General features: G+C 46.1%; 1 non-coding gene across 1 annotated transcript; it reads left to right on the plus strand.

Annotated features, from left to right (window-relative positions):
- Positions 1-137,621: 137,621 nt before the first annotated feature.
- Positions 137,622-137,693, plus strand: trnaq-cug (transfer RNA glutamine (anticodon CUG)). Its single transcript has one exon. It is a non-coding gene; the product is annotated as a tRNA-Gln (tRNA).
- Positions 137,694-144,179: the final 6,486 nt, after the last annotated feature.

Raw genomic sequence — 144,179 nt, forward strand, 5'->3', positions numbered from 1 at the left:
GGGCCTGAGTGGGATTATTAATGGTGCAGGCTCAATGGGCCAAATGGCCTCCTTCTGTGCTGTTTGGATTCTATGAGATCAATTATGCTGCTGCAGTAACAACAGGGGCTGCCAGTTATCGACAAAGCAGCACTGGTTAATAGAACTGACTGCTAAAGCAAATCCTGCAAAAGTAAATGACACAAATACATTCCTTAAAGGCACAGTATTGTCTTGAAATGAAATATGTCATGTGATACAGTCTTAGTTTCACTTTTGCTTTGGAGCAGAGCACACACAGACACAGTTCTGCTGCTGATGCCTTTGAGTTTTCCACCTTTGGATCAATGTTCTCGCGTGCCTAGTCTCAATAAATGAACCCACGCTGTGCAATCCCTTATGAGTGATTGGTGTCCGTCTAACAGTACAACACTTTGATAGTATTTTCAGAAATAACTCCAAGCGTTTAAGGATAACTCATTTTATTCCCCGTGGTCAGTGCAAACCATCATTGCGCTGTCAACAATAGGCCGAGATACTCCCCAAAGCACTTGGAGAGTGCCCTGTAATCAATTTTCAGATCTGTGACCAGACGCTCTGCAATCTCACTGAAATCTTAGTCGTGAGTGGCGAAAAAGTGAAATTTAATTTTATGTTGTAAGACAGTTTAGCCTGAATTTTCATAAGGTTTCATCGGAAGATGTTACACAAAGAGAACGGTGAAAAAAAAATCTAATGAATATGCAGCATTAAATGTCAGCTTCTGTTTGTCAAGCTGAGTAGATGGAAATTTAATGAGTCTCAGCAGCAGAACAACAGGGATCAATACCTCTCTGAGCTTTCCATGGACTCTTTCTCCAGTGAGAATACCTTTGAATACAGTATGTCTTTTTTTCTCCTTTATTTAAGCTAACACTATGTCCAAGCTATAATAGTGGGAAAAGAATCTGTCACAAAGATGGGACTGCCTGTTTATCCATTTCCTATTCAATAGCGGGGAAATGACAAGGTTATAGATTAATGCAAGCCTCAAAAAAAGCTCAGGGGGCAAATTGAATAACTCAGACGCCTCAAGGTTACGTGCACCGTTTAAAAGCACTTCCCTCTCACCTACCTCATCAATGATGCTATGATAGCGGCTACATACACGCACTCTCTGAATTGGCATCAGAATACGAAACATATATGGTTTATTTTTTTGCTACCAGCAAGGATCATCTTCTAGTGTATCCCCACTGACGGAATGGCACAGGAAGCTCTGCAAATGGGATCTGGGTGAACTGCAAATAAATTGGCACATCAGTATTTCCAATTAGACTTTGTACCTGCCTATTACTGAGGGCATTCCTTAATGAGATACAGGCTACCTTGCTTCAGTAGTTCCAGTGTAGAAAAACAGCATGTTACTCATGACAGGATTGGCAGGGGAGAGAGAGGGTAGAGGATTCCTACTGTTTCTCTTTCCAAAGCCTAATCATTTCAATATCTTAAATATCAGAAGTCCATCAACTTCCCTGCGGCGAATCTTTATCCCTATATTCAAGACACAAGCTTCATTTTTAAATTTGGGCATCAATAAAATATGACAGTGTTGACTTTTTTTTGTGAAACAGTTTCAGATTTTGTTTAATGTTATCAGCAGGAATATATAAATATATATATATATATTTCCAACAACAACATTGAAATTAGAATCAGGGTGTTGGCCTATATCGCAAGGGGGATAGAATATAAAAGCAGAGATGTCTTGCTGCATCTGTACAGGGCATTGGTGAGGCTGCAGCTGGAATACTGTGTGCAGTCTCTCCCTTTCTCCAGCTGCGCACTGGCTTCCATCATTCACAAAGATCTGTGCAGCGCACGAATCAGCCTGGTGAACCTTCACTCCAGCTCTGCTCTCACCCAGGCCCTGTACAGTTACAGTAAGAGAGAGGGGGGACGGGGGAGTTCTCGAGCAGGAATCAGCCTGGTGAACCTTCACTCCAGGTGTGGCTGGCTGGGTGGCTGGCTGGGTGACAACTCATTCACTACTGTACTTGTGCTGCCGCTGAATTTAATATTCAGGCAACGCGCAAGAAAGCCCCCCCACACACACACACACTCTGTGTGGGTCAGTCAGACAGTCAGTTAGTCTGTGTGTCAAATGCTCCCTTTCTTTTTCTCTCACTGCCTCTCTCTCCATTGTTGCAACTTGCAAAGAAATGAGCAGCAGAAGGAGGGGGGGGAGGGGTCCACCTGAGAGGTGTCACAGAGTTAGATGTCTTGCTGCATCTGTACAGGGCATTGGTGAGGCCGCAGCTGGAATACTGTGTGCAGTATTGGTCCCTTTACTTGCGGAAGGATATATTGGCCTTGGAGGGAGTGCAGAGAAGGTTCACCAGGTTGATACCAGAGATGAGGGGTGTTGATTATGAGGAGAGACTGAGCAGATTGGGTTTGTACTCGTTGGAATTTAGAAGGCTGAGGGAGGATCTTATAGAGACTATAAGATAATGAAGGGGCTGGATAGGGTAGAGGTGGAGAGATTCTTTCCACCTCTACCCTCAAAGGCACAGCCTCAAAATAAAGGGGGGTCAGTTTAGGACAGAGTTGAGGAGGAACTTCTTCTCTCAGAGGGTGGTGAATCTCTGGAATTCTCTGCCCAGTGAAGCGGTGGAGGCTAACTTGTTGAATATGTGTAAATCACGGATAGATGGATTCCTGATTGGTAAGGGAATTAGGGGTTATGGGGATCAGGCGGGTAAGTGGAACTGATCCACTTCAGATCAGCCATGATCTTATTGAATGGCGGGGCAGGCTCGAGGGGCTAGATGGCCTACTCCTGCTCCTATTTCTTATGTTCTTATGTTCTTAGGACATTTATAACATTGTTTTCTAACCAATTATTGAACAGGGTAGATTCTTGTTTCCCCTTGTGGGAGAGTCTAGGACCAGAGGGGATAATCTCAGAGTAAGGGGTCACCCATTTAGTGATGAGGAGGAATTTCTTCTCCCAAAGAGTAGTAAAGCTGTGGAATTTTTTACTGCAGAGGGCTGTAGAGGCTGGGTTGTTAAGTATGTTCAATGTTGAGATAGACAGATTTTTAATCAGTAACGGAATCAAGGGTTATGGGGATAAGGCTAGAAAGTGGAGTTGAGGATTGTCACATCAGATCGGTCATGATCTCATTGAATGACGGAGCACTGTTGATGGGTTGAATGGCCTACCTCAGCTTCAACTTAATGACCTTAAGGTCAAATACTTCATAAACATGATCCAATAAATCACAATTTATAACTATTTTGACAACCGAATCTTTAAAATCTCATAGATGTTCCAATAGTAAATGTGAAAGAATGCAAAATCTTCTTTGACATGTTATTAAAAACCCTGTATGTAGCACGTACTTCTTATTCTCAAATGTTACTTTTTATTTCAACATTTTTAATGAAAACTAACCGTATAAATATTTACATTGGGAAACATTATCTTAACATTTCATCATCACACTTAGTTATTGAACCAACTGAATCATGCAAAAATACTTAAAGAATCTTTACATCTGCCATATTTTCTCAAGAACTGACATTTCTAATGACCCAAATAAGGTTTTAAGCAGTTATTTTAAATAACAAGATTTTCACAAAAGTATTTATCTATTCAATTTTCTTCTAATGCTTGCATTAAAGTCCTCAGTCAACCCCAAAGGCCAAGGCATTTTTTTCTAAAAGCAACAACTCTGCTAATTGAAGATAGAATATGAACAGTGTTTATAATTTCTGAAGTATGCCTGTAGCATTCGGTTAATCAAACAATGGAAGACTTCTGTCGCTATCTCTAATTAAATCTATATCATTGTTCATAAAAATAATTAAAGGAAAAGTTACAGCAGGAATTTTCAGATATTCTAGTCAGGTATTGGGTGTTCCTTATAAATTATGTGAGGTAGAGTGTGTACAAGAGAGACAGAGATTAAATGGATGAGGGGGAGAAACAAAAATACTTCATTCTTTCATGGGATGTGGGGTGTCCCTGGCAAGGCCAACATTTATTACCCATCCCTAATTGCCCTTGAACATAATGATTTGATCATTTCAGAGGGAAGTTGAGAGTTTTACTATGGGCCAGGAGTCATATGTGGGCCAGACCGGGTAAGAATGGCACGTTTCCTTCCCTAAAGGACATTAGTGAACGAGATGGGTTTTTCCAACAATTGATGAGAGTTGAGTTGATTTGATTTATTATTGGCACATGTATTAGTATACAGTGAAAAGTATTGTTTCTTGCACGCTATACGGACAAAGCATACCGTTCAGTGAGAAGGAAATGAGAGAGTGCAGAATGTAGTGTTACAGTCATAGCTAGGGTGTAGAGAAAGATCAACTTTGTGCGAGGTAGGTCCATTCAAAAGTCTGATGGCAGCAGGGAAGAAGCTGTTCTTGACTCGGTTGGTACGTGACCTCAGACTTTTGTATCTTTTTCCCGATGGAAGAAGGTGGAAGAGAGAATGTCCGGGGTGCAATGGGGTCCTTAATTATGCTGGCTGCTTTTCCGAGGCAGTGGGAAGTGTAGACAGAGTCATTGGATGGGAGGCTGGTTTGCATGATGGACTGGGCTACATACACGGCTGTTTGTAGTTTCTTGCGGTCTTGGGCAAAGCAGAAGCCGTACCAAGCTGTGATACAACCACCATTGCGGAGACTAGCTTTATTTTCCAGATTGATGAACTGAATTCAAGTTCCACAAGCTGCTGTGGGGGGGGGTTTAAACCATTAGCATTTGAATTACGAGTCCAGTAATTTTGCAACTAAACCACAGTCTCTCTTACTAATGACTATAATATTCAAGATGAGAGAGGGAAAGATAGTTAAACAGAGGTCCTGAAGATCTCTGATTGGTTTTTCTTTGCTACTGAGCTGGCTAGGGCAGATTTGCACCTGGGATTTTGGTTTTCCCCAAGTTTTTGGTTCTTGCCCTTGGGCAGTGGCGATGGCCATTTTATGAATTCAAACCCCTCCCCTAAGGAGACCAGAATAAAAGGCATAGTGCCCAAAACCTGCCAGAATTCCCATTATTCGCTCCTCCTGCTACCTCCAACGTACTGAACCTCTGCATGGAGTATATGTATTACCCGGTATTACTGGAGCAAAGTGGAACTCACCAACATGAGAAAGGCCATTTTCCTATTGATAATGAATCACAAATTAAACGACTGCTCTCAGTAAAGTGGCCTTATTAGAAAGGAACCAAATTTGACCCCTATCGGTTCATCAACAGAAGTTGCCAGCACATGAGTTTCCTCTATAACCTTCACCAATGTTCTAAAGGCATCAATACTAGTACATCTTATTGAGGCTGTATGACCCTGGACACCGAATGGGCGTATTAGTGGCCAGCACAGAGGAAATACTGGTATTAATACTCCAACAGCAGGGCATAACCATGGATTTTAGAGTCATTCTTCATCCTAATCTGAGCGGTTATTTAAATGTTACAGTTTGAACACAATAAAGACCTCTGATTATCATGTATATTTTGTTGATTGAAAATTCTACAACTCGTGAAGCAGAAACAGAAATAGAGACAAGGAAGAGAAACATTTCCAGGAACACAATCACAAAACACAAAATTTAATGCTTGCTTCGAAGATTACAAACTATTGCTTCCAAAAAGAATGGATGTTCCAGCCACCATCCAGTTCTTTGAGGTCCATGCTCCGCCTTCCCCTCAATGCCAACAGATATCAGGATCTCAGAGTGTGCCAAACTCCAGATTGCATGTTCCAGGCTTTCCTTCCATTGCAATGCCTCCCAAAGGACACTTACATGCTGCATGAACCTAGGACCGCATCCCAGTTTTTCCAAATCCCAGCATCATTAAAACACCCATCTCCACCCTGTGCATACTCCAAACCCATCCATTTCACTATAGGGCGGCACGGTGGCACTATGGTTAGCACTGCTGCCTCACAGTGTCATGGACCCGGGCTCGATTCCTGGCTTGGGTCACTGGCTGTGTGGAGTTTGCATGGAGTCTGCGTGGGTCTCCTCTAGTTTCCTCCCAAGGCCTGTTGCCTTGGTAACACTGCTGCTTGGCCTTTCGATACAAATGTTTCATTTTGGGCACTCTACATGGACTTGCATTTTTTTAACTTTCTAAGCATAGGAAAAGCACCACCTTTTTAAAGAGACCATACAATACACGTACTGGTTAGGTGCATTGGGCATGCTAAATTTTCCCTCAGTGTACCCGAACAGGCTCTGGAGTGTGGCGACTAGGGGATTTTCACAGTAACTTCATTGCAGTGTTAATGTAAGCCGACTTATGATGCTAATTAATAAACTAAACTCCTGTCCAATACTATTAAATACCAGAAATCTCAATATCATGTTGCCAGCTTCAAAACCAGTAAGAGATGAGAAGTAAATGCACAAATAAATGTTCACACAAATATAACAGTAAAATAAGTGCAATCATATTCTTCTCACAAATAGACTTGATATATTCATGTGATCCTAAGGACACTCCTTGTTATCAAACATTGTACATTCCAACTCAACACAAGACGTGGAAGTTCAGCTTGTATACCAATAACATTTTTGAATCAGGTATCTCACTGGTTCTTCTTCCCTTTGTAAAAGAAGAGGTAGGGGAGTCTAAGTTAGGGGAGAGAGTTTTAGACTCCCCTCCCAAAGATAGGGGAGTCTAAAACTAGAGGGCATAGGTTTAAGGTGAGAGGGGAGAGATACAAAAGGATCCAGAGGGGCAATTTTTTCACACAGAGGGTGGTGAGTGTCTGGAATGAGCTGCCAGAGGTAGTAGTAGAGGAGGGTATAAATTTGTCTTTTAAAAAGCATTTAGATAGTTACATGGGTACGATGGGTATAGAGGGATATGGGCCAAATGCGGGCAATTGGGACTAGCTTAGGGGTTTAAAAAAAAGGGCGGCATGGACAAGTTGGGCCGAAGGGCCTGTTTCCATGCTGTAAACCTCGATGATTCTATGACTATGACTCTATAAGAGATTTATAAACATTGAATGAGGGAAATAATCAGCATTAATTGACTCCCAGCAGGTGTCCATTTCCGCCAACAAGCCTGGTACCCTTAAAGGAGACATTATATACAACTTTACCTCAATTGCAAAGTTTTTTTTTCATTCATTGAAGGGATGTGGGCGTCGCTGGCTAGGCTAGAAAGTATTGCCCATTGTTATAAAGCGGAAGTTGATCCCTCTTCTGAAAACTAACACCAAAACCCCCAAAGAGGAGCACCTCACCCTGTAATCTGTAAAAAGTGAGTGTGAAGTGGTGCGATCTGCTCTTCAGCAACTTCTAGTGGTTAAATCAAAATAACTCCCTGACACTCTCTCTCTAAAATCAACACGTAACAATTTATTTATCTAAAAACAGTGAATTCATTAACTAGACCATTAACAAACCGAATAAAGCAGGATTGTAATGGAATGCTATTCAGATAAATGCAATTCCCACTCATTAATAAAATAGAATTTAGTCACTCCCACAATTACAACCAGGTTTGGTGTCTTCCGGAATATCCTGGGCCTTTTCTGCTGATTCTTCTGTCTGGAACTTATGTCTTCTTTGGTAGCTTCGCTATCGAGATAGGCTTTCTCTTAAGACATAGGCCATGAGAACCAGTTCTCTCTCTCTGGAGCTGAGAGCTGAACGAAGAGCTGTTAGTCTGGCAGATGGCAGTTGCTCTCTACTTTTGTCCCACTGCCTCTCTTCTTTCATACCTGTGATGACGTATCAATATCCCCCACAATAGGATTGGTCCCAGGTTGCCAAAACCATCAGATTTAAATTTAATAGATTCTTGGTATCTAAGTGCCTAATTCAAATTGATTGGCTAAATTCAAAAAAATTCAAAAAGCCTGTTGCCTTGGTAACACCGCTGCTTGGCCTTTCGATACAATTGTTTCATTTTGGGCACTCTATATGGACTTGCATTTTTTTTTACTTTCTCAGCACAGAAAAAGCACCGCCTTTTTAAAGGGATCTTGCAATGCTTTCTCCCAAGGATTTTACAATTTTACAAACACCCATCTACAGTTACTCAACCCAACTTCACAACACTCGTCCATAAGTGCCCATGAGAAGGTGATGGTGAGTTGCCTTCTTGTAAAACTGTAATCCCTGTGGTGTAGGTACACTCACAGTGTTGTTAGGGAGGGAGTTGCAGGATTTTGACTCAGCGATTGTGAAAGAACGGTGATATATCTGCAGGATGGTTAGTGGCTTGGAGCAGAACTTCTGTTTCCATGTGTCTGCTGCCCTTGTCCTTCAAGATAGTAGTGGTTGTGGGTTTGGAAGGTGCCTTGTAGATGGTACACACATGCTGCCATCAGTAGGGGAGGGAGTGCATGCTTTTGTATAAGGTGTCAAACAAGTGAGCTGTTTTGTCCTGGATAGTGTCAAGCTTCTTTTTATTATTCATTCATGGGACATGGGCGTCGCTGGCTGGCCAGTATTTAATTGCCCATGTTTCCACCACCTCCTCTGGCAGCATGTTCCAGGCACCCACCACTCTCTGTGTGAAAAACATCCCCGCACATCTCTCTTAAACTAAATAGGGTCATTTAATTGCCCATCCCTAATTATCCATGAACTGAGTGGTTTGCAAGGCCATTTCAGAGGGCAGTTAAGAGTCAACCATATTGCTGTGGCTTTGGAGTCACATGTAGGCCAGACCACATAAGGACAGCAGACTTCCTTCCCTAAAGGACACTAGTGAACTAGATGGGATTTTACGATAATCAACAATGGTTTTATGGTCATTGGTAGATTCTTAATTCCAGATATTTTTTATTGAATTCAAATTCCACCATCTGCCGTGGCGGGATTCGAACCTGGGTCCCCAGAACATGAGCTGAGTTTCTGAATTAATAGTCTAGCAATAATACCACTCGGCCATCGCCTCCCCGAGTGTGCTTCTTGAGTATTGTTGGAGATGACATGAACTGTTTCACATCCAAGGAGCCACGAATGGTGCTGAATATTGTGCAATCATCAGCAAATTCTCCACTTTTGATCTTATGATGGAAGGACAGTCATTGATGAAGCAGCTGAAGATGGCTGGGCCTGGGACACTACCCTGTGAAACTCCTGCCGCAGTATCCTGGAGCTGAGATGATTGGCCTCCAGCAAGTACAATAATCTTCCTTTGTGCTAGGCATAACTCCCTCCAGTGGAGAGCGTTTTCCCTAATTCCCACTGACTTCAGTTTTGCTAGGGCTCCTTGATGCCACATTCAGTCAAATGCAGCCTTGATATCAAGGGCAGTCATTCTCACCTCACTGTTGGAGGTCAGCTCTCCTGTCCTTGTTTGAACTAAGGCTGTAGTGAAGTCAGTTTGACAAGGTCCTACATGGCAGACTGGTAGAAAAACTAAAGCTACATGGGATTTGGGGTGGGCTGGCTCGATGGATACAGAACTGGCTTGATTATAGAGGACAGCGAGTAGCGGTAGAAGGGTATTTTTCAGAATGGAGATCTGTAGCGAGTGATGTTCTGCAAGGGTCAGTGCTGGAACCTCTGTTGTTTGTTGTACATATAAATGATCTGGAGTAATATGTGGGTGGTCTGATTAGTAAGTTTGAGGATGACACAAAGATTGGTGGAGTTGCTGATAGTGCCGGGGATTGTCAGAGAATACAACAGGATACAGATTGGAGACTTGGACACAGAAATGGCAAATGGAGTTTAATCCAGACATTAACATACAGAAGGATCTGGGTGTGCAGGTCCACAGTTCCCTAAAAGTGGCAACACAGTGGCCAAGGTGATTAAGAAGGCATATGGCATGGTTGCCTTCATCGGCCGGGACATTGAGTATAAAAATCAGGAAATCATGTTGCAGTTACATAAAACCTAGATTAGGCTGCATTTGGAGTATTGCATGCAGTTCTGGTCACCACACTACCAGAAGGACATGGAGGCTTTGGAGAGAGTTCAAAGAAGGTTCACCAGGATGTTGCCTGGTCTTGAGGGTGTTGGCTATGAGGTGAGGTTGAGCAAACTAGGATTGTTTTCACTGGAAAGATGGAGGCTGAGGGGAAACCTGATGGAGGTCTCCAAAATTATGAGAGCCATCGATAGGGTGGATAGACAGAGGCTTTTTTTGAAGGTGAAAGTGTCAATTACAAGGGGGCAAAGGTTCAAGGTGAGAGGGGGAAAGTTTAAGGGAGACGTGCGGGGATGTTTTCACGCAGAGAGTGGGGGTGGGTGCCTGGAACACGCTGTCAGAGGAGGTGGTGGAAACAGGCACATTAGCAACATTTAAGAGGCATCTGGATGGGTGCGTGATTAGGGAGGGAATAGAGGATATGGACCGAGGAAAGGCAGAAGGTTTTTTTTAGTTTAGTTAGGGCATCATGATTGGCACAGGCTTGGAGGGCCGAAGGGCCTGTTCCTGTGCTGTACTTTTCTTTGTTCTTTGTCTCTTTGTTCTTTGTCAGGTGCTGAGTGACCCTGGCAGAACCAAACCGAGCATCAGTGTGTAGGTTAATGCTAAGCAAGTGCCAATTTAGAGCACTGGTCATGACCCCTTCCATCACTTTACTGATATTCGCGATTAGACTGTTGGAGTGGTAATTGGCCGGGTTGGATTTGTCCTGCTTTTTGTGTACAGGACATACCTGGGCAATTTTCCACATTGCTGGGTAGATGCCAGTGTTGTAGCTGTACTGGAACAGCTTGGCTAAGGACACGGCAAGTAAGCACAAGTCTTCAGCACTTTTGCCAGAATATTGTCAAGGCCCATTGTTTTTGCAGCGTCTGGTGCCTTCAGCCATTTCTTGATATCATGTGGAGCGAATCGAATTGACTGAAGACTGGCATCTGTGATGGAGGAAGCAATGATGGATCATCCATTTGCTACTTCTGGCTGAAGATTGTAGCAAATGCTTCAGTTTTGCCTCTTGTACTGATGTGCTGGTCTCCTCCATCATTGAGGAGGGGGATTTTTGTGGATCCTCCTCTCATGAACTGTTTAATTATCCACCACCTTTCATGGATGGATGTGGCAGGACTGCAGAGCTTAGATCTGATCTGTTGGTGCAGAATTGATTAGCTCCATCACTTTCTCTTACGCTTTCTGGCACGCAAAGCCAAGTACATTGTGCATTACATGATAAAATGCTTCTAAAACTGTGCATCCATCATGTTGCCATGAGCAACACCACATTGACCCAGCCCACAGATATAATAAAATAAGGTCGGTCATAAGTGCATTGTATGCAAACATCAAATGGTCAAATGTATAAAGGAAAGGAAGTTTCTAATCATTTCTTGTGGTTTTACTGATCCCAGTAATGTAGCTTCTGTATCAGGACAGGAGCCAAGAATTTCTAAGCACCTGCCAATCTTCAGAAACTTCCTTAAGCAATTAGCCTCTCATTAACCTCATAATGAGACCACATTCCCACTGAGAGTGTCTGAGAAAAGGCCCTAAATGAGTAGACTAACTTGAACAAATCTTCATCTTCAAACAACAGAATCCAGACCATCCATGGACGATGTCAGTGAGCACTTAATATCTTTTCAGATATACAGTTAAATCCCATCTTCTACCATGGGTTGTTTGTCAATTAATTCTAAAACACTCTGGGTGTGTGTTTAACACAGGGCCTAGGAAGAAAATTCATTTATTTAAAATGAAACAGAAATGGAATCAGACTTTGATCAACAAATAAAATAAATCTGAATCAGTGTGGTAGTTCAGAGATCGGGAATTCTGAGATGGGAAACTCACCTCCTTACTCCCCAAAGCCAGTCCACCATCTATGAGGCACAAGTCAGGAGTGTGATGGAATGCTCTCCACTCACCCGGATGTGTGAGCTCCAACAATACGCAAGCTCAACACCATCCAGGGCAACAGCCCTCTTGATTTGCATCTCATCCACCAACTTAAACATCCACTTCCTCCACCACCATTGCACATTTAGAGGGATATGGTTCCTGGAAGAGTAGGGGGTTTTAGTTCAGTTGGGCAGCATGGTCGGTGCAAGCTTGGAGGGCCGAAGGGCCTGTCCCTGTGCTGTAATTTTCTTTGTTCTTTGTTCTAGTGTCAGAAGGTGGCACGATGGGCAGCACGGTGGCACAGTGGTTAGCACTGCTGCCTCACAATGCCAGGGATCCGTGTTCGATTCACGGCTTGGGTCACTGTCTGCGCGGAGTCAGCACGTTCTCCCCGTGTCTGCGTGGGTTTCCCTCGGGTGCTCCGGTTTCCTCCCACAGTCTGAAAGACGTGCTGGTTATATGCACTGGCCATTCTAAATTCTCCCTCAGTGTACCCAAACAGGTGCCGGAGTGTGGCAATGGGGGGATTTTCACAGTAACTTCATTGCAGTGTTAATGTAAGCCTACTTGTGACACTAATAAATAAACTTTAAACTTTAAAATTTGTACCATATACAGGATGCACTGTAGCAACTCACCAAGGCTCCTTCAACAGCACATTTCAAACCTCCGACCTCCACCACCTAGAAGGACAAGTGCAGTAGATCCATGGACAGCAGATTCAACACCACCACCTTCAAGTCCCCTCTAAGCCACACACCATCTTGGCTTGGAACTAGATTGTGATTCCTTCACTGCCACTGGCTCAAAACCCTGGAACTCCCTCTCTAACTGCACTGTGGGTGTACCTGCACCACATGTACTGCAGTGATTCAAGAAGGCAACTCATCACCAGTTTCTCAAGGGAAACTAGGGACAGGCCAACAGATGCCCACATCCCATGAAAGAATAAAACAAAAGTTAAAGGAAATGTTAAGCAATCAGGAATGTGATCACAAATGAAGAGGAGAGAAATTCAAGCAAAAAGCAATTAGGGATTGTTGAAGAAAGTATTAGGAAAAATAAGAGAGTAATAGCAATGCATTGCAGAGGGGGCTATTGATAAATTCCAGTAACAATAAATGGGGCTAGGTGATCCAGACAGTAAAGAAGGAGTTATACAAAAACTGGAAAGATTAAAGGTATTAGGTGGCACGGTGGTACAGTGGTTCGCACTGCTGCCTTACAGTGCCAGGGACTCGGGTTCAATTCCGGCCTCGGATCACTGTCTGTGGGGAGTTTGCTCTGGGTGCTACAGTTTCCTTCCACAGTCCAAAGATGTGCAGGTTATGTTGAATGACCATGCCAAATTGCCCCTTAGTGTCAGGTGGAATTAGGAGGGTAAATATGTGGGGTTACGAGGATTGGACCTGGGTGGGATTGTTGTTGTTGGGATTGTTGTTGTTGGTGCAGGCTCGATGGGCCAAATGGCCTCCTTCTGCACTGTAGATTCTATGATACTATGAATGATACTGTGTATGTAAGACCTTGGGCTAAATGTGATAGAATCCACAATAAATTCAAGGAAGGAGTTAGTAATGCTTCAGGTGATATTTTACACATTATGATGAATACTGCAGCAATACCTGAGGACTGGAGGTTGGCAAATGTAATTCCATATATTCTAAAAAGAAATAAAACTCAAACCTGGAAACTGCCAGATGGCTAACAACATTCATAGTAAGAAAAAATGTTTGAGAGGAACCTACGTAATGCCATAAATGAATAACTGAAAAGGGTAGAGGAATCATCTGCAACTGTCTGTACGGTTTATCAAAGTAAAAATTACATCTCACAATCTTGTTGCCATTCTTTTCAGAGACTAATTAAGCTACTGGATAAGGGCAGTCTAGTGGATAAAGTTTATGAGGATTATGCAAAAGGTGTCCGAGGAGATTCTTTGGGAGGTTAGTAGGGAAGGTTAAGGCTCGTAGATCAGTTGGCAGACTGTCCAGATGGGCTGACAACTAACTCAGCGACAAAAGACCTTAGGGAACAGCAGCAAGTGAGAATGTGCAGTGAAACATGCTTTGCCAAGGTCGAGTAAATAGCAAGGTTCCCAAGGGATTTGTTTTGAGATTTTTGCTGGTTTACAATATTTTGAATGAAGTGGAACAAGATGACCAAAATATAGTTTTATTAAATCCGCTGAAGATACTGTTACATGGGCAGGTGATGAAGATAAGGGATGGGTTGCCTTTAGATCTCCTTGGATTACTTATGTAGATAGGCCAAGATGTGTTAGGAATGAGTAGAGCAATGCACATTAGGGGGAGGCAGTGACTGAACTAGTATTCCAGACATCCAGGGTAGTGTTCTGGAGACCCGGGTTCGAATCCCACCATGGCAGATAGAACAAAGAACAAAGAAAAGTACAGCACAGGATCAGGCACTTCAGCCCTCCAAACCTGTGCCGATCATGATGCCCTAGCTAAACTAAAACAGAAACTTTCTGCCCTTACTCAGTCTGTATCCCTCTATTCCCTCCCTATTCATGTACCCATCCAGATGCCCCTTAAATGTTGCTAATGTGCCCACTTCCACCACCTCCTCTGGCAGCACATTCCAGGCATTGGAACACATTGTCAACCAATGTCACCACATTCGCGTTGGACTGCAAACAGCAATTTAATTGTGACCAGCAATTTAACACTTAAGTGAGTCAATTATGTTTGGCTATGTCCTAATGTTAAAAACTGGCTAATATCCAAGTGTGTGGGATGGGGGGGGCAATGGGCATGATGCCCTCTGACTCTCTTATCACCTCCAATCCATCCATCACTGCCTCCGGGAGCTAGGTTATGAAACAAAAATCGCGAATAAATATACATCCACTCTGGAGCTAATGGATTAATTGGAATTATCTCAAGCCAGGCTCTCCATTCTTATTTCCACAATCATTTATTCCCAGTTTAATGTTCTCACAGAGTGCCTTCAGCTCTCTCCCTATTTCACAATTGCCTCATTATTTAATTTCAGGTTTTGTTTTTAAAAGAAGAATCAGTTTGATCAATGGCTTTTCTTTCTGTGTCTAAAAGGAAAGAGAAGCCAACAACATCATATTTCAGTTAACCAGTGTATCTTCAAGACTGTCAGCACAACGCACGCCCGAGCATAGTGTAGCTTGAGCACTTCCCGACCTTTTCAAAATTGCATTGTAATAATGACAGGAAATATGATACATTTTAGCTACAGAACATAGCAATGTTGTGCAGTTATTGCCTTCAGTACAACAAATAAACTGGAACAACACTGTCGTGCCTGGGGCGAGACACAACATTTATACCATCCCTGGGAAATGAATAATTAGTGATCAAAAATAATGCATTAATATTTTAACAACAATTTAATTTAAAATAAATCACAGCCTGCGCGGTTTGGTAGCCGCGTAGCAAAATCGGAATTTGAAGTAGGTTTGAACGGGCCAATAGTAAAATAAAGATGTTGTATTGCTGGTATGAAAAGTAGAAATTTTGCTTTATCCCCTTAACTGGCCTGCAGAGAGGAGATGTAAAGACCAGCTCCTTCCAACACTTCTGGGAAATTAGAAAGTGTACTGAAGTGGACCTGCGTGGCTAGCTTGACAAATTTTTAATTTAATTTTTCCACCCTTTCTCCCTTTGGGAAGAGATTTCCTTTCCACCTTTGATATTTCCCAGCAGTCAATCCAGCTCAGGTTGGGAATTCAGCATGGGGAATGCCACACTGCATGGAGCCACCGTTAAGATAATGTGTATTTTTTGTTATAAAAAAAAGGGAAAAAAGTTTAAAATTATCCCGGTAGGTTAGCTTGCTTGCAGATAATTTCTTTGGGAATTTCTGTGCTTTTGTACCGAGTTTTCACTGCTTTAATTAATCCTTCCCGTTGGCTTTCGGCACATTTAAATCCTGCAGAGGAATAAAAATCTCTTTAATGAATTAACATGGGAGCCTTAAAAGACAATCAGGTTAAACCTGGCGCTAATCCATTACCGTGGCTCCAGTAAAGCCATGCTCATTAGCTGCCAGCTCTTTAATTACTGTTAGTCAATACAACCAAGCTCTGCAATCAGCAAGTCCTTCATAAAAATAGGCTGTTCTTTAAAACATGCTGCTGTCGTCATCAGTCAGTTGTGCACCTTCATTATTTTCTAAGTAACTATTAAACCTTGCTCCTATGTCATGCACAGAGGACGTTTGAAAAAATTACAGGCAGATCCCTTGAATAGGGCGCGGTCACAGTTGCCTGGTGAAAGAACATGATGTATCTGTACAATAGTACATTGCAGTGGGCTGTTGCGAGTTGTCCTGTGCCGTGGGGGAACAGTAAGCACTTTCAGAGCAGCCTGATTTGATTTGATTTTGATTTTGATTTGATTTGATTTATTATTGTCACATGCATTAGTATACAGTGAAATATATTGTTTCTTGCGCGCTATACAGACAAAGCACACCATTCATAGAGAAGGAAAGGAGAGAGTGCAGAATGTAGTGTTGCAGTCATAGCTAGGGTGTAGAGAAAGATCAACTTAACATAGAACATAGAACAGTACAGCACAGAACAGGCCCTTCGGCCCACGATGTTGTGCCAAGCTTTATCTGAAACCAAGATCGAGCTATCCCACTCCCTATCATCCTGGTGTGCTCCATGTGCCTATCCAATAACCGCTTAAATGTTCCTAAAGTGTCTGACTCCACTATCACTGCAGACAGTCCATTCCACACCCCAACCACTCTCTGCGTAAAGAACCTACCTCTGATATCCTTCCTATATCTCCCACTTAATGCAAGATAACTTAACTTAATGCAAGATAGGTCCATTCAAAAGTCTGGTGGCAGCAGGGTTCTTGAGTCGGTTGGTACGTGACCTCAGACTTTTGTATCTTTTTCCTGACGGAAGAAGGTGGAAGAGAGAATGTCCGGGGTACGTGGGGTCCTGAATTATGCTGGCTGCTTTTCCGAGGCAGCGGGAAGTATAGACAGAGTCAATGGATGGGAGACTGGCTTGTGTGATGGATTGAGCTACATTCATGACCTTTTGTAGTTTCTTGCAGAGCAGGAGCCATACCAAGCCGTGATACAACCAGAAAGAAAGAATGCTTTCTATGGCAAATGTTCTGGTGTTAAGAACCAGGCCAGAAACTTTTGTTTGCACATTCTCCTTGTGTCTGTGTGGATTTCCTCCCACAGTCTAAAGATGTGCAGGTTAGGTGGATTGGCCATGCTAAATTGCCCCTTTGTTGGGGGACTAGCTAGGATAAGTGCATGGGGTTACGGGAATAGGGCCTGGGTGGGATTGTGGTCAGTGCAGACTCGATGGGCTGAATGGCCTCCGTCTACACTGTAGGATTCTATGATTCAATGTGTTTTGTGAAGTTAGCCTGGGTGCTAAGCGGAATTTTACCGTCCCTCTTGTCACGGGAATCGTAGCAGACAGGGCAAGGTCCATGTAAAAGTCCATTGACATCGGGCAGGATTTTCCGGTCTTGCTGCGAGTGCGGTCAGAAAATCCCACCCACTAAATTTTACATTTGATTTTGGCAGTAGGGTGAGCACAAGGTTTTTCACTCCAGGTATGATTCAAGTGACCCATTAGGAAGCTTTTTATCAAACAAAGTTTATTTAAGAACATAGTAACAAAAAGAACTAGAATAACTTTTACCAAATGCAAGGCTTAAACATGACACAGTATGACTCCTAACAGCTAGCTATCTCTGTGTTCCAAAGTAAAGCAACATCTCACAGACATACTCCCTTCTTCAGACTTAGCACAAAATCAAGTATGCCGGCATGATGCTGGATTTTCAGCTTTGTAACACCTATGGACAGAAATCCAAGCCAGCAATTTCCAGAGAAGGATATGTCCTCAAAACAGCCAAACTTCAGAGAGGCGAACTTAATCTCTGGTGGCTTCCAGTCTTCAGACTCCAGAGAGGGGGAGAAACTGTTTGGGGGGGGGGGGGGGGGGGGAGAGAAATTGCTTTTTCTCTTAGCTCTAAGCAGCTTCTGAAAACCAAAACTAAAATTGAAATGCTCTGTAAAAATAACTGTCCACAGTCATGCCACTTGACCTGGCAATTACCCCAAATCAAGCCCTACTCTGCCATTCCAGGAGAAAACTGAAACAACAGAACACTGCATTAGTTCAGATTAAAACAACCATGATGTCAATTATACTGCTTCAGTCACAATACAGGACACCGGCTGCAGACAACACGGTGCTGACAAAATCCCAGGGACTGCTAAAACATCCTTCAGAGAAACATGATTAAAATACATTTCTTAAAGGCACAGTATCATCACACTGGTACACAGTCTTTTTGTTCACAAGGCAGAGGGCTTCCCTGAATGAAATTGTGGTAGCATGGCCCCTTTAAGGGAGGCACTCCCTGAGGGTCATGTGATTGGGCTGGACCCCATGGGCGGGATTTTCCGGCTGTGCTTGCCCTAAGACCAGAAAATCCCACCCGAGGTCAACTGACTTTTGCATGGTGTCCCGCCTACTACAATTCCTGTGGCAAGTGGGACAAGAAAATTCTGCCCCATGTGTTATCTATGTTGGGGTATGCCCCTTTAAGGGAATGGGTCAGGTGACCCGGGACTCAAGCTCCACACAGGGTGGGGCTTACCTTGCCAGTCTTGTGCTGATTGTGCTAGAGAACAGATGTGTTAATAAACAGTTCCAGTTAGTTTACTTCCACTACCTCGTGGTCTTTTATTAGTCTTTATGTCAGACCTCAAACATAATACTATGGAGTGCTGAGGCGGGAAGCTGGGGCAATTGAGTCGAGGGTGCATATCCCGGGTCAGGAATGGATCGGAAGTTAGAACCAGGAAGGAGCGATATATAATGGTATAGTAATGTTTATAGATAAGGGCTGGAACTTTCCGGCCATCCACTGCTGCCAGAGAGGTCGGAGAATTCGGCACTCAGCCAAATCTCTGTTCACTGCAACGTAACCGAAGAAACCTTCCAGTGTGAATGACCAGAAAATTCCAGCCATACTATTTGCTCATGGAAAATAAAGTCATTTGTTCTTGAGCCCCATTGGGTCACCCCCGATTTATTACAGAAATAAAGCCAATTTGGTATTCAGAATTAGTCATTTTCACATTTTTGCAACAGGTCTTAAATAAGCAGGGAGCAATTTCGACCTCTTTCCCAAAGGAGGGCAGAAGCATTGCCAGCAACGTTTCTTGCTGACAGTCGGTCAATGTTAACTTGAAAAATCTTTGACAAGTTTCATCCAAACGTACCAGTTTGAAGGATCAATGCCAGAAAGAGTTCACCACCAAGGGCTATCGAATGCTATCTGAGTGAACGTTTCCGTCCTGGGAATGTGTGATATTATTTAACTTGCATTTTGTTGAAGTCTCTGGTGCATCACGGTTTGAGTGAAGGAAATATATTTGTTTAAATTTAATCCAGCCTTATGCTTACCTCCCATAGATAAAGCTGGTATACTTTTTTCTTTATTCATTCATGGGACATGGGCGTCGCTGGCTGGCCAGCATTTATTGCCCACCCCTAGTTGCCCTTGAGAAGGTGGTGATGAGCTGCCTTCTTCAATCGCTACAGTCCACGTGTTGTGGGTTGACCCACGATACCATTACGGGGGGAATTCTGTGATGTTGACCCAGCAAATGCGAAGGAATGGTGATATATTTCCAAGTCAGGATGGTGAGTGGCTTGGAGAGGAACTTGCAGGTGGTGGTGATCCCATGTATCTGCTGCCCTTGCCCTCTTCGACGGAAGTGGTCGTGAGTTTGGAAGGTGCTGAGTAAGAATCTTTGGACATTACTGGATATTATGTACATAATGGCATCAGTTTATTCACCGCAGGTGACTACTTTAGTACAATCAGAAACCGGCTTGTGCAGGTCACTGAGTGTGCATTTTGTGAGCAATTTGTGGTGACCTTAGTCCAAGACCTTCCTGAGCTCAGTAGAAATACAGAAAATGAACTGTATAATGCATTTACTTAGTCATCATTAGGGGCAGCATGGTAGCACAGTGGTTAGCACTGCTGCTTCACAGCTCCAGGGACTTGGGTTCGATTCCCGGCTCGGGTCACTGTCTGTGTGGAGTCTGCACATTCTCCTCGTGTCTGCGTGGGTTTCCTCCGGTTTCCTCCCACAATCCAAAGATGTGCGGGTTAGGTTGATTGGCCATGCTAAAAATTGCCCCTTAGTGTCCTGAGATGCGTAGGTTAGAGGGATTAGCAGGTAAATATGTAGGGATATGGGGGTAGGGCCTGGGTGGGATTGTTGTTGGTGCAGACTTGATGGGCCAAATGGCCTCCTTCTGCACTGTAGGGTTTCTATGATTTCTATGATCATCATCTATTTCTCTCCAATATAGTGGTAGATTTAGCTTATTTCAAGAACTGTTCTTATTGAAAATTGATGCTAAGATGCCAAGACTGTATAGGAACTGAATAAGGCAGAAAGTTTTTTTTAACTTTTGTTCATTCGTTCAGGGGATGTGGGTGTCGTAGACCAGGCCGACATTTACTGTCCATCCCTAATTGTCCTTGAACTGAACGGCTTGCTAGGCCATTTCAGAGTCAACACATTACTGTAGGTCCAGAGTCACATGTCGGCCAGACCAGATAAGGATGACAGAATTCCTTCCCAAAAGGACATTGGTGAACCAGTTGGGTTTTTACAACAATCAACATCAGTTTCATCTCCATCAGTAGACTTTTCATAGAGTCATAGAATCCCTGCAGTGTAGAAGGAGGCCATTCGGCCCATCGAGTCTGCACCAATTCTGTGACAGAGCATCCTCCCCCAGATCCTTTTCCAGTAACCCCACATATTTGCCCTGCTAATCCCCTTAACCTACACATCTTAGGACACTAATGCCGGAATTTTACCGCTTTGCCCGCCCCAGAATCAGGGCGGATGAGGCGCGCAGAACGGCATTCTCCATTGGCCTCGGTCAGGAGCTTGTGAACCAATTGTTTTTCTTTCTATTTTGGCGGCACAGCGGCACAGTGATTAGCACTGCTGCCTCAGAGCGCCAGGATCCCAGGTTCAATTACAGCCTTGGGTCACTGTCCGTGTGGAGTTTGCACATTCTCCCCATGTCTGCGTGGGTTTACTCTGGGTGCTCCAGCTTCCTTCCACAGTCCAAAGATGGGCGGGTTAGATTGATTGGCCATGCTAAATTGACACTAGTGTCAGGGGGATTAGCAGGGTAAATGCGTGGAGTTGCGGGAATAGGGCCTGGGTGGGATTGTGGTCGGTGCAGATTCGATGGGCTGAATGGCCTCCTTCTGTACTGTAGGATTCTATGATTCTATGAGCTCAGGTGGGCGAGACGGTAAAATTCCGGCATAAGAGACAATTTAGCATTTCCGATCCCCTTAACCAGCACATCTTTGGATTGTGGGAGGAAACCCAAGCAGACATGGGGAGAACGTACAGGCTCCACACAGACAGTCATCCCACGATCAGAATTGAACCTGGGTCCCCAGTGCTGAGAGTCAGCAGTGCTAACCACTGTGCCATCCCAGATTTCAGATTTTTATTAAATTCAAGTTTCACAATCTGCTGTTCGAACACAGGTTCCCAGAGCATTACACTAGGTTACTAGTCCAATGACAATACCAGTACGTCACTGCCTTACTAGTTGCTACTTGGACAGATGTCGCACAGTAGAGTGCAGTTCGGGTTCGTCCGCCCAAAAAAGCATTGAGAAACGGTAACTAGTCTTGAGGAAGAGTGAAATAGTTCTACAAGCGATGGTTAATTCTACATTTAAACTTTTGTGTGCTTAGGATAACATTCCAGGTGGTGACACTGTCCTTGAAAATATTGTGTGAAGAGATGCAGTGGTGTGTGAAACTTCACTGCCTGCACTTCAAGTGGAGTTATTGAATGTACAGATATTTCAGTGCAATTCTTGCTTTCCCGGAGACCTGGGCAATCACTACCTGTCAGAAGATTGTCAACAGCTTCGGAAATGGCAGATGGCATGCTCATTGAGTCCTTTTTCATGTTTGGTGAATTCGCAGTGATTTAAAGATGTGTTCCTTGAATTAGAACATTCTGTGGGTGAACTCAATCCACACAGCAACTTGAGCATTTATTCAGCCCTTCCAGTTCATGGTGGGTGTACCTGCACCACATGGACTACAGCGGTTCAAGAAAGCAGCTCATCTCCAACTTCTCAAGGGCAATTAGGGATACAATCATAGAATCCCTACAGTGAAGAAAAGGCCATTCAGCCCATCGTGTCTGCACTGACTCTCTGACAGAGTATCTGCCCTTTCCCCCACCCTATCCCTGTAACCCCACACATTTATTATGACTAATCCATCTAACCTACACATCTTGGGACACTGATGGGCAATTTATCTAATCTACACATCTTTGGACATTAAGGGGCAATTTAACATGGCCAATCCACCTAACCTACACATCTGTGGACACCAAGGGGCAATTTAGCCTGGTCAATCCACCTAACCTGCACATACTTGGACTGTGGGAGGAAGCTGGAGCACCCGATGGAAACCCGTGCAGTTACGGGGAGAAAGTGCAAACTCTACACAGACAGTCACCCGAGGCCAGAATCGGAACCGGGTCCCTGATGCTATGAGGCAGCAGTACTAATCACTGTGGTCATGGGCCGACCCAGCCAGCGACACCCACGTCTTGTTAAAGCAGTGGCGAGGGAGTTTTGCCAGAGATTCCGTCCTACCAATGAAATATTAAATTGATGGCTCTAGCTCCCTGTTTGGATGGATATTATGGGACCAAGGGACTGTTGAAAGACAACCATTCTCAATATTCTAACCAACATTCTTGGTTAGCACTGCTGCCTCACAGCGCCAGGAACCGGGGTTTGAATCCCGGCTTGGATCACTGTCTGTGTGGAGTTTGCACATTCTCCATGTGTCTGCGTGGGTTTTCCTCCAGGTGCTCCAGTTTCCTCTCACAGTCCAAAAATGTGTGGGTTAGGTGGATTGGCCATGCTAAATTGCCCCTTGGTGTCAGGGGGACTAGCTAGGGTAAATGCATGGGGTTGTGGCGATAGGGCCTGAGTGGGCCGAATGGCCTCCTTCCACACTGAAGGACTCTATGATTCTTTCAACACAGATCGAACGAACTGATCCGTTCACTGCTGCCGGCCACACGGTATTGCATTTAAAATGGCTGGTCCAGTTACTACACAGGAACAGTAACCGCATTAAGAGTAATTCATTGATGGTGTAGTCTGAGAAACAGTTCCCAGATATGGTATTGTGTGTCATGTAAATGTAAACCTTTCTCTTTTATTCTGCCAAAAATAATGTAGGATAATCAGGCAGGCTATAGCCTGATAATTGGCATGGGGTCTATAATCTGTCTCTACATCTATCCATTTCAACGTTCATTTCTAAGTATCTTTGCAGTAGCCGCATTAGCACTTTCATTGTCATTGGCCAATACCGCTGCAAGATAAAAGGCATTCAGAGATCACGCAGTTCCCTTATTACCAATAATATACTGCAGGCCCCTGACACAAGGGCCTGGTACTTTTTGTGGGAGAGGGATTTGATTTGATTTGATTTGATTTATTTTTGTCACATGTATTCACATACAGTGAAAAATATTGTTTATTGCACGCTATACAGACAAAACATACCGTTCATAGAGAAGGAAACGAGAGAGTGCAGAATGTAGTGTTACAGACATAGCTAGGGTTGAGAGAAAGATCAACTTAATGCGAGGTAAGTCCATTCAAAAGTCTGACGGCAGCAGGGAAGAAGCTGTTCTTGAGTCGCTTGGTACGTGACCTCAGACTTTTGTATCTTTTCCCGAAGGAAGAAGGTGGAAGAGAGAATGTCCGGGGTGCGTGGGGTCCTTAATTATGCTGGCTGCTTTGCCGAGGCAGTGGGAAGTGTAGACAGAGTCAATGGATGGGAGGCTGCTTTGCGTGATGGATTGGGCTACATTCATGATCTTTTGTAGTTCCTTGCGGTCTTGGGCAGAGCAGGAGCCATACCAAGCTGTGATACAACCAGAAAGAATGCTTTCTATAGTGCATCTGTAAAAGTTGGTGAGAGTCATAGCTGACATGCCAAATTTCCTTAGTCTTCTGAGAAAGTGGAGGCATTGGTGGGCTTTCTTAACTATAGTGTCGGCATAGGGGAGACCAGGACAGGTTGTTGATGAGCTGGACACCTAAAAACCTGAAGCTCTCGACCCTTTCTACTTTGTCCCCGTTGATGTAGACAGGGGCATGTTCTCCTTTTACGCTTCCTGAAGTCAATGACAATCTCCTTCGTTTGGAGGGCAGAAATGGTCAAAGAAGCCGGCAAGATCAGTGATGTGACTGCGAGCCCTGTTGAACCTAATGGCACTCCAGAGCAGGACACTCGGATGATGATTTTTTCATTTAATTTGATTTGATTTATTATTGTCACATGTATTAGAATACAGTGAAAAGTATTGTTTCTTGCGGGTATACATCCAAAGCATACCGTGCATAGAGAAGGAAAAGAGAGGGTGCAGAATGTAGTGTTACAGTCATAGCTAGGGTGTAGAGAAAGATCAACTTAATGCGAGGTAAGTCCATTCAAAAGTCTGATGGCAGCAGGGAAGAAGCTGTTCTTGACCTCGGTTGACCTTGACCTTGGTTCGTGACCTCAGACGTTTGTATCTTTTTCCCGATGGATGAGAGAATGCATAGCAAGTTAGGGATGCATTTTAATGTCTTTAACCATTTCCCCACACCCCCCATTGTGGGGAGAGACTAATATCGAGGCCAGTGCGACTGTTTTTATACAAATGCCATCAAACTGGCTAACCCAGCAGTCCAGATGCTCGGGACTAAGGAGTGCATACCATGTGGAAGTTGTGTCTGACTTCTTAATGGGAGTAATTGCTGTCAGCTACAGGCAGTTTAGGTGGAGGTTGCTGGTTCTATACATGGATTGGCCCCTGTCTTTGTCCTCGCGTTTTCAATTCGTCAATGAATCAACCTTCATTGCCCTCCACCACTGGCTGTTTGCCCGCCTTTTGTTGTCTGAGTGATGTGAATATGATGTGGAGATGCCGGCGTTGGACTGGGGTAAACACAGTAAGAACTCTAACAACACCAGGTTAAAGTCCAACAGGTTTATTCCAGCCTGGTGTTGTAAGACTTCTTCCTGATGTGAATATGACAGTGTCCATTGGCAACAACCTCTGCACTTGCAAAAATCGCACACACAACCCATTAAAAGACCGAGGAGGATAAAGAAATCTCATCATTACGGGGTCTCTTAAGAGTCAAAAGTTACAATTCATTGCAGCTAATTTAAATACCTTCTTTTCTGCTTATGTTTGTTAATATTTGTGAGGTTTCTTTTTCTAAACTGTGATGATATCATTGAGGAAATTAACAGAAAGGAATCATTGTATCCATAAGCGGAATTAACGCATGCACATGATGCAATTACACACAGACAGATATTAGATTCATAACTCCAACTCTACTGATATAAAATGGAGATCACTCTTTGCTTCAGGTTTTCCTTTTTATATAACTCTACAGCTGTTAATTTAGCTCATGTAACTGCTCCCAAATGGTCCTAATAATGATATGATGAAAAGATAACCCAGACTGAATAATAACAAGATAATTACAGATTTGTTAGAGTGCAGAAGGAGGCCATTTGGCCCATCGCTTCTGCACTGGCTCCCCAAGCGAGTATCATGGCGTAGTGCCACTCTCCTGCCAATGTACCTTTGCATTTTGTTTCTATTCAAATAATCATCCAATGCCCTCTTGAATGCCTCGATTGAATCTGCCTCCACCACGCTTCCAAGCAGTGCATCCCAGACCCCAACCACTCGCTGTGTGAAAAGGTTTTTTTCTCATGTCACATTCGCCTTTTTTGTAAATCACTTTAAATCTGTGCTCTCTCATTCTTGATCCTTTAACAAGGGGGAACAGTTTCTCCCTGTCTATTCTGTCCAGCCCTCTCATGATTTTGAACACCGCTATCAATTTTCCTCTTAGCCTTCCTCTCTCCAAGGAGAACAGTCCCAATCTATCCTCATCACTGAAGTATCTCATCCCTGGAACCATTCTTGTAAAGCTCTTCTGCTGTGTTCACACCCTTTCTATTGTGTGGCACCAGAACTGTACACAATGTTCCAACTGAGGTCTAACTAGTGTCTTGCATAACCTCCTTGCTCTTGTACTCTATACCCCTATTGGTAAAGCCCGGAATATAATTGATGCGCGTTATCAAACACGAGGCTAGATGCTCGGGAAATAAAGGCTTTTATTTACTGTAATGAAGCAGCCAATAATTATATACACGATCCCAGACTGAGGGGTCCCAGCCAGAGCAGGGACCTTTATACCTCTCCCAGGAGGCGGAGCCCGACTGGGATGTACCACAACACTACAGTACAAAGGTGTAACAACCCCACCCTAACCCCAACAGCAACAAGTAGCACAACCCAACAGTAACATATGTACATCCTTGTAGTACTGGCCAGACCCTGGCTCAGTACTATCCAGTGGGAACCAACGATGGTTCACCACATTCACCCCTCCTTTGAGAACAAAGGCCGGTGGGGTACAAAAAAACAGAATAAAGTGTCAGCAGTCTATAAGTTCAGATGGTCAGGGGGACCGCACCGTCGTTGTGACCTCCTCAATACTGGCGGTGACACCGGAGTAGGCACTTGCGGTGGCGTTCTCCCCAAGGCGGCGTCCAGCTGTTCTTCCACGGACTCACAGGCCGGTTGACCCTGAGGTGACGGTAGTCCATGGGGTCCTGACACGCCCTGCAGTGGCGACCATCCTCTGGACTCAGGCAAGCTGTACAGGGAGTAAAAGAGTTAAGCAATGGTCCCGATGCTGCCCGCGCCGTGTCCGGGGGAGAAACAAGAGTTAAGGGGTTTGTAACAGGGGGTATGGGAGCGACAGGGGTTTCCACGTCCCCTGCTGGCGCCAGGTCTCGGATCGAGACCGTGCCCTCTCACCCGTCAGGGTATGCCACATAGGCATACTGAGGGTTGGCGTGGAGGAGATGGACCTGTTCGACCAACGGGTTGGACTTGCAGGCCCTTACATGTCCCTGCAGGAGGACGGGTCCTGAGTACGTCAACCAAGACGGTAATGAGGTCCCCGAGGAAGACTTCCGAGGGAATGAAAACATCCTCTCATGGGGAGTAGCATTGGTTGCCGTACACAGGAGGGAGCGAATAGAATGGAGCGCATCAGGGAGCACCTCTTGCCAACGGGAGACTGGAAGACTTTTTGACTTAAACGCCAGTAAGACAGCCTTCCAGACTGTAGCATTTTCGCGTTCCACCTGTCCGTTACCCCTAGGGTTGTAGCTCGTGGTCCTACTAGAGGCAATCCCGTATGAGAGCAGGAATTGCCTCAAGTCATCGCTCATGAATGACGAGCCCCTGTCGCTGTGAATGTAGCCGGGGTACCCGAACAGGGTAAAGAGATCACGGAATGCCTTGATAACCGTGGCAGCGGATGTATCAGAGCAGGGAACAACAAAAGGGAACCTAGAGTACTCGTCAAAGTTACCACGCAACTCCCTAGCACGGTGACAGACCGGGACCTCGATGCCATAGAGATTGTCTGTTTGGCAGGTTGAAACCGGAGTCCACACCACTTCACAGTGTCTGGGTGGATAAAGCTCTCAGTGCTCCCGCTGTCAAACAGACAATAAATCACGTGGTCATTTACCTGGATGTTCATCATAGATTTGTCAAGTCTATGAGGCTTGGCCTGGTCCAGGATGATCGACGCCACCGTTGGTTCATGAGCGCCACTGCAGGCAGCTGAAATCGACGAGGAGGACCCCTGCTGGTCGTTCGCGGTCGGTGCCGACCAACATGGCCGCTCCCATAGGTCGCACGTGGGTGATGGCCCCAAACTCAACGACCCCTGGTGGTCACACACCTCCGACTCCGTCGACCGTAATGGCGTCATCCTGGCCTCACACGTGGATGAACCCCTTGATGATTTCGACGACGAAGAGCCGAGCTCTGAAGAATCGCAGGCCGCACTGCCGTTCCTAGATTTAGATTGGCACACTTTCGAATAGTGCCCTTTCTTACCGCAGGCGGAGCACAACACAGCCTTAGCGGGACACCGTTGCCGAGTATGCTTCGCTCCCCCACAGAAGTAACACCGCGGGCCGCCCGGAGCTGCTGCCGTCGTCTGGCCCGAGTGTGAGCACGCCATCACGCAGCATTTCGAACCCGAGGGACGAGGAGGGATTGGCGACTGCTCCTGCCACGTTGTCTCCACGTGGTCTTCCGGATACAATACTAAGCTTTTGGAGGCCGTTTCCAGCATCTCCGCTAGCTCGATTGCCTGGGTAAGGTCAAGGTTACCTTTCTCCAATAGTTTAAGTCGAATGTACGACGATCCGACTCCCGCCACAAACGCATCTCGGGCGAGGTCGTTCATGCTCTGCTCAGCCGACACAGCTTTGCAGTTACAGCCCCTGGCTAGCTGTAGGAGCTCGTTCGCGTATTCCTCCATCGTTTCGCCAGACTGCCGTCGTCGAGTGGCTAAGAGGTAACGAGCGTGTATTTTGTTGGGCGGTTTGATATAACGCTTCTTCAGAAGCTCGAGGGCCTTTGTGTAATCGGTGGCCGCACGGATCGCGAGGTAGACAGTGTCGCTTACCCTCGCATGGAGGACCCGGAGTCTGTCATCATCTGTGGTGACTGCTGCGGAGGCTGCCAGGTAGTCTTCGAAGCACTTCAGCCAGTGGTCGAAGGTGTTAGAGGCGCCCACCACACGTGGATCTAGTGTAAGGCGTTCCGGCTTCAGGATCTGCTCCATACTCTCTTTTTTTTTCTTCGACGAGAGTTTAACAACAGTAAATAAAATTGATGTGCGTTATCAAACACGAGGCTAGATGCTCGGGAAATAAAGGCTTTTATTTACTGTAATGAAGCAGCCAATAATTATATACACAATCCCAGACTGAGGGGTCCCAGCCAGAGCAGGGACCTTTATACCTCTCCCAGGAGGCGGAGCCCGACTGGGATGTACCACAACACTACAGTACAAAGGTGTAACAACCCCACCCTAACCCCAACAGCAACAAGTAGCACAACCCAACAGTAACATATGTACATCCTTGTAGTACTGGCCAGACCCTGGCTCAGTACTATCCAGTGGGAACCAACGATGGTTCACCACATTCACCCCTCCTTTGAGAACAAAGGCCGGTGGGGTACAAAAAAACAGAATAAAGTGTCAGCAGTCTATAAGTTCAGATGGTCAGGGGGACCGCACCGTCGTTGTGACCTCCTCAATACTGGCGGTGACACCGGAGTAGGCACTTGCGGTGGCGTTCTCCCCAAGGCGGCGTCCAGCTGTTCTTCCACGGACTCACAGGCCGGTTGACCCTGAGGTGACGGTAGTCCATGGGGTCCTGACACGCCCTGCAGTGGCGACCATCCTCTGGACTCAGGCAAGCTGTACAGGGAGTAAAAGAGTTAAGCAATGGTCCCGATGCTGCCCGCGCCGTGTCCGGGGGAGAAACAAGAGTTAAGGGGTTTGTAACAGGGGGTATGGGAGCGACAGGGGTTTCCACGTCCCCTGCTGGCGCCAGGTCTCGGATCGAGACCGTGCCCTCTCACCCGTCAGGGTATGCCACATAGGCATACTGAGGGTTGGCGTGGAGGAGATGGACCTGTTCGACCAACGGGTTGGACTTGCAGGCCCTTACATGTCCCTGCAGGAGGACGGGTCCTGAGTACGTCAACCAAGACGGTAATGAGGTCCCCGAGGAAGACTTCCGAGGGAATGAAAACATCCTCTCATGGGGAGTAGCATTGGTTGCCGTACACAGGAGGGAGCGAATAGAATGGAGCGCATCAGGGAGCACCTCTTGCCAACGGGAGACTGGAAGACTTTTTGACTTAAACGCCAGTAAGACAGCCTTCCAGACTGTAGCATTTTCGCGTTCCACCTGTCCGTTACCCCTAGGGTTGTAGCTCGTGGTCCTACTAGAGGCAATCCCGTATGAGAGCAGGAATTGCCTCAAGTCATCGCTCATGAATGACGAGCCCCTGTCGCTGTGAATGTAGCCGGGGTACCCGAACAGGGTAAAGAGATCACGGAATGCCTTGATAACCGTGGCAGCGGATGTATCAGAGCAGGGAACAACAAAAGGGAACCTAGAGTACTCGTCAAAGTTACCACGCAACTCCCTAGCACGGTGACAGACCGGGACCTCGATGCCATAGAGATTGTCTGTTTGGCAGGTTGAAACCGGAGTCCACACCACTTCACAGTGTCTGGGTGGATAAAGCTCTCAGTGCTCCCGCTGTCAAACAGACAATAAATCACGTGGTCATTTACCTGGATGTTCATCATAGATTTGTCAAGTCTATGAGGCTTGGCCTGGTCCAGGATGATCGACGCCACCGTTGGTTCATGAGCGCCACTGCAGGCAGCTGAAATCGACGAGGAGGACCCCTGCTGGTCGTTCGCGGTCGGTGCCGACCAACATGGCCGCTCCCATAGGTCGCACGTGGGTGATGGCCCCAAACTCAACGACCCCTGGTGGTCACACACCTCCGACTCCGTCGACCGTAATGGCGTCATCCTGGCCTCACACGTGGATGAACCCCTTGATGATTTCGACGACGAAGAGCCGAGCTCTGAAGAATCGCAGGCCGCACTGCCGTTCCTAGATTTAGATTGGCACACTTTCGAATAGTGCCCTTTCTTACCGCAGGCGGAGCACAACACAGCCTTAGCGGGACACCGTTGCCGAGTATGCTTCGCTCCCCCACAGAAGTAACACCGCGGGCCGCCCGGAGCTGCTGCCGTCGTCTGGCCCGAGTGTGAGCACGCCATCACGCAGCATTTCGAACCCGAGGGACGAGGAGGGATTGGCGACTGCTCCTGCCACGTTGTCTCCACGTGGTCTTCCGGATACAATACTAAGCTTTTGGAGGCCGTTTCCAGCATCTCCGCTAGCTCGATTGCCTGGGTAAGGTCAAGGTTACCTTTCTCCAATAGTTTAAGTCGAATGTACGACGATCCGACTCCCGCCACAAACGCATCTCGGGCGAGGTCGTTCATGCTCTGCTCAGCCGACACAGCTTTGCAGTTACAGCCCCTGGCTAGCTGTAGGAGCTCGTTCGCGTATTCCTCCATCGTTTCGCCAGACTGCCGTCGTCGAGTGGCTAAGAGGTAACGAGCGTGTATTTTGTTGGGCGGTTTGATATAACGCTTCTTCAGAAGCTCGAGGGCCTTTGTGTAATCGGTGGCCGCACGGATCGCGAGGTAGACAGTGTCGCTTACCCTCGCATGGAGGACCCGGAGTCTGTCATCATCTGTGGTGACTGCTGCGGAGGCTGCCAGGTAGTCTTCGAAGCACTTCAGCCAGTGGTCGAAGGTGTTAGAGGCGCCCACCACACGTGGATCTAGTGTAAGGCGTTCCGGCTTCAGGATCTGCTCCATACTCTCTTTTTTTTTCTTCGACGAGAGTTTAACAACAGTAAATAAAATTGATGTGCGTTATCAAACACGAGGCTAGATGCTCGGGAAATAAAGGCTTTTATTTACTGTAATGAAGCAGCCAATAATTATATACACAATCCCAGACTGAGGGGTCCCAGCCAGAGCAGGGACCTTTATACCTCTCCCAGGAGGCGGAGCCCGACTGGGATGTACCACAACACTACAGTACAAAGGTGTAACAACCCCACCCTAACCCCAACAGCAACAAGTAGCACAACCCAACAGTAACATATGTACATCCTTGTAGTACTGGCCAGACCCTGGCTCAGTACTATCCAGTGGGAACCAACGATGGTTCACCACAATAATCTGCTTTTTAATTGCTTTCTCCAGCTATCCTGCCCCTTCAATGATACACTCGCTCTGCTCCTGCACTCCTTTAAGAATTTTTAAAAAGATTCAATATTATTCAAAATTCAGGCAATGAAACTTATACTAATCTTTGTCTTCAGTTCTGTGGTCGACATCTCCAGGACCCGGCGAATCTTGGGCCTCCCGCACATGCGTTGGCTGGGAAAGAGCAGCACATGCACGGTTTAGATTTTTTACATTGGGACTTGGAGCTGAAGACAAACAAAAGGTCCTATTGCGCCCGCACAAAAACTGAAAACTCAAAGGGAGCAAAACCCTGGGAGAAGCGAAAGAGACAGGGAGAAGCTAAAAACAAAGCTCGCAGTAAGGGAAGAAGATAGAGAAAACAGAAGATGTGCCTCAAAATCTCTTTATAGTACAGAGGTGTGCCGTGACATATAAAAGGTATAAGGCAGCACAGTGGTTAGTACTGCTGCCTCACAGTGCCAGGGACCCGAGTTCGATTCCGGTCTTGGATGAGTCTGTGTGGAGTTTGCGCATTCTCACCGTGTCTGCATGGGTTTCCTCTGGGTAGTCTGGTTTCCTCCCACAGTCCACAGATGTGTAGGTTAAAAGGTATAAGGCAGAATGGTGGCGCAGTAATTAACACTGCTGCATCACTGCGCCAGGGATTCAGGTTCCATTCCGGACTTGGGTGACTGTCTGTGTGTTTGCACATTCTCACTGTGTCTGCATGGGTTTCCTCTGGGTGCTCTGGGTTTCCTCCCACAGTCCAAAGATGTGTAGGTTAGGGGAATTAGCAGGGTAAATACGTGGAGTTATGTGGAAAGGCATAGGTGAGATGCACTATTGGAGAGTTGGTGCAAACTTGATGGCTAAATGGTCTCCTCCTGCACTGTAGGGATTCTATGAAAGATTGGGAGCAACAGCTCTATTGTATTTTGGATTACTTGTATTACCTCACTATATAGGTCTGAACTTTCAGAGACTAGATTTTCACATACTGCTCCTTACACTGGCCAAACACCAGTTTTTTTGTGATCTTTTTAACATTGGTCATTACCAACCTTAGTTGTCTTTTTTCTCCCCACTGCTGCCTCACAGCAGCTGAAATGCAAACATTGCTAAGAAAGGAAGACTAAGGAAGTCTAATCACGGTATGTTCCAAATGCTTTACAATCAATGAAATACTCTTGAACTGTAGTCACTGTTGTAATGTAGGTAATATTCCAGCTAATATACACCTAGCAATCTCCCACAATCAGCAATTTAATACATGACCAGATAATCTGCTTTACATGTTGATCGAGAGATAACTATTGACCAGGTGATCAAGATAACTCCCTTAAGATAAAAGCAAAATACTGCAGATGCTGGAATCGGAAACAGAAACAGAAAATGCTGGAAAATCTCAGCAGGTCTGACAGTATCTGTGGGGAGAGAATAGAGCCAACATTTCGAGTCTAGATGATCCTTCGTCAGAGAATAATTCCCGTCCTCTAATTCAAAAACAGCCTCATGATAAAGTAAGCAGGTCCCAGACAAAAGTAACAGCAGTTCCAAACTACATTAATTGCAGTGAAATATTGTAATGATTGATCCTATCATCAGAAAATCATCTAGATTAGACACAATGCTGCCAATAGGATTTGATTTGATTTATTATTGTCACATGTATTAACATACAGTGAAAAGTATTGTTTCTTGCATGCTATACAGGCAAAACATACTGTTTATAGAGAAGGAAATGAGAGAGTGCAGAATGTACTATTACAGTCATAGCTAGGGTGTAGAGAAAGATCAACTTAATGCAAGGTAAGTCCATTCAAAAGTCTGACAGCAGCAGGGAAGAAGCTATTCTTGAGTCGGTGACCTCAGACTTTTGTATCTTTTTCCCGAAGGAAGAAGGTGGAAGAGAAAATGTCCGGGGAGCGTGGGGTCCTTGATTATGCTGGCTGTTTTGCCGAGGCAGTGGGAAGTGTAGACAGAGTCAATGAATGGGAGGCTGGTTTGCGTGATGGATTGGGCTACATTCACGACCTTTTGTAGTTCCTTGCGGTCTTGGGCAGAGCAGGAGCCATACCAAGCTGTGATACAATCAGAAAGGATGCTTTCTATGGTGCATCTGTAAACGTTGGTGAGAGTTGTAGCTGACATGCCAAATTTCCTTAGTCTTCTGAGAAAATGGAGGCATTGATAGGCTTTATTAACTATAGTGTCGGCATGGGGGGACCAGGACAGGTCGTTGGTGATCTGGACACCTAAAAACCTGAAGCTCTCGACCCTTTCTACTTTGTCCCCGTTGCTGTAGACAGGGGCATGTTCTCCTTTTACGCTTCCTGAAGTCGATGACAATCTCCTTCATTTTGTTGACATCGAGGGAGGGATTATCGTTGCCGCACCAGTTCACCAGATTCTCTATCTCATTCCTGCACTCTGTCTCGTCATTATTTGAGATCCGACCCACTACGATGGCGTCATCAGCAAACTTGAATAGGAATCGCAACCATCATTGCAACCAGAGAAATAGTGGATAAAGGAGGAGATACTTCATAAGTTAATGATACAGATTTCAAAGATTTAGAAAACTCCCAGCGAATGTTCACTGGATGGAGATCAAGGTGTCTTTTTTGTTTTCTCTGCTTGTTGCTATTAACAACCAAGGAGGCAGTTTTTGAAGGAAGTTAGCCAGGTTTAACCAGATGGTCTACATGGTTTGTTCTGCAACCGGATGACTGGAATACTAATGAGGTATGACATAACACAAGAAATTAATCAAACGGTACGCACTCAGACCCAAGATGTTTGAAGGTAGAATCCCACGAATGAATGATGGACCCCGGGTTAGTAGTGGTGTTTGTTATGGGCTGATTTAAAAAAATAACATCAGTTGGTTAAAGTTATTGACATAGTTTACCGACTGGAATCTAATGATAATCCCCCACCAACAGATATATTTTTCTATTTATTCTCACGTTACATTAGCAAGGCTACATTTATTCTCAGCTTTTCCAGAAAAGATGGTGGCGTCAGGTCTTCCTGAACCTTGCAACCCTCTTACCGATGGCCACCATAACAATAGTGTAAGGGACTGAGAAAAATGGGGATTTGTGGGGGAAGACATTTACAAGTGTTCTTTGTCCCTTGTGGGTTTCAGTGTCCTGTTTGTTGAGTGATGTGGGCTGGGCCAATCGGATTGCTCTGGGGGCGGGAAGAAAAAAAAAGGCGCCAGGAAGTGAAGGAGCTGCGGAGTAAGGCAGGGAGTGTGCGGAGAGAGACAGCCACGTTTTGAAGAGGAGCTTTTCCCAGGCAGTGAGAATTGGGTTTGGAGTGAGAGGCAGCCAGGCGTTCTCCTGCCTGTTCTTTTCATTACTGCCGAGGAGGACTTCCTTCAGCGCACTGGACCTGCATTGCTGCACGGATAGCTCGCGGCACCTCTGCCTCCTGCGGCATCATCTTCCACACGTGTGTCTCTTCTGGACTGTGTGTGTCGTGAGTAACTGGTGGGGACTATACAATCCAACTGGAACAGTATCTACAAGTATGTTACTGAGGATGAGTTTCCCCATGTGTGCACCAACGGATGGGCCCCAACGGTTATAGATCAGAGCTCACTGTTTTATGTCTGTTAATTATATTTGTTATTAAATTTATTTTTGATATTCCGATTACAGTACTGACATTTATGGGTAAACAGGGAATTAGCCAAATCAACATCAACCGCTAGGCATTCGGGATCCTGTTGATTGAATATTTAAATAGTAGCCCCATATAGTGGTCAGTAGGGGGTTACAATAGAATCACAACAGTGCAGAAGGAAGCCATTTGGCCCATTAAGCCTGTACCAACAACAATCCCACCTCTGCTAAACCCCCTGCCAATAAAGGGTAATTTTCCATGGCCAGTCAACCTAGTCTGCACATTGTTGGACTGTGGGAGGAAACCAGAGAACCTGGAAGAAACTCATGCAGGCACAGGGAGAATGTGCAAACTCCACACAAACAGTCACCCAAGGCTGGGATTGAACCCAGATTCCTGGCGCTGTGAGGCAACAGTGCTAACCACTGTGCCACCCAGCAGTGAGGAAGGAAAAGAGGCTTTCAGGACAGGATGTGACTTGAAGGAGAAATTGGAGATGGCTGATGTTCCACAATCTTGCTGTTCTTGTCTATTCTTCATGATAAGAGGTCATAGGTTGACGAGGTGCCATCCATATGAATGGGCGGCATGGTGGCACAGCGGTCAGCACTGCTGCCTCACAACGCTAGGGGCCCAGGTTCGATTCCTGGCTTGGGTCACTGGCTGTGTGGAGTCTGCATGTTCTCCCCGTGTCTGCGTGGGTTTCCTCCGGGTGCTCTGGTTTCCTCCCACAGTCCAAAGGTGTGCAGGTTAGGTGGATTGGCCATGCTTAATTGCCCTTTAGTCTCAGGGGGACTAGCTAGGGTAAATGCATAGGGGCTATGGGGATAGGGCCTGGGTGGGATTGTGGTTGGTATAGACTCGATGGGCCGAATGGCCTCCTTGTGCACTGTAGGACTCTATAAGCATATAACTTGCTGAGTCTTTACCATTGATTTGGTTGATCTTGAAAGTTTGATTTAATTCTTCTATGTGTCTTTTAGAACGTTGCTTAATAAAGCATTGATGTTAAGTTCCTCTCTGTGCAATTTTTAATGCAGTCATTCACCCACTGAGTTTAAATGGGCACATTACCATCAACAAAAAATTAATGTATTGACCAGGACACTAAAATAGCATGTAGAGGAAATAAAACCCCACAAAAATTCACATAGGTTTATGTCCTGGCAAGTGGTAATTTTACGTGCTTACTACTTGTGGCCAGCCAACGCAAATTAGTTTTGGGGCAGACCTGGACAAGAGTCAATACTATATTTTCTGAGAAGTATAAACTCGAAGGCATGTGGGCTAAGATATCCCATTAATAAATGTAAGCCGATACTCGACTTGAAATAACTCCTCAGAGACCGGTGTCCCTTTACCAGACTCCCTTTATTTCCAAACCTATCTCCATTCCTAAGAGTGCCTCGGGTACAAAGTCAGAATCTGGAGTGTCTGTAGACCAGACACTATTATATATACACAGGCGAGACTCCCTGATTGGGCAGGCAATCATTACCTCAATCAGGGAGATCATACTTCCAAGAGGCCAACCTCATGGGCCTCGTTGAGGTCGTTACACTACTTGAATATTTTTTTGCAGATAATACACAATTGCTTATGTTGAATTCTGCTTTTCAATATTGTTGACACATCATGTGCAGGTAAACAATGTGACTGAGCCACAGTAACATTGCTGATTTGTGCTGTACACAGATTATAACCATTTTAAATATTTGTGTCTGAGTGCGCACTAAAGGAACATTAATATTTCAGCATCTTTTTATATTAAACTCAAAGTGAGTCTTGATTTTGACAATGCAGGATATTACAGTATGTTATTGGTTATTTTAACAAGTTTTTTTCCCCCTCTCAACTCCTGAATATGCGACTCACGCTGGGCTGCATTGCGACCATGCCATGTCAGGTTTAAACTATAAAACTAGAGGTCGTCTCTTGGGGACGGTTTTACAGTACAAAAGGACAAATAATATTAAAGCTAGTACTGCTGTGATATAATATGATCCTGGTCCATGTCCCCTGGGTTTGTACTTAGGGAGCTCAGGCCAAGATAAATTAGGTTTCGAGGATAAGGAATATTAGATCAGGGCCTATAGATGGAATTGACTCTTCCATTTCAAAGCTATGTATTCTGTCTCTTTTTATGTAATATTTTGATTTTATATTATTGTTTATTGATGTAAAACCAATAGCAATTTGAGAAGTTGAGCTGCTTAGAAGGCAAGGGTTTGCCTTCAGTATAGGGTGAGGAGCTGGGAGATGAAAAGATGATGTTTCCTCATGCCACCACAGGCAGGGAGGTGTCATTACATTGTGGCATGTTTACATAGCCAGTTTATATTATGAATATGAAGCTTGGAATTTATAAAGGTATACCTTTGGAAAATAAATGTACTGGGGGCTGGAGTGGGGATGAGGGTCGGGTTGGGTCAGGTCAGGTCCACAGGTTGTTTCGGGGATATGAGGCGGTCAGGTCTGGTCCTTGGGTTGGGGGTGGGGGGGCATTGAGGGTTCTGAGAGTTAGAGGGGCTGGACAGGTTATGGGGGGAGGAGGTGGGGGGGTGGGTATCAGATCAGGTACACAGGCTAGGGGAATCTTTGGTGTGCAGGGGTGGTGAGGTAAACCGTGGGAGGGGGGTAGTGCCCTGGGGGGATTGGGTGTGGGGGAATTCCTTGTGGATTAGGGTGTGGGGGAATCCCTTGTGGATTGGGGTGTGGGGGAATCCTCTATGGATTGGGGTGCGGGGTGAAGGGATCCTCTGGAGGGTTGGGGGTGTGGTGGGGGGAGTCCTTTGTGGATATCGGTCCAGGTGTTTGCAAGAGTCACACAGAAGTTAGAAGAAGTTTTAATTCTTGTATTTTTTTTCTGGATAACTATTGATGTGACCCTTGTGGAGCCATTAAAGTTAATGATTCAAATTGAATTTTGCAGCGCAGGTGTCCAGAGGAAGTTTCCATTTCAGAGCAATTACAGTGTACACCCTTACCTGGGAGCTTCCAGTCAGGCTAATGAGGTTGGCCTGCTAGAGTATGAACTCCCTGAAGAGTCCTAACTGATAGTCCAATCAGGTAGCTTCATGCTCCCTATTTAAAACAGGTATGTCAGTCTCTCTGCCTGCTGTAGCAGAAAGCAACAAGGAGGGAGCTCTGTTATGTAATATTGTTGTAAATAAAGAAGCACTGGGTGTCGGGACCTTCGTCTCCTTGGAGTTATTTCAGTTCCCCAGTACACAATGGTGTACCTTCCCCAAATCGGATGCTGGGGAGCTCAACGCCTACGACCCGTTAGTTTACAATGCATGTTCCCACTGTCTGGGTAGGCTTTGATATGGAGTTGCCAGCATTGGACTGGGGTAGGCACAGTAAGTAGCCTCACAACACCAGGTTAAAGTCCAACAGGTTTATTTGGTAGCACGAGCTTTCGGAGCGCTGCCTCTTCATCAGGTGAGTCCTGATGAAGGAACAGCACTCTGAAAGCTCGTGCTACCAAATAAACCTGTTGGGCTTTAACCTGGTGTTGTGAGACTACTTACTGTGGGTATGCTTTGACATTCTTCCTGACATCCGGGGTTAATTCATTCGCTAATTATTCATGCCACAAAGTTACCTTTCTCCATTTGGGAGGCCAAGCAGTGAGTGATGGCTGCCTGGTTCATTATGGGACACTGATCTTGTCTTCTACATGTCCATCAATGCAAACATTCTGGCGTGAGTCAAAGGACGACCATAAAGAAGCAGGAAATTTTGGTTCAATTTTCCCCTATCGGGGACTGGAAAGCAACCGTAGCACCTCTTGCTGCTTCTAACACTTTGACCCGATACTCAGTATAGACCAGAAGGTCAAACCTGGGACTGTCTGTAACATTTAATTTAACCACTGAGTCATTGAAGTAATTGACTGAATGAGAAGGTCACTGTTAGATGAAGGGGCCTTTACATCATCTGCTGCTTACATCATAAGCGTGAATGCACTCCACATTGTCTCCTCAAAAACTGAAATAATTTTGCTAACTGTTGTTTTTTTTTTGTATTGTAGAAGAAGATAAAAGCGTTTCCCGGCTTTCTCTGGCATATAGGATACTTCACGATAATAGCCTCATTCACTCAAAAAGCTACCCAGTCTGTTTTAATATTCAGGCTGTATTGTTGGAGATGTTCAATTATTTGGTTTAAATAAGGCTGGTGCATACCAATAAGGATGGATCTCTGAGGGCAACCGCGTTACTTTGACATCAAAATTATAACATTTCACAATTCCTTTGTGAATAAAGTGACTTCTGAAGTGCTGTATTGGTTCACGATTCTCTGCCAAAAGCTTGAAAGGTCACAGTAGCAGCTTGGTTAAAGATCAATTGTTGAGATCAGATGAGCTGTTTACAGTTTGTACTGACGTTCTTTCCTTTAATTCCACCCCCCCCCCCCTCCACTACCCCCCCCCCCCCCCCACACCCCACCCCGCCACAACCTCCAGGTATTATGTGAAGTGGTCATCAAAAAGATTCTGCCTTAGATTCATCCTGTCTGAAAGTGAGATTTTGTATGCATGCCCTCAGTCTGCGGATCAGCGCTCTTCATATAGTGATTGCAGAATCAATTAGCATAAAATAAAGAAATCATGATTGCTACCGGGATAGCGGACATTGAAGTGCATTACTTGTGGCCCCCCTGGCCACAGACAGATGAACATTAATGAGCAGTAGCCCTTTTCAACAAAGGTGAGGGATTGTGGGGGGGACGGGGGGGGGGGGGGGGGGGGGGCGTGGGGGAGGTTTGGGGATCTGGAACCCATGTAGCTACATGTGTACAATTCTTTGCACTTTTGGGGAAAAGCTACCACGCAGTAAAAGTGCAGGATTCTCTTGTGTCGCCGCTCGGTTTCCATGGGGAAACTGATGAAAGGGTTTGTTCTTGCAAATGAAGCTTCTGTCGTTCTGCTTGATGCATGGGCGCACTGCTGGTTGCGAGGTTTGGAAGTTATCCCCCGCTGCTGCTGGGAGGAAACCGTCAAAGTTGAAGTGAGAGCACTTTAAAAAATATATATATTCGTTCTTGTAATATGAGATTCACGGGCAAAGCCATTGCTAGTTGGTGAGCCACTGGACTGCTGCAGTCCATGGTAGCTATGGCCTCACTGCAAATGGGCAAAATTAATACAGTTGAGGGAAACAAATTGCAAAATAAGAGGCACAGTTGGCCATCAAAATTGATCAAGCCTTTGATGAATAGTAGGATTTAGTCCTCTTTTTAATAATTCGTGGGACATGGGCGTCACTGGCTGGCCAGCATTTATTGCCCATCCTTAATTGCCTGAGGGCAGTTAAGAGTCAACCACATTGTGTGGCTCTGGAGTCACATGTAGGCCAGACCAGGTAAGGACGGCAGATTTCCTTCCCTAAAAGAAATTCGTGAACCAGATGAATTTTTCCAACAATCAACAATGGTTGCATGCTCAGTAGTGCAAACCGAATTCACCTGATTGGTGCCAACCCCTGTAATGTCTACAGGGGGTCGGTTGGCTCAGTTGGCTGGACGGCTGCTTTGTGATGCAGAGTGACGCTGTCAACAGTGGAAGTTCAATTCCTGTACCAGCTGAGGTTATTCATGAAGGCCCAGACTTCTCAAACTTGCCCCTGGCCTGAGTGATCCTCAGGTTAAAATTCGCCACCTGTCAACTCTTCCACCTCAAAGGGGGGAGCAACTTGTGGTCATCTGGAACTATACTGACTTTATCATAGAATCATAGAATCCCTATAGTGCAGAAGGAGGCCATGTGGCCCATCGAGTCGGCATTGAGCACAATCCCACCCAGACCCTATCCTCATAACCCCACATATCTACCCTGCTAGTCCCCCTGACACAAAGGGGCAATTTTCCATGGCCAATCAACCTAATCTGCACATCTTCGGAGTGTGGGAGGAAACCGGAGCACCTGGAGGAAACCCACGGGGACACGGGGAGAACGTGCAAACTCCACGCAGACAGTGACCCGAGGCTGGAATTGAGCCTGGGTCTCTGGCGCTGTGAGGCAGCAACACTAACCACTGTGCCACCGTGCTGCCCACTGTATCTTTACTGTAATTGTACAATAACAACTCAATACACCACGTTGGACCACCTATTTATTGACCAGTCACAGAAGTCTTGGGTGGGCCAACTGGATCAACGGCTGCCAAGGTCAGGCATCCCAATCCGGGTGTTCCCAATTTTCCAGATTCTAAAACACAATAGAGAACACCTTGAATTGGGCCTGTTATGAGTTCAGGTCTACAATCAGTGCTCCTATGAGCAAGGCACACTCTGGATTAATATTCCTGTACAATTTCTCTTTGTGACCACATTACATGTTTTTTGAAAAATGTATTTCACAGGATGGGGGCATCGCTGGCTAATCTTGCATTTGTTGCCCTTGAGAAGGTGATTTAGTTAAACGCAGGCCTGGTGCATTACTTAGACAAAATTGCTTTTGGTAATCAAAAATTTTGTTACATCCTCATCACTGAATGCAAATCCAGTAATTTGGCACTGAGTAGTGATTTCTGAAGATTACAATTGCTACCTAATGCGTGGGTAAAAGAAAGCAGCGGTTGGAAAAAGTTAAGGATGTAGTCGTGACCGTTATTTTTTTTTGCTGAGAAAATGAAATGACACATAGAATTCACATTGTGTCTGGCTCCTGCTGCACTTGACCTGGGAGCACTTGATTCTGTAACGGGGGAGGCTGCAGGAGGAGTGGAAATGTATTGCTGTCCACATCATTGACATTCCAAACTTGGATGGCTTTCAAAAAAAGAACAACTTGCTGTACGAGGGATCAATGTACAAGTCAGGAAGCTTGTCCTCATTTCTAACTCTGACTTTAAGGGAAAATCGTAGCTCCCACATCCTGCTGTGCTTGCTCTGTTTTGACTTTTCTGATGGGTTATTACAGAATGGATGAAGTAAGTAAAATGAAGTTGTTCTCTGTATTTGATGCTGGAACAATCTACAACACCGTAACTAGAGGTTTGGAACTTTGTGCTTTCCCTTAAGATGATGAAATGGTGGTAACTGCAACAACTGTTCTTAGCTTCATATTTATTTTAAATTCTATACACTGCTAGCAAATCATTTCTGCCATTACTGATAGTAGGAGTCAATGCTCCTACAGTGGTTAGCACTGCTGCCTCACAGCTCCAGGGACCCGGATTCAATTCCGGCCTTGGGAGACTGTCTGTGTGGAGTTTGCACATTCTCCCCATTTCTGCATGGGTTTCCTCCAGGTGTTCCAGTTTCCTCCCACAGTCCAAAGATATGTAAGTTACGTGTACTGGTCATGCTAAATTGCCAAGTTGTGCAGTTTAGATGGATTAACCATGGTGAATGTGTGGGGATAGGGCATTGGGTTGGGCCTGGGTGGCATTCTGTTTTGGACAGTCAGTGCAGACTCGATGGGCCAAATAGCCGCCTTGTTGAGGGAGTCTGATTGACCCAAAGGCACTATTTCGAAGGTGTCCTGGACAACATTTATCCCTCAATCAACACCATAATAAAATGGGTCAGATACTCTGCCGGAGAGTTGGCGCAGACTCAATGGGCTGAATGGCCTCCTTCTGCACTGTAGGGATTCTATGATTCTATGAATAGTCAATTGTAAGCGCAGGAGCATTACAATAGGCAATATTTCCATAGGATTTGCATGGCAATGTTGAAGAATTTATTTCCCTTTCCTAATAGGCCCAAATGAACTTTTGTTGAAAACCGTTTGTTGCTATGGGCAAATTATATTTCACTGGCCTGTCCCCATTGCATCAACGTTCCTTCTCTTTATGACTCCTGTTTAATTCTAATGACTCATACTTTGCTGTGCTAACATTGATAAGTCTGTCAGTTCTTGGCATTAGTACAGGATAAAACTGACAGCAACTTCAAGTATTTGCACATGCATAATTAAATTGGGCCGAAGGGCCTGTTTCCATGCTGTAAACCTCTATGACTCTAAATGTGGATATCTGGAAGATACTATCAGTGATACCATAAACCTCCACAGGAAGCACCACTGCAATTTTCGCCAATAAGTCTTATGCCGATTGCTGTAATGACCTGAACTAAGGGTAACTACCCTTGCTTGAAACTCAGATAAATAGGTTAATGCTGAATAATTAATTGTATAAATCATAGATTAATAAGTAATAATTAAATTCATTAGTAATAGTCAATAAGTAATCATTAGTAATAATGAAAAGGAAATTCATGGGATGTGGGTGCCACTGGCTGATAATTACTCCTGGATATATCTTTGGCCCAGAAAAATTAATTTAACAAGTATGGAGTCTCATTTCCTCAAAAAATAATGAATGTTCCAGATTTACAGCTTTTTTGTTTTTCTTTTTTATGTCTCTCTTCTTTCATTACATGTGTGTACCCCATTCTTTATTTCGTTCACTATACAATGATTTATAGTTCCTGTATTGTTATTTCCTGCTTTGCAGTCTGCGTGTCTCAGTGAGAATTCTTCAATTCAATTGGTTAAAGATTGATTTCCTGCTCTTTGGCCTGCCCACAGGTGACACAGATTCACTCAAGAGGTTCAGCAATGGATCAGATGCCTCCAGACTTGAAATCTTTACTGACAAGCTCATTAATATTCTCTCGGTAGCTGTACATGAGGTTAACAATGAAAGCCATTCTTTCACCGCTCACTGTAAAATCTAAGCTATTGCAAAATATATAATTTTTTACTTTAATTATGTGACATCCTTTATTCTGACTGTTAGATTTCTGGAGCTGTTAATCCTTGTTATATTGGGTTATTTTTGCTCTTGGTATTTTCAATCAAGTCAGTTAGGATTGTATTCATTGGAGTTTAGAAGAGTGAGAGGGGATCTCATAGAAACTTAACATAAAATTGTAAAAGGATTAGAAAGGTAGATTCAGAAAGAATGGTGGCAGAGTCCAGAACTAGAGGTCATAGCTTGAGGATAAGGAGTAAACCCTTTAGGACTGAGGTGAGGAAAAATTTCTTCACCTAGAGAGAGGTGAATCTTTGGAATTCACTATTACAGAAAGTTGTTGAGGTCAAAACATTGTGTGATTTCAAGAAGAAGTTATATATAGCTCTTGGGGCTAAAGGGATCACGGGATATGGGGAGAAGTGGGGATCAGGATATTAATTTTGATGATCAGCCATGATCAAAATGAATGGCGGAGCAGGCTTGAAGGGCCGAATGGCCTCCTCCTGCTTCTAGTTTCTATGTTTCTATCACTCTCATTGGTCAACTCCAATTCATCCACCTTTTTTGCCTCGAAATCTAGTTAAGCCACCAGCAAACTGAGGTAAACAAAGAGCGAGCCCTGGTTGGTAACTTTTAGTTATTCGACTATATTGGATCTCTGTAATAGTCCAATTTAAATTTTAAACTAAGAGTGCATAACATCAAAGTAAGAAGAGATTAACTGTGATGTCAATGCACCATGACGGAGCACAGCACCAGGACATTATAGGCAGCAACTCTGTATTAATATTAGTGTATTTTAGATATCCTCCAGATCTCTTGTAATGTCAGATATGTTGTTTCATACCAAATGGAGTGTAACATCGTTTAATGCACAATGTATTATCCCATTTGCTTTTTAAGATTCATTTACAGGACATGGGCGTCGCTGGCTAGACCATTGTTTATTTCCCATCCCTCGTTGCCCTTCAGAAGGTGGTGGTGAGCTGCCTTCTTGAACCGCTGCAGTTCCTGACGTGTAGGTGCACCCACAGCTAGGGAGAGAATTCAAGAATTTTGACCCAGCGACAGTGAAAGAACAGTGATATATTTCCAAGTGAGGATGGTGAGATGCTTGGAGGGGAACTTCAGGTATCCGTGCTCTCGTCCTAGATGGTAATGGTTGTGGTATGTGGTGAACGGTGTAATTTGGAGGCAATGTGCAATTGGTTCCTAAAGAAAAATATTGGGGCGGCACAGTGGTACAGTGGTTAGCGCTGCTGCCTCACAGCGCCAGGACCTGGGTTCGATTCCCAGCTTAGGTCGCTGCGTGTGTGGAGTTTGTGTGTTCTCCCCGTGTCTGCGTGGGTTTCCTCCAGGTGCTCCGGTTTCCTCCCACAGTCCAAAGATGTGCGGGTTAGGTGGATTGGCCATGCTAAATTGCCCCTTGGTGTCAGGGGATTAGCTAGGATAAATGCGTAGGGTTATGGGGATAGGGCCTGGGTGGGATTGCGGCCAGTGCAGACTTGATGGGCCGAATGGCCTCCTTCTGCACTGTAGGGATTCTATGATTCTATAACTTTGTGCCAATCGGAGATGTTGTTTGATGAATGTACCGTGGAGGTGAGAAAATGATAGTTTCAGGCTGCAGGTCAGAAGCAATTTGTCTTTTAAGTGAATAATCTTTTTTTTTTAAGTGGAGGGTTGTTTGTGGTTGAAAATAAAGCAACTAATCAGCAAAATTATGATAACATTTGTTTCCAAACTATTATGTAGTTGATTTTTGGTACACATCCAGCAATTTACCAAGATGTTTTATGCATAGAGCACAAAGTGGAGATAAATATAATATGTTTTGAAATCTTTGGACCATAGTCTGATTAATCATCCACCACGCATTTTGATCCATGGAAAACACTTTAGATTCTGCACTGAAATGATTAGAGTTCCTTGCATTTGGTCGTTTGCAATTCAAATTCTGAGGTACATAATCCCTATTTCTGACTTCCTTCTTTGCTGGTGATTAAGGCTGGTGGATGCCCTGTCCATGCTGCCTTTGTAAGAGTTTTAACAACATCTGACGAAGGAGCAGCGCTCCGAAAACTAATGGTATTTGCTACCAAATAAACCTGTTGGACTTTAACCTGGTGTTGTTAAAACTCTTACTGTGTTCACCCCAGTCCAACGCCGGCATCTCCACATCATGTTGCCTTTGAACAGGCCACAAGGAGGCATGAAGACCCTAGCCAGTTGACCAGGCTGGGCTAGCTTATCTCAGTCCTCTGCTGGGAGACACCCCAGCCTTTACAGCTCAGGAGGTGGAAGACATGCGAAAATGAAGCTGTAATCAGTGGCACAGTGCTCCAATATTTGGCACCCATCTCATCATCCTTGTCTCAATCAGAACTGTAAAGTACTCTGCTGCCTCTTGGCTGTTTTTTTTAACAGCAAAATAAAACATTTAATAGGCTGAGGATTCGGAGCTGGATAATTGAAGTTCATTTTTAGGGCTGGGGTTTTGTATTTAAATGTTTGTGTTGGATCATTAATCCAATGGATTACAATGAACGGAATCAGGTTTCGCATATTGGCTTTCTTTAATAAATCAGGGCATCATTTATCTCAAGTCAGCCAATGCAGTGCCTCATGGGAGGCACAGTGGGTTAGCACCGTTGCCTCACAGTGTCAGGGACCCAGGTTCAATTCCGGCCTTGAGTGACTGTGTGGAGTTTGCACGTTCTCCCTGAATCTGCGTGGGTTTCCTCCGGGTGCTCCGGTTTCCTTCCATGTTCCAAAGACATGGGGCAGGGTTTTCCGGTGTTGCTCGCCCCGAAACTCGCCTGAGGTCAACCGACCTTTCTGTGGTCCGCCCCTCGCCTGCTCCAATTCCCGTGGCGGGCGGGACGGTAAAATTCGCCCGGTGAAGTTTGGGTGGATTGGCTGTGTTAAATTGCTCCTTAGTGTCCAAAGTTGTGCAAGTTTGGTGGATTGGCCATGGTAAATTGCCCCGTGATGTCCCAAGATGTGTAGGTGAGGTGGATTAGCCGTGATAATTGCACAGAGTTACAGTGGTTGAGGGGGATTTGGGGGGTGGGTTTGGAAGGTAAGGGGGTTGGCCTGGGCAAGATGCTCTGTCAGAGAGCAGGTACAGACTCAAAGGGCTGAATGGCCTCCATCTGCACTGTAGGGATTTTACGGATAATGCTTGAAAACTGAAGTGGTTCAAGTTTGGTATTTTTGTTCCGCACCATGATTTCTTCTTCACCATTCCTGTTCTGGAAGCATTCTGACTCGGAGGCACGGTTCATTTCTAACATAAACGTAGGATGAAATATAGGAAGAGGTCATTCAACTCCTCGAACAAGATCTGCCATTTCGAGTCGTTCCGAACCTTGAAACAACTTACCCACCTTGACTGCAAACCCTTGTCTTAAAAAAAATTAATCTCCTTTCTTTTAATCTTCTGACAGAACATAACAGGACGTGCATGTCTGCTGAGGATCAATGGACTTAAACTCCCCTTTTTGTTCCAGAGTCATTGCTGCATCTGGTCGGAGATTAGAAAAGCCTGGAGTCCAATGTTCGGGGTCAGTGAATCTTTCTCATTCTTTTGTTTTCTTAATTCCGGGAAGTAAGACTGCCCTTTACCAATGATCTTTTCAGGGAATGCAAAGATCAATAATACCCAGCTCGCTCTGTACCAGCGGCTCACTCCTAATCCGACAACAACATCCGTATTTCACCTTGTCTGTTGCGCGGCTAATCCCTGTTATGTACAGCCTCCACACACACACACACACACCTAATTCAAGAAAATGATTTAACACAGTGTTAGTAGAAATGATCTCCGGCTCGTTTTCTGAGCAAGAAATGGATTGCGAGATGAGGAAGTCCGTTAACCTCTTTGTCCCACGCAGTTTCTGCAAACTCAATTTGTGGATTTGGTTTCAAGGCATTGTTTCTTGTGCGGTTACAAATCATCGCACTGTGACAGAAATTTTGAGATTAGGACTATTGCAGCCAGACAGAAGCACAGATTGCGATTCAATATGATTAAGCTAGGGTTTTTATGTGTAATTTTTGAATATCCTCCGGAAAATGTTTGTCTGTGGACACTTTAAATTGAGAAAATGGAATTTTTCTCAGAAGAGGTCTCCATTTTTCTTGTAACAGACTGATGCACCATCAATCGAGCAAAGACTAGTTTGTATGCAAGAACAAATAGGCTTTTATTAGCAAAAGACTTGGAGCACACCCATGCCGATGAACTGGTCCAGACTGAGGCAGGGGGGTGGGGAGCACTCGCCTTTATACCTGGACCGGGGGGGGGGGGGGGAGGAGGAGTCTCGTGTAGGGCCGGCAGGGATGGGTCGAGGCATGTCACATGCACAGGTAATAAGCTAACAGTGGTTTACCACACAGACATCCATTATTGTTACGAAAAAAAATCACAGGGCAGAATGTCACAGCGAGTTTACAGCCGTGTGCTGCGTTCCATTTATATTTTTGCTATTTCGTCCTCAGGTCCACATAAAGTTAAAATAATGAACATTTATTGTTCAGCAAAGTCTTACATCGAGCATGAGCACAGTATCGTAGAACGGTTACAGCGCAGAAGGAGGCCATTCGGCCCATCTCTTCAAGGAAACCTCACCGACCCTCCCCCTTCCCTCTCACTGTGCCCCTAAAAATTCTTTCTGTGCAGCTAATTATCCAATTCCCTTCCGAAAGCAATGATTGAATCTTCTTCCACCTGGCAGGTTCCAGCCACTCGCTGCAACACCTATTTTTTTGCCCCTCAGGTCACTGTTGCTTCTTTTGCCAATCGCCTTAAATCGGAGTCCTCTGGTGTTCAATACTCCCACCAATTGGAATACTTTCTCAGTACCTACCATCCAGACCCCTCTTGATTGTGAATCCCTCGAATCAAATCTCCTCTTAATCTTCACTTCTCCAAGGAGAACAGCCCCAACAATTCCAATCCAATTGGAATTGGAAGCCGTCATTCCTGAAGCCAATCTGACAAATCTTTTTTGCACTCTTTTTTGACAGGGTTTTCCAGACCTTCCTGCCGGTGGTCTTCTGCTCCCCCGGAAGGTGAACCACAAGAAGGGTGAGCCAGGCAAGACGCTGTAGACATCCGCGGGACTGGAAAATCCCACCAGCAGCCAATGGCGATCCACCTCCACTTGCAAGAAATACACTGCTGTGGGGGTGGGGAAGGGTTTTGGGAGCGGAAAATCCCACCTTCCTTCTCATCCTTCATGTCTTTTCTGTAATGTGGGTCTGAAATTGGACACAATATTCCAATTGAATATTCATGATGATCTGCAGGTTATTAAATTACTCCCTTTTGGGCTAGAAACATGCTGCATCACAGAAGGATTCCTGCTTTCACACAGAATTCTGAGAGTCATAGCAGCCCTGCCATGCACAAGGAGGCCACTGGGGAGGTATGGTGGCACAGTGGTTAGCGCTGCTGCCTTACAGCGCCAGGGACCCAGGTTCGATGCCCAGCTTGGGCCACTGTCTGTGCGGAGTCTGCACATTCTCCCTATGTCTGTGTGGATTTCCTCCGGGTGCTCCGGTTTCCTCCCACAGTCTGAGAGACGTGCTGGTTAGGTGCATTGGCCGTGCTAAATTCTCCCTCAGTGTACCCGAACAGGCGCGGGAGTGTGGCGATTAGGGGATTTTCACAGTAACTTCATTGCAGTGTTAATTTAAGCCCTCTTGTGACTAATAAATTAACTTTAATTCGGCCCATCGAGCCTGCACCGACACCAATCCCACCCAAGCCCCATCCCCTTAATTCCACATAATTACCCTTCTAATCTTCCTGACACTAAGGGGCAATTTAGCATGGCCAATCCACCGAACCCGCACACCCTACTTACCTGAGTAATTAAATACACTGCCCCCTCCACAATCGATCGCGATCTGCAAAGCACGGCCAGAAACTAGTCAAGGATACTGTTCCTCTAGTCACTGTCTTAAGCTGAAATGGTGAACAGGAAAGCGTCTTATTAAAGGATTAAACTTTCATCCACCAATATTGACAAATGTAAGCTCCATTCTCTGCTGCTGAATATCTGTTTTATGCTATGATCACTTTAGCAGAAACGCATACAGGAAATCACTGCACAAATAGAATCCAAGTCACCAGGATTGCAAACAAAATGGCAGTCATTCTAAATTCTGCTTCATATTCGTCACACTGGATTAAAGATAATGTGAAAAACACAATTTGTGCCAGCAATGTGAATATTAATTTTGAAAACAAACAAGGGACAAAATCCAACAAGCTACAGCTCGCTGGTTCAATTCCGGCTCAAAGGAAGCCCGATGTCCACTTGTGGGCGGCACGGGTGCCACAGTGGTTGGCACTGCTGCCTCACAGCGCCAGGGACCCAGGTTTGATTCCCGTCTTGGATCACTGTCTGTGTGGAGTCTGCTTGTTCTCCTCGTGTCTGCGTGGGTTTCCACCGGACGCTCCGGTTTCATTCCACAGTCCAAAGATGTGCGGATTTGGTGGATTGGCCATGCTAAATTGCCCCTTATTGTCAGGGGATTAGAAAGGAAATAATGTGGGGTTAAGGGGATAGGGCTTGGATGGGATTGTTGTCAGTGCAGGCTCAATGGACCGAATGGCCTCCTTCTGTACTGTAGGGCTTCTATGATTCTAGCAAACGTGCAGGGGAGGCTGGAGGTGTTTGGACCTGGTGGAATAAGGGAATTGATCCTGGGAGAGATGGTTGTCCATGCTGGGGGGAGGGCCTGATTGCGGGGAGGGGAAGGGAATACCCAATTGCAGAAGGTGGGTGGGCCAATGATGGGGGGGTGTTGAGAGTTGCCTGGGCAGGTGCATGAGATCCAACAGGCAAGTGGAATGGCATTTACCTCCCAGATTCAGCGCTCCTCGACTGGGTTTCATGGCCACGCCAGGAAACATTGCCTCCTACTAATATTTAAAGTACAAATATACCTTCTTGGAACATTTTTGTCACCACAAGCCACCCCTACCTCCCCCCCCACCCCCCTCCGCACCCCCCCCCCCAATCACCCTCCCTCAACCCCAATCCATCTCCTCAGATGCTGCCCCCATTAAAATTGGAAGATGGATGACTGGTGCCAGGATTCACATCTATGACCTTAAACAAATGTGCCAACCTTTTGAGGTTTAAAATTCCACCTCACCTCCATCGTGTCTCCTCTGGTTCTGCCCTGGCACAATCTGAATTGAACATCAAAGGTTCACAAGGTCTTTTCCCCAGGACAGGGGAGTCCAAAACTAGAGGGCACAGGTTTAAGGTGAGAGGGGAAAGATTTCAAAGGAACCTGAGGGGCAACATTTTCACACAGAGGGTGGTGCGTATATGGAATGCGCTGCCAGAGGGAGTGGAAGAGGCGGGTACAATAGCAATATTTAAAATACATTTGGACAGGTACATGCATGGGAACGTTTTAGAGGGACATGGGCCAAACGCAGGCAAAATGGGACTAATTCAGTTTAAGAAACTTGGTCGGCATGGACGAGTTGGGCCGAAGGGCCTGTTTCTGACTCTGAGAGTCTATCGCCGGACATCTCCCACCTCACCCACCACAGAATCGGAGCAAGCAAAGGGTGGACAACGGAAATATCCATTGACCTTAGGCGGGAATTTCCGGTCTCGCTCGAGTGAGACCGTAAATTTCCGCCCTATGACTCTCTTTCCCTCCATTGCCTCATTTTGCCTCAACCCCACCCTGTGTCAAAACATTCAATGCTCCCATAATTTTCTGCCTAAAGAAATTTCTCTTAACTCTGGCCTCACTCCCTTTAGTGGCAATTTAAAATTTATAATTCCTCAGCGCCTAATTCCTCAACTAGAGAAAACAATTTTACCCGATCAAAACTCGTCATGATGTTAAAAATCTTCGTTAAATCTCACGTTAGCCTCTCTGTCCCTCTGGAAATGGCACCATATCTCAATGATCGCTTCACAAATTTGGCTTCTTGTTCCTGTTATCAATATGGAAGATACTGATACAAAAGTCACGTACCGTCGATGTTGGAAATCTAAAATACAAACAGAAAATGTTGCGAGCACTCAGCAGATCTGGCAGCAGAGCAGAGAGGAACAGAGTCAAGTGGTGGCATTTTGCGATGGTGAAGCAGATCTTCAGAAATGGGACCTGGATGCAGAACCTAGAAATCATAGAAGTCCTACAGTGCAGAAACAGGCCATTCGGCCCATCGAGTCTGCACTGACCACAATCCCACCCAGGCCCTACCCCCATTATCCCTACACATTTACCTGCTAATCCCTCTAACCTACACATCTCAGGACACTAAGGGGCAATTTTAGCATGGCCAATCAACCTAACCTGCACATCTTTGGACTGTGGGAGGAAACCGGAGCACCCGGAGGAAACCCACACAGACACGAGGAGAATGTGCAAACTCCACACAGACAGTGACCCAAGCCGGGAATCGAACCCAGGTCGCTGGAGCTGTGAAGCAGCAGTGCTAACCACTGTGCTACCGTGCCGCCCCATCTACATTTCTCATATCTTTCCCAGCAGGGGATGGGGCATGAATGGCACACATGCAAAACATAAATCTGCTGGGCCATTTGAAATTAGTGCTGAGTGAAAATAGACCCTACTCTCACCGTTTCAAGGGCCTTAACCCGCAGTGTGGGAACCACTATTTTATGGCATAATTGCTTGTGAAAGGTAGATTTAAGATCTGTTTAAGTAGCATGACCTAAAATTGAAGAATAATAATAGTTACTTGGACTAAAATAAACCTATTGTTGGAATGCATTGATTGACAGGCCATCTGCTAGAGTTTAGGGAAAAATACATTAACCACCTATTTTTGAACTTCAATACACTCCATTGTTTATATTTCCCAAGTTTTTTTATTAAAACTGAGTCCATTATGAATGTTTGGTTGAGTTTCAAAGGGTCCAGACCACTTATCTCAGCAGGGGGCTTTCGAGTGACAGTTTTAAAAGGTTATTAAATAATTAGTTTGTCTTTGCTGTGGTTAGTGAATTAAATACTTCTTTGTTTTACAATGGATTGACTACTTAAAGCATTTACATTTTTGAATGGGTTTCTAGAATGAGTTTCTTTCATATCAAGTGCATTTGAGAGAGACTTCATTAGATTGTTAAAAAATTTTGTTTAATCTCTACATGGCTCCTGAGGTGTGCCCATAATGGATATTGGATGGGTGGCTATGGAGAATACATGGGGAGGCATGGAGTGAGATATAAGTAGACATGGAGAGTATGTTAGGGCATGGGGGGAGTAGAGACGTTCGAGGGAACATGGAGGGGGAATGGAGGCGACATGGGGGATATGGGGCATGGGAGTGTGGGCTAATGAGGACTAGAGGCTACAACCTTTAATACAACAGGGCTAAAGTTTCAGCGAACCAAGGTGGGTCCGCCTTGGCACTTGCCCCCTTCCCCAGCTGCCTCTGAACTGGTTCTGGGGTTGGTGGGCCCAAATGCGGCAGCTATTTCTTAACTTGACCTTCTCACCTGATTAGTGAAATTCTGGCCCAAATGTTTGGGTTGGTTACCTTTCACTAGAACTGGGAAAAGCTTGATGAGAAAAAATGAGGTGTCAACCTGGTGATGCTACGACACAGGACTACTTGTGAGCCAAACTGCATAAGCAGCAGGTAATAGACAGAGCTAAGCAATTCTACATCATAGAATCACACAGAGCAGAAGGAAGCCATTCGGCCCATTGTGTCTGTACCAACCCCAATCCCCCACAGGCCCTATCCCCATAACCCCATGCATTTATCCTAGCCAATCCCTCTGACACGAAGGGGCAATTTAGAATGGCCAATCCACCTAACCTGCACATCTTTGGACTGTGGGAGGAAACTGGAGCACCCGGAGGAAACCCACACGGGAGAACGTGCAGACTCCACACAGATAGTGACCCAAGGCGGGAATCGAACCCAGGTCCCTGGCGCCATGAGGCAGCGGTGCTAACCACTGTGCCACCGTGCCGCCCCTGCGGATCCACTCCTGCAGATCAATTGAACAACTCACTGGAGGAGGAGGCCCCACAGGTATCCCATCCTCAGTGATGGGGGAGCTCAGCGCATCAAAAAAAAGGCTTAAGCATTTGCAACAATCTTCAGTCAGAAGGGCCGAGTGGATGTTCCGCATTCCATAAATGAATTTTAAAAAGTAATTTCTCTCTATCTGCCCTCTCTGTTCCCTTTAATATCTTGAAAACATTAGCAACAATCACTCACAATAAATAAAAATGGAAATAAAAACAAAATGGCAACCCTTTATCAATCGGGGTACAGATTACAAAAGCAGGGAGGTCACGATGGAGTTGTGTAGAACTTTGGTAAGGCCACAGCTGGAGTACTGTGTGCAGTTCTGGTCACCACATTATAGGAAGGGCGTGAACGCACTGGAGGGGGTTCAGAGGAGATTCACCAGGATGCTGCCTGGGACGGAACACTTAAGTTATGAAGAGAGATTGGATAGGCTTGGGTTGTTTTCTCTGGGGCAGAGAAGACTGAGGGGCGCCCCGATTGAGGTCTTCGAGATTATGAGGGGCATTTATAAGGTGGATAGGGATCAGCTGTTCCCCTTAGTTGAAGGGTCAGTTACGAGGACACACAAGTTAAAAGTGAGGGAGGGGGGGTTTAGGGGGGATTTGAGGAAAACCTTTTTTTACCCAGAGGGTGTTGACGGTCTGGAATGCGCTGCCTGGGAGGGTGGTGGAGGCAGGATGCCTCACATCCTTTAAAAAGTACCTGGATGAGTATCATAGAATCATAGAAACCCTACAGTACGGAAAGAGGCCATTCGGCCTATCGCGTCTGCACTGACCACAATCCCACCCAGGCCCTATCCCCATATCTTTTACCCACTAATCCCTCAAACCTACGCATCTCAGGACACTAAGGGGCAATTTTTTAGCATGGCCAATCAACCTGACCCACACATCTTTGGACTGTGGGAGGAAACCGGAGCACCCAGAGGAAACCCACACAGACACGAGGAGAATGTGCAAACTCCACACAGACAGTGACCCAAGCCAGGAATCGAACCCAGGTCCCTGGAGCTGTGAAGCAGCAGTGCTAACCACTGTGCTACCGTGCCGCCCTCTACTTGGCACATCATAACACTCAAGGCTGTGGGCCAAGTGCTGGCAAGTGGGATTAGATGGGCAGGTCAGGGCATTTCGGTGCAGACTCGATGGGCTGAAGGGCCTCTTCTGCACTGTAGGAGTCCGTGATTCTGTAAAGACAGAAGAATAAATGCAAGTTAAATCTGGAAAGTTCACAAATTAGACAAAAATGGTTTCAATTCAACTGGTGGCACCGACAGAAAATAGAACATCAAATTACTGAAGAAATATTTTAGTCAGCCTTTTAAATTTAAATTCTATTTGAACTCGAAAGCTAGCTAACCTACGCCAAGTTAAATAAGAGCCGCAATTAGTCTTAATTCAAAGATTGTGAAATTGGAATTCTTATCACCACAAAACCACATTATGTGACATAGTTTCAATTCCCAGTTTTCCGCCTTTTAAGTACAGTTTGAATCTCTCTCTGCTTGAGTGGGACAGGCAATGACTTGGACAAATTTGAAATGATGTCTCTTAATTTGAAATTCTTTTGCATTGTTCAGCCATTTATTACCTCAGTTCCATGGGCTTATTAGGAAATTAGGTGTATCTGTATAAGTCCCCTGACATAGCCATCAGTCAGAATCTAGACAAGGCAATCTTCTGCATCAAACGTGGAAGTGGCAAGTAGCCCTTCTGTGCATTAATGTTATGGGACTGGATTGAATGCATGAATAAGCTATGTATAGGCTCCAGTCTGAAGTGCATATTTCCCTCGGAGAAACGGAAGCACTTTCAGCAGACACCGAGCTCCGTGTTATTCAAAGAAGCAGCGTAAATTTGGCCCATAATGACTCCTTCTGCCTCACTTTTTATCCACCTTCATTTCTATCGAAACTGCCCCTTTTATTGTTCCAACACTAGCTGAAGATGAGCGATTCTGACCTGTCCGAGGCCACATGCCAACGCGTGCAGAGATTTTCTGTCGATTCCACAGAAATTGACCGAATTGAAATTGATCTGCGGAATCAGACTAATCCCAAGCTCTGGCTAGAAAAAAAAAAAATCGAAGAATCAGACTGAAGTGTGTGAAGAAAGGATAAAACTGTTCAGCTAATTTTGAACGTGCTGGTAAGGGTCTTAATTCCACCCACACCGATAAACTCAATACAATTGCCGTCCCATCATTCTAGTTGGATGTCGATGCAGTCCGCAGAATGGAGAATGAATGCAGAATTGCCAGCCATCTGCCAATTAACCTGCTGCTATTGATATTCTATCCTCCTGTTGACCCTGAACCTCTACCTTGCATGCTGCAGCTGCCAATATGGGCAGCGATCAAAATGTCCAGCTGCCATTCAGTTAAATCATGAGTAAATCCCTAAGAAATGTCTGCCAAGTTAGCTGTCTGGCGATGCTGAAAGGAGATTTCAAATTGTATACTATCACCTCCTCATACATCTTATGAAGCAAAGAATGAGGGTTCGTGGGCGGCACGGTGCCACGGTGGGTAGCACTGCTGCCTCACGGGGACCCGGGTTCAATTCTGGCCTTGGATGACTGTCGGTGTGGAGTTTGCACATTCTCCCCCGTGTCTGCGTGGGTTTCCTCTGGTTGCTCCGGTTTCCTCTCACAGTCCAAAGGTGTGCGGTTTAGGTTGATTGGCCGTGCTCAATTGCTCCTCGGTGAGAGGGGGGTTAACAGGGTAAATATATGGGTTTACGGGGATAGGGCCTGGGTGGGATTGTGGTCGGTGCAGGCTCGATGGGCCGAATGGCCTCCTTCTGCACTGTATGATTCCATGATTCTATGATATTGGGGTAAATTGGGGAAACAAACTCTCTGTAGAATTCGTTGAACGTTCCTGGAAATTTCTGACAAACGATTCACTCCAATGTTTTGGCTAAAGTTCATCAGGTAAAAAGTATGGGTTTGTGGAGAGAGAATAGACCCAACATTTTGAGTCAGGTCATCCTCTTTTGAAGCATTGGCTCTATTCTCTCTCCACAGATGCTGTCAGGCCTGCAGAGTACAATCTACGAGTTGGACTGCAAGAATTTGCCAAAGCTCCGTCAACAGTGCTTTTCTGACCTGTGACCTCTGCCACCTAGAAGAATAAGGGCAACAGACGCATAGAAACATCACACCTGGCCACTTCTTAATAAGTCGCACACCATCCTGACTTGAAACGATATCGCAGTTCCTTCACTGTGACTGGGTCCTGGAATTCTGGTTGTTCCTATGTCACATGGGCTGCAGCAATAGAAGAAGGTGACTTCCTTGATGTCTTCAGCCAGGCAAGTGAGGTTGGCCTGCTGGAGTATGAACTCCCTGATTGAGTCCCCTAGCGAGACGCGCCATCAATAGGTCCAGGCAGCGGGCGATCGACGGGGCCGTCCTTCCTGACTGTCTGGCCCCTCTACCGCGGCTACATTCGCGGCCAGGTGTCCCTGGAGAGGGAGCATGCGGTGTCCACGGGCGCAGTTGACGCCTTCCGCGACTGCTGGGCACCGCAGGGGCTGGGGTGTATCATCGACCCTGATAGTCACCTTTTGGTTTGATGTTTTAAGTTTCCTTTCGACTTTGTTTTGGTTCGGGCTGTTCCCCCTTCCTTTTGGGGAGCTGCCCCTTTTAATTTGCCCCTAAGTTAATTTGAGTTCGTTTATTTGGTTGGTGTTGAAAGACATCCCTGATTGAGTCCTTAACAAGAGATGTTCCTGATTGAGTCCTAATTGATGGCCCAATCAGGAAGCTTCATGTTCCCTGCTTAAAGCAGGTGTGTCAGTCTCTCTGCCTGCTGTAGCAGGAAGCTTAACTGAGTGCATTGGGTTGTATAGTCTGTTGTGTAAATAAAGGAACACTGGTGATGGGACCTGCGCCTCCGTGGACTTATTACACTTCCCATCACCTTCTTGTAAGCAACTAAGAATGGGCAACAAATGCTGGCCTTGCCTGCAATGTTCACTTCCTAGGAAAGAATGAAAAAAAACAGCCTACTTTAGAAATTGGTGGCATGCAGATGTCATTATGAGGTACCAGCGGATGGGGACAGGACACCTCTTGGTGTCGTGACCTACTTGCACACCTCTGTTAGCCTTTTATTTCTGCCTCCAAGTGAAGTGTGAAAGGGAATCCCTCCTGGGAAACCCGTTGCTCGCAGTAATGCAGCTGCAGGGGAGAAAAGACGCAAAGCAATTAACACAACGCTTTCTCAAAAAGCTAAATAGCAAGAGAGAAAGGAAGAAAAAAAATCAAACTAAACGATGCAGAAATGGCCTGAAAGCATTTAGAAATGTATTATTATTCCCTTTAAATGAACTTTCACTTATTTCTGATTCCCTAGAAACCCTTTCTTGCCTGAACAAATGTGGGAAAATTGCATCGACCGTCCCCAGACTAATTGAAATATTTTAATGCAGCCCACACCTGTTCCTGTTTTTCCCACAATTAGAGATGTGTGAGATTAACACGGTGCTCAGAGAGATGGTGTACCAATCTCCGGATACCTTTCTGCTTAGATGTACCTAATTTAACTCGAACCGACAGATATACCCGAATGGAAAATCTACACCGCGCTGTCGAAGGGAGTGCTGGGGGAAAAAAAAAATCTGAGAGAGGAAACCTACTTCAACACTCCAACAGCTCCCCTTCCTCAACCCAGAATCAACCTCATGGGCTCCACAAGGAGAAAAGCGAGCAAGGAAGCGGTGTATAAAGAAAGAGAAAGATTTACATTTATATTAGCACCTTTCACAATCTCAGTCGAGCGGTCAGTGACCATAGAACCAGTGTCCCGGGAAGGATTAGCAGGGCAAATATGTGGGGTTACAGGGATAGGGCCTGGGTGGGATTGTTGTCAGCACAGACTCGATGGGCCGAATGGCCTCCATCTGCACTGTAGGGTTTCTATGATTCTATGAAGTTACAGCACAGATGGAGGCCATTCAGCCCACCATGTCCATGCCAGCCCGAAGACACCCAGGTGTCCTTCCTAATCCCACCTTCCTGCACCTGGCCCATAGCCCTGTAGTCCGTCGCACTTAAGGTGCAGATCCAGGTACTTAAATCTATACCCAGTGTTACAATTGTAACCAATGACAACAATCAATCTAAGATGGCACCGGAGCGTGGCAACATCTTGCGAGCTGTCCCCTCTAATACCCTCCAATTCTACCCTTTACTTTTGTTTTATGCTTTTAAAACATTACTCTATCTTTCTCTACACCCTGGCTATGACTGTAACACTACATTCTGCACTCTCTCCTTTCCTTCTCTATGAACAGTATGCTTTGTCTTTATAGCGTGCAAGAAACAATACTTTTCACTGTATATCAATGCATGTGACATTAATAAATCAAATCAAATGCTGTGGTGGTCAGCTGACAAAGTAGAAAGAGGAAACAGATGGAGATTGGAGGAAAGCATTTTTGGCCCAAGGTATGGCCCAAGGTATGGCCCAAGGTATGGCCCAAGGTATGGCCCAAGGTATGGCCCAAGTGTCTGTGTAACAAAGGATTTTCATTAAACTTTTACTTTGTGAAGTTTTTGTTTGTTTATTATTGCTTGCTACTTGGAGGATTCTTACTGGCGGAAGAATGCGCAGTGATTTAAGATTAGAGGTAGAAATCTAAGACGGGAGTTGAGAAGAAAGTTTTTGAGCTAAAGGGCATTTAGGAGTCTGGAACTCACTGCCTGAAAGGGTGGTTGAGTCAGAAACTCCCATAACATTGTAGAAGTATTTAGATATTGATTTGCACTGCCATAACTTCCAGGACTATAGAAAATGGGATTAACGGTGTCAGATCTATGTTGACTAGCGTGGACATATGATGGGCCGAATGGCCTCCTTCTGTGCTATAGATATTTATGAATCCACGAAAAAGGCAAAATATTGCAGGTGCTGGAATCTGAAATAAAAACAGAAAATGCTGGAAAATCTCAGCAGGTCTGACAGCATCTGCGGAGAGAGAATAGAGCCAACGTTTCAAGTCTGGATAACTCTTCATCAAAGCTTTATGAATCTATGAAAACATGACATCCCAAAATGCTTTAGGGAAAACGAAGAACTTCTTAATTTATAATCATTGTTGTTGGAAACGGGGCAGCCAATCTACACACAGCAAGATCCCACTAACAGCTTTGTGACAATGATCGGATAATCTGGTTTTGTGATATTGGAAACATAGAATCATCAAATCATAGAATCCCAACAGTGCAGAAGGAGGCCAGTCGGCCCATCGAGACTACACCGACAACAATCCCACCCAGGCCCTATCCCCATAACCCCACGTATTTATCTTGCTAATCGCCCTAATACTAAGGGGCAATTTAGCATGGCCAATCAACCTAACCCTCTTTGGAATGTGGGAAGAAACCGGAGCACCCAGAGGAAACCCACGCAGACATGGAGAGAAAGTGCAAACTCCACACCGACAGTCATCCAAGGATGGAATCGAACCCGTGTGCCTGGCACTGTGAGGCAGCCATGCTAACCACTATGCCACCGTGCAGCCCAGTTTGGTTTGAGGGGCAAATATTGGTGAGATTTAACACCGCTGCTCTTCAAACTAATGTCATGGTGTTATATTATTATTTTAGAACCATAGAAACCATAGAAACCCTACAGTGCAGAAAGAGGCCATTCGGCCCATTAAGTCTGCACCGACAACAATCCCACCCAGGCCTTACCCCATATCCCTACATATTTACCTGCTAATCCCTCTAACCTTCATAATAACCCACTAATCTACGCATCCCGGGACATTAAGGGGCAATTTAGCCTGGCCAATCAACCTAACCCGCACATCTTTGGACTGTGGGAGGAAACCGGAGCACCCAGAGGAAACCCACGCAGACACGGGGAGAATGTGCAAACTCCGCACAGCCAGTGACCCGAGCCGGGAATCGAACCCAGGTCCCTGGAACTGTGAAGCAGCAGTGCTAACCACTGTGCTACCATGCTATTTACTTTGTAAATAGTTAGGAACTAATTGCTGTGCGAGTGTATATCCAGGGTGCCACATTCAATGCTGCACTGCAGTCAGGTGCCAAACAATCATATATCAGGGTGGCACAGTGGCACCAGTGGTTACCGCTGCTGCCTCACAGTGCCAGGGGCTTGGGTTGGATTCCCGGCTTAGGTCACTGTCTGTGTGAAATTTGCACGTTCTCCTCGTGTCTGCGTGGGTTTCCTCTGGGTGCTCTGGTTTCCTCCCACAGTCCAAAGATGTGCGGGTGAGGTGGATTGGCCATGCTAAAATGCCCCTTAGTGTCAGGGGGGCTAGCTAAAGTAAATGCATGGGGTTACAGGGATAGGGCCTGGGTGGGATTGTGGTCGGTGCCGGCTCGATGGGCCGAATGGCCTCCTTCTGCACTGGAGGATTCTATGATTCTATGAATTGAAAGAGACTTCCAGGCACTTTGGTGCGCCTGTGATTCTGGTGGGATAGCAGTGCATGCTGGGATCTGTAGAATTCATCCTAAGAAAGCTCCAGCATTTTGTACCGACAAGTGTGATTATTTTGAACATCTAGAATCATAGAATCCCTACAGTGCAAAGGAGGCCATTTGGCCCATCGAGTCTGCACCAACCACAATCCCACCCCAGGTCCTACCTCACAACCCCATGCATATACCCTAGCTAGTCCCTCTGACACTAAGGGGCAACTTAGCATTGCCAATCAACCTAACCCGCACATGTTTGAACTGGGGGAGGAAACCGGAGCACCCGGAGGAAACCCACACAGACACGGGGAGAACGTACAAATTCCACACAGGCAGTGACCCGAGACTGGAATTGAACCCGGGTCCCTGGCACTGCGAGGCAGCAGTGCTAACCACTGTGCCACTGTGGCACCCATTATCTAGGAACCACAAGACATAACATGGTGGCAACAGGCGTCTGTGAATAAAACCCAAACATTTTAAGCATATTTGACGCTGAATTAAACTGAAAAAAACATCCATCACTAACTGGAAGTAACATCACTATAAATAAATCAAATTAGACAGGAGACCAGCAGAGATGAGGAGTTACAGATGGCGTCTCGCCGAGTGATCTGGGCATGGCCTGACAAGATTCAGTGAACACAGCCAGCAATACGACAGCCCCGGTCAATCAGAGATGATATCTCACTAGAAGATGGTGTTTTAATCATACCCAGAATAAGAACTTCTGAGAAGATACATTAAGGCCACATGAGAGTGGGAAAATGATTAGCTATGTACTGGATCGGCATCGACAAAGACTGGAAAAAATGTTACCTATAGAACATAGAATCCCTACAGTGCAGAAGGAGGCCATTCGGCCCATCGAACCTACACCTACAACTGTCCCACCTCGGCCCTATCCCCGCAACCCCACGTATTTATCTTGCTGATCCCCCTGACACTAAGGAACAATTTAGCATGGCAAATCCACGTATCATTGGACTGTGGGAGTAAACCAGAGCACCCAGAGGAAACCCACGCAGACATGAAGAGAACGTGCAAACTCCACACAGTCACACAAGGCCGGAATCGAACTCGGGTCCCTGACGCTGTGAGGCAGCAGTGCTAACCACTGTGCCACCGTGCCATCCTTAATTCTGGCATACACGTATGTGCAGTGTGTGCCAGAATTATAGGAATGCACAGCAGAAAGGAGAGATGATAACCACTGAAGTTCCACCCAGACCATTGCATACTGTTGGAGGCAATTTATTCACAGGCAGTCAAAAATGGTATCATAATAGCAGGCTATTACCCAAAATCACTTTTTATCAGAAAGGTGAATGATCTGAGAGCTACAGCAATCATCTCAACTCTGTAAGTCCTATTTGCTGAGGAAGGGATTCCTGAAAGAGTAAAATGTGATAATGGAACCCAATTTACCTCCAGAGAATTTAAGAAATTCATTGAGCAGTGTGACTTCAACATCATCACCTCATCATTACATTGCCCAAGGGGATACAGGTTTATAGAAAGACCCGTAAACGTTGTCGAGGGAACCAACATGAAATGCTAAGAGACAAAGGAAGACCACAAGCTTGCCTCGTTGTCACACCAATCTATGCCTCTCAAAGCTGACATGTAGTCGCCTGCGGCGCTATTGAACTGAATAAAGTACAGGACAATTCTGACAAGCAAGAAGCTTCCTCCAGGAGGAAGTAAGCCAACAACTCACTGACGCCCAGTTAGACAAGTAAAAGAGGTCAATATTTCCACAAATCCCTGTCTGTGTTATTGAAAGGACAAACTCTACATGTACAGGATCCAATCACAATAACCTGGAGCCCAGCAAAAACTGTTGGTGAAGCTGATACTCCAAGGTCATCTATATGGGTGGCACGGTGGCACAGTGGTTAGCACTGCTGCCTCCCAGCACTGGGGAACCGGGTTCAATTCCGGCCTCAGTGACTGTCTGTGTGGAGTTTGCACGTTCTCCCCATGCCTGTGCGGGTTTCCTCCGGGTGCTCCGGTTTCCTCCCACACTCCAAAGATGCTGATGGCCATGCTGAATTTTTTTTTAATTCATTCATTGGACATGGAGATTGCTGGCTGGCCAGCATTTACTGCCCACCCTTAGTTGCCTGAGGACAGTTGAGAGTCAACCACATTGCTGTGGCTCTGGAGTCATGTGTAGGCCAGACCAGGTAAGGATGGCAGATTTCCTTCCCTAAAGGACATTCGTGAACCAAATGGGTTTTTCCGACAATCGACAATGGTTTCATGGTCATCAGCAAACTCTTAATTCCAGATATTTTTGATTGAATTCAAATTCCACTATCTGTCGTAGTGGGATTCGAACCCGGTTTCCCCAGAACATTAGCTTAGTTTCTGGATTAATAGTCTAGCGATAATGCCACTCAGCCATCGCCTCCCCCTAAATTGCCCCTTAGCAGGATTAGCAGGGTAAACAGATGGGGTTATGGGGATAGGGCCTGGGCGGGACTGTTGTCGGTGCAGGCTCGATGGGCTGAATGGCCTCCTTCTGCACTGTAGGGATTCTATGATTCCATGACATCATCCAGTCCAAAACTGGGGAACAAATGAGAAGGAACAGAGTCCATATTTAACCAACAACCGAGCTGAAAGAGCAGAAAGGATCATGAACAGCATCAGAAACATCACTAACCAGTGAGACAATGTCACCAACAGCAGCAACAAGCAGTGCAACATCAACGATGTCTCCAGTAAGTATCAACATTAGCAAAACCATGCACAACTCCTACATCACCAGGGTCAACAAGCACCACATTGCCAATGCAATGCCAACTCATCACAGTGTATGTCAAATTCATGAGATGGAGGCACGACATCCTATCACCTAAGTATTATGAGAAAAGGAAACAAGCTATAAAAGTGTCTTTTAGTTTACCTATAAAAGTGGATTGTTAATCTTGAGATCAGAAAATTCATTCTTTCATGTGGGTACTGCCTGAAGGCAGGTTCTCGGCCGGTTACCTCCTCCAGCTTCATCCTGAGCTGATTTCTAGGCAGTTTTGTCAGCGATGGTTTACCATTGCCATCCACTCTCAGGAGCAAGGTAAGAACGGACAGTCCCAACTCTACCTCAGCCGGAACAGGAATTGAACTTGCTTTGTTAGTGTTATTCTGAACCATGCTCTAGCCAACCGACCTCACTTTAATAATGATTAGAACCAGAGAAAAAACTTGCCATAGAACCATAGAATCCCGACAGTGTGGAAAGAGGCCATTCATCCCATCAAATCTATACCGACTCTCTGAAAGAGCACTTTACCCAGGCCCACCCCTCCACCCTATCCCCATAACACCACACACTTACCATGGTTAAATCCACCTAATCTACACATCTTTGGACGCTTAGGGGCAATTTAGCATGGCCAATCCACCTAAACTGCACATCTTTGGAGTGTGGGTGGAAACCGGAGCACCCAGAGGAAACCCACGCAGACACGGGGAGAACGTGCAAACTCCACACAGACACTCACCCACGGCCGGAATTGAACCAGTGTCCCCGGCGTTGTGAGGCATCAGTGCTAACCTCTGTGCCACAGTGCCACCCGATTATATTAATATATCAAGGCATATTTTTTCTTTAAAAAGAGATATGATATATGGTATGATATGATTTATGATATGATATGATAGGTATGACATGATGTTAGATTGTTGTATTATTTGTGGCATTAGGAACCACTTGTTGTGTGAGTCTTTATCCAGGGTGCCACATTCACTGCTGCACCGCAGTTAGGTGCCATATCAGTCAACATAGCAGGATTGGGGAAATAGATTCAAAGAAAGTCCCAGCATCTTGTCTCTAATAGTGCGATTATTTTGAATGACTGGGAACCAGAAAACATAGCAGGTGGGATCTTTCATGTTCACAAGAGTGGGCAGACGGAGTCTCAGAGTGGGATTTTCCTGTCTCGCCAGCAGTGGGCATCGGTGTAGATGGGTAAAGAAGAATGGTGCCGGAGCGGGGCGACTTGGGGAAGTAGATGTCCTCAGCATATCCTCTGATTTCATCTTTTGTAACATTTCTGCACTTCTAAAACTGAATTCTAAGTCTTTTCTCATCTTTCTCTTCATTCTACCTGTAACTGCAAACTATATTCTGCACCCTATCCCTTTCCTTCTCCCCTACATGCTTTATGAACGGTATGTTTTGTCTGTATAGCGGGCAAGAAATAATACTTTTCACTGTATCCCAATTCAGGTGATAATATTAAGCAAGGGGCAGCACGGTGGCACAGTGGTTAGCACTGCTGCCTCACAGCGCCAGGGGCACGGGTTCGATTCCGGCCTCGGATGATTGTCTGTGTGGAGTTTGCACATTCTCTCCCGTGTCTGCGTGGGTTTTCTCCGGGTGCTCCGGTTTCCTCCCACAGTCCAAAGATGTGCGGGTTAGGTTGATTGGACATGCTAAATTGCCCCTTAGTCTAAGGGGGATCAGCAGGGTGAATACATGGAGTTACGGGGACAGGGCCTGGCTGGTATTGTTGTCATTGCAGACTCGATGGGCCGAACAACCTCCTCCTGTACTGTAGGGATCCTATTCTAACCCAAACTGGTGTAATCAGGTTGACCCTGTCCCTTGATCTATCCCTGTTAAACGCAGAAGCGGGCATGTTAATGTCAGGATTCAGATTTTTTAAATTTTAACGTCAGACCCAACTCCAACCCATCCATTTTTGTCTTAAACATCAGCCCGGTGTTCCATCCACAAATTTAGATATTCTACAAGCCACATCCTCACCCAGATCATTAATATTTATATAATGAGCAATGGATGGTAAGAATGATCTTTCAGACAGGCCACAGTCACCTTGCTCCCACTCCAGGGTTTCCCATTTAAAAACACTTTCCATTTTCTATTCTCTGAACAGTTATCTATCCAATTTATCACAGTCGCTTCAATTTCATATGTCTATCTTCTTGACTCCTACATTGGGGCTTAAAGGTCTTGTCCAAATCCAAATAAATATCCATTGCCTTCATACTTCCAAGATTTCTTTTCTACCTTTTCATTTGTGTCCTCACTTTGTAATTTAAGCTGTCAGCCCATTCTCTCACACTCATTTTGAGAGCAGACAAAAAAAAATCTGCTGCTTTGAAATTGGGAATCTGAAGGACTTACTTAAGGCGCGGACAGTTACAGATTTCCATTACGGTATCCGATAACGATTATCACAAATCTTCACCCAAATTGATTTTGTTCATTTGCGCTCTTCACATTCCGCTATGTCTGTTTAAGGAAAAACAATATTAAAACAGCAGCTAATATTGCCAACTGCCACAGGGTGACATATTAAAATGTTCACCAGACCATATGCTTCAAGTATAGATGTCAGCAGATAAACAGAAAGTGAAGCTGCATAAGGCATGGCTCGGTTAGTAGTACGCGCGTCTCTGCATCAAAAGGTGGTGGTTCAGGCCCTGTTGTCCAAGTGTGCTATTAGACTGAGGCCAGGACTGGCCGATCCTTCCAGCAGCGGACCTCATTGCAGGCGGGTCAGGAAAGTTTGGAGAGTGACCAAGACCGTTCTCCAAATTTTTCCATCCCTTTTTGATTTCATAGAATCCGACAGTGCAGAAGGAGGCCATTCAGCCCATCGGGTACACCGACCATAATCCCGCCCAGGCCCTATTCCCGTAACCCCACTTACCCTGCTTCTGTTCCGATGGCAGGTCATTGACCTCAAACATTAACTCCGAGCCTCTGCCTTTCCTGCCTTTATAGTGGCCAGCTGCATTTCCAAGGCCGCAGGAAACCCAACAGCTGAGGCAAGGCGAGGACACCTTCAGAGAGAGGTAACAGATTTCACGGCACTGCTTGTGAGCCAAGAGGAGCAGGAGGGCTCCCACACAGTACCACACCCAGCTCTCCCGCATCAGACGCCCCCTCCCATCTCACAATCCAAAGACCTTGGATGTCAGGGATTGGGATCACGCGCCACCCCCTAGCCTCCGCCCCTACCAAAACAGTGCAAATAAGATCATAGATTGCGGGAAAAATGCAATTTCCAGGTTAGTTACTAATCTGTTTTTAAGTATTAGTCTGCACAGTTTTTGCTAGTCTGATAGGGCAAAAGTCAACCTCGATATCAGTGTGACACGGATATGCAATCATCCTAAATGTGATGTATGGCATTGCTGATCATATTCACTCTTTTTCGCAAGTGCCTGTTTAAGCATTGAAGGGACGAAATTACCCTTGGTAAAGTATTGGAAGCACTGGAACTCAATTCTTTACTCTGTTTTTATGGGATCCGAGTTATTTGAAATCAGTTAACACTGTTATTAGAAGAGCATTGTGACAGATTTGATAGGAGTAAATAAAACATTGTATAATAACATTAAAGACTTGTAATTCCTACTCTTAAGGAATGGAGAAAGAACTCTGTGGAAGATAGCATTGAAACCATGGTGGCATTCTTTAGACGTCAGTCAGAATCCCAGAGGGACAACTGCATCTCTATAGTAAGAATAATGGCACAGTTAAGAGTTGTGACTTTTGCTGGTGATTGTTCAGGATGGAGCAAATCTAAAATACGACTTTTCGAAATAATAGATCATAGAATCATACAGTGCGGAAGGAGGCCATTTGGCCCATCGAGTCTGCACCAACCACAATCCCACCTAGGCCCTATCCCCATAACCCCATGCATTTACCCTAGCTAGTCCCCTTGACACTAAGGGACCAATCCACCGAACCCGCACTTCTTTAGACTGTGGGAGGAAACCGGAGCACTCGGAGGAAACCCACGCAGATAATGGAGAGAATGTACAAACTCCACACAGACAGTGACCCAAACCGGGAATCAAACCCAGGTCCCTGGCGCTGTGAGGCAGCAGTGCTAATCACTGTGCCACCGTATTGCCTAAAATAAGTGTGAAAACACATATGCTGAAATGTTTGCGCAATGCCAGATGCAAGTTCTTCCCCTGGTAAAGAGGACTTCACAAAGTTACTAGGAGCCACGGATTGGATAATTGGCAGCCATTATTCTTGTGGTATGGGTTTGTCATGTAGAGCACTGGGAGGGTGACTATTGGTTTCCACTGGAGGAGAAGGATAAATATTATTGAATTTGAAACATTTCTTAAGCATTCTTCCATGAGCCATAAAGCTTGGTGATAGAGGGACTTAACAATACGTTTTGTTCTTATAGAAAAAGGAAACTTGTGACCCAAGAGAGTGTGCCAAGAACTCATAGAATCATAGAATTCCTATAGTGCAGAAGGAGGTCATTTGGTCCATCGAGTCTGCATCGACTATAATCCCACCCAGGTCCTATTCCCATAACCCCATGCATTTACCCTGCTAATCCGCTGACACTAGGGAGAATTTAGCACGGCCAATCAACCTAACCCGCACACCTCAAGCATCCCGATGCTTGACTAATGGATCACACTCTGAGATCTTTTGGAACCTCAGCCTGTGTGGTGAACCATCGTTGGTTCCCACTGGATAGTGCTGAGCCAGGGGCTGGCCAGGACTACAAGGATGTACATATGTTACTGTTGGGTTGTGCTATTGTTGCTGTTGGGTTAGGGTGGGGTTGTTACACCTTTGTACTGTAGTGTTGTGGCACATCCCAGTCGGGCTCCGCCTCCTGGGAGAGGTATAAGAGTCCCTGCTCTGGCCGGGACCCCTTCAGTCTGGGATAGTGTATATAAGTTCTGGTAGCTTCGTTAACAGTAAATAAAAGCCTTTCATTTACTGAGCTTCAAGCCTCGTGTCTGGATAGCGCATCAATTTTATTTACTGTCGTTAAACTCTCGTCGGAAAAAAAAAAGAGAGAGAGTATGCAGCAAATTCTGAAGCCGGAACGCCTTACGCTAGATCCACGTGCGGTGGGCGCTTCTAACACCTTCGACCACTGGCTGAAGTGTTTCGAAGATTACCTGGCAGCCTCCGCAGCGGTCACCACAGATGATGACAGACTCCGGGTCCTCCATGCGAGGGTTAGCGACACTGTCTACCTCGCGATCCGTGCAGCCACTAATTATCCTAAGGCCCTCGAGCTTCTAAAGAAGCGCTATACCAAACCACCTAACGAGATACACGCTCGTTACCTCCTAGCCACTCGACGACGGCAGTCTGGCGAAACGATGGAGGACTATGCCAATGAGCTCCTACAGCTAACCAGGGGCTGTGACTGCAAAGCTGTGTCGGCTGAGCAGAGCATGTACGACCTCGCCCGAGATGCGTTTGTGGCCGGGGTCGGATCGTCGTACATTCGACTTAAACTGTTGGAGAAGGGTAACCTTAATCTTACACAGGCCATCGAGTTAGCAGAGATGCTCGAGTCGGCTTCCAAGAGCTTAGTTTTATATCCGGAGGACCACGTGGAGACAACGTGGCAGGAGCAGTCGCAAATCCCTCCTTGTCCCTCGGGTTCGAAATGCTGTGTAATGGCGTGCTCCCATTCGGGCCAGACGATGGCTGCAGCCCCGGGCGGCCTGCAGTGCTACCTCTGTGGAGGAGCGAAGCATACCCGGCAAAAGTGTCCCGCTAAAGCTGTATTGTGCACCGCATGCGGTAAAAAGGGCATTATTCAAAAGTGTGCCGATCCAAACCCAGGAACGGCAGTGCGGCCTGCGATTCTTCAGAGCTTGGGTCTTCATCATCGAAGTCGTCGCGGGGTTCGTCCACGTGCGAGACCAGGACGACGCCATTACGGTCGACGGAGTCGGAGGAGTATGACCACCAGGGGTCGCTGAGTTTGGCGCCCTCACCCACGTGCGATTCATGGGGGCAGCCATGTTGGTCGACACTGACCACGAACGACCAGCAGGGGCCCTCCTCATCGATTTCAGCTGCCTGCAGTGGCGCTCATGAACCAACGGTGGCGTCGATCATCCTGGACCAGGCCAAGCCTCATAGACTCGACAGATCTATGATGAATATCCAGGTAAATAACCACGTGATTTATTGTCTGTTTGACAGCGGGAGCACTGAGAGCTTTATCCACCCAGACACTGTGAAGCGGTGTGGACTCCAGATTCAACCTGCCAAACAGACAATCTCTATGGCATCAAGGTCCCGGTCTGTTGCCATGCTAGGGAGTTGCGTGGTAACCTTGAAAGTACAAGGCACAGTTTACGAGCGCTTCAAGCTCCTTGTGTTGCCGTATCTTTGCGCGCCAATACTTCTCGGACTAAACTTCATGGTCCACTTGAGGAGTGTAATCCTACAGTACGGTGGGCCACTCCCTTCACTGGCGGTGGGAAAACAGCAGCAGCCTCTCGACGCTGAAGATCACCACACCCTCCTTGTTTCAGAATCTTGTGCCAGGCTGCAAGCCCATCGCGACTAAAAGTAGGCGTTACAGCACTGAGGATCGGATCTTCATTAGATCTGAGGTTCAGCGGCTCCTCAAAGAAAGGATCATACAGCCCAGTGTTAGTCCGTGGAGAGCACAGGTCGTGGTGGTCAAGAGCGGGAACAAACCCCGGATGGTCATTGATTACAGTCAGACCATTAACCGATATATGCAGCTGGATGCGTATCCCCTCCCGCGCATATCTGATATGGTCAATCAGATTGCGCAGTACCGGGTGTTCTCCACCATAGACCTCAAGTCTGCCTACCACCAACTCCCCATTCGCCCAGAGGACCGACAATACACGGCTTTTGAGGCGGATGGTCGCTTGTATCATTTTCTCAGGGTTCCCTTTGGTGTCACCAATGGGGTCTCGGTCTTCCAGCGTGCTATGGACCGAATGGTGGACCAGAACGGGCTGCGGGGTACCTTCCCGTACCTGGATAATGTCACCATCTGCGGCCATGACCAGCAGGACCACAACACAAACCTCCTGAACTTCTTACGCACTGCATCTCGCCTGAATTTGACCTACAACAGGGAGAAGTGTGTGTTTCGTACGCGCCGTTTAGCCATCCTAGGATACGTGGTGGAAAACGGGGTCATTGGTCCTGATCCAGACCGTATGCGCCCCCTTTCTGAACTTCCCTTACCTACTAGTGCAAAAGCACTGAGAAGATGCTTAGGCTTCTTCTCTTATTATGCGCAGTGGGTTCCCAACTACGCGGACAAAGCCCGTCCGCTCATTAAGTCCACGACTTTTCCTTTAACGCCAGAGGCCCGATTAGCCTTCGATAAATTGAAAGCCGACATCGCGAAAGCTACGATGCACGCTGTAGACGAGTCCATCCCCTTTCAGGTGGAAAGCGATGCATCTGATTTCGCCCTGGCCGCCACACTTAACCAGGCGGGCAGGCCCGTCACATTTTTTTCCCGCACCCTCCAAGGCCCCGAAATTCGGCATTCAGCGGTGGAAAAGAAGGCCCAGGCCATTGTGGAGGCCGTCAGACACTGGCGCCATTACTTGGCGGGAAAACGGTTCACCCTGATCACGGACCAGCGGTCCGTGGCGTTCATGTTTAACAACACGCAGAGGGGCAAGATCAAGAATGACAAGATCTTGCGGTGGAGAATTGAACTCTCCACCTATAACTATCGTCCAGGGAAGCTCAATGAGCCCTCGGATGCCCTCTCGCGTGGAACATGCGCTAGTATACAGGAGGACCGTTTGCATGCCCTCCATAATGACCTGTGCCATCCTGGGGTCACTCGGCTCTACCACTTTGTAAAAGCCCGCAACCTGCCTTACTCGGTGGAGGACGTCAGGTCGGTAACAAGGAGCTGTCGGGTTTGCGCGGAATGCAAACCGCACTTTTACCGACCTGACCGGGCACATTTAGTCAAGGCCACTCGTCCCTTCGAGAGGCTGAGTGTTGATTTTAAGGGCCCCCTTCCCTCAACAGATCGGAATGTGTACTTCCACAATATCATTGATGAGTACTCTTGGTTCCCTTTTGTTGTTCCCTGCTCTGATACGTCCGCTGCCACGGTGATCAAGGCATTCCGTGATCTTTTTACCCTGTTCGGGTACCCCAGCTACATCCATAGCGACAGGGGCTCGTCGTTCATGAGCGATGACTTGAGGCAATTCCTGCTCTCACACGGGATTGCCTCTAGTAGGACCATGAGTTACAACCCTAGGGGTAATGGACAGGTGGAACGCGAGAATGCTCCAGTCTGGAAGGCTGTCTTACTGGCGTTGAAGTCAAAAGGTCTTCCAGTCTCCCGTTGGCAAGAGGTGCTCCCTGATGCGTTCCATTCTATTCGCTCCCTCCTGTGCACGGCAACCAATGCTACTCCCCATGAGAGGATGTTCTCATTCCCTCGGAAGTCTTCCTCGGGGACCTCATTACCGTCTTGGTTGATGTATTCAGGACCCGTCCTCCTGCGGCGACATGTAAGGACCCGCAAGTCCGACCCGTTGGTCGAACAGGTCCATCTCCTCCACGCCAACCCTCAGTATGCCTATGTGACATACCCTGACGGGCGAGAGGACACGGTCTCGATCCGAGACCTGGCGCCAGCAGGGGACGTAGCAACCCCTATCGCTCCCATACCCCCAGTAACAAACCCTTTATCTCTTATTTCTTCCCCGGACACGGCGCGGGCAGCATCGGGACCATTGCTTAACCATTTTACTCCCCTGTACAGCTTGCCTGAGCCCAGAAGATGGTCGCCACCGCAGGGCATGTCAGGATCCCCTGGACTACCTTCACCTCAGGGTCAACCGGCCTGTGAGTCCGTGGAAGAACAGCTGGACGCCGTTTTGGGGAGAACGCCACCGCAAGTGCCTACTCCGGTGTCACCGCCGGTATTGAGGAGGTCACAACGATGGTGCGGTCCCCCTGACCGTCTGAACTTATAGACTGCTGACACTGTATTCTGTCTTTTTGTACCGCGCCGGCCTTTGTTTTCAAAGGAGGGGTGAATGTGGTGAACCATCGTTGGTTCCCACTGGATAGTGCTGAGCCAGGGGCTGGCCAGGACTACAAGGATGTACATATGTTACTGTTGGGTTGTGCTATTGTTGCTGTTGGGTTAGGGTGGGGTTGTTACACCTTTGTACTGTAGTGTTGTGGCACATCCCAGTCGGGCTCCGCCTCCTGGAAGAGGTATAAGAGTCCCTGCTCTGGCCGGGACCCCTGCAGTCTGGGATAATGTATATAAGTTCTGGTAGCTTCGTTAACAGTAAATAAAAGCCTTTCATTTACTGAGCTTCAAGCCTCGTGTCTGAATAGCGCATCAGCCTGATCACAAATCTCTGCTTACAAGAAGAGCCAGTGAGATAGTGACCTTTGCTACTCGGAAGGAAGTCACTTTGTGAATGCCATATCATGGAATGTGCTTTTGGGATAGCAGAACCCTTTTTCCTTAATTTTTTATTCAGAAATACAGTCCGTATTCCACACTTGGATACCACAATGGTCTAAATTTGCACTTGGGAGTAAATTAAATCCGACCTAAGAATCCATGTTTGAAGAACACCTTATAAACATGTTGATTGCTTCATAAGTGTAAAATGTTTTGAATTTTTAAAAATTCTGTTGAAGTATTTGAACTCTCAATAATGGAATCATTAATGCTAAGTGCATAAGTTAGATGTTTTCTTTCAAGGACTAAGTTCAGTCTCAATGTTGAGTATTGGAATATCAGACATTAAGAAAATAATTCCGTCCACTTTAGTTTCTATATTACTAAAGTTACTGTTCACTATGAAACGCTTCAACAGTGGGTTCTAAGAAAGGTGAAGGAAGGGTAACCTACCAGGAGTCTTTAAAATCCTGAAAGGTTTTGATGGAGTAAACATGGAGATAGTTGTCCACTTATAGCCGTCAGTATAGGATAGATATCAAGTAATCAAACAGGGAATTCAGAAGAAGCTTCTTTGGACGGCACGGTGGCACAGTGGTTAGCACTGCTACCTCACAGCGCTAGGGACATGGGTTCAATTCCTGGCTTGGGTCACCCTATGTGTGGGGGCTGCACTTTCTCCCCGTGCCTGCGTGGGTTTCCTCCGAGTGCTCCGGTTTCCTCCCACAGTCCAAAAGACGTGCTGGTTAGGTGCATTGGCCATGCTAAATTCTCCCTCAGTGTAGCCGAACAGGCGCCGGAGTGTGGCGACTAGGGGATTTTCACAGTAACTTCATTGCGGTGTTAATGTAAGCCTACTTTTTTTGGTACTTTATTCCTAATCAAAAAAGCCAATCAAATCCAATCAGAGTCCCCACATGAGAGACAAACCAGATCAAAGCTGAGAAGACAGTCATAGAATCATTACAGTGCAGAAGGAGGCCATTCAGCCCATCGGGTCTGCACTGACAACAATCCCATCCAGGCCTATTCCTTCAACCCCATATATTTACCCTGCTAATCCCCCTGCCACGAGGGTCAATTTTAGCATGGACAATCAACCTAACCCACACACCTTTGGAGTGTGGGAGGAAACCGGAGCACCCGGAAGAAACCCACGCAGATACGGGGAGAATGTGCAAACTCCACACAGACAGTCACCCAAGGCTGGAATTGGACCCGGGTCCCTGGCGCTCTGAGGCAGCAGTGCTAACCACTGTGCCTTTGTGCCACCCCAGAAATTTTGGTAGCGGTGGGACAAGAATATATACATATATACATCCCATCTTGTACCCGATCAAACAGCATCCAAGCTGACAGGATGAGACACTGCACCCTATCCTGGGCTTGATCTGAGCTTCATCTTAGCCAAATCGAGGTGGCTTTGAAATAGCACGCAAGAAACAATACTTTTCACTATATGTTAATACATGTGACAATAATAAATCAAATCAAATCAAAAATATTGCATCAGGTAAAGCCTCGGTTTAACCTCATTGGCTACCCTGATCCTTAACTCTATGCTAGCCTGGTCAAACCGTAATCGCAGGCATCAGCACACCCCAAGTGCAATGGGCTAGCCACGTCCCTACCTGATCATGGTTTCACCCCTGCTGGGTAAGTATGTAAGCCTACTTGTGACACTAATAAATTAACATTAACATAAATAACAGCAGACAGTGCCTACAATTGTGTGAGTACAGGGCATAAGGCACAACTGATGTCTGATTTCTCTCAGAGGATTTGCTTATCTATTGCATTACCAATCATGATCAGTTTATCCTTTGTTTCCTTTTTGCTGCTTGTTCGTTCCCTTTCCTGGTGCAGATGTATAATCCGTTCAGACAATACAATATTTTCCTTTCTACTCCTGCATCAAAATTCCCCATCTTGTAGATTTCTTTATATTCCTGCCAACCATGAAATGTTCAATTATTCTACTGCTGAATTACTAGGCTTTTCATCAGTTCTGCTGGTTAGCTGGTAATTTAGGAGCTTAAGAGGTACGAAAGCAGCATTATTAATAGGCATGCCCGGACTGGCTGCTTTTCTGTCACCCTGATAAAGGAAACAGTTCCACAAATAAAACAGCAATAACATTTTCCAGTATAGTCTGCAGTCGGAATCTCAATCATATTATTCAGGTAAAAAAGACAAACTCAATTCCGCTGGATATTTGTTCCACGTATATTGGAGCATCTCTATTAAGTATTTACTGTGGTTCACAAGATTGCATCAAAATCAAAAATAATTTGCTTTGCCACAGAGCTGGTTTCTCTGAACTGAACCAGCTGTAGGAATTCTCCAATTGACCGGCTGGTTCGCGGAATGAAACGGGATTTAGAAAGTTTAACTATGAGGGCAAATTCTTGTCTTCAAGAAGGCGGGGCGGCGCGGTGGCGCAGTGGTTAGCACTGCTTCCTCACAGCACCAGGGGACCCGGGTTCGATTCCCAGCTTGGGTCACTGTCTGTGCGGAGTCCGCACATTCTTAAATGCCCTCTGAAATGGTCTGAGCAAGCCACTCAGTTGAAGCAATTAGGGATGGGCAGTAAATGTTGGCACAGCCAGCAACGCCCCACATCCCATCATTCAGGCAGTATGGTGGCACAGTGGTTAGCACCGCCGCCTCACAGTGCCGGGGACCCGGGTTCGATTCCCAGCTTGGGTCACTCTCTGTGCGGAGTCGGCACATTCTCCCCATGTCCGTGTGGGTTTCCTCCGGGTGCTCCGGTTTCCTCCCACAGTCCAAAAGACGTGCTGGTTAGGGTGCATTGGCCATGCTGAATTCTTTCTCAGTGTACCCGAACAGGCGCCGGAGTGTGGCAACTAGGGGATTTTCATAGTAACTTCATTGTAGTGTTAATGTAAGCCTACTTGTGACACTAATAAATAAATTGCAAAAAACTGGGGTAATTCTTTGAGTTCCACCCACCATGGGCAGGACGGACAACTGATTGGTCCTTCTGATCTTGGGTGGAAATTTCCAATTGTGGGGTGGGTGGGAGCAGAAAATCCCACTGTTAGTTCGTATTCCCTGTGGCATTTTTTTGGGTGGGGTGAGGGGGGGTGGGGAGGGGGGGGGGGTAGGGGGGGGAGTGGGGGGGGTTGCAGGATCTGATCGAGGTGTTTAATATGTTAAAAATATTTCATAGCCTACCAACAGTACAACTATTTCTTCTGGCGGGGGGAGGGCGGGCAACTCAAGAACAGGAGGGGCATAATCTAAACAATCCGCAGCACCATGAGGAAGCACTTTGTTTCACACGATCGTAGAATCCCTGCAGTGCAGAAGGAGGCCATTCGGCCCATCGGGTCTGCACCGACTATAATCCTACCAGCCCCTATCCCCGTAGCCTCATGTATTTACCCTAGCTAGTTCCCCTGACACTAAGGGGCAATTTAGCATGGCCAATCAACATAACCTGCACATCTTTGGACTGTGGGAGGAAACTGGAGTATGCAGACATGGGGAGAATGTACAAACTCCACACAGACAGTGACCCAAGCCAGGAATTGAACCCAGGTCCCTGGCGCTGTGAGGCAGCAGTGCTAACCACTGTGCCACCGTGCCGCTCCACGAGTAGCAGAAATTTGGAACTCACTCCCTGAAAAGGCTGTGGATGTTGTTCAAATGGACCTTCCAGAGCTGAGATAGATTTTTGTTCAGTAAGGGTATCAATCAGTATGGAGCAAACGTGGTAAACCGAGTTGATGTATTGAGAAACCATGATTTAATCGAATGCCAGTGTCAGTCTGAGGGGCTGAATGGCTGACGCCTATTTCTAGATGTGATTGTTGGGATTGGATAAGATCCATCTTGATTCTTAGCTTAACCTAACGGCCCATTGATCTTTCAAAAGCCTCAGTTCAGTTTCTCCAATTCTTTGCTATGCCAAATGCATAAACTATAATCTGGGGAATCTTGACGGGCCGCCAAGTTCCATTGTTCAAGGTGGGGTTGCCCTCCGCACCATGAAAACTAAGGCCCATTGTCATTGTGTCAGCCCACAGGTTGGATATAACTGATTTATCACAAATTCAAGCATTGCCTCCTCTGTAAAAACAGAATCAGTTCGAGCACAAGCCATCCATTGAAGGGGATCGGGACGCAGTAAGGAGACAAGGAGAGGAGAGCGTGTTTACTGAGAAAACATAGCACAAACTAGGCAGGAAAAGCAAAAAAATTAAGAAAAACACATCTATGAAAGAAGTGGAGAGTTTCAATTGACCACAAACAGTAGCTGGAAAAGAAATCTAAACAGGCAGGAAGATGGAACTGGAGCAATATAGCGAGAGTACACTGTGGGAAGATGGAGAAACTCTATATTGTGGATGGCACAGTGGCACAGTGGTTAGCATTGCTGTCTCATTGCTGTCTGTGTGAAGTTTGCACGTTCTCCCCATGTCTGCGTGGGTTTCCTCCAGGTGCTCCAATTTCCGCCCACAGTCCGAAAGACATGCTGCTAAGGTGCATCGGCCATGCTAAATTCTCCCTCAGTGTACCCGAACAGACGTCAGAGCGTGGCGACTAGGAGTTTTTCACAGTAACTTCATTGCAGTGTTAATGTAAGCCTACTTGTGACACTAATAAATAAACTTCAAACTTATTTAAAAATTGAACAAAACTGAGCAGGGATGAAAGCCGCTTCACACTATTGAACTTCCAGACATCGAAGGAAATAATGGGGGGGAAGAAAGTCTATTTGGGATTAAAGTTCTTTTATTATTTGCTTGCAGTTTTCCATTTTGAACAAAAAGTAGGGATTGCTCATGGTATTCAGGTCATCTTCTCTCTCTCTGCATGTAACACCCTCCCTTCCCCCGTTGTCTGAGGGTTGTAGACCGGTTAGCTTAGACTCCCTCGACAGCTCTGTCCATAAAAGCCTTGAAAATATTGAGGAGAGCAAGCAGGCATCCAAAATGGCTGAAACCTTTCTGAGTCATAGGCCACTAGCTTAGCAACTCCTGGTAGAACTACCACAGATGAAGCAATAAATTGACAACCGTTGGAAGAAATTAGGAAGAGGCCACTTAACTCTCTTAAGACCATAAGACCATAAGATATAGGAGCAGAATTAGGCCACTTGGCCCATCAAGTCTGCTTCACCATTCAATCATGGCTGATATTTTTCTCATCCCCATTCTCCTGTCTTTTCCCCATAACCCCTGATCCCCTTATTAATCAAGAGGATTAGAGTTGGGGCTAACCCTAATCCTAACCTTAACACTAACCCTAACCCTAATCCTATCTATCTCTATCTTAAAGACACTCAATGACCTGGCCTCCACAGCCTTCTCTCATCTCCAATGATTACGTTTTGAGCAGCCAAAAGTACAGGATCATAGAAACAGTGGTCGGCCAGTCAGTCCCTCAAGCCTCTCTGTCGTTCAATTGCGTTGTGGTTGATTTGTATCACACCTCGATTTGCTTGCTGTTTCTCCATCCCCCTTGATTCCTTACCTAACAGAAATCTATCTTAGTCTTGAAAATTTCAATTAATCCAGAATCCAATGCTAACAACATCTAACATCTAAATACCCATTACATTTTGGGTGAAAAAGTGTTTCCTGATTTCACCCCAGAAAGACCTAGATCACAGCTCCATCCCTGCTGCCATCAGACTTTTGAATGGACCTACCATATATTAAGCTGATTGTTCCCCAGTTATGTCTGTAACACTACGAGCGGGATTTTCCAGCCACGCTTGCCACAACGCTGGAAAATCCCACTCAAGGTCAACGGACCTTTGTATGATCTGCATCCCTCCCGCAACGAGTCCCATGGCGGGCGGGACGGGAAAATTCCACCCTACATTCTGCACTCTCTCCTCTCCTTCTCCCCTAAGTACTCCATGAATGGTATGTTTTTGTCTGTGTGGTGCGCTAGAAACAATACTTTTCACTGTATCCCAATACATGTGACGGTAATAAATCAAATCAAATGTTAAGTTCATATCTCCTTGTACTTCCCCACCAGAAGAAATAGTTTGAAACTCATAATTATTTTAAACACATGTCCTCCATCTAAATTGAAGGCAGTAGACACCATATTTATACACGCAATCCTCATGATTCAGCCCTTCAAATCTTGGTATAATTCTGGTGAATTTGCACCATACCTTCTCCGAGTTCAGTAAATCTTACAGATGGACTAATGCCAAAAGCAGAACTCAGTATTCCAGATGAGTTCTGACCACAGTTTTGTACAATCAAATCTTCATTTACTCAGTTTTGTATTTCAACCCACTTGAAATAAATATTCCCTTCGTCTTCTTGGTTATTTTACATCCCTGTGTGTTAGTTTTTCGTGATCTATGCACACCGAAGCCAAATCTCCTTGCTCCTCCACAGTTCCTAGTCTCTCACCATCAAGAAATCAATCTGATTTGTCTTTCCTCTTTCCAAAGTGAATGACCTCCCACCTCCACACACTGAATCCCATCTGGCTGTTCACTTAAATCCGTCGATGTTCCTCTGTAACATCCTGCTCCCATATACCCAACACCCTGGCCTTTCAAACATCTGCAAATGTAGATATCCACATTTGGCACAGCGGTAAGCACTGCTGCCTCACAGTGCCAGGGACCCGGGTTCGATTCCAGCATTGGGAGACTGTCTGTGTGGAGTTTGCACATTCTCCTTGTGTCTGCATGGGTTTCCTCTGAGTGCTCCAGTTTCCTCCCACACTCCAAAGGTGTGTGGGTTAGGTGGATGGGCCATGGTAAATTGCCCCTTAGTATCAAGAGGATTAGTTACACCAACCAACGTTTCCTCATGTCATTCATATTTATTATAAGAATCACCCTGACCAACTATGCATTGGCTTCTCTGATTATGAAAAGCACCTTGAGATGTCTCTGCCTTATCATTGATTACCATGACATTATCGATTAAGAGTAATCTGAACCAGATTAATCTTAACCATTACTCAGTCAGGTTACCAATACCAGGCAGTATTTCTTGCTTATCCCTCGTTTCTCTGAATGTGACAGCAATCAATTGGCTCGGTAAATTAGCAATCAATTGGCTAGGCTTGGTTAAAAATTGCAGCATGCTGCTGTGCAGAGGGACCTGGGTGTCCTTGTGCAGGAATCTCAAGGAGTTGGTTTGCAGATGCAGCAGGTAATTAAGAAGACAAATGGAACTTTGTCCTTTATTGCTAGAGGGATGGAGTTTAAAAACAGCGAGATTATGTTGCAGCTGTATAAGGTGCTGGTGAGGCCACGCCTGGAGTACTGTGTATAGTTTTGGTCTCCTTACTTGAGAAAGGATATACTGGCACTGGAGGGGATGCAGAGGAGATTCACTAGGTTGATTCCGGAGTTGAGAGGGTTGGCTTATGAGGAGAGACTGAGTAGACTGGGACTATACTCATTGGAATTCAGAATAATGAGGGAAGATCTTATAGAAACATATAAGATTATGAAGGGAATAGATAAGGTAGAAGCAGGGAGGCTGTTTCCACTGGTGGGTGAAACTAGAACTAGGGGGCATGGCCTCAAAATAAGGGGGAGTAGATTTAGGACTGAGTTGAGGAGGAACTTCTTCATCCAAAGGGTTGTGAATCTGTGGAATTCCCTGCCCAGTTGAGGCTACCTCGTTGAATGTTTTTCAGGCAAAGATAGATAAATTTTTGAACAGTAAAGGAATTAAGGGTTATGGTGAGTGGGTGGGTAAGTGGAGCTGAGTCCATGAAAAGATCAGCCATGATCTTATTGAATGATGGAGTTGGCTCGAGGGGCCAGATGGCCTACTCCTGCTCCTAGTTCTTACATTCTTATGTATTTCGTTGGAGTCAAGTATAGTCTAGACTGACATGTAGGCCAGAAGTGGCAGAAGAAGGACGTTAACAACCCAGTTGCTTTTATACAAACAAAACAGCAGTTTTATTGCCATTTCCTCTCTCCCCCCCCCAATTTAAGCTCAATTTCACAACTTCCTGCCAGATGGGAAAATTTGAACTCATCCTCTGATGGTTCCAGTAGTGTAACCACAAGGTGACTGAATTCAAGAAACACAACAGGCAAACAATGGCAACACAATGAAAGTGAACTGAAGAGGATGTTGGACTAAAAAACTGCAATGGTATTGAATAAATAAGAAGTATCCAAGAACTCTAGTGTTGGATGTGGCTATAAAATTGATTGAACATGGGCGGATGATCAACAGAATCAGGAAAGGAAGAGACAGACAAAAGCAAAATACAGCAGATGCTGGAAATCTGAAATAAAAACAGAAAATGCTGGATAAACTCAGCAGGTCTGGCAGCCTCTGTGGAAAGAGAAACAAGAGTTAATGTTACTTGAATGTTGACTTGAAACATTAAGGCCAGAATTCTCCCATCCCACCCGCCACCGGAATTCTAGCGGGCTGGGGACGGGCCATATAAAGGTCCACGGAAGGCGGGTGGGAGTCTCTGGTTTTCAGGCGAGAGCAGCCGGAGAATCCCGCCCTACCTCTCCACAGATTTCTTTTCATTCATTGATGGTTAAAGTTTATTTATTAGAGTCACAAGGCTTACATTAACACTGCAATGAAGTTACTGTGAAAATCCTCCAGTCGCCACACTCCAGTTCCTGTTCAGCAACACTGAGGGAGAATTTAGCACGGCCAATGCACCTAACCAGCACATCTTTTGGACTGTGGGAGGAAACCGCAGCATCCGGAGGAAACCCACGCAAGACATCGGGAGAATGTGCAGACTCCGCACAGTGACCCAAGCCGGGAATCAAACCCAGGTCCCTGGCACTGTGAGGCGGCAGTGCTAACTACCGTGCCACCGTGCTGCTCTAATAATGGGATGTGGGCGTTGCTGGCTGTGCCAACATTTACTGCCCATCCCTAATTGCTTCAACTGAGTGGCTTGCTCAGACCATTTCAGAGGGCATTTAAGGGTCAATCACATGGCTGCGGATCTGGAGTCACATGTAGTCCAGATCGGGAAAGGACGGCAGATTTCCTTCAATAAAGAACAAAGAACAAAGAACAATACAGCACAGGAACAGGCCCTTCGGCCCTCCAAGCCCGCGCCGCTCCCCGGTCCAGGATTGAATCCTGAATCCAGGATCCCCGCCCAATTTTCCAGCCTATCTACATACCAATATCCTATCCACCGAGCTGTCCCTCACAGCTCCGATGCTTTGTTCATTACAACCTATTAACTCACCCCCACCCCCCCATTCCAGACCATGTGATCTCCAGGGAGAGGCGAAAACCCAGAGTGAAAAACCCCAGGGCCAATATGGGGAAAAAAAATCTGGGAAATTCCTCTCCGACCCCCTGAGGCGATCGAAACGAGTCCAGGAGATCACAATGGCCCTGATCGGAAAATGCTTCCCAACCCTAGTCATTTCCACTTCCACGAACACCATATGAATTCCCTGCCCCCGAGACAGGTTCCCAACTATCCGCAGTCTCGCTCTGTACTGGCACCAGCAAGATGATCATAGAATGAAGCCTTGAAACGAGAAACAAGGAACAATTAGCCCGCGCCGCTCCCTGGTCCAAACTAGACCACTCTTTTGTATCCCTCCATTCCCACTCCGTTCATATAGCTGTCTAGATAAGTCTTAAACGTTCCCAGTGTGTCCGCCTCCACCACCTTGCCCGGCAACACATTCCAGGCCCCCACGACCCTCTGTGTGAAATATGTCCTTCTGATATCTGTGTTAAACCTCCCCCCCTTCACCTTGAACCTATGACCCCTCATGAACGTCACCACCGACCCGGGGAAAAGCTTCCCACCGTTCACCCTATCTATGCCTTTCATAATTTTATACACCTCTATTAAGTCTCCCCTCATCCTCCGTCTTTCCAAGGAGAACAACCCCAGTTTCCCCAATCTCTCCTCATAACCAAGCCCCTCCATACCAGGCAACATCCTGGTAAACCTCCTCTGTACTCTCTCCAAAGCCTCCACGTCCTTCTGGTAGTGTGGCGACCAGAACTGGACGCAGTATTCCAAATGCGGCCGAACCAATGTTCTATACATCTGCAACATCAGACCCCAACTCTTATACTCTATGCCCCGTCCTATAAAGGCAAGCATGCCATATGCCTTCTTCACCACCTTCTCCACCTGTGACGTCACCTTGAAAGATCTGTGGACTTGCACACCCAGGTCCCTCTGCGTCTCTACACCCTTTATGGTTCTTCCATTTATTGTGTAGCTCCTCCCTACATTATTCCCACCAAAATGCATCACTTCGCATTTATCAGGATTGAACTCCATCTGCCATTTCCTTGCCCAAATTTCCAGCCTATCTATATCCTTCTGTAGCCTCTGACAATGTTCCTCACTATCTGCAAGTCCTGCCAGTTTTGTGTCGTCCGCAAACTTACTGATCACCCCAGTTACACCTTCTTCCAGATCATTTATATAAATCACAAACAGCAGAGGTCCCAATACAGAGCCCTGCGGTACACCACTAGTCACAGGCCTCCAGCCGGAAAAAGACCCTTCCACTACCACCCTCTGTCTTCTATGACCAAGCCAGTTCTCCACCCATCTAGCCACCTCCCCCTTTATCCCATGGGATCCAACCTTTTTCACTAGCCTACCATGAGGGACTTTGTCAAACGCTTTACTAAAGTCCATATAGACAACATCCACGGCCCTTCCTTCGTCAACTATTTTGGTCACTTCTTCAAAAAACACCACCAGGTTAGTGAGGCATGACCTCCCTCTCACAAAACCATAAAGTGAACCAGACGGGTTCTTATGACGATCAACAATGGCTTCATGGTCATCACTAGGCTTTTAATCCCAGATTTTGTTCGTTGAATTCAAATTCCACCATTTGCCGTGGTGGGATTCAAACCCAGGTCCCCAGAACCTTACCCTGGGTCTCGGGATTACTTGTCCAGTGATAAATACACCACTGCCTCCCTCAGATGCTGCCAGACCTGCTGATTGAATGAACACGGGTAGACGGTCAACAGAAAAATCGCCAGTAAAACATTGTAAATAACAAGGGAGCCAATCTCCTGATTTATTCTGATGATAAGTAACAGTGACATTATAATGGCAGGTGATGCAATGAATGATTAACTGAATGAAAGAAGATACACAGGCAAGGCTGCCCCCTACCATTGTTCTAATCATTACTTAATTATTCCTTTATAAAGGATGCTATCAGAATAAAATGACTAATTGGTAAAGCTTTCACGGGGCAATTAGAAAGTAAAAATCCCATTCTGCACACAGAATTAGATCTGTCTGCTTAAGCAGGGAAATAGATGTGTTTATTTGAAATCTATGGCAGCATTATTTGAGTCCATGCTAACAGTGTCTGTCAAACATTTGGCAATGAATTCTCGTATAAAGAGCCTTTCTATGAGGTGGAAGTGATTTAAAGATTAATAATTTAGAGACAACAGCAGGATTAAGGGTTGATCCCATAATTGCTCGCTGTACATTGTGGGTGCGCATTCTGTGGGATCACGGAAACTTCCCACTAGAGTGAATCATTCCACCCAAATTTAACTCGAACAAAAGCCTGGGTTGCAGTGCACGGAGGTTTTTTTTCTTCCCCTGTTGTGTCCTTGCACTGTGATGCCTGTCTAAGGCCACCTTCTGTAAAGAAAGGAATAGTGTGTGGCTGGGTTTTATGAATTAACACAAAAGGCAAAGAAAGAGCTTTGGGCAAAGAAAATCCCCATCAGGAAATCAATTTTCCACCCATTCTGCGCCAAATCCCTCATGCAGCTCCCCTGTTGCATTATGTTTGCCAGAAGAGCTCATTTGTAAAATCCACCCAGTATACGCAGGTTGAGATGTATTTTTTGCAGAGAGCAGGAAGAGTTGCACAACAGTCCATATATTGTCATGTGTATCTGAGTGAAATATGCAATATCCTCCGATTGAAGGATGAAAAATAGTGAGGTGTTTTATTCAGGAAGTTCCACATGTCTGTAAGGGTGGAGCCAATCATTGGGATTTTTCACCCTGAGAAAATTCATTCTGATGTGGCAATGCCAGCATTGGACTGGGGTGGGCACAGTAAGAAGCCTCACAACACCTGGTTACAAACACTGTAACCTCACAACGCTGCTCCTTCATCAGGAGACGAAGGAGCAGCGCTCCGAAAGCTCGTGATTCCAAATAAACCTGTTGGACTTTAACCTGGTGTTGAGAGACTTCTTACCAATTTATTCTGACACAGTAAGAAGTCTCACAACACCAGGTTAAAGTCCAACAGGTATATTTGGTAGCATGAGCTTTCAGAGCGCTGCCCCTTCATCAGGTGAGTGGACAGTTGGGTTTACAAACAGGGCATATATGGACACAAACTCAATTGGAAGATAATGGTTGGAATGCGAGTCTTAATAGGTAATCAAGTCTTTACACGTACAGACAATGTGAGTGGAGAGAGGGTTAAGCACAGGTTAAAGAGGTGTGAATTGTCTCAAGCCAGGGCAGTTAGTGAGATTTTGCAAGCCCAGGCAAGTCGTGGGGTTACAGATAGTGTGACATGAACCCAATATCCCAGTTGAGGCCGTACTCATATGTGCAGAACTTGGCTATCACTTTCTGCTCGGTGATACTGCGTTGTCGTGTGTCGTGAAGGCCACCTTGGAGAACGTTTACCCGAAGATCCGAGGCTGAATGCCCGTGACCGCTGAAGTGTTCCCCGGCAGGAAGAGAACAGTGCTGCCTGGTGATTGTTGAGCGGTGTTCATTCATCCGTTGTTGTCGTGTCTGCATGGTCTCCCCAATGTACCCATGCCTCGGGACATCCTTTCCTGCAGCGTATCAGGTAGACAACGTTGGGCGAGTCACAAAAGTATGTACCATGTACCTGGTGGATGGTGTTCTCACATGAGATGATGGCATCCGTGTCGATGGTCCGACCCGTCTTGCAGAGGTTGCTGTGGCAGGGTTGTGTGGTGTTGTGGTCACTGTTCTTACGAAGGCTGGGTAGTTTGCTGTCTGTTTGAGGTTGCGCGGTTGTTTGAAGGCAAGAAGTGGGGGAGTGGGGATGGCTTTGGCGAGATGTTCGTCTTCATCGATGACATGTTGAAGGTTCCAAAGAAGATGTCGTAGCTTCTCCGCTCCGGGGAAGTACTGGACGATGAAGGGTACTCTGTCTGCTGTGTCCCGTGTTTGTCCTTTGAGGTCGGTGCGGTTTTTTGCTGTGGCGCGTCGGAACTGTTGATCGATGGGTCGAGCGCCATATCCTGTTCTTACGAGGGCAATTGTACTGACCTCCTCAGAAGACAAACACGGGAAATATACTCTATCTCTGTAGCTTTGTAAATTTCCCTCAAGCACCCATCCAATTTCCTTTTGAAATAATTCATTGTCTCTCCTCCACTACCTCCCGTAGGCAGCGAGGTCCAGGTCACCATTGGTTATTAACAATTTTTTTCCCCACACTGCTATTAGATGTCTCTGTAACTGTCTATAACCTTCAATAACTTTATCATGGACAGTTTTCGAGCTCCACATCTCCACATGTTACAAAGACCTGAATCCATGGGCATGAACCTAAACACTTTGGTTGGTCAACCACATGTGGGTCGACCACCTTGAGTTATACCAATGCTTCCACAAATTGGCAAAAATAGCTTAATTTCCAAAAATTAATTCTTGTGATATGGGCACCACTGGCAATCTGAACATTTTGCCCATCCCTAAATGCCCTTGTGAAGGCGATGTTGAGCCAGCTTCTTGAACCACTGCAGTCAATGATATGGTGCAGGTAAACCTAGGGTGCTGTTAGGAAGGGGGTTCCAGGATTTTGCTTCAGCGACAATGAAGAAATGGCGCTATAGTTCCATGGAGCGGCTTGAGAAGAAATTGCAGAATGTGATCGTTCCACCCGTCCATTGCCTCTGTTCTTCTCGATGGTAGAGATCACAGTTTGGAAGGTGCTGCCAAAGGAGTATTGGCAAGTTGCAACGTATACCTTGTAGCTTTATTTACTCTTCACGCTGTAACCCCAAGCACAATAGAATCACAGTTGGAATCAAAACCAACCCCCACACATACAAACACCTTTGTCCAGCATGAATCTAACTATAGGTTTTACCCTTCCAGGCACAGAAACATTAAATTAAACTCATTTAAAAATATACCTTTTATGCGTTTTAGTTTTGACAAGGGGTCATCTGGACTCAATGTCAGCTCCTTACCCTCCTTAGAAATGCTGCCAGACCTGCTGAGATTTTCCAGCATTTTCTTTTAGGTACCTTATTTCTAATGTTTACTAATACATGTATAAATCCCCTAAAACTACCTTTGTTTCCCTAACACCTAACCCTGCTGCCACTGTGTGCCAAATGTGGAGGAAATGAATCTTGAAGGTCATCTTGAAGAGCAGAAACTCTCCACTCAGCCACATAACACTGTTTCAGATCTTCCTCCTACACACTTAAGTCTTCACTTTGGACAGTAAATATGAGGAACTCGGTCCCAAATTAAGGCCAGATTAATAACTACCATTGCTTCTTCTAATTGATCCTAAATTCCTCCTTCCAGCTGTTATGATCCCAGTTGATGTTAACTGGATGGGAAGATTCCAGAATGGAACCTTGGCTCAAAAGACCGTAACTTTTACTTCTTTTTATAAAATATGAGGGAAGAGAGTCACAGGACTGCTAATTAGTTAACAAGAAAAAACATTTGTTAAACATGAGAAGTTGGATTATTTTACATAACTCATTTCCCACCCCTCCCTATCTTAACAAATACGCACAGATTTTAAGATTAACTCAGATTACAAAGTACATCTTAAAATGAAATGTTCTCCGTAACACAAAGTCCCTTTTAAGCACACAGATTAGCTGTGGTCAAATGCACACACCCCACACTGAACCCGAGTTGGTATCTGTGGATTTTTTCTCAGAATACCCTGGACGCATGTCACATGAGAGTTTCCAAACACCATTCCCAAAAGCACACCATAAAATCTTCTCTCATAATAATAATTTCCCTTAGCAGTTTGCATTCTAAAACCAGACTGGGTTTTCCAAATAGCACTTTGAAACAAAGTTTCCGCTCCACTTTTAACAGTGAATCCCACAGTCCAAAGTTGGACTGGCCATGCTAAATTGCCCCTTAGTGTCAGGGGGACTAGCAAGAGTAAATGCATAGGGTTTTGGAGAGAGGGCCTGGGTGGGACTGTGGTCAATGCAGGCTCAATGGGCTGAATAGCCTCCTTCTGCACTGTAGGATTCTATGATTCTTTGTCCAGTTTGAACCTAACTATAGATTTTACCCTTCCAGGCACTTAACCCCACTTAAAACTATACCTTATTTCCAATGCTTATTAATACAAATATAAATCCCTTAAAACTACCTCTGTTTTCCTAACAGCAACCCCCCATCCCCCACAGTCAATTCAATAAACCTTTTGTCTATTTTATGTGTTATAGTTTTTCTATCCACACTCTCAGTGCACTTACCACAGCAGTGAAATCTCAGGCCTTGCTCCCTCTATCTCTCTCACCTCCTCATCCAATGTTCTTTAAAAATATCAATCTGCCTCTTTTGTCTAGTGGCACTCCCATTTCCTCGAAGACCATCATTACCACCAGTCTCCCCAAGAAACTCAATCTTAACTAGAGGTGTATAAAATGATGAAGGGGATAGATAGAGTGAACGTTCAAAGACTATTTCCTCGGGTGGATGGAGCTATTACAAGGGGGCATAACTATAGGGTTCGTGGTGGGAGATACAGGACGGATATCAGAGGTAGGTTCTTTACGCAGAGAGTGGTTGGGGTGTGGAATGGACTGCCTGCAGTGATAGTGGAGTCAGACACTTTAGAAACATTTAAGCGGTTATTGGATAGGCACATGGAGCACACCAGGATGATAGGGAGTGGGATAGCTTGATCTTGGTTTCAGATAAAACTCGGCACAACATCGTGGGCCGAAGGGCCTGTTCTGTGCTGTACTGTTCTATGTTCTATGTTCTATGTTCTATGTTCTTAACTGCTCAATTCTGTCTTTCGTTCCTTTCTAACATCCTCAAACAAGGCTTTGCTTTGCATCTATTCTCCCACTTCTTCTTTCCTACATCCCTCAACATGCTTTCTTCCCTGTCGATAGCATTGAGACCACATACGTCAAACACAAATGACTTCCCTTATGACTGTGATCGTCAATCCACTTCTCTGCATTTCCTCTTCGAACACTCCAAAATCTTTAACTCCACTGACCACTGTAATCTCCTTCAATGTTTGTCTCCACGTTTCATCTTCCTACTTGGGTGATTATCAGCACGCAAGAAGCTCAGCACCATTCAGAACAAGGCACATGGCTCGGTCGACCTTTGAGGTACAGAGGGATCTGGGTGCCCTGGTGCATGAATTTTAAAAGGGATTGATAAAGTAAACGTAGACCAAATGTTTCCTCTTATGGGGTAATCTCGAACAAGAGGCCACAGGTATAGGTTGAGAGGTGATAGGTTTAAAACTGAGATGAGGAGGTGAAGGTGGTGAATTTGTGGAACTCGCTGCTCCATAGCGCGGTTAAATGGTTTCAAAAAGGAGATGGATATGCTTCTAATTAAAAAAAGGGAAAAGGGGAACAGGTGGTGAGGTGGATTTGAGACCAGGGAAAGATTAGCCATGATCTGATTGAATGGTGGAGCAGGTTCGAAGAGCTGAATTTGCCTACTTCTGCTCCTAATTCCTATGTTCCTATGAGTTACAGAAGGCTAATATACGGGTACAGCAAGTAATTAGGAAAGTTAATAGAATGTTATCACTTATTGTGAGGGGAGTTAATTGCAAATGTGATGCGCGATTAATTCACTCGGGAGGCTAGGACGTACCCGGGAATAAAGGCTTTTATTCACAACAAGAATAGAGCATACTGCTTAACAATACTATCCCAGACTAAGGGCTACTAGGAAATAGCAGTGACCTTTAGACTCCTGTAAGAAGGCGGAGCCAAACGGAGTGTACCACAGAACAATGCTAACAGGTGGAACACCCTAACCCCAACAGTAACAAGAGTAACACATGTACAAGTACCCATAGTGGTAACCACCTATGGTTCACCACAAAATGTAGGGAGGTTATGCTTCAGTTGTACAGAGCATTGGTGAGACCACATCTGGAATATTGTGTACAGTATTGGTCTCCTTATTAAATGGAAGATGTAAATGCATTTGAAGCATTGCTTCTCAGCTGCCCTCCAGGTTACACCCTTTCCTAACTTGGACCTATGTCACTGTTCCTTCATTGTCACTGGGTAACACGCTCCCAGAAACTCCCTGCCTGATGACATTGTGTGGAGATGCCGGCGTTGGACTGGGGTAAACACAGTAAGAAGTTTAACAACACCAGGTTAAAGTCCAACAGGTTTATTTCGTAGCAAAAGCCAAAAGTGGCTTTTGCTACCAAATAAACCTGTTGGACTTTAACCTGGTGTTGTTAAACTTCTTACTGTGATGACATTGTGACAGCATCATCACAACACAGAAATGCAATGGTTCAAGAAGGCCTTTCACCACCTTTTCAAGGACAACCAGGCAATTAAATTTAGCCTTTCTAGATACGTCCACACTCTGAGAATTAATTATACAAAAAGAATATCAAACGCCTTGATGGTGGGACAGAAAAGGACAATTAAAATGACACTGAGTCTTGGAGCTCTTCATTTTCAGATCTGTTTAAGGAATGTGTTTTATTTTTCATGAGCGCACTAGAGAAATAAAGGCTTAGCAGAGAAACGATTGAGTTTTGTTGTTAAAACAAAGGGATTAGATTCTGTCCAGTCGGATATGTTATTGGAGATGAATAAGGACAGAGAGATGGGGACATGCGAGTAAAATATGTAAGTGGAGGGTTAGGTTAGATATTGCTTTTCACGGAGAGTCATCACCTTCTGGAATAGATTAGAAAAGCATGCGGTGCATACAGATTCCTGGGAACCCTTCAAAACAGAGCTGGCCAAGTTCCTAAGAGAGGAAGACATTTCCATTTCTCTAAGATAAGTTGATGGCCAGATGGAAACAGTACAATCTGTGTTATTGTCTGTTCCCGAACCTTTGCTCGATTCCCTTTGAAGCTTGGAGAGGACATTCCCAGAGCTCTTTTTCAAAAATTGGTTTCAGTTTTTTTTCCCCTTTTCCTGAGAGATTACACCATGAGGCAAAATTTAAAGGAGATGTACGAGGCAGGTTTTTTATACAAAGGGTGGTGGGTGCCTAGAACTCGCTGCCAGGGGAGGTAGTGGAAGCAGATATGGTAGTGACTTTTAAGGGGCGTCTTGACAAATAAATGAATAGGATGGGAATAGAGGGATATGGTCCCCGGAAGAGTAGGGGGTCTTAGTTCAGTCGGGCAGCATGGTCGGTGCAGGCTTGGAGGGCCGAAGGGCCTGTTCCTGTGCTGTAATTTTCTTTGTTCTTTATTACACAAGACTGCCCCTTATCTGGATGGAGCAGGCATTCTGAGAAAGATGGACTTTCACAAGACCTCTTTATCTATACAGTTAGGAGCAGGAATAGAACAGGGGTTAGGCTTTTGACTCTGCTCCGCCATTCAATAAGATCATGGCCGATCTGACTGTTACCTCAACCCTACGTTCTTGCCTAGCCCCCAATAACCTTTCACCCCCTTGTTAATAATCTATCTCGCTCTGTCTTAAAAATATTCAAAGTCTCTGCTTCCACTGCCTATTGAGGAAGAAAGTTCCAGAGACTCACCACCTTCTGAGAGAAAAATATTCACCTCATCTCTGTCTTAAATGAGTGACCTTTACTTATAAACAGTGACCCCTCATTCTAGATGCTCCGACAAGAGGAAACATCTTCTCCACATCCACCCTGTCAGTATCCCTCAGGATCTTAAAGATTTCAATCAAGTCGCCTCTTACTTTTCGAAACTCGAGTGGACACAAACCAAACCTCTCCAACCCTTCCTCATAAGAGAACCTGCCCATTCCTGGTATTAGTCTAGTAAACATGCTTATAATGCATTTACATCCTTCCTTTAAGAAAGGAGACCAATACTGGGTACACAATATCCAGATGTGGTCTCACCATTGCCCTGTACAACTGAAGCATAACCTCCCTACTCTTGTAATTAATTCCCCTCACAATAAATGATAACATTCTATTAGTTTTCCTAATTACTTGCTGTACCTGTGTACCAGCCTTTTAAAGTTTATTTACTCATGCCACAAGTAGGCTTACATTAACACTGCAATGAAGTTACTGTGAAAATCCCCCAATCGCCACACTCCGGTGAATGTTCGGGTACACTGCGGAAGAATCTAGCACGGCCAATGCACCTAACCAGCATATCTTTCGGACTGTGGGAGGAAACCATAGCACCTGGAGGAAACCCATGAAGATATGGGGAGAATGTGTAGACCCAGCTGGGAATCAAACCCAGGTTCCTGGTGTTGTGAGGCAGCAGTGCTAACCACCGCACCACCGTGATTTATGCACCAGGACACCCAGATTCCTTTGTACCTCAACACTGCAATCTCTCACCATTTAGATAATAAATTTCTATTTTATTCATCCTGCCAAAATGGACAGTTTTTTTTTCATTCATGAGACATGAGCGTCACTGGCTGGCCAGCATTTATTGCCCATCCCTAGTTGCTTGAGGGCAGTTGAGAGTCAACCACATTGCTGCGACTCTGGAGTCACATGTAGGCCAGACCAGGTAAGGATGGCAGATTTCCTTCCCTAAAGGACATTCGTGAACCTGATGGGTTTTTGTGACAATCGGCAATGGTTTCACGGTCACCAGTATATTCTTAATTCCAACATTTTTTTATTGGATACAATAAATGTGGCAGGATTCGAACCCAGGTCTCCAGAACATTAGCTGTGTGTCTGGATTAATAGTCTGGTGAAAATACCACAAGGCCATCACAGATACGACACGGGTGCTCAAGGGGCTTTTAAATAAGCACATGAATATGCAAGGAAAAGCTCCTTGAACGTGGAGTCACAGGTGGACAGAGTGGTGAAGAAGGCATTCGGCATACTTGGTTTCATCGGTCAGAACATTGAATACAGGAGTTGGAATGTCTTGTTGAAATTGTACGAGACATTGGTAAGGTCACACTTGGGATACTGTGTGCAATTCTGGTCACCCTATTGTAGAAAGGATATTATTAAACTAGAAAGAGTGCAGAAAAGATTTACTAGGATGCTACCGGGACTTGATGGATTGAGTTATAAGGAGAGGCTGGATAGACTGGGACTTTTTTCTCTGGAGCATAGGAGGCTGAGGGTTGATCTTATAGAGGTCTATAAAATAATGAGGGGCATAGATCAGCTAGATAGTCAATATCTTTTCCCAAAGGTAGGGGACTCTAAAACTAGAGGGCATAGGTTTGAGGTGAGAGGGGAGAGATACAAAAGTGTCCAGAGGGGCAATTATTTCACACAGAGGGTGGTGAGTGTCTGGAACAAGCTGCCAGAGGTAGTAGCAGAGGCGGGTACAATTTTGTCTTTTAAAAAGCATTTAGATAGTTACATGGGTACGATGGGTATAGAGGGTTATGGGCCAAATGCGGGCAATTGGGATTAGCTTAGGAGTTTTTTTTAAAAAAAGGGCAGCATGGACAAATTGGGCCGAAGGGCCTGTTTCCATTCTGTAAACCTCTATGACTCTATGAATGGAGAGATATGGACCAAGGGCTGGCAGAAGGGATTAGTTTAATTTAGCGTCATGTTCGGCACAACATCGTGGGCCGAAGGGCCTGTTCCTCTGCTCTACTGTTCAATGTTCTAAGTGGCCAAGCCTTACAACAATGTGGCTGTCTCCTTGTCATCCAAGTTTACAAGCAGCAGGGGACACTTGACGTCTAAATGAAGAGCAATTAAAAGTGAAGGAGATGATTCGCATTAATGCCGGGGACTAGGCCCACGCAGGTTCTTGCTTGAGATTTCAGACATGACAGGTGTCTGAGCCTGCTGGCAAGGGCAGCACGAATAGGGAAGCAAGCCCATTCTCACAGGGGAGGGGTGGGGGGGAATAGTGGCATCATCCTATGTTATCTTGTGCTTCAGGTAGCAGGCAGTTGAAGAATAACATTGTCAGTGACTTGGCAGACATTACCCAGTTCCCTGACTGTGAAATGATCGGCAGGAGACTGAGATAAGAAGGAAGAATGGTGAATCGAAAAGTGGGAGGAAATGGAGGGATAAAATGAAAAACAAATTTTGGCTTCAGATGATTCAGTGAGATGAACAGACAGCTTGTTCTTAATAAATAGCGATGTGAAATGATTTCTGCCCTCAGCGTCCCCTGGAGTGGATTTCATCTACTCTTAAGAAAAAAAGTCATTGGATTCTGACTGGCTGAAGGACTGAAAGATTGGAAACAGTGACGTTTGATGCCTCCCTCCCCCTGCTGAACATCATATCATTCAGCGAGCTCTGACAGTGAAAGGCAAAGGTATCATGAAATTCTACAGAACAGCAGTGTGGAAATAACTCAGAGCTGCCATGTACCAGAAGGCACAATGTGTCAAATATATAGAAGTTAGAGAAGAGAGATAGCTCTGATTTTTTTTTAAAAAGTGAATCAATTGTCTAGATTTAAGAGGTATGTGTTTACAAATCTGGTGCAAAATTAGAATACATCTCAGCCCTGAATTCATTTTCTCACCTCTGAAGGAGAGTCTCGAGAGCAGGTCTGGGAGTCACTGATGGATTTGCATGATTATTTTTTGCTTTGACTTCTTCTCCAAGGACACTGAAGCTTACAGCAGCTCAGTCCTCCCTGCAACAGCCACACAAGGTTGCAGTGAAGGTGACTTCCTGATACATGTGGAGGCTGCGGAATACAAATACAAAAAAAATACTAGTGTGAAAACGATCCCAAATAGTAAGGCCATGGGTGACGCCAGAATGTCCAATTACGCACTGGCTAAGCATGAATGTCCTGAACTGAGGCTTACATTATGAAAGTTAGACACGTGGCAGATAGAAGATTAGCAGGTTGAGGTAAATACGGTTACATTTCGGGGCGAGCATTTTGCTTTCAACTCGCCAACAGTACTGGCCGATTTCCTGACAGATATCGACTCACATTTCGTAATGAGCAAAGTATACGCTGTATTTTTTAAATCATTCGTGGAACATGGGCATCGCTGGCTGGCCAGCATTTATTGCCCATCCTTAGTCACTCTTGAACTAAGTGGCTTGTTAGGCTATTTCAGAGGGCAGTTGAGAGTCGACCACATTGCTGTGGCTCTGTAGTCACATGTAGGCCAGACCAGGTAAAGATGGCAGATTTCCTTTCCTAAAGGACATTAGTGAACCAGATGGGTTTTTCCGACAATCAACAATGGTTTCATGGTCATCAGTAGATTCTTAATTCCAGATATGTTTTATTGAATTAAAATTACACCGTATGCCGTGGTGGGATTCGAACCTGGGTCCCCTGAACATTAGCTAAGTTTCTGGATTAATAGTCCAGGGATCATACCACTAGGCCATTGCCTCCCCCCATATATATAACTGCCCTGTCCTTTAAAGCCAAAGAAGCTTACTTGCCGTTAATTTGGACTTGTTCATTGCTATTGAGGGAATTTTGAGGATTGCTGGAATCTTGTAAATGGCAGGTTTCAGGATAGAAGAAGCGAGCATGAAGCAGCGACTTTTCTTTCTCATTTTAAGAATATTTTTGACATTTTGAAATGCGATTGAAATATCGAGCGGGATCTTCTGCTCTGAAGTTTAAGTTCAGTGGCGGGAGCAGAAGTGTAAATAATTCCCATTACTTATGCATCCATGTGGAGCAGGATGAATCTTGTGTTGGAGGCGATGGCCTAGTGGCATTATCGTGAGATGCCTAATCCAGAGACTCAGCTAATGTTCTAGGGACGCGGGTTCAAATCCCACCACGGCAGATGGTGAAATTTGAATTCAATAAAAAATATCTGGAATTAAGAATCTACTGATGACCATGAAACCATTGTCGATTGTTGGAAAACCCCATCTGGTTCACCAATGTCCTTTAGGGCAGGAAATCTGCTGTCCTTATCTGGTCTGGCCTACATGTGACTCCAGTGCCACAGCAATGCGGTTGACTCTCAATTGCCTCTGAAATGGCCTAGCAAGCCACTCAGTTGTCAAGCAGGCAGCTGACCACCACCTTCTCAAGGGCAGCTGGGGATGGGCAATAAATGCTGGCCAGCCAGTGATGTCCATGTCGCATGAATGAACATTAAAACGGAAGGAGGTTACCCTCCTCATCGTTACCTCAAAGGTTCGGGCACTGTATTTAAAGGGCAGCCAGACAGATTCTCCCCTCCACAACCCCTCCTTAGCCTGCCTCTAAAGTCCAGCCACTTGCTCTACCCTTGCACTCCATCCCCACCCCCTCCCCCCGACTCCCCAATTCCAGCCATCATGTAGCTTGTGCTACCGTGAGTGCAGGTTAGGTTGAAGGGCCATGCTAAAACGCCCCTTAGTGTCAGGGGAATTAGTGGGGTTACAGGGATAGGGCTTGGGTGGAATTGTTGTCGGTGCAGGCTTGATGGGCTGAATGGCCTCCTTCTGTACTGTAGGGATTCTATGAATCAAGCTCTGAGTGGTCCCAAGAAGACAAAAGCATCTACTGATCTCAAATTCATGGAAGAAGTGAAACTTGCCAGGCGCACGCCGCTTATATTCAGTTGTAAAAGTACGTGTGCTAACTAGCCGCTGGCAGGGAGCTTTAATCTAATGGGAAAAGGTAATTCTGGTAAGGTGGCTTTTTAATGAGCAGTGTGACATGCTAATAATGCAAAAAGGCTTCCTGACATTCTTCATGGGAAACTTTTACCCCCCCCCCCCCCCTTTAAAGTACTGAGAACTGTAGTCAATGGGAATCAGGGGGAAAACCCTCCACTGGTTGAGGTTAAACTTGGAACAAAGTAAGATGTCAGTGGTGGTTAGAGGTCAATCATCTCAGTTCCAGGACATGATGCAGGAGTTCCTCAGGGGAGTGTCCTTGGCCCAAATATCTTCAGCTGCTTCATCATAGAAACATAAAAGATAGGAGCAGGAGGAGGCCATTTGGCCCTTCGAGCCTGTTCCGCCGCCATTCACTGCGATCATGACTGATCATCCAACTCAATACCTTAATCCTGCTTTTTCCCCATAACCTTTGATCCCATTCGCCCCAAGTGCTATATCTAGCCGCCTCTTGAATACATTCAATGTTTTGGCATCAACTACTTCCTGTGGCAATTAATTCCACAGGCTCACCACTCTTTGGATGAAGAAATGTCTCCTCATCTCCGTCCTAAATGGTTTACCCCAAATCCTCAGACTGTGACCCCTGCTTCTGGACTCCCCCACCATCGGGAATACCCTCCCTGTATCTACCCTGTCTAGTCCTGTTAGAATTTTATAAGTCTCTATGAGATCCGCTCTCATTCGTCTGAACTCCAGCGAAAACAATCCTAACCTAGTCAATCTCTCCTCATACATCAGCCCCGCCATCCCCGGAATCAGCCTGGCAAACCTTCTCTGCACTCCCTCAAGAGCAAGAACATCCTTCCTCAGGAAAGGAGACCAAAACTGCGCACAATATTCTAGATGTGGCCTCACCAAGGCCCTGTATAATTGCAACAACACATCCCTGCTCCTGTACTCGAAACCTCTCGCAATGAGGGCCAATGACCTTCCTTCCATCAAAAGTTCAGAAGTGGGGATGATCATTGATCATTGTACAATGTTCAGCACCATTCAAGAATCCTCAGGTATTGAGGCAATCCACATTCTAATACAGCAAGACCATAGATAGATCATAGAAACCCTACAGTGCAGAAGGAGGCCATTCAGCCCATCGAGTCTGCACCGACCACAATCCCACCCAGGCCCTACCCCCACATATTTTACCCACTAATCCCTCTAACCTACGCATCCTAGGACTCTAAGGGGCAATTTTTTTTTAAACCTGGCCAATCAACCTAACCCGCACATCTTTGGACTGTGGGAGGAAACCGGAGCACCCGGAGGAAACCCACGCAGACGCGAGGAGAATGTGCAAACTCCACACAGACAGTGACCCGAGCCGGGAATCGAACCCGGGACCCTGGAGCTGTGAAGCAGCAGTGCTAGCCACTGTGCTACCGTGCCGCCCAGGACAATATCCAAGCTTGGGCTGACAAGTGGTAAGTAACATTTAAGCCACACAAGTGCCAGGCAATGACTATCCCTAACAAGAGAGGATCTAACCATCGTCCCCACTATCAACATCCTAGGGGGTTACCGTTGACCAAAACCTATATGGACAGGCCGTATAGATACTGTGGCTACCAGAGAAGGTAAAAGGCCAGGAATCCTGTGGTGAGCAACTCACCTCCTGACTCCCCAAAGTCTGTCCACCATCTACAAATCACAAGTCAGGAATGCGATGGAATATTCTCCACTTGCCTGGATGAGTCCAGCTCCAACAACACTAAAGAAGCTCAACACCATCCAGGACAAGCAGCCCACTTTATTAACACTCCATCCACAAACATTTACCCCTTCCACCACTAACGCACAGTGACAGCCATGTGTACCATCTACAAAGTGCACCGCAAGAACTCACCAAGCTTCCTTGGGCATCCACTTTCCAGATCCACGACTGCTACTATCTGGAAGGACAAGGGCAGCAGATACACGGGACCATCACCACCTGGCGGTTTCCCTTCAAGTTACTCACCATCCTGAGTTGCAAATATATCGCCGTTCCTTCACTGTCGCTGGGTCAAAATCCTGGAACTCCCTCCCTAACAGCATGTGGGTGTATCTACACTTCAGAGACTGTAGCGGTTCAAGAAGGCAGCTCACCACCATCTTCTCAAGGGTAAAAGTTAAAATTTATTTATTAGTCACAAGTAGGCTTACATTAACACTGCAATGAAGTTACTGTGAAAATCCCCGAGTCGCCAGGCTCCAGCACCTGTTCGGGTACATGGTGGGAGAATTTAGCATGGCCGATGCACCTAACCAGCATGTCTTTTGGAGTGTGGGAGGAAACCGGAGCACCCGGAGGAAACCCATGTAGACACAGGGAGAACATGCAGACTCCACACAGACAGTGACCCAAGCTGGGAATCGAACTTGGGTCCCTGGTGCTGTGAGGCAGCAGTGTTAACCACTGTGCAAACCAGGGATGGGCAATAACTGCTGGTGTCATCAGCAATGCCCACATCCCATAAATGAATAAAAAGAACACAGACTTTCTACAGTTCAAACTACTATCGGAAAACTGATTTTTGGCCTTGCATCAAATTGAGTTTCCCTGCCCACACGCTTCTGGCGTGACCAGAAGATTCTGTCCATCACAGAGAAAGTAATAAATGAAGCTCACTTGGTGCTGCTCACAGTAAGACAGAGGCTGGACTATTTTATTGGAACATAACAATTATACTGTATACAGCACTGCCTTTAGTGCCAGTGATTGGCTTTTCTTTCAAAGACAGATTGAGAAAATATTTGATGAAGGTGAAGTCAAAATCAATGTATTACTGAAGCTATTATAATTCAGACTAAATAAACATACAGACTCATAGTTTGGATCAGACTGCTTGGCTATAAACAGTTCAAATCTACCCTCACATATCAATACAAAATAATGAACACTTCTCCACAAACAAAGCAACTGCTAATTACTTGCCAGTATGCTAAATGTCTGAGACTGGCCCTTATATTTAGCTTATAAACCTGCGTACCTACCTGCATCTCCGGCTTTTGTTCATAGTCAGAAAGAACCACAACAGATTTTAATTGAATGTTAAGGCAGGATTACAATTGCTTATTATTTAGTCAATGGGAAAGAAACATAAACATTTAGCGCCTTCACATGCTAATCAGATAGAATCTCAGTGCATTTTCTTTGTGAGAAAATGCACGTTGCTTTAAGGACGCATATTTAAAAGCAACCGTGTCTTTTCTCAAGTCTTTTCTGTAGAAATGTTGTCAAAAACTCCCAAAAGATGACAGGCCGTTGCGTACTTTTAAAATCGCTTCTGTTCTAAGCTGGGCACAGTATGCATGCCAAGATGCCAAGTGGTAGCTTAACTGTGACTCAGATGACATTCTGACAAAGGGTCATCCAGACTCGAAACGTTGGCTCCATTCTCTCTCCACAGATGCTGTCAGACCTGCTGAGATTTTCCAGCATTTTCTGTTTTTGTTTCAAATGACATTGACTCTTTCAATGCCTGCATACTGAGGCAATTTGGACCTTCGATGGTACATTCCATCTTTTTGTCTCCATCCATGTTGTGGCACAGTGATTAGCACTGCTGCCTCACAGCACCAAGGATCTGGGTTCAATTCCAGCCTTGGGTAAATGCATGGGGTTACGGGGCTAGGGCCTGGGTGGGATTGTGGTCGGTGCAGACACGATGGGCCGAATGGCCTCCTTCTGCACCGTAGGATTCTATGATTCTATGACTGTGGGCGTTTGCACATTCTCCCCGTGTCTGTGTGGGTTTACTCCAGGTGCTCTGGCTCCGGCTCACAGTCCAAAGATGTGCGGATTAGGTGGATTGGCCGTGGCAAAATTGCCCATTAGTGTCAGGGGGATTAGTGGGATAAATGCATGGGGTTATGGGGGTTGGGCCTGGGTGGGATTGTGGTCAGTGCAGACTGGATGGGCTGAATGGCCTCCTTCTGCCCTGTAGTGATTCAATGAATCAAGAAATGTCCTTTTATCTGAGTGAAAAAATAGGGGATACTTTGTCAACGTGGGGTTTCCCAAGCTTTGTGGATCATTGGCGCTCAGTTTAGATACATTTTTTACTTAGGTGCACAGCATCTGATCTAACCCACAACTCAGCACATGGCTTACTCGTTCCCATTCATACGTCAACAATCAAAATTCTTAATATAACTACGCTACTGACCTATTTTTGTGCTCATCACACCTTGTGTCCAACAGATGAACTCTCAGTTTCCATCTGGGTTTGATGTACTTGCTAATGAGGCTCAGTCTGGGCTTGCTGGAATCATTGTACTCACTGCAGCGAGTCAGCAGGAGCATATTGGATTTACTGTTGTGTCTCTGCCTGGGCTTGCTCACTGCACTGCCAAGTGTCGGTCTATCTTCCTGGATATCCCGTAGAAAGCAAAATCCCTGTTATTAGAGCCGGTGATTATCTCCTAGCAGAATCCTTTCTTCCATCTGTTTTTTTGAAGATTCCAATTCTAACATCAATAAAGCAACATTGCAACTTTGCTTCAGCAGGCTTGCCAAGGAAAGAACAGAGCTACACTGCAGGATTTAAAGGAAAAAAATAATTTTATACTCTTCTAGGATCCCCCCCCCCCCCCCCCCCCCCCCCCCCCGCCCCCCCACCACCACTCTTTCCCCTGACCGTGTAGGTCTCTGCTTTCTCAGAGGAAATTTGGCATGTCAGCTACGACTCTCACCAACTTTTACAGGTGCACCATAGAATGCATTCTTTCTGGTCGTATCACAGCTTGGTATGGCTCCTGCTCTGCCCAACACCACAAAGAACTACAAAAGATCGTGAATGTAGCCCAATCCATTACGCAAACAAGCTTCCCATCCATTGACTCTGCCTACACTTCCTGCTGCCTTGGCAAAGCAGCCACAATAATTAAGGACCCCACGCACCCCAGACATTCTCTCTTCCACCTTCTTCCGTCGGGAAAAAGATACAAAAGTCTGAGGTCATGTACCAACCGACTCAAGAACAGCTTCTTCCCTGCTGCTGTCAGACTTTTGAATGGACTTACCTTGCATTAAGTTGATCTTTCTCTACACCCTTTCTATGACTGTAACACTACATTCTGCACTCTCTCGTTTCCTTCTCTATGAATGGTATGTTTTGTCTGTATAGCGTGTAAGAAACAATACTTTTCACTGTATGTTAATACATGTGACAATAATAAATCAAATCAAATCAAAGGTCTATGATGTGGAGATACCGGCATTGGACTGGGGTAGGCACAGTAGGAAGTCTCACAGCACCAGGTTAAAGTCCAACAGGTTTATTTGGAATCACGTGCTTTCAGAGCGCTGCAGCTTCATCAGACTCACCTGATGAAGGAGCAGCGCTCCAAAAACTCTTGATTCACAAATAAACCTGTTAGACTTTAACCTGGTGTTGTGAGATTTCTTACCATGTACGTCTAGAACAAGGAGTTATAGTTTCTGGATACGGGGTAGGGCATTTGGGGCAGCACGGTGGCACAGTGGTTAGCACTGCTGCCTCACAGCGCCAGGAACCCGGGTTCAATTCCCAGCCTCGGGTCACTGTCTGTGTGGAGTTTGCACGTTTTCCCCCTGCCTGCGTGGGTTTCCTCCGGGTGCTCCGGCTTCCTCTCACAGTCCAAAGATGTACTGGTTAGGTGGATTGGCCATGCTCAATTGCCCCTTCATGTCAGTGGGCTAGCAGGGTAAATACGTGGGGTTGCGGGGATAGGGCCTGGGTGGGACTGTTGTCGGTGCAGGCTCGATGGGCCGAATGGCCTCTGTCCGCACTGTACGGATTCTATGATTCCGTGATTTCGGACCGAGATAAAGAGAACTTTCTCCACTCAGAGGGTGGTAAACCCGTGGAATTCTCTACGAAATAAGGCAGTGGGGAACAAGTCACTGAATATATTTAAGAAGGAAATGTATCGATATCCGGATACTAAAGGTATTGAGGGGTATGGGGATAGAGGGATGAATATCGCTTTTAAAGGAAAGCTAGCTTTTTAAGTATTTTTTAAAATTAAAAATGTTATTCATTATTAGACTTGCCCTGGATGTTTAAAGTGTGATGTCTCACTGCTTCAACTCACACACACACTATCATACGCTTGAACACTAGATACAGATTAAAATAAAACAATACAGTAATATTGAAGCCCTACAGTACAGAAGGAGGCCATTCGGCCCATCAAGCCTGCACCGCCAACAGTCCCTTTCCCCAGTCGGATCCCCGTAATCCCATGTATTTACTCTCCTAATTCTCCTGACACTCAAGATCAATTTAGCATGGCCACATTTTTGGAGTGTGGGAGAAAACCGGAGCACCCGGAGGAAACCCACACAGACACGGGAAGAACATGCAAACTGCACGCAGACAGTGATCCAAGGCCGGAGTTGAACCCGGATCCCTGGCACTGTGAGGTAGGCGTGCTAACCACTGTGCCACAGTGCCGCCCAATAGCTCGCACAAAGGAAGATGGTTGCGGTTATTGGAGGACAGTCACCTCAGTCCCAGGACATCGCAGCAGGAGATCCTCAGGGGAGTGTCTGAGGCACAAACATCTTCAGCTGCTTCATCATGGCATTGAGATAGAGGATCCGCCATGATTACATTGAAGGGTGGAGCAGACCCGATGGGCCAAATGACCTCCTCCTGCTCCTATTTTCCATTTTTCTCTGTGACTGCAAGTTCAGATCCACAACAATTTGAGCTGCAACCATTTCCAGGAAGTTGCCTTGGGCATCAACAGTATTGATACTAAGATCTGCCATAAAATAACACAATATCATCTGAAATCAACAATACTCGGAAGAACTAACTTGAGATGGTGAACATCGGAAATGTCTCCCTTCACAATTCATTACACAGCAAAGTTTCTGGGTGCATTCATTCTGCAACGTCCGCACTGATGAGAAGTTTCACAGTTACGCAGAAATTGCGCCATAAATCCACTGACGGGAATCGATCCAGTTCCAGACACTGACTGGAGTTAAGTCAGATCTGCAAAGAACTTCAGGTTCTCTTGGATGCTCTAGACTCTTTAAAGAAAAATTGTTTGCCATTAAGTTAAACAATTAGTTCCTCAGCTCTCTAAACATTTTAATTTTAATCTCTGGCCGAGAAACATTTGTGATTTCTTGCATGGTCACAGTCACAAAGTCATGTCCTTCATAATGTCCTTCATCACCGTCCCCGGGTTTGACCTGTCCCACGGATAGAACCAACTCAACAGAGGTGGCAGCACAGTGGTACACAATTGGGAGGAAAATGCCCCTTGGTGCCCTTAACTGGACCATCCGCGATTCAGTGAAGTGTAGAAGAGCATGCCAGCAGCAGCGCCGGCCAGGCACCTGAAAATGAGGTACCAAACATGTGCAGGTTAGGTGGATTGGTCATGTCAAACTGCCCCTTAGTGTCCAAAGATGTGCAGGTTAGGTGGAATGCCCATCCACACTGTGTACCATCTACAAGGTGCCCTCCAGCAGCTCACCAACACTCCTTCAACAGTGCCTTCCAAACCTGAGACCTCTACCACCTAGAAGGACAAGGGCAGCAGATGCCTGGGAACAGCACCATTTTTAAATTCCTCTGCAAGCCACATAGAATCCTGACTTGGAATTATGTTGTCGTTCCTTCACTGTCACTGGGTCAAAATCCTAGAACGCGCTCCCAAACAGCACTGTGGGTGTACCTACACCATATGGACTGCAGTGGTTTAGGAGGACTGCTCAGCGTCACCATCTCAAGGGCTGCCACAGATATGCAATAAAAATGCTGACCTAGCCTGCGGAAGCACATGTCGTGTGAAAGAATATCAAAAATTACAATTCATGATTGTCTCAATATCTTTCACGATTGACCTATAGTTTCTTTAATGAGTTGATGTTTTAGTTGAAGTAAGGCTTTGGAAAGCAGGGGAGTTTCAGTAAGCTGCAAGGCTGCTAATGGTTGAATTTCCAGGAGGTTGGTCCTCAGGTGAGCGGGAAGCTGGAGGTTGGGGGGTTGTCCTTCTCCCACTTTTAGGGTATTGCTGCTACCTTAGCTGCTTTGACGATTCGCAGCTGATTCGATGGCTTTCTGATTGAGGTCCCAGGGTAGAAAAGTCAAGTACTCGGGGACATAGGGTTAAGGTGCGTGGGGAAAAGTTTAGAGGAGATGTGCGAGGCCAGTTTTTTATACAGAGGAATGTCTGGAACGCGCTGCCGAGGGAGGTGGTGGGAGCAGGCACGATAGAGGCATTTAAGGGGCATCTAGATGAATACATGTATAGGATGGGAATGAAAGGATATGGACTCCGGTTTTAGCTTAGGCAGGCATCATGATCGGCGCTGGCTTGGAGGGCCGAAGGGCCTGTTCCTGTGCTGTACTGTTCTTTGTTCTTTGTCTGCCCGAAGGACAGTTATTGCTGTTATTTTAAACATAGAAAACAAATCAGCTTCTTCATCATGTGATTTGTACAAATTCAAAGTCCTTTTTCCAGAAAGGGTGGGTGTGGTGATTGTGTCTCCTGTGTTATCAGTCAACACTTCGAAATTCATTGGGGAGGGGGTGATCCTCCCAGCCCGCTGCGCTGCTCTTGTAGCACAGTGAGCCGGGAGACTCGAGTGGAGGCAAATCCCCAGGCTCCCCACTGAGCGCCCTGGCCTCCGTGCATCTCCAGCAGTCGGATTTCCAGCGCTGTCAGCCGGGTCGCCGGAATTCGGAGCAGAGCTGCATAATTTATTTAAATTACAATTTGCATTCAATTTGAATATCATTCGCAGGCCTGGGACTGATGTCTCCGCGCGCCCGCTAGCCTCACCCCACCCTCCCCCCGCCAGTAGTATTTCACTGCAGCTGGGTTTAGTATACCTCTCCACTTGCGGGGAGCTGGCGGCCTGATCTTGCTGGAGTGAAGTGGGGGGGGGCAATCGAGGCCCCCCAGAGGGTCGGGCACCTTGACACCATCCATCGGGCATCGGGCAGTGCCAAGGGGGTGGGGTCTAATGGGCAGCGGGGCATGTTGGGGTGGAGCCTTCGGGGTGGGGGGGTGGAGTGGGGTGATTGGTGGGGGTGGGGGTGTCCCCTTGCCACTCTGCATTTGGGCTGAGTGACAGAGGGAGGGAGGCCAGCAGTCAGGGTTGGCCATCGGTGTGGGGGGGCAGCTTGCTGAGGGGAGGTTGGGGTTGCTGGGGGGAGTCAGGGCTGCCGGTTGTCGGCGGGGGGGGGGGATTCGGGTGGGGGGGATAGGGATATCAGGGCTGGGGGCTGGGGGCGGGGAGACATGCCGAGGCTGGCCCAGACATGGATCAGCGATCGGGCTTGAGGGGGGGGGGCTGGAGGGGCAGCGGTGCAGGGGTCACGGGGCAGGCGGTGTGGGGGTCACTGTGCATGTGCTGAACTCTGCGCTGACAGATCGGCGCATGCACAGTTGCCCGCTTAGCACTATGCTGCCAGCCTCTCCAGCGGGAATAGGCCCCGCTCACTGAGTGATTCACACTCGGCCGGTCTGCAGTGCACAGAGTGTGGGAAATTCATTTTGGAACTCCCGCTGAAAAAAACAGGGTGATTTACTCCAGTTTCTCCGCGAATTCGACATTCAGAATTCTTTTGGGAGAATTGCCCCCACTGAGTCTAGTTTCCATGAGGGTACAATGGAGATTAATGGAATCCATTCACACTCACATAATACATGCTAAGGTCTGGTGTTTCTCTTGTCTGCGGTGAAACAGAGAGATGAACGGGGTAGAATGCCGTGGCTGGAATTTTACCGTCCTGTCCGCCATGGCAATCGGAGCTGGCGAGGGGCGGACCATGGAAATTCCTGTTGACCTCAGGCGGGATTTTACGGTTTCGGGACAAGCGAGGTTGTAAAAATCCCGCCCTATGGTTCCTTCGTTGGTGGTCCATCCTTCAAAGAAGCGATATATAAATTCAGCAGATGGATACAAATATTTAATTAGGTATTTGTTTGTCACTCAGGACTGTGAGGAGGTCACATGATTTGCAGTGGCCATTTTATTCGACTGTTTTTGTTCCAATTATGACTGGAAGTTCACAATATGCTGGAACATATACTAAACACCAAGCAGTCACCAATGAATATCTCCACTTCTGATCTTATCATGGAATCTCTACAGTGCAGAAGGAGGCCATTCCCTCTAACCTACGCATCCCGGGACACTGAGGGGCAACCTAGCATGGCCAATCAAGCTAACCCACACATCTTTGGACTGTGGGTGGAAACCAGAGCGTCACGCAGACACGTGGATGTGCAAATTCCACACAGACAGTGACCCAAGCTGGGATTTGAACCCAGGTCCCTGGAGTTGTAAGGCAGCAATGCTAACCACTGTGCCACCGTGCCACTCTAGCTTATGATGGAGAGAAGGTCGTTGGTGAACGTTAGGCCTGGGACACTATCCTGAGGAACATCTGATGTAATGTCCAGAGTGACTTCCAACAACCACAATCATTTTACTTTCTGCTGGGTATGACTCTAGTCGATTTCTTCCCGATTCCTGTTGACTTCAATCTCGCTAGGGTTTCTTGGCGTCACACTTGGTCAAAGGATGTCACGTCATGCTCACTTTACCTCTGGAATTCTATATTTCACACACCACCCTGACTTGGAAATCTATCATTGTTCAGTCAACATCCCCGAGTCAAAATCCTCAAACTCTGGGGCATACCTTTACCACTGTGACTTCAGCGGGTCAAAAAGGCATCTCAAAGGAATTCCCTGCCCAGTGAAGCAGTTGAGGCTATCTCAATGAATGTTTTTAAGGCAAGGATAGATAAATTTTTGAACAGTAAAGGAATTAAGGATTATTTATCAGACTAGCTAAAGAGGGAAGAGTCATTAGTAACCAGCTCATTATGGCAGCATTTGTCTCCTGAAGCACGTAATAAACCTTTCACGCAGGGGTAAATCTTTTCTCCACTGATGAGAAGTAGCCACTTGAGGAATGCCAGGATTCAGTGTGAATAGACGCGACGTCTGATGAAGTCGTCGGGGTAACCTACATGCTCAGAAAATCCATTTCTCATTGCAATTTCCTCTCATCGCATACCCGGTTTAATAAAATCGCGGGATCGATTCTCCCGCTGAGTAACTGAATTGCGATTCAACTGGTTGATAATGAAAAAATATGGTTCACTTGCTAAAGTTTATTGAGATGGGAAGACATAAAATGAAAAATGTTCCGTCTGTCTGTTCACTGAATCACTCAGCTCTTCACAGAGTTGGTGATCATGACCCCTTTACCACGCTCTGCCTTTCCTTCAGATTCCCCAGCGAGAAAGCATTTTGCAGTTCATTTTAGTGATGTCAAAATAATCGGATCAAAATTGAGAAAGGGCCTTGCAGTAACTCTCTCAGTGGTTTCGTCTCATGAAGCAAAATAAGCAATTACACTTCAAACATTTTTAATTTAAGGCAGCCTTTTAATGTGCACCTCAGATACGCTGGTCGGATCTGTGCTGACATTAGATCATAGCAAATTTCAAAATCAGACGTTAATCTGCCATTGATACTGCTCCGTGTCTATCATTTTCCATGACTGTGGAAATGGATGAGGATTTTATCTGTTTTTGAAGTTGAAATGTTGTGCCAATCAACGGGAGGAACAGAATATTTCTCACTTCACATCAGCGTCAAGAATCCCGGGAGGTCCCCGGTGGGGTTAAGCATGAGGGGAGGCGATGGCCTAGTGGTGTTTAAAAAAAAAACATGTTGTCATTGCCTCAGCATCGAGATTCGAATTTCCCCTCAGAGTCTGCCTTCAATCCAGAGATTGTAAAAACCAAAAAGGAAGCGATGGCCCAGTGGTATTATCACTCGACTATTAATCCAGGAACTCAGATAATGTTCTGGGGACCCGGGTTCTGAGGCGGCACAGTGGTCAGCGCTGCTGCCTCACAGCGCCAGGCACCCAGGTTTAATTCCGGCCTTGGGTCACTGTCTGCGTGGAGTTTGCACGTTCTCCCCATGTCTGCGTGGGTTTCCTCCGGGTGCTCTCCGGTTTTAAAGTTTATTTATTAGTCACAAGTAAGGCTTACATTAACGCTGCAATACATTAACGCTGCAACACACTGATTAACATTACTGTGAAATTCCCCGAGTCGCCACAGTCCGGCGCCTGTTCGGGTCGATGCACCTAACCTTTCAGAATGTGGGAGGAAACCGGAGCACCCGGAGGAAATCCGCACAGACACGGGGAGAATGTGCAAACTCCACACAGACAGTGACCCAAGCCGGGAATCGAACCCCGGTCCCTGGTGCTGTGAAACAGCAGTGCTAACCAGTGGGCCACCGTGCCGCCCACAGGTTTCCTCTCACAGTCCAAAAATGTGCAGGTTAGGCTGATTGGCCATGCTAAATTACCCCTTAGTGTCAGGACGACTAGCAAGGTAAATACTTGGGGTTACAGGAAAAGGGCTTGGATGGGATTGTTGTCAGTGCAGACTTGATGGGCCAAATGGCCTCCTTCTGCACTGTAGGGATTCTATGATTCTCTGAATCCCACCACGGCAGATGGTGGAATTTGAATTCAATAAAAATATCTGAATTAAGAAGCTACTGATGACCATGCAATCATTGTCGATTGTTGGAAAAATCCATCTGGTTCACTAATGTCCTTTAGGGAAGGAAATCTGTCACCCTTACCCGGTCTGGCCTACATGTGACTCCAAAGCCACAGCAATGTGGTTGACTCTCAATTGTCCTCGGCCAACGAGGGTTGTCAATACAATAAATGCTTCCCAAAAGGACATTCGTGAGGAGAACGTGCAAACTCCACGCAGTCACCTGCGGCCAGAATTGAACCTGGCTCCCTGGCATTGTGAGTCATCAGTGCTAACCACTGTGCCACCTCAGAATGGGGCGATGCCCATGTCCCACGAATGAATTAAAACAAAAGGTGAGAAATTCCTATTTGCCATTGACCCTCATAAAATTTCCTTTTTACAGCCTTGGAAAGTAATTGTTTCCAATTAGTGTTGAATTAGTATTGTGGGATTTCACTGGCGAGGAAATAGATCGCAAACTAATTTCATTGAGGACCTGTGCCAGCTGAGAGGAAACATTCACTTTGTCAGTCTGGGATTCGACTCAAACTGCAATCTCAGAGGTGAATGTACTGAGTTGACCTGTTCAGCTTTCTATTGTGTGAACAAATTTTAATATATTAATGCATGAACCCTTCTCAGTCATTCCGACAGTGACAGGACTGGTGTTTAAGTAATTCGTGTTTTGCTGAGGTTCTCCATCTTTCATTTTCTTTCTTGAGTAATTGTAATGGTCGCGTTTATACTTAGTATAACATATAGACATACAATCTCTAGAGAGTAAATTAATTACGATTGCTACGGCTCGCAAGGTCAGATTGGGGCTAAGAAAGTTAAATCTGCTCCTGTTAAGTTATTGGTCTTTTGTTATCCTTCACCACAATTGACAGAAAACTATTAACTGTAAACAGCAGTTCTTACTTCAGTGCAGGGTGGTTAGAGGGGCGGGGTAGACCTGTCAGTGCTGAGGTGACACTGTCTTTCTCTGAAGTTCTGTACATTTTGTGATAAGCCTGGTGTTCTGAGGAAACCTGTCCTCAGAGAATCCAACAGAATCCCAGGCTCCAATATGTGTAGATACGATTGTACAACAAGAGGGAAAAGCAGTGAGATTTATTTTAATGTAAAGTACAGTTAGTATGTTTACTGTAGTTTTATCACTGCATTAACTATGGTGGTATTTTAAACCCGACATGTTAGATTCCCTAATTATTATTAAATGTTGTTGACGGATTTGGTTTTCTGTTTACCACTAATTACACGGATGATTGACCAGAACCTTTCAAGCAGCAGATACGAACAGTGGGAGCAAACTCCAACCTGTCAGTTATACAAACCGAGATGCAACAGCTGAGGCTCTTTCCACAGTCCTGTAAGCTGCTCAGAAGCTATAGATAGGGCTCATGTTATCACCATTTATAATCTGAATCAAAACTAAGATTTCCTAATTAAACATTACAGTCGAGCAAATTGGTGTTTCCGACGTATCTTGTACTTTGCTGTTGAGCTGAGCAAGAATTAAGCTTCATTTGTTACTCACAAGTATTGAGTCTGTCTGGACCCTCTGCACTGAGCCTGTATAGACCCTCTGCACTGAGCTTGTATAGACCCTCTGCACTGAGCTTGTATAAACCCTCTGCACTGAGCTTGTATAAACCCTCTGCACTGAGCCTGTATAGACCCTCTGCACTGAGCTTGTATAAACCCTCTGCACTGAGCTTGTATAAACCCTCTGCACTGAGCCTGTATAGACCCTCTGCACTGAGCTTGTATAAACCCTCTGCACTGAGCTTGTATAAACCCTCTGCACTGAGCCTGTATAGACCCTCTGCACTGAGCCTGTCTGGACCCTCTGCACTGGGTTTGTCTGGACACTCTGCACTGGGTTTGTCTGGACCCTCTGCACTGGGTTTGTCTGGACCCTCTGCACTGGGTTTGTCTGGACACTCTGCACTGGGTTTGTCTGGACCATCTGCACTGAGCCTGTCTGGACCCTCTGCACTGGGTTTGTCTGGACACTCTGCACTGAGCCTGTCTGGACCCTCTGCACTGGGTTTGTCTGGACCCTCTGCACTGGGTTTGTCTGGACCCTCTGCACTGGGTTTGTCTGAACCCTCTGCACTGGGTTTGTCTGGACCCTCTGCATTGAGCCTGTCTGGACCCTCTGCACTGGGTTTGTCTGGACCCTCTGCACTGGGTTTGTCTGGACCCTCTGCACTGGGTTTGTCCGGACCCTCTGCACTGGGTTTGTCTGGACCCTCTGCACTGGGTTTGTCTGGACCCTCTGCACTGGGTTTGTCTGGACCCTCTGCACTGGGTTTGTCTGGACCCTCTGCACTGGGTTTGTCTGGACCCTCTGCACTGGGTTTGTCTGGACCCTCTGCACTGGGTTTGTCTGGACCCTCTGCACTGGGTTTGTCTGGACCCTCTGCACTGGGTTTGTCTGAACCCTCTGCACTGGGTTTGTCTGGACCCTCTGCATTGAGCCTGTCTGGACCCTCTGCACTGGGTTTGTCTGGACCCTCTGCATTGAGCCTGTCTGGACCCTCTGCACTGGGTTTGTCTGAACCCTCTGCACTGGGTTTGTCTGGACCCTCTGCATTGAGCCTGTCTGGACCCTCTGCACTGGGTTTGTCTGCACCCTCTGCACTGGGTTTGTCTGGACCCTCTGCACTGAGTTTGTCTGGACCCTCTGCACTGGGTTTGTCTGGACCCTCTGCACTGAGTTTGTCTGGACCCTCTGCACTGGGTTTGTCTGGACCCTCTGCACTGGGTTTGTCTGGACCCTCTGCACTGGGTTTGTCTGGACCCTCTGCACTGGGTTTGTCTGGACCCTCTGCATTGAGCCTGTCTGGACCCTCTGCACTGAGCCTGTCTGGACCCTCTGCACTGAGCTTGTATAAACCCTCTGCATTGAGCTTGTATAAACCCTCTGCATTGAGCTTGTAAAGACTCTGTGCATTGAGCTTGTATAGACCCTCTGCATTGAGCCTGTCTGGACCCTCTGCATTGAGTTTGTCTGGAACCTCTGCATTGAGTTTGTCTGGATCCTCTGCATTGAGTTTGTCTGGAACCTCTGCATTGAGTTTGTCTGGATCCTCTGCACTGAGCTTGTATAGACCCTCTGCATTGAGCTTGTATAAACCCTCTGCACTGAGCTTGTATAGACCCTCTGCACTGAGCCTGTATAGACCCTCTGCATTGAGCTTGTATAGACCCTCTGCATTGAGCTTGTATAGACCCTCTGCACTGAGCCTGTATAGACCCTCTGCACTGAGCCTGTATAGACCCTCTGCATTGAGCTTGTATAGACCCTCTGCATTGAGCTTGTATAAACCCTCTGCACTGAGCTTGTATAAACCCTCTGCACTGAGCTTGTATAAACCCTCTGCACTGAGCTTGTATAGACCCTCTGCACTGAGCCTGTATAGACCCTCTGCATTGAGCTTGTATAGACCCTCTGCATTGAGCTTGTATAGACCCTCTGCACTGAGCCTGTATAGACCCTCTGCACTGAGCCTGTATAGACCCTCTGCATTGAGCTTGTATAGACCCTCTGCATTGAGCTTGTATAAACCCTCTGCACTGAGCTTGTATAAACCCTCTGCACTGAGCTTGTATAAACCCTCTGCACTGAGCATGTATAGACCCTCTGCATTGAGCTTGTATAGACCCTCTGCACTGAGCTTGTATAAACCCTCTGCATTGAGCCTGTCTGGACCCTCTGCATTGAGTTTGTCTGGATCCTCTGCACTGAGCTTGTATAGAACAAAGAACAGTACAGCACAGGAAACAGGCCCTTCGGCCCTCCAAGCCTGTGCCGCTCCTTGGTCCAACTAGACCAATCGTTTGTATCCCTCCATTCCCAGGCTGCTCATGTGACTATCCAGGTAAGTCTTAAACGATGTCAGCGTGCCTGCCTCCACCACCCTACTTGGCAGCGCATTCCAGGCCCCCACCACCCTCTGTGTAAAAAACATCCCTCTGATATCTGAGTTATACTTCGCCCCTCTCACCTTGAGCCCGTGACCCCTTGTGATCGTCACCTCCGACCTGGGAAAAAGCTTCCCACTGTTCACCCTATCTATCCCCTTCATAATCTTGTACACCTCTATTAGATCTCCCCTCATTCTCTGTCTTTCCAGGGAGAACAACCCCAGTTTACCCAATCTCTCCTCATAGCTAAGACCCTCCATACCAGGCAACATCCTGGTAAACCTTCTCTGCACTCTCTCTAACGCCTCCACGTCCTTCTGTTAGTGCGGCGACCAGAACTGGACGCAGTACTCCAAATGTGGCCTAACCAGCGTTCTATACAGCTGCATCATCAGACTCCAGCTTTTATACTCTATACCCCGTCCTATAAAGGCAAGCATACCATATGCCTTCTTCACCACCTTCTCCACCTGTGTTGCCACCTTCAAGGATTTGTGGACTTGCACACCTAGGTCCCTCTGTGTTTCTATACTCCTGATGACTCTGCCATTTATTGTATAACTCCTCCCTACATTATTTCTTCCAAAATGCATCACTTCGCATTTATCCGGATTAAACTCCATCTGCCACCTCTCCGCCCAATTTTCCAGCCTATCTATATCCTGCTGTATTGCCCGACAATGCTCTTCGCTATCCGCAAGTCCAGCCTGCATTGAGCTTGTATAGACCCTCTGCATTGAGCTTGTAAAGACCCTGTGCGTTGAGCTTGTATAGACCCTCTGCTTTGATGTCCAAACCATTTGATCTCCTGGCGGTTTTATCTCTGTCTTGCTGGTGAATCTCCCCTTCACCCCACTTGCCAATTCCAATGGGAATCACCCCTCCTGGTGGGCTTTGACTGGGGATCTGTAGGAGAGGCTGCTGGTGGGAGTGGGAGGATGGGCAAAAGCATGACATTGAGAAGGTTCAGAACGTACTTGTGGGACCTGGAGTACTTCTGTTGGATTCTCTGAGGGCAGATTTTCTCAGCATACCGGCATATTTATGAGGCCATCCCATGCCTGCAGCGAGTGCCTCTTGCGCAGCCTGAATCACTCTTACTAAAATTACACTGAGTGAAATTGTCTTTGAGAAACGGTGAACATTTCCTGGTTCTGCTGCAGTCAGTCTGGTGATCGAATACCCGCGGTTCTCTTCGGTACAAAGTGCCAGGACTTTAACCCAATGACCATGAAGGACCAGCAATATATATTGTACATCCATGTCAGAGGGGTAGAGGGGGTGTGTAACTTGGAGGGAAAAAGAAGGTGATGATGTTCCCAGACACCTCCTGACCTTGCCCTTCTAAGTGATAAATTTTGGAGCTTTGGGATGAGCTATCAAAGAAATCTGCGACATCTTAGGGCTGGCATTGTGTTTCAGGTTAGCTGCTTGCATGTGAAGGTGGAAAACAGACAACTGTAAAGCCTTCGTCACCATCAGAGATGTCAGGCATGGTTTTAACATTGCTTGGGCCAAGGCTCATGGGCAAGTTAAGTGTGAATGAAATGTGGAAGTGTGTGTAACAGAGCCAAGTGATGGATTCCCCTGGGATTCTCCAATTCACTTACTGTACCATTGGAGGGGAAACTCAGAAGAATGGGCGGGGGGGGGGGGGGGGGGTGCGGTTTAGGGGATTTTGATGCTACTCTGTCCCCAAGGATACAGCAGAACAACTGGGAGAAGGTTACTTCACCGCATACATCATTTAAGTTGATTTACAATGATGTCAAACCACCATTCAAAATCAATACATTGGGGTATGGTTGGAAACACCCCGGGGAATGTTCTAAACTCATGGAATCATAGAATCCCTACAGCGCAGAGGGGGGCCATTTGGCCCATCGAGCCAGCACTGACAACAATCCCACCCAGGCCCTATCCCCGTAACTCCACGTATTTACCCTACTAGTCCCCTGACACTAGTGGGCAATTTAACATGGCCATTCCACCTAACCCGCACATCTTTGGACTGTGGGAAGAAACCGGAGCACCCGGAGGAAACCCACACAGACACAGGGAGAATGTGCAAACTCCACACAGACAGTGACCCGAGGCCGGAATTGAACCTGGGTCCCTGGAACTGTAAGGCAGTAGTGCTAACCACTGTGTCACTGTGCCGCCCGTTTTCTCTCCCAGTGACAGCCTTGTCCATTGGCTGTGTCTTTTGCCTACTATTGTCTGTCCAGTTGGCAGATGGGCTATAATTGCGGGTAGTGCATTTCATAATTTATACAAGTATCTCACCAACATGACTTGCTTGTAAAAAGGTGCAATTCCACTAGGAGTAATTATTTACACTCAAACCCATTACACTCATTGGAATGTGGCTTTTAATATTAACACTTTCAGTACTATGGTCTGTAAAATTCTAACTTCCTTCCATTAAGCACTTACTAATCATGAATTCTGAGGTGCAGAGGGATCTAGGTGTCCTAGTGCACGAGTCACAAGAAGTTAGAATGCAGACACAGCAAATCATTAAGAGATTAATTAAATAATTGAATGCTATCCTTTGTTGCAAGAGGAATTGAACATAAAAGTAAGGATGTTATGCTTCAGTGACTTTGAGCTCAGGCAGGATTTTCCGGTTTTGGGGCAAGTATGGCTGGAAAATCCTGCATGCAAGTGGAATATTGTGTGCATTTTTGATCTCCTTACTTAAGGAAGGCTGTAAATACATTGGAGATGGTTCAGAGGAGGTTTACTAAATTGATACCCGGAAAAAGCAGGTTGTCGTATGAGGATAGGTTGGACTTGTTGCTACTGGAGATGTAGGGATATGGGGGTAGGGCCTGGGTGGGATTGTGGTCGGTGCAGACACGATGGGCCGAATGGCCTCTTTCTGTGCTGTAGTGTTTCAAAGATTCAAAGAAGAGTGAGGAGGTTACTCGATTGAAGTATGTAAGATGCTGAACGGTCTTGACAAGGTGGACGTGGGAATGGTGGCTGGAAATTTCCTGTCTCGCCCATCGCAGGAATCGTAACGGGCGGGACAGAAAATTCGGGGGATGATTTCACGGTGCTTGGGCAGGAATTTCCGGTCTTGGGGCGGAAGTGGCCGTAAAATCACACCCGATGTTCCCACTTATGGGTGACTCCAGAACTAAGGGGCACTGTTTTAAATCCTTTCAGGACAGAGATGAGGAGAAATATTTTCTCTCAGAGAACTGTGTGACTTTGGAGCTCTCCGCCTCAGAAGACGGTGGAGACGGAGACATTGAATATTTTTTAAGGCGGAGGTCGATAGATTCTTGTTAGACAAGGGAATCAGAGGTTATAGGGGTTAGATGGGAATGTGAAGTTAGAAGCACAAACAAATCAGCCATGATCTTGTTGAATGGGAGAGCAGGCCCGAGGGGCTGAATGGCTTTCCTTTTATACCTACGTGTAATAATTGGAGGTGACCTGAACAGCAAAAGAGTTTATTAAACTGTAATAACTATTTACACTCTAAGGGTGGAATTTTACCGTCCCACCCACCACGGGAATCGTAGTAAGCTGGACATGGATCATGCAAAGGTCTGTTGACCTTTGGATTTTCTGGCCTCGGAGTGAAAGGAGCGGAAAATCCTGCCCTCAAAGTCTGACAGAAACATCACACAGGTCTGCTCTCTTCTCCCTGGCTTCAATTGTACTCTTCCCAGTCTCCAGGTCACACGCGCTCACTCCCACTTGGCCCGGCTTCCCGCGCTTCTATCCCATAGAGTCCGGCCTGACCACCTGGTCCACAAAGGATTGCCCCTTAAAGGGGCCATGTTACCACATCACGTATGCCTACGCCTTTGATATGTGATCCCCTGCTTACATTTTTTTCTGTTGCAAGTCTGAATGCAGTCATTAGGAAGGAATCTAATTGCCGCAAGCAAAGGTTGTTTGTTGCCTATTATTTTTCATGACTTGCTGGGACTCCAATTACCCGGCTACTGTGAGTGCCGAGAGGAGTTGCCTTTCGAACAGTGTGTTCTTTGTCAGATCTCGAGAGCTTATTTTGTGGCATTTACTGTCCAACGAAAGAAAAAACATTTTTCTTTGAAAGCAACATGCTGTTTTCATTGTGGTTCACACACTGGGCTATTTTTCGGAACATTTTTATGAAGCATCTGTCGTCAGTAAACTCTTCGTCAGTAAACTCTTAGTATTTAGCCATAATTAATCGGCGTTGCTGTTTTAATGTTAACAGTTAATTTATCCTGTTTTTTTTCACCCGCCCTGAGAAGATCTTGGACACCGTGCGTCCCGCTCCAGCTCCTCTGCTCCCTTGTCAACTCGTTTTCTGATGCACTGTACTGGGTTTGCCCAGCCTGTCTGTCGTAAGTGAGATGTCCCACCTGGCAACATCTGATCAAACCCACCACAGCAAGAAGGAAGACTCAGAGTGTCAATCAAACGACACCAAGAAGCTTTGTGATATAAAGCTTCACCCCTATACTATCAGGTTGATGCGATTTATCTCGAAATTGCCATGAATAAGAAAGGATTCAGCTTCCCCTGTGGTGCTGTGACATATAAAACTCTCATAACAAGAATGTTCTTTTCCCTTTTAGACAGTCTGCATATCTTCGCAGTTTATTTTATTAGGTTGTAATGTTTCTATGCTATGTGGGCAAACATTTTAATAGGCCTGAAATTATGCATGAATTGTAGAAATGAACCTTCAGTACTCTTGGCAATAAGTTTTACTTTATTAAATACATTTTTCAATTACCTTTTTTTTAATGATTATTATGCATTTGCAACTTTCTGGGAAACATGTAAGTCCTGCCGTAAATTAAATTTGTGTAGCACAGTCTGTGAGGTTTGTGTGCAAACTTAAAAGTCTAATTTAATGTTCTCATCCTGCAACTCTATTGGTTCGAATTAAGAAAACGTTTTCTGAAAAGCGCATGGTGCAAAAGTTATTTAATTTCAGTTGTGGGGTGAAAGCAGTAACCACCCCCCCAGCACTTGTCAGCCTTTAGGCTAAGCCAAGAGTCAGATCAAGCCCAAGATCTGGTACAATTCCTCTTCTTGTCAGCATGGATCTTGTTTCTCTCTCTTGTGGGGACCACGAATTGGATTCAATCTGAATTTGGTTTTTGGAGCAAGCAAGGAGATCATAGAACCCCCACAGTGCAGGAGGAGGACATTCGACCCATCGAGCCTGTCCTGACAACAATCCCACTCTGGCCCTATCCCCGTAACCCCACGTATTTACCCTGCTAATCCCCCTGACACCAAGGGGGCAATTTAGCATGGCCAATCCACCTAATCTGCACGTCTTTGGACTGTGGGAGAAATGATGTGAGATGCCAGCATTGGACTGGGGTAAACACAGTAAGAAGTCTAACAACACCAGGTTAAAGTCCAACAGGTTTATTTGGTAGCAAATGCCACTAGCTTTCGGAACAGGAGACATACTCAGCTGTGATACATCTGGAAAGGATGCTTTCAATGGTGCATCCGTAAAAGTTGGACTAGAAATCCAGACGCCCAGACTAATGCTCTGGGGACATGTGTTTGAATCCCACTACGGCAGCTGGTGGAATTTTAATCCAATTCATAAAACAAATCTGGAATAGGAAGCTATTCTCAGTAATGGTGTTTATGAAACTATCATTGATTGTTGTTTTTTAAAAAAACCATCTGCTTCACTGATGCTCTTCAGGGAAGGAAATCTGCCACCCTTACCTGGTCTGGCCTACGTGTGACTCCAGACCCACAGCAATGTGGTTGCCTCTTAAATGCCGTCTGAAATGACCCTAGCAACCCACTCAGTTCAAGGCAATTAGGGATGGGCCTTTTGGCTAAGATCAAGCCTGAGATCAGGGGTGGAATTTTCCCATCCCACCCGCCACGGGAATCATAGCAGGAGGGACATAAAATTTGGTGGACCATTTAAAGGTCCGTTGACCTCGGGCGAGAATTTCCGGTCTTGGTGCGCGAGCAGCCAGGAAGTCCCATCCTAGGTGCAATGCTTGTTCTTGTCAGCTTGGATCCAGGCTCTCTCTTTTGTGGGGACCATGAATTGGATTAAATTTGAATTTGAATTGATTTTATGGAGCAAGCAAGGAGATGGAGTAGAGGCTTGCCCTGTCTGTTTGATTTTTTGATTTGATTTGATTTATTATTGTCACATGTATTGGTATACAGTGAAAAGTATTGTTTCTTGCACGCTATACAGACAAAGCATACCGTTCATCGAGAAGGAAATGAGAGAGTCCAGAATGTAGTGTTACAGTCATAGCTAGGGTGTAGAGAAAGATCAACTTAATGTGAGGTAGGGCCATTCAAAAGTCTGATGGCAGCAGGGAAGAAGCTGTTCTTGAGTCGGTTGGTATGTGACCTCAGACTTTTGTATCTTTTTCCCGAAGGAAGAAGGTGGAAGAGAGAATGCCCAGGGTGCATGTGGTCCTTAATTATGCTGGCTGCTTTTCCGAGGCAGCGGAAAGTGTAGACAGAGTCAATGGATGGGAGGCTGGTTTGCGTGATGGATTGGGTTACATTCACAATATTTTGTAGTATTTTGCGGTCTTGGGCAGAGCAGGAGCCATACCAAGCTGTGATACAACCAGAAAGAATGCTTTCTATGATCCATCTGTAAAAGTTGATGAGAGCCAGAGCAGAAATGCCAAATTTCCTTCATCTTCGAGTCTGTTGTCTTTGTAACTCTGAAAAAGGAGTAAAGTTTAAAAAAAATAAGAATGGGCAACAAATGACGGCCTTGCCACTGACCCCGATGTCCTGTGAAAGAATAACAAAAGCACAGCAGGCCAATCTGAGACAGACTAGGTTAGGGATTCCGATCTGGACATGGGTTAGTAGCATTTGCTTGTTCGTGTGCTGACTCCATGTTTTTCAGAGGTGCCATCATTTATATATGATGACCGAGTTCAGTGCCTATATTGGGGAAGGAAATAGTGTGTAAACAGCCCAGGAAACTGGAGTGCTGTGTCGATTCAAAGGGGTGTCAGGACCAATTAAAAATGCATGAAAATGACTGGACTCTATCAAAATGTAATGCCAATATCTACAATTAACTCGGGTGCAATTGAGTTTGTTCAAGATCAATGTATCACTGCGTGCACGATTGAATTTTAAATGATTGCAGTCGGAAACAGGGCGTAACTCTTTGGTATGGCAATGATCCAGGCTCCCTCCCCCAATTAACAGAAATCAAGTCCAGCAGCACTTTCCGTCAAGGTTAGTAACAATATGCAATTGTATGGGGCCTTTCAGGCTAAAATGTCTAAAAGCACTTTGTAATAACTTTGTTGTGGCTTTAAGTTATAAATGGTTTATTACCAATAATATGTACAAATAAGGGTCTGATAGAACTGCAATACGCTTGGGCAGCGCGGTGGCACAATGGTTAGCACTGCTGCCTCACAGCTCCGGGGACCTGTGTTCGATTCCCAGCTTGGGCCACTGTCTGTGTGGAGTTTGTATGTTCTCCCTGAGTCTGCGTGGGTTCCTCCGGTTTTCTCCCACAGTCCAAAGATGTGCAGGTTAGGTTGATTGGCCATGCTAAATTGGCCCTTAGTGTCCCGGGATGCGTAGGTTAGAGGGATTAGTGGGTAAATATGTGGGGTGATGGGGAGCGGCCCTGGGTGGGATTGTTGACGGTGCAGGCTCGATGGGCTGAATGGCCTCCTTCTGTACTGTAGGATTCCATGATTTCTCTTCTCCTCCCTGGTTCCAACTGAGGTTCCACCCCGACCCAGGATGCACAGCCCTTGCTCCTGATTGGCTCGGCTTCCCGCGCTGCCATTCCATGGACTCCAGCTCGATCACATGGCGCTTAGGGATCGCTCCCTTAAAGGGGCCACGCTACCACACACTTAAACAATTGTTTATTGGAGTAGGGAATATACACTCTGGTTTAAAGTTTAACTCCCATTTGTTAATCACAAGTAAGCTTATATTAACACTGCAATGATGTTAACATGGCCTCAGTTAATTAATACTTTTTTTACACCTTCATGTTAAATCTTCTTTTTATCATCCCACTTTCGTTTTACTGGCATACAGCATTTCATACCATTAAAAAGCGAGATGAGAATCTGGATTAATCTTTCACACTATAATGTACCTACTATCCAGTTCTGCAAATGTACATTTGTATCTGTTCATTGTATTTCAGCTGGATCACGTTCCTACAAGCCTCTGTGTGAAATAATGACATTGGCTGTGAATTTAATTTTCTTTTTAAAAGCTTTGATGCAAGCCTCATAGCGAAGAGCGCTTTCTGTCCTCTCTTTGTGTCCTGCTGATCATTGGTGTGAGGTGCTCTTGGCAACCCTCCTGTGGATCGGCCTCCCCCTCTGCCTATGCCAGTCTGCAGGACATGCTCAATCATTATATACAAGTCTCGTGTTCGACCTCAGGCATGTGTCAGTCTCTTTCTCTCCCTCCACTTCAGGTAATATGAATCAATAGTAATACTGTGTCACTTGATGTTGTTTTTTTCCCCCCACAAAAACATTTGCCGTTGGGTAATTACGTTGCTCAAAGTTGCAAGCAATTGTGTTGCAAGTAACGCTAAGGTAAATTGCAGACTCCAAGATTAACACACCCCATCTCCTCCCATCATTAATAAGTGTGTGATGTTAGCGTACCCTTAAGAAAGTTTTTTTTAAAATCCTGTTCTCTGCAGTTGTGAGCAGACCTCTTTCATTGCTGGCTGTTTGTCTACATGGGGTCCTTTTAATATCATAAGTGGGTCGCTTTATTTTAACTCTGGGTTGTTTTACGATCCTACATGGGTGGCACAGCAGCACAGTGGTTAGCACTGCTGCTTCACAGCTCCAGGGACCTGGGTTCGATTCCCGGCTTGGGTCACTGTCTGTGTGGAGTTTGCACATTCTCCTCGTGTCTGTGTGGGTTTCCTCCAGGTGCTCCGGTTTCCTCCCACAGTCCAAAGATGTGCGGGTTAGGTTGATTGGCCATGCTAAAAAAAAAATTGCCCTTAGTGTCCTGAGATGCGTAGGTTAGAGGGATTGGTGGGTAAATATGCAGGGATATGGGGGTAGGGCCTGGGTGGGGGTTTGTGGTCGGTGCAGACTTGATGGGCCAAATGGCCTCTTTCTGTACTGTAGGGTTTCTATGATTACATTGTTAGGAGGACGGTCATGTGTTTTTGGACAGTTTTTATTTCCTTTCCAGTGAGTTTAAGGTTTCATTTTCTGTTTGGCTGCAGTTAGAGTTTAGTTTTAGAAGGGGCATCAAGCTGAAAAGAAGTCTCCCTCTCTCTCCCTGGTTTTGGAAATTCTGTGGGTTAGTTGAAAGCCTTCCTGGAGCAGAAAATCTGCTGTTGGTGACTTGAACAGAGTCTATCTGGGGTTCTGGGAAGCTGTTCTGACTTCAAAATCTTCTGGGTGTGTCACGAGGACCACTAGAACTTACAAGACTGAAAGATTTCAATTCTCCAACCAAAGGACTCAATTCCAGTATCCCGTGAGCATTAGACATTGCTGTGTTGAAGCTGTTTAAAGGGTTTTGTTTATGGGATTGGTTTGATTGGAATATCTTAGATATATTTGTTGAGGGTTATACATTATCGTGGTTGTTCCGTTTTTATTTGTAATTAATAAAAGTTCTTGCTAATTCTTTTACTATACATGTTAACTATATTCTTAAATAAACTTTGTTTGATAAAAGCTCCCTAGTGGGTCATTTGAATCATACCTGAAGTGAAACCTATCGTGCTTATCCTAGCCAAATTCAAGATGCAAAAGTTATGATCCAGTCGGGTCCCTTAAAACACTTTGGAGTTTCTGATCTGAACCATAACACGTGGGTCTGCAACTTGTATTTGCACAATTGAAGTGAGATTTCTGGCACAGACACTTTTATTTTCCTTCCAGGATTTTGCAAGCAGTTGACCTATTTGATATATCTATCAAGAAAACACGGTTCAAGGAGTGTGCCATTTGGCCAAGGCAAAAAAAGGGTGGCACAATGCCATTGTGGTTGGCACTGCTGCCTCAAAGCACCAGGGACCAGGGTTCAATTCCAGCCTTGGGTGACTGTGTGGAGTTTGCATGTTTTCCCCGTGTCTGCGTGGGTTTCCTCTGGGTGCTCCAGTTTCCTCCCACAGTCCAAAGATGTGCGGGTTAGGTGGATTGGCCATGCTAAAACAATTGGTCCTTAGTGTCAGGCGAAATATCAGGGTAAATACGTGGGGTTACGGGGATGGGGCCTGGGTGGGATTGTCGTCAGTGCAGGCATGATGGGCCAAATGGCCTCCTTCTGTACTGTGTAGGGATTCTATGAAATGAATTGAAGCTGGCTGCTACAAATTCCCAAAATGGAGCAAAACGGAAGGGGAGGTGAAATAATTCAGAAGGAAATGGTGACAAAAATTATGAGATGCACTGGGGAAATTCATTGATTCTTTCCTTATTAATATGGAACATATTTTACTCTCCAGAGAACTGTATAGGGGATGAGCTTTTCATCACCGGGATGAAGGAAGAGAGAGTTATATATCTAACCCTGCCGTTGATGCTAAATGAGAAGGCACGGGGAGCAGGAAGTTGCAAAGGGAGATAGACAGATAAAAGCAGTGGGCAAAATGATCCTGTAAGATAATCAATGCGAGGAGGTCCTTCACTTTGGATCGAGAAAGAAAAATTGGAATATTGTCTTCATGATGAGAGGCGAGGGGCAGAATCTTGTGGAGACGACGGGGATCTTAGCTGCGGATTTAGAGTAAGTGATATGGCCCTATGTCACTTCCTTTTAAAACCTTTGATGCAAGTCTCACAGCAGAGAGTGGTTTCTGTCCTCTCGTGGCATCCTGTGCCATCCAGGCACTTGGCAGGCCAGCAGAATGCCTTCCTCTGAGATTGAGGATCCAGGGAGGTGGAAGACCCCACCCATTGAGAGCTGCCAGCCAATCAGAGGCCAGCAGCTCTTCTGTAGTCGGTAGTGCCACTCGCAGTCAGTGAGGACAGGATGGGGGTCATGAGGGGGGAGTTGATGGATGTGGGGGAAAGGATGGTCGGAGGCAAGGCTTTCATTGCTCCCACCCCACCCACTTTTCCCAATATTGGTCCCCTCAGTAGAACACTGAGTGCCTGACATTGAAGGACCCCCGGATCCCCAGTAGACAGCTGGCAAACCTGACAGTTTACTGGGCAGCCTTCAGCATGTATGAGGGAGCTGTGGAACTTCCATTTGATCCCTGAGCTACCATTAAATTCCAGTGGGTTCTGGGATAGTTGGTGTCAATTGCTGCCTCACAGCGCCAGGAACCAGGGTTCAATTCCGGCCTCGGGTGACTGTCTGTGTGGAGTTTGCACGTTCTCCCCGTGTCTGCGTGGGTTTCCTTCGGGTGCTCCAGTTTCCTCCCACCATCCAAAGATGTCCAGATTGGGTGGATTGGCCATGCTAAATTGCCCCTTGGTGTCAGGGGGATTAGCAAGGTAAATACATGGTGTTGCGGGGATAGGGTGGGATTGTTGCCAGTCCAGGCACGATGGGCCGAATGGCCTCCTCCTACACTGTCGGGATTCTATGATTCTAAGAACAAGGGTAGAATAGATGTGGGAGCAGCACCACCTGCAAGTCCTGCTCCAAGTAACACACCAGCCTGATGTGAAAGTATATTGGCACTCCTTCGCTGTCGCATGGGTCAAAGTCTTGGAACCCCCTTCCTAACAGCACTGCGGATGTAACTACACTGCAGGGACTGCAGTGGTACAAGAAGGCAACCCACCCCCACCTTCTCAAGGGCACCTAGGGATGGACAATAAACAAGAGCTGCATCTCATGAACAAATTAAAAAAAGAACAGGAGTCTGGATCGTAAAGACTGCAGTCGACCAACAAAGCACGTTACTGACAGAAATACTGCCTCCATAAAGAAAAATAATTGTACCTGCTCTACAATTCCGGGATGATGTGGGATTACAGACACTCGGGGAAAAAAATCAGTTCGAAAATGTTAATATAATCAAATGGTTTCAATGCCAGAACACCTTAGACAATTTATGCATGCAATCTGAGATTACAATATCCTTATAGTCACTGCTTCCCTTCAGGCCATGTGCTTTTAACATACGATAAATTTCTTCCTTTGCAGTATCACTTGCACATAAGGACATATTATTCTTACTTATGAAGGTTGGGGATAGTGTGTGCCACCGATGTGAGGCCAGAGGGAGAGGAATATCTCCATCATATTCTGAACTCAAAGTATCTTGAGTTGCGCCATGTTGGTTAATTTTGTAAGTCGAACCCTCTTCGGCCGAGCACTTTATTCAATGGCTTCACGCACCTGCAGAGGAACAAATTAGATTTCTTAGCACGTGTGCGTTCATTGTTGTCATTCTGCCACGTCTCCCCGGGGGCAGATATCTTCTGTACGCCAGCTGTAGCAAAAGCATAAATGTACTTAAAAAAGAACAGGACAGATTTATCATTTCATTGCAGGACAGATGCTGAAGAAATCTGCCCCCTCCCCCCACCCCCATCCACACCATGGCAAAAGCGAGAATACTGATTTTACCCCCTTATGGCATCTCCATTGTCTGTTTGTCACCTGCCATCTTTTCCCTTCCATCTCACTTCCATAGAATCCCGACAGGAAGCCATTTCGCCCATTGAGCCTGCACTGACTCTCCCACAACAATCCCACCCCTCCACCCTATACCCATAACTCCATGGATTTACCTCATTAATCCCCCTGACCTACAGATCTTGGGACACCAAGGGGCAATTTAGCATGGTCAATCTTTGGACTGTGGGAGGAAACCGGAGCACCTGAAGGAAACCACAGGGAGAAGATGCAAATTCCATACAGACAGTCACCCGAGGCTGGAATTGAACCCGGGTCCCTGGTGCTGTGAGGTAGCAGTGCTAACCACTGTGCCACCGTGCTGCCCTAACTTTAAGCCCCACTTCAAGCCATGTCACATGTGCTTGAAGTTGGCAACCCTATAGGATTGGCCTGGAGTCTCCAGGGGATTAGAGATCATTCCCTGGGCCACCGCTGCGCAAACCCTGGAGCAGTGATGGTGGCATTAAGCAAACTAAATGTGGGTGAACAAAAAAAGTGCTTTGCTTTAATTTCCTCTGAGAGCACTTTCTTTAAAGATACTGCAAGGGGGGAAATTGGCTGCTAATTTCACCATCAAGGATTATCCAGTCAGGTAATTAAGAAGGAGAATTTTAATCCCTAAAAATGAATGGATTTGGGTCAGGTAGCCATGATGTGGGGATGCTGGTGTTGGACTGGGGTGGGCACAGTGAGAAGTCTCACAACACCAGATTAAAGTCCAACAGGTTTATTTGGAATCACGAGCTTTCGGAGCACTGCCCCATTCATCAGACATCAAAGCCGTGATTCTCCCAAAAGTGCTGAATTGGCAGGAAAACTATTCTAAATCCCGGCTGTTCTGTCAGTTCAGCTTTTCACCTGAATCTCCGCACTCTGTGCACTGCAAAGGTCCCAGCCGTGAATCTCATTAAAAACCCGGGGGGCGGGGCCTATTCACGCCGGAGTCTGGCAGTTCTGGAACTCTGCGCATGCGCAGTGGCCCCAAACTATCAAACTCCCATTTACTGGCCAGCCCGGGACCCCCGCAGAGCTACCTCTCCAGCTCCCCCCACGGCCCGATCATGGCCCCCACAGCATTTCCCGCGCCAGCCCTAACCCACACCCCGCCCCACATCCCAGAGCTCCCCGATGTACAGCCCACCCCCCCTAGCAGTGGTGATCCCCACCCCAGAGGCAAGCCCCCTCCCCCAACAGACCACCCCCCCCATCCTGTCCCAATCGCTGCCCTCCCTCAATCCGAGACCGATCCCAATGCAAAGTGACAGTGGGACCCCCCATTCCACCAATCGCACCGAGGCCCTGCCCCCTTGGCACTGCCCAATGCCCGGTGGGTAGTGCAAAGGTGCCCCCTGGGCATGGGCACTTTGCCGCTTGGGCAGTGCCAGGGGGCACAGGCTGGCACTGCCAGGGTGCCCATGCCCAGGGGGCACCACCCCCCGCTGCCAGGCCCCCTGGGGGGGGCCTTGATTGCCCCCCCCCTTCATTCCGGCGGGGTCTCCTGCTAGTTCCCCGAACGTGGGGAGCTAGTCTGAACCCCGCTGGAATGAGGTACTTCTGGCGGGGTGGGAGATTCGATCGGGATCCGAAAGGTCACGATAATGAACTAATAAACATATTTCAAATACATGCAGAAAAGACTTAAATTACTTACCTGTCTTCCCGCCGGTTTCCAGCGTGGTCTGACCGGCGACTGTTCGCCGGCTCTGGGAGATGCGCAAGCGTTCCTGGCACATGCGCAAATCCCTGTTCAAGGCCGGAGACGCGTGTCTCCCACCGCGACCCGACAGAAAAGTCGCGGGTCGCAATGAGAGAATCGCAGCCCAAGTTTCTACAAAGATGCAAGAAAGCAGAGACTCACCTGATGCAGGAGCAGCACTCCAAAAGATCGTGATTCCAAATAAACCTGTTGAACTTTAACTTGGTGTTGTGAGACTTCCTACTTGGATTAGGTAGGAAGTAGAAAATGTAATAAAAATCTCAAAAGGCTAATCCAAACCCGGCACTTTCAGTTTCAATGAAGGTGGGATGAGGAACCAGTGACCGATCAACCCTGATGAGATAAGGGTGGTGGGCGAGTGGAATCGGCTGCCGTCAGTGGTGGTGGAGGCGAACTCAATAGGGTCTTTTAAGAGACTCCTGGATGAGTACATGGAGCTTAATAGGATGGACGGTTATAGGTAGGTCTAGAAGTGTTCGGCACAATTTGTGGGCCGAAGGGCCTGTTTGTGCTGTAGTTTTTCTATGTTCTATGTTCTAAGTCACTCATTTAAATATTTCAATATGGTTGGATGCCTCAGATTCATTTCTCTATTCTACACTGGCCAATCAAGTTTCCCAGGCCCCAGCAGCTAAAGTAAGGCATGTACTGCTTCACGGAAGAGTTTGGTATTTTTCCAGCACTGCTTGTGGGCCAAATGGATCAGGACTTCTTCCTCCTGCCCCTGCTGCCCAAGGCAACCTGTTAGAATTGAACTCCTGCACACTATCACCCATCCTCCCTAGCACTGCACCCTATCTCTCCCCAAACCATCCCCCCCACCTCCACCCCCACCACCACCCCCCACCCCCATCTCTGTGTCCCGGATTTCACCATGATCACCACAGCCTTCAAACCCATGTCATGCCCCAGGTCCCCACCCACTAGATGATCAATAGCTTGAGCAGCATCAAACGTACGCGTTCCTGAACTGCGGCCCACCTTCTGCAGCGTTGCCCACCTGACAGGGAGCCAAAACTATCAATCTGACTGGCTTCCGGCCGGTGAACCTGTTAAGAGGAAACGCCCAGGCTGTTGGGAGTTAAAATGCGATGGTGGCACAGTGGTTAGCACTGCTGCCTCACAGCGCCAGGGACCCCGGTTCGATTCCTGGTTTGGGTTACTGTCTGTGTGGAATTTGCACGTTCTCCCCGTGTCTGCGTGGGTTTCCTTCGGATTCTCCGGTTTCCTTCCACTGTCCAAAGACGTGCAAATTTAGGTGGATTGGCCATGCTAAATTCTCCCTCAGTGTAGCCCAAAGAGGCGCCGGAGTGTGGCGACTAGAGGATTTTCACAGTAACTTCATTGCAGTGTTAATTTAAGCCTTACTTTGTGATACTAATACTTAAACTTTAAACTTAGTTTCCCAAGATGTGTAGGTTAGATGGATTGACCGCAGTGAATGTGTGAATCTACCAGGATAGGGTGGTCCTGGGTAAGATGCTCTGTCAGGGAAAGAGTTGGTGCAGACTCGATGGGCCAAATGGCCTCGTTCTGCTCTGTAGGGATTCAATGATTCAGGGATCGTTGACCAGGATTCCCTGACCCGGTTTGGAAATTCCGCTGTAGTAAATATCGGGCTGAAGAGTCTCTTCCCTCCACGTTCGGTGCTGGAAGGCAGAGCGTCGTGAGGATGGGTGTGCTGGCGACCAATGATGGATGTGGAATCACTGGGAGGTGAGAGGTTACGTGAGGAAACCCGCTGGAATTAGGCCAAGCAGAAAGTTGGCAGCCTGAGCTGCGTTTGCTGGGCCTCTCAGCTGAAAGTCCGCAATGACTCGCTGGCAGCTCTTCTGTCAACTTTGACCACATCATCGGGCGACAATCATACGGTTCAAATGTCTGGCACAACCCAGCCACGCAGCTGCAGCCAGCAGATAACTCAGAAGCGAAAAACAATTACCATTCCTTCCAAAGCAACATCCAAAACTTGTAAATGACAGTGTTTACAAGGAACATAATTGCTTACTTTGACATTTTTAGCAATCAATTGTGTTCCCACCCCCATGCTGAGTCTTTGCCAGAATAAGACTGCATCTGGGTACTTAGCATCGAAACATCCTGGTTTAGTCAAACAGTGGGAAATGAAACACAGAAGAGGACAATTATGAATGTTGCAGTACCATACAACACACAAGGACACAATTCTCTACCACCATCTCGTATTTACCCTTTAATATTATTAAATGATGAGGCAAACAAGTTGCTCGCCTTAAAATAACCCTTTTTGAACAACAACTCTTGGGGCGGCATGGTGGCACAGCGGTTAGCATTGCTGCCTCACAGCGCCAGGGACCCGGGTTCAATTCCCAGCTTGGGTCACTGTCTGTGTGGAGTTTGCACATTCTCCCCGTGTCTGCATGGGTTTCCTCCGGGTGCTCCGGTTTCCTCCCACAGTCCAAAGATGGGCGGGTTAGGTGGATTGGCCATGCTAAATTGCTCCTGAGTGTCAGGAGGACTGGCAAGGGTAAATGCACGGGGTTATGGGGAGAGGGCCTGGGTGGGATTGTGGTCAGTGCAGACCGGATGGGCTGAATGGCCTCCTTCTGCACTGTAGGGATTCTATGATCTAACTCACCTACTCCACTAACTATAAATCAATGCTTAAAGCAAGAACCCGGATATTGGGTTCATGTCACACTATCTGTAACCCCCACAACCTGCCTGGATGTGCAAAATCTCACTAGCTGTCCTGTCTGGAGACAATACACATCTCTTTAACCTGCTTCCTCCACTCACATTGTCTGTACCTTTAAGACTTGATTAGCTGTAAAGGCTCACATTCCAATCATTATTCATGTAAATTGAGTTTGTGTCTTTGTGCCCTGTTTGTGATCAGAACTCCCACCCACCTGACAAAGGGACAGCCTGTTCCGAAAGCTCGTGGCTTTTGCTACCAAATAAACCTGTTGGACTTTAACCTGGTGTTGCTCGACATCTTACTGTGTAAAGCAAGAACGATGTGGAGATGCCGGCGTTGGACTGGGGTAAACACAGTAAGAAGTTTAACAACACCAGGTTAAAGTCCAACAGGTTTATTTGGTAGCTGCACTGTAGGGATTCTATGATCTAACTCACCTGCTCCACTAACTATAAATCAATGCTTAAAGCAAGAACCTGTCTGGAGACAATACACATCTTTTTAGCCTGTCTTGATGCTCTCTCCACTCCCATTGTTTTGTTTCTTAAAGACTGGATTAGTTGTAAGTATTCGCATTCCAACCATTATTCATGTAAATTGAGTCTGTGTCTTTATAAGTTCTGTTTGTGAACAGAATTCCCACTCACCTGAAGAAGGGGCTCAGAGCCTCGAAAGCTTGTGTGGCTTTTGCTACCAAATAAACCTGTTGGACTTTAACCTGGTGTTGTTAAACTTCTTAAAACAAGAACAACAGTGACATGAATTCTTAATAAACCTTTCAAGCTGTGTCCCCCCCCGCCGCCACCACCAGTCCCACCCCCCCCCCCCCCCCCCAACTTCTGTCTGGGATGATAAAGGATTCCTCTATCTGTTTCACTTACACGGACTGATCTCCAGAGCTGCTTCTGCTTCCGGCAGGGAAATATGAAACCTGACCTGACCAGAGCGCACTCCATCTGGTGGGTTAAATTAGCAACTGCCCTGCTGCCGGCCAGAGAATGCCTTATCAATCCAGCAAAGTAATTGCACTGTGTTTTGGACTGGCAAATGTGATAGCCTCAGGCAGAGGAGTCAACATTCGAGCAGCAAGTTACTCACTCACACTGTTATGTCAGAAGGCAAAGAAACTTACCCCGTGTTTGAGAAAGACCACTGATATTTTCTTCCTCCAACGTCAGTCTGCAATTCAACCACTCCTCAGATTGTCTGTGACATGAAGTTCCTTCTCACCCTCTTGCTCCGATCATGCTTCAGCTTTATTCATTTCTGTTCGCCCTCGAAGGGCAACAAGTCCTAAATCTAGGGAGCTGTTGGTGTACCATGGTAATGTCACTGCACCAGTAATCCAGAGGCCCAGGCATATTGCGACAGGGATGCGGGTTCGATTCCCGGCTTGGGTCACTGTCTGTGCGGAGTTTGCACGTTCATCCCATGTCTGCCTGGGTTTCCTCCGGGTGCTCCGGGAGTTTCCTCCCACAGTCCCAAAGATGTACGGCTTAGGTGGAATTAGTGGGGTAAATATATGGATAGGGCAGGGGGAGATAGGCCTGAGTAAGATGCTTTTTCAGAGAGATGGTGCAGACTTGATGTGCCTTCTGCGTTGTAGGAATTCTAGGTCATACAGACAAAGATAATAGATGCAGATTGGGTCCTACCATGGAATTTAAATTCAGTTTGTTTTTTTATTTATTGTAAGGGATGTGAGTGTCGCTGGCTGGCCAACATTTATTGCCCATCCCTAACTGCCCTCCATTTCAGAGGGTATTTGAGAGTCAACTGCATTGCTGTGAATCTGGAGCCATATGTAGGGCAGACCAGGTGTATGGATGACCGATTTTCTTCCCTAAAGAACATTAGTTTAAGTTTATTTATGAGTGTCACAAGTAGGCTTACATTAACACTGCAATGAAAATCCCCTTGGCTCTCCACACTCCGGCACCTGTTTGGGTACACTGAGGGAGAATCTAGCATGGCCAACGCACCTAACCAGCACGTCTTCTGGGAGGAAACCGGATCACCTGGAGGAAACCCACATAGACACAGGGAGAACATGCAGACAGTGACCTGAGCCGGGAATCGAATCCGGGTCCCTGGCGCTGTAAGGTTGCAATGCTAACCACTGTGCCACCGTGTCGCCCACCAAATGGGTTTTTACAACAATTGACAATGGTTCCATCATCATCATTAGACTTTTAATTCTAATTTTTTATTGAATTCAAATTTCACCATCTGCCGTGGTGGGATTCGAACCCAGGCACTCAGAGCATTACCCTGGGTCTCTGGATTATTAGTCCAGTGACAATACTGCTACGCCATTGCCTCCCCTTAAGAAATCTGGAGTTAAAAAGCTAGTTGCAGTAATAGTTATGAATACAGTTACATTAGTCACATTTAAGACTTATCTTGATAGGCATATGAACAAATGGTGAATAGAGAGATATAAGTGGTTGGTCTAAATGGGACAACGTGATCGGCGCAGGCTTGGAGAGCCGAAGGGCCAGGTCCTGTGCTATACTGTTCTTTGTTCTTTGTTCTTTGAATCGATTGTCCTAAAAGTCCATCTGGTTCACTCCCTTAGGGAAGGAAATCTGCTGTCCTTCTCCGGCCTGGCCCACACGTGACTCCAACCACACTAAAGTTGTTGGTACAGGCTCGATGGGCCGAATGGCTTCCTCTGCACTGTAGGGATTCTATGATTAGATGAAATACAGAATTGGCTCTGGTCATGGTGAAAACTCCAGCATTTGTGATTCAGATTATTTGAACCAAAGCAGGGGCAAAATAAATACACTGACCATGTTCTAGAAGATATGCAACAGACTGGTGGGAAAAGACTGAGACAATTGCCTGGTGCCCTCTGACAAAACGCGAGGTAGCCACCCACGCAAACTACAAAGAGTGTTTGTTTCCAAGACAATGCATCAACAGACTTTCTTCCCGATCTTTTAGCCCCACAGCGGAACAAGTTCCCAAAGGAAATAGTCAGAGAACCATCACTCGAAATCTTCAAGACCCATCTTTAGATCCTTTTCATTTAAAAGTTTCCACTATCCATCTCAGCAACTCATATTTGTCTAGAGCTACCCACATAAATGTTGATGGAATTTTTCCATTATTAGTTCCCCATTTTCACTCCCTGGAGGACAAATTCATTTTACTTACTCTTTTACTTTTTAAAAACCTGCAGGAAATCTTGCTATCTGTTTTTATATTTCCAGCTGGCTTTCTCTCAAACTTCAGTTTCTCCCTTCTTATTAATCTTTTGGTCAATATTTGCTCTCCTTTATACTCTGTCCAGTCTTCTGACCCGTCACTCATCTTTGTGGAATTAAATGCTTTTTTCCCTAGTTTGAAGCTATCTTTAGTTTATTTAGTTCGACATGGGTGGTCCATCCTTCCCTTATAAAGCAAGACCAGCATTTATTTTCCATCCCTAATTGCAGTTGAGAAGATGGTGGTGAGTTGCCTTCTTAAACCGCGGCAGTTCCAGAGGTGTAGTTACACCCATGGCGCGGTTAGGAAGGGAGTTCCAGGACTTTGACCCAGCGGCAGTGAAGGAATGATGATATACTTCCAGGTCAGGGTGGGCCCTCATGTCTGTCCTGGCTCTTTAAATAAGCAATTAACTGAATGTCGTTCCCCAGCCTTCTCCTGGTAACCCTGTATAGATTTCCTTTTCAGATGCACTGTGACGATTCTGTGATTATGTGTGCAATTTACTGTTGGTGATTCCCTACCATCTCCTGACTTTGTCTGCATGCAGCAATGTTAGAGAATTATAGAATCCCTGCAGTGCAGAAGGAGGCCATTCGGCCCATCGAGTCTGCACAACTCTCCAAAAGAGCATCTAACCTAGGCCTAACTCCCTCCCCCACCCTATCCCTGTAACGCCACAGATTTACCCCACTATTTCCACCTTAGGACACTAAGGGGCAATGCCAAATTAAGCATGGCCAATCCACCTAACCTGCACATTTTTGGACTGTGGGAGGAAACTGGAGCACCTGGAGGAAACCCACGCAGAAGGGGATATGGGGCGGCATGGTGGCACAGTGGTTAGCACTGCTGCCTCACAGCGCCAGGGACCCGGGTTCGATTCCCGGCTTGGGTCACTGTCTGTGTGGAATTTGCACGTTCTCCCCGTGTCTGCGTGGGTTTCCTCCGGGTGCTCCGGTTTCCTCCCGCATCCTGAAAGACATGCTGGTTGGATGCATTGACCCAAACAAGCGCCGGAGTGTGGCGACTAGGGGAATTTCACAGTAACTTCATTGCAGTGTTAATGTAAGCCTTACTTGTGGCTAATAAATAAACTTGATTTGAATGTGCAAACTCCACACAGACAGTGTGCCAAGACAGTCACCCAAGTCCAGGATTGAACCTGGGATCTCTGGAGCTGTGAGGCAGCAATGCTAACCTTTGTGACACCTTGTCCCCATACATCTGCTGCCCTTGTCTTTGTAGCTGGTAGATGCCATGGGTTTGGAAAGTGCTGTCGAAGAAGCCTTGGCAAGTCTACTACCAAGATGGACAACAGCAGAGACTAAGCATTAGCTAAGTTATTATCCTTAACTTACGCACCTTACCACCGACTGTCAATTTTATTGAGCTAATCTAGACACTAAAGCTATTTAAGCTGCTGTGATATTATTCTAACTGGTTAAAGCTAATGTAACAGCTTTACATGTAAACTGTCCAGATAAAAATTGCAAGCCAAGTGTTATTCCCGACTGTAGTGTGCTGAGTGCATTTTGTCTGCCAACATGATTTATGTTATTCATTCTGTTATGTTGTATTTTGTAAAAGCACTTTGCATCAGTGCTAATTCCATGCACCAATAATCTCAGCCCTTTTAGCACTCAAACAAGTGAGCATCACTGGTGTATTTAGTGCTGCAGTCTAAATTGTATTAGTGAATTAGAATATAATAAGTCAGTCATCCATTTGACTATTAATGTCACCTCTTTTGCTGTGGTATTTACTACTGAGGGGAGAGCGGGACGCCAGTTCCAGGTTATGTTTCAAATTTGAAGGTTGTAAATATAGTTTTTCATAGGCCTACCAAGAGGAAATCGAAGTTTTAAAAAATTTTACCAGTGTCACAAGTAGGCTTACATTAACACCGCAATGAAGTTACTGTGAAAATCCCCTAGTCACCACACTCCAGCGCCTGTTCGGGTCCAGTGAGGGATAATTTAGCATATCCAGTCACCTAACCATGTCTGAAAACATGGGGGGCGATTCTCCCATCGCGACCCGCAAATTCTCCGGCGGATTGGGTGGGGAGAATCGTGTGTCGGCCATTTTGCGGGATTTGCGCACACGTTCCTGACATATGCGCGTCTCCCAGAGCCAGAGAACAGACGCAGTCGGGACCCCGCTGGAAACCGGCGGGAAGAGAGATAAGTGATTTTAATTTGTTTTAAATATATTTTAAATGTAGTTTAAATGTCATTATCGGGCCTGGCACGGAATTCACTGGGCCCCATAGCATCTCCCACCCTGCCAGGAGTACTTCACTCCGACGGGGTTTAGAGTAGCTCCCCACATTCAGGGAAATAACGTGAGACCCCGTCGGAGTGAAAGGGGGGGCAAAAAGGGCTCCCCAGGGGGTCAGGCAGCAAGAAGTGGTGCCCCCTGGGCATAGGGACCTTGGCACTGCCCATCGGGCATGGGGCAGTGCCAAGGGGGTGGGGCCTATTGTGGGCAGGGCCGAGGGGGCGATTGGTGGGGTTGGGGGGTCCAGCTGCCACTCTGCATGGGAATCAGTCTGGGAAGCCAGCGATTGGGGCGGGCTGAGGGCTGGTGGTCTGCAGGGGGGTCTCTCTCTAGGGGTGGGGGGGTGGAATTGGTCTGCCAGGGAGGGGTCAGCAGTGGGGGGGGGGTCTGCTGTGGTGGGGGGGATGGAGGGGTCGCCACTGCTGGTGGGGTGGACTGGACATCGGGGTGCTCCAGGATGGGATGGGGGTCGGGGCTGGCCCGGGGATTGTTGCGGGGCCCGCTATCAGTCTGTGGCACGGGGCTGGAGGGGCAGCACTGTGGGGGATCTGGGCTGGCCAGCAATCAAGCTGGCTAGCAAACGGGGAGACTGACAAATAGGGTCCACTGCACATATATTGTTGCAGCAACGATACAGGATACTGGTAGACAGGACGGCTCAGAATGCATAAAAAACTGCAACAACAGATCCTGCAGAAGAACATGGCTAAAATACATTTCTTAAAGGCACAGTATCATCACAATATTTTGCTGATTCAATCGGACACTAGTCAGTTCATGTACACACATAAGGCAATCAACGATTATACAATGTATTGTTCTGATCATTTCTTTGAATGCGTCTATTTTTTCTTCCATTTTTTAGAAACACTGAACATCATAAAGATCTTCTCTGCTGTTATCTTTTTACATACTCTGCACCTCACCAACTGTTCCTCTCAGAACAACCGACAATGAATGAGAAATATTCAGGAAGACTTTGAATTCAAGAATACCAGTAAATGTTCGTGCCAACCATCTTAACATCTGCCATTGTTCTTACACAGTGTGGATTAGTCAGAATGTTTGAGAGTGCAGGTCTGGGGTTGACTGGTAGTTCATTACTATTAAGCATGGTTTGCTGCATGGAATTTTAGTCATGATTTGTTCTCTGCAGCTGAGGTATTGCTTTTTTTTTATTCATTCATGGGACATGGGCATCGCTGGCTGGCCAGCATTCATTGTCCATCCCTACTTGCCCGAGGACAGTTGAGAGTCAACAGTTGAGAGTGGTTCCGTGGTGTAATGGTTAGCACTCTGGACTCTGAATCCAGTGATCCGAGTTCAAACCTCGGCGGAATCTTTATTCTGGAGCCGGCATTGACCAGTAATGGGGCAGTGGGATATCAGCGGGGTGGCCCGAGTGGCCGATTTGTGAATGCTTTCCACACCTGGGCACACATTAATATTGGGCGGCACGGTAGCACAGTGGTTAGCACTGCTGCTTCACAGCTCCAGGGTCCCGGGTTCGATTCCCGGCTCGGGTCACTGTCTGTGTGGAGTTTGCACATTCTCCTCGTGTCTGCGTGGGTTTCCTCCGGGTGCTCCGGTTTCCTCCCACAGTCCAAAGATGTGCAGGTTAGATTGATTGGCCAGGTTAAAAATTGTCCCTTAGAGTCCTGAGATGCGTGGGTTAGAGGGATTAGCGGGTAAAATATGTGGGGGTAGGGCCTGGGTGGGATTGTGGTCGGTGCAGACTCGATGGGCCGAATGGCCTCCTTCTGCACTGTAGGGTTTCTATGTTTCTACATTGCTGTGGCTCTGGAGTCACATGTAGGCCAGACTGGGTAAGGATGACTGATTTCCTTCCCTAAAGGACATGAATGAACCAGATGGGTTTTTCTGACAATTGACAATGGTTTCATGGTCATCAGTAGATTCTTAATTCCAGATATTTTTTATTGAATTCAAATTCCACCATCTGCCGTGGCAGGATTCGAACCTGGGTCCCCAGAACATTAGCTGAGTTTCTGGATTGACAGTCTAGCAATAATACCACTAGGCCATTGCCTCCCCTTTGTTGGGGCTACTTATGTTTGGCTACCTGCTGCCTCTTCTAATTGACACAATTTAAATGTGAGACATTTGGACCACAAACCACAAATGGAGTGAGCAGAATCGAGAGAAGGCAGAACTCTAAACTTGAAATAAGCACCTTCACTTCTGTTGTTGCTATCTCTTCAATACAATGTCTATGAATTGTATATTGTTAAGGTACCAGAGTATTAACCCCAAAGTATGTTACAAAGCTCAACTAGACCCCAAAAGTTTTTCTATGTTGGCATTAATGTGAGGACAAGGTGTTTCACTGCAGGTGTCTATTGACACACTAGGGGGCAGCTTTTATCAAAACAAACTTTATTTAACTATACTGAATGAATTAGGTTAACTTTTACCAACTGAAATACTTAAGCAAGACAAGATAAAATTCTTAACTACCAATCTCTGGGTGGCACAGTGGTTAGCACTGCTGCCTCACAGCACCAGGGACTTGGGTTCGATTCCTGGCTTGGGTCACTGTCTGTGTGGAGTCTGCACATTCTCCCCGAGTCTGCGTGGGTTTCCTCCGGGTGCTCCGGTTTCCTCCCACAATCCAAAGATGTGCGGGCTAGGTTGATTGGCCGTGCTAAATTGCCTCTTAGTGTCAGGGGGATTAACAGAGTAAATATATGGGGTTGCAGGCATAGGGCCTGGGTGGGACTGTGGTTGGTGCAGATTCAATGGACCAAATGACCTCCTTCTGCCCTACAGGGATTCTATGATTCTATGATCTATCTATTAATTTGATTTCAAGCAATATTCCTCTTATAGACTTAAACTCCTCTTCAAAATCAGTTAGCGACACACAGGCTTATACTCGTACTTGTTTAACAGTCTTGTACTGTTTGTACTTGTTAGAAGTCCTAGAGCCTTTTGAAATCCTCTGGTGAAAGAGAGAGAGAGAGACATCTGTCTTCTGACAGCCCCAAGCAGCAGCCTCCAGAGAGAAAGAGAGAAAAACACTTCTTGCTTCTTTGAGGACCAGGCAGAAACGGACTTATTTAAAAATAAAAGATAACTGTGCATTTTCCCTGCAGGCTTAACTCCACCCAGATGACTCTGCCTCTGTCAATCAACCTAATCAAAACCCTACTCTGAAACCCCAGGGGCAAAATCAAAATCAACAACAAAAACAGGTTAAAACAAACACATCCCGAGCCAAAATCAATCATTAGCCTGCATTCTCAGCATGTGAGCGGCCTGGTGCAGACAAATCGGCACCGTGCAAAACAGAGCTAAATTTTAAACATACCCCTGATAAGAAAGATGGTAGCCGGAATTCTCCCATCCTGCTCGCCACTGGAATTTTAGCGGGCGGGTGCTGACCATGTAAATGTCCATTGAATTCGGGCGGGAATCTTCGGTTTTCAGGCGAGCGTGGCCGGAGAATCCCGCCCGATATAATTATATTTCTTAAAGGTACAGTATCGTCACAATATCCTTTCCCTGAATGGAAGGATGGCTGGGGGAAAGAAAGCAAAGGGAGTTCACAGCCATGGATCAGTTGGGAGCATTCTTGGCTGCGTTAGAGTCAGGTTGAGATCCCACGCTGGAGACTTGAGCTGAGAAGTCTCGGGTGGCACTCTGGCACAGTACTGAGGGGTTGCTGCACTGTCAGAGGTGCCTTTTTGTTTTGGTTGAGATGTAGGCTCATTCTGTTCTGATATAAAAACAGAAAATGCTGGAAATATGCAGCAGGTCTGGCAGCACCTGTAGAGGGAAAGAGAGTTAATATTTCAGGTCAATGGTGGCTCTCTCTCTCGGGGTAAATGATTATCTCTTTGATTGGCAAAAAAAGCATTCAGAATCTAGATTGGGATCTCTTGCTTTCGTGCGCAGGGATTCCAGTCAATAGATACTGGTGATTTATGACCACAGGATCCTGTAAAAGATCCCATGGCATCTTTTTACTGAGGAAATGGGGCTGGAGGAAGGGATGTTTTTCCTAGTGTCCCTCAACCAACATCATTCTGATTCAAGATGGTCATCATTCTGATTCAAGATGGTGCCGGAGTGTGATGACTTCTTGCGAGCTATCCCCAGCATACCTTCTAGAATCATAGAATCCCAACAGGGCAGAAGAAGGCCATTCAGCCCATCAAGTTTGCACTGACCGCAATCCCACGCAGGCCTTATTCCCGTAACCCAACATATTTACCCTGCTAATCCTCCTGACACTAGGGTCAATTTAGCCTGGCCAATCCACCTAACCCGCACATCTTTGGACTGTGGGTGGAAACCGGAGCACCCGGGGGAAACCCACGCAGACACGGGGAGAATGTGCAAACTCCACACAGGCAGTGACCTGAGGTTGGAATCGAACCCGAGTCCCTGGCACTGTGAGGCAGCAGTGCTAACCACTGTGCCACTGTGCTGTCCCTAATTCCATCTTTGACTCTCATTCTATGCTCTTAAAACTTTACTCTAACTACACCCTAGCTATGACTGTAACACTACATCCTGCACCCTCTCCTTCCCTTCCCCTATGTACTCTGAATGGCATGCTTTATCTGTATAGCGTGCAAGAAACAATACCTTTCACTGTATTCCGACACATGTGATAATAACAAATCAAAGCAGATCAAGAAAATGAAAACATGTGATCTGGTCAAGATCACGGTGCCGTTTGCGTGAGCTTGGTTGCCGTGTGTTTTGCATTATGATGGTGACCACATCTCAAAAATGCTTCATCGACTGTAAAGCATCTTGGCACATCCTGTGGTCATGAAAGGTGAAGCAAGTTATTTATTTTTTATCGGGGTAAATGATTATCTCTTTGATTGGCAAAAAAAGCATTCAGAATCTATATTGGGATCTCTTGCTTTTGTGCGCAGGGATTCCAGTCCATAGATACTGGTGATTTATGACCACAAGAATGTCATCTGGCATGTTAAAGCTCATTATCCAGCCACCACTGCCAATGCATTTATTAAGCAGCATTCCATGCTGATTCAGTTATTCTAAGGGCCCCAGAATGGAACAGATGCCTGCTGAAAGACCGGAGCATCTCTTGCAAACCAGGGCATCTGGCCCCAATCAAAAACCGCAGCACAGCGATAGAAAGCGCCTACAATGAAGTCATGAGGCCACCTGAGATACTGCTGACGCTCGTGAAATGCTACGGCAATGATTCCGAGTGCGGTGCTCTCCAAACTTCCCACCTTCTGTTCCGCACTGGGTAACTCGAACAGTGGAGCTGGATGGCAAGCAGACTGCAGAATGGTAGGAATGGCGGCATTGGAGGCAGTTCTGAGGAGGTTCACCAAATTGATTCCGGGGATGAAAGGGTTGGCGTGTGAGGAGAGATTACACAGTTTGGGCCTTGGACTCGCTGGAGTTTAGAAGGATGAGGGGGGATCTGATCGAGGTATATTAGATACTAAAAGGGATTGCTAAGGTCAACGAAGACCAAATGATTCTTCTTATGGAGCAATCTAGAACGAGAGGTCACAGATATAAAGTTAATTTATAGGTCACGAGGTGATAGATTTAAAACTGGGATGAGGAAGAACTACTTCTCACAGAGGGTGGTGAATTTGTGGAATTCGCTGCCCCATAGCGCGGTGGAGTCTGAATTATTAAATGGTTTCAAGAAGGAGATAGATATATTTCTGATTTTAAAAACAGGTTAAAGGGATATGGGGAACAGGAGGTGGATTTGAGACCAGGAAGAGATCGGCCATGATCTGATTGAATAGCGGAGCAGACTCGAAGGGCTGAATTTGCCGACTTCTGCTCCTAATTCCTCTGTTCCATTGATAGAATCGGATAGAAAGAAATTAGTGCTAACCTCTGTGATCAAAAATTATAAAATGTTTATGTATCCAGATCTGGAAGGCTTCATTCACACTGTGGCCTGTATCCTGGCAGCTTTAACCACTGCATTAATAGACAGCTGGCCATACCTTCCAGACTCAACTACCCTCTTTCGCTTCATCTCCTGAAGCAAGGTGTTGAAGAAGCTCCTGAGGTGTTCTTCAGGCTCCATGGGACAAGTTTCCTTAAAGTGACAACATCACAAGACATGGTGAGCCACTCTTCCTGGGCTAACCTCCACCAGCCTCGGTTCCAATTGTGCTGACAGCTCAAATGTGGGGCCTTTGTTGTGAACAGAGGAAATCTTCCTACGTTGATTTTTAAAGGGTTCTGTCTTTGTAAAAACTATTTGGCAAATCACTTCTTCAACTTCATCTAAAACACATACTAAATGAGGCAAATGTGTGTGGAAACATTATCGACAAAAATAGGGTTGGGGCTATCACCCTCCGTAAACAAGAAGTCATTGGCCAGACATTTTTGATGTGCACCAACAGAACTCTCTAAAGATGGCAAGAGAAGTGGGAAGGCTGTAAAACAGGAACATGGAATTCTTGACTTTATCATAACTGGGCAAGGATGAGTGAATTAATCTTCTTTATTCAACCTCCTCCGTCCATCGCAATTAGAGTTTTTAAAATTTCATTTACCTTTTCCAATCAAAATGTATTTATTTTTCAAGTAAAAGGAGCCAATCAAGTCAGGTTGTCTTGATTCAAAGAAAGAGAAAGTTTATAAGTTACTAAAAAGAGGCGCATGCACACACAAATGAACACACATGTACACACACACATGTGTGCACATACATGTGCATACATGCACACACGCACACACTTCTCAGAAGCAAGAAAAGTTTGAATCCAAATAAAAGTTAAAAGAATATATGATCACATCCTTTGTTTGTCCTTGAGGCACGGATTGTTGAACAATGTGGCTGTTTGAAATAAGCCAGTTTTCTTTAAAATCCTTTAACCACTTCGCTGGAGACAATCGTGGCTTTAGAGAGAGAGAGATTCCTTACTGCTTCTTTCAGCAGCTTTTTTCAGATGACTTCAATGACTTCTCTTCATGTCTGGTTTGGCAAAACCTGTTCTTAAATCTCCTGTCTGTATATTCCATAACAGCAATTCAATTAAGATGTCTTGCAGTCTTTGTTGTAGGACAAGTAAACACCTTTATGACCTTTCATCTCAGAAATTTTTGACACATTTCCAGATCGTAGAAACCATGAGGAGAAGGGGCTATTTTGTCCTGCATAGGGGATTTTGTGTGCCTGCTAGGATCTAGCACTGATTGGTTAGCACTTCCCATTGCCTTTACTGTTGATTACAATTCGGCACTCTACATTTTTAATGCCTTCTTTTCAAGAATCCCTCTTCTAATTGTACCTTGACAGCCCCAGGTATTAAATTCCATGCGACATGTCAGGGCAGATCTGCAGTGCAAACCATATAGGAACATTCTGGAAAGTGGTGAACTTACAATCAGATGACTGGTGGTAGCCATCTTTGGTCAGTATCTTTTCTTAAATAAAAAAAACAGATCATCTTTAAACAGTTCACTATGTATTTTGTTAGCTGGTGAAGTTATAGGTAGATCTCACTTAGTCACAACTTTCGGTCATCGTTACAACTTTATAAACAGAGACATAGAGAGTACAAAGGCAAGATAGATATGTCAAACCTTTATAAGAAACTGGTTAGACCCCAGCTGTGCCCAACTCAGGGCACTCCACTGCAGAAAGAATGTAAAGGCTTGAAACAATGTGGAAGAGAATTACTGGAATGATAAGAGGGATGAGGACTTTCATTATGTGAAGAGGTTAGAACAGTTGAGGTTGTTCTCCTTAGACGGTAAGGAGAGATTCAGTAGAGATTACTAGGAGGCAATTACTAGGGGGCATAGGTTTAAGGTGCGAGGGGCAAGTTTTAAA

This window comes from Mustelus asterias, chromosome 24, assembly GCF_964213995.1.
Source record: "Mustelus asterias chromosome 24, sMusAst1.hap1.1, whole genome shotgun sequence".
NCBI lineage: Eukaryota > Metazoa > Chordata > Chondrichthyes > Carcharhiniformes > Triakidae > Mustelus > Mustelus asterias.